Genomic DNA, 141,198 nt, shown 5'->3' on the forward strand with positions numbered 1-141,198 from the left:
TCAGCTTATTTAAACAAAAGCAGTGACAAGGTTTCATCCATGGTGCCTTTTTATGAGTTAACGTATGAATTAACTGTAACAAAGTCGGTTTTACGAAACGAAGCTGGCCATCTTAAATTTTTACTTTTATAAAGTTGTAAAGACATAATAGTATATATATATATATATATATATATATATATATATATATATATATATATAATAGTTTTATGGGTTTACTTTTATACTTGTTCCGCATACTGCCATGTCAGGTTTATCACTGTTCTAGAAAGTCATGTGGCTGTGCTTGCTGTTTTGTATCAGTGACTTGACAGCCAGAGCATTTTTTTCTTGTCAGAAAAGCACATCATTTGCAAGCTCCTGTGATAATTTATCATTGCCCAGGATCACCCTCTGTCCCTTACAACAGTATCTCCACCAGATTAAATCAGCACAAAATAATGGCTGTTCATTCATCACAACAGCTGATGAAATTTAAAGGACAGGGAAGACTTTTTGTTTTCTCTGCCATCTCATGCTATTGTGTGTACTTATCTTTAATTGTGCATTTTAAGCAATTATATGTAGTGTGTTTTGGTAAGTACATTATTTTTAAATATGTATGTGTATGATAAGTACTTCTGGGGACTTTGAATTATACAGAACACATGTCCAAACATGTTGAGGCCAAAAGAGCTGTAAGGATCCTGGTGTTCTAAAATAATCCCTGACTCATCCTTACTCATTCTCATTCAGGGATGGAGGAGGACAGAGACCCAAAACATGACTACTCTCATTCAGGAATGAAGCTGACAGTTTTCAATGAGCGAAATAAAACAGCAATTTTTTTTTTTGGATTGTGTGGACATAACGCAGTTGCTGATACCTGGTTTCATTTATGTAAAAAAATAGAAAAATGTCAGTCTCAGTTAACATGAGAACAGCAGAGTACAGGCTGGCACCAAATGAAGGTTTCAGTAGGGTCAATTAAGGAATTTACAACCACCATCCTGTGTAAGGGTGTGCAAATTCACTCTCTCTTGTTTCCTGGGCTTTTGGAAGGCGTGTGAAGGCAACATTTTCAAAGAAGCTCACCAGAACAAAATGACAAAATGCTGTGCTTCAGATCTTGAGCACATGGAGGTGGGGGGGGGGGGGGGGGCACTGACTCGCAGTTTTTAAAACTCAGGGGGGCTGGTTTTGCTGATCATGCTCCAGCTTCTGCTGAGTTGGATGATATTAGGTGGATCGTATTGCCCTGCAGGAAGCGAGGGGATTTCTGATGCTAAACACACAGCACATCAGTCTGGGTAGCCAGCGCGGAACACTGCAAACCCTGCAACACAAACAGGCTGTTATCTCGGACAGACTGGGGCATTGATTTCACAGAAACCATGTGGAACTCACAATGCTCTAATGATAGAGGATCAGACATCAAGTGACCTTTAGAAAGTTTGACTCGTATGACTCTTGAGGGGATTAAATATAAAGAATCGTAAAAATAAACATAAATCATAAAAATAAACATTCCCATCTGTACATCCATGATTACTAACAATCTTTGTAGTGATGAGGCACTGAAAAAAAATGACACCTTTGGACAATCCCCAAAATCCTGTCCATGTTAAATATTTTGTCTGTATATTTTGTGTTAAAAACCCTTTGATTACAGTGGTCCAAAGTCAGCACGTTTCCCTTTGTTAACCACCTGTCACCGTGTGTCAAATTAAAAGTTTGGATAGAAGAATCATGGATCCCTGGGTTCACTTGATTGCTTTTAACTCTCATTTATGTAAACCTTAAATCCCACTGCCTGGTAGCTAGACAGCAAAACTCAAATTGTATGCTTAGATGAGCTGTGTCCAGCCATGTGGCATAGTGGTCAGAAGCTAAGGCTTGTAATGGAAAGGTTGCTGGTTCAATTTGCCACTGGGTTACTGCTGTTGCGCCCTTAGGCAAGGTGCTTAACCCACCTGCCTCAATACCCAAAACCCTATTGCCTCAATAAATATCCAGCTGTATAAATGGATAAAAAGTTTTAACCTACAGTTTTATGAATTTTATTTTTACATTTTATAATTACTCTGCAGAGGTTTCATTATACGCAGCATGCATATTCTTTGTTCCAATAAATCGACCTGAAATCGCTAGCTGTTTTGCAGGTAACTGCAGTACAGTATGCATGCACGTGCGGTAATGCTCAGTCAGCCGTTGGAATTTCAAAATCTTCCGTCTGACAAACCGCCGCAAGGGGCGACAGTGACTCCCCGCGCTGTCTGGATTATGAAAGTGAATTAAGATGTGCTCTCAGGCTGCGCTGTCGAGATAAAATTATCTTTTGGCTACAGATATAGATGGCACTTTAATACTTTCACAATTTTAATATTGGTACAGCTAACAAAAAACGTTGCAGCACAATTGGTTTCGTCCGTGTAGCCTGCTTCGTATTGATAAACCAGTTGGTTCGCATACTCTGAAAGGCCTCTGAATAAGCCTCGGATTTTCCTACACTCGACGCCGGAAAGGATTGCGAGGACGCACGCAGGTAACTTTAGCATGCCAGCTCACTACAGGTGGACAAGTGTACATGTTTACTGTTGGGAACTGACCTGTGAAGGATACGAGTTACATATGTAGCGAGCCGTTGTGATTTTAAAGCAACATTTTGAGGTTAGCTATCTGTCTCATTAGCTACACATAATGCAAGTCTACCTAGCAAACGTGATGTGGGTTTCGCTCCCGTAAACACACAAGGGGTCAGCTAGCTAGCCAGGAGGTGATGGACTAGTATGTTTTAGAGTAGCCAGCGAGTTAGTCCAGTAAACTTAGCTATAGCTCAGGGGATATTTGTCGGGCTGCTGCATTAATATTCGTGTCAGTTAACAAACTAGCAAAATTAACTGAACAGTATTGGTCTTTTATCCCAAAACAAACGCTCTTGAACACATCAAAAATACAGCGAACGTTAAATAACTTAAGATGGCCTTGAGTCCAGTAGTTGTATGAGTTGGTTAAAACACAGTAACTTGCCAGTCCGTTGCTTGGTAGCGACTTTATTTCTTCGAGCATTTTACCATCACATCAAAAATGATACAAATGAGTGACTGTAACGTTAAGATCCAGAGTGTGGGGTCGTCCGTTGGGAATCCCTGACATGTCCAAACGGTCATATAGTTCACCTGTCAAACTTGCAAAGCCCTTTGTTTTCGAAAGCCATGACGCCCTGTCGGTGTCAGTCATACTGCACGGTTACACAATGTGAAAGTGCGGTTTTGCGCTGTCCTGATCGTAAAGCGTGTGGGGCATGCCCGGGCATATTCCGTCTGTCAGGGGCCAGCCTTGCGCAGGGAGCGCGCAGGGAGCGCGCCTCCGCGTCCCCGCGTCGGGGTGAGTCAGCGCCCCCCAGACGTGCGATCATGCTTCGACATGTCAATCCCCAGCAGTCCCCACGCTGCGCACCCAATCGCAGAATCAGACCGGAGCGGTTCTAGCCCTGACATGTCTGTACGAGCCTATTTAAATCCGGGGCCGACAGGGAAGTGGTTCCCTCTTGCGCGCAGCTGAGCTCTACTGGCACTTTATGTACAGCTGAAGAGTTTGTAGATTTGTATATAATATATCGCTATTTATTAAGGTACGGATTGCTTCGGCACCGTTTGCTCTGCGTGCTGTATATTTTGGACGCTTTGTTTAAATGGCTAAATGACATTTCTTTTTCTTGGTTTCAGGTAACAGACAGAAATGGCAACGAATGATTGTTTAAGCAGTGCCCAAATGAACGCAGTGGACAACGAGAAATTTGTAAGTGTTAGTTTTTGTATGTCACTGAGAATTAGCTGTTGTATTGGAAGATTTAAATGTTGTCTGTGTGTCTGTTCACAGGTACGGCCGAAAGTACAGCTACAGACCTTGCTGCAGCACGCAGGTGCAGACAAGGACATTTTCACCATGAAGGAGGTAAGAGATCACCTGCTGACAGCAGGAGGCTACAGGCTCTGCTGTTACTATGGCAACAGATTAACATTAAGTCATGAAATCATTAATAATTGGTTTTAAATGAGTTCCAGGACTGACAAGGGAGGACTGTAGTTTCACTTTAGTTTATCAAAAAGGAAGGAAGGAAAAAGGAACTCTGCCTGTATTTTGACCCTCTCTTTACTGGAATGAACTGGTAAAACCAGGAGCTAGGAAAAACATTGATGGTGCTTATTTATTTTATATAATTATAAGACTTATGCCCTGGTTTTTTGCTGTTGGCTCTGACTCAGTAGTTATGAATTTGGTATGAATAAGGATGCCTCTCATATTTCAGCTGAACTTCTTTGGACTGCTTATTAGTCTCCAGAGATCAGGAATGTGACTCTGTTACAAGCAGATTTTTTTCTATGGCTTTTAACAGCTTCTTTTAAATCAGATACAGATACGGGAGCGAATTTGCTTTCATTTAATGGATGCCCACATTGCTCAGAGAATGAGAACTATGGAGATCCTGCAGGGTAGAGAAGAACATCGTGCAATAAGTAATGATGGGGTGAGGGAAAACCCAGTTGCCTTGTATATGTCCCTCTGGAAGAGGAAGTGTGAATCATCAAGACCACAGTACAAATATGAAAAGGGCTGCAGTCTCAATGACTTGTATGTTGAGTCACTGTGGTTCCAGGAATGGAATGAAATGGTTTTTTTTTTTGGAATGGGACCATTTTGGAGAAAGAATGTAGAGGCATCCATTTGGAGGACTGAATGCTTCAAAGGGGAGATTAGGCTTTGTGATTAACAGGTTCACTGTATTATTTTCCAAACAGCCTAAAGTGGGAGTTATAAACATTATAGGAACCACATTTCTCAAAGGTTTATGTGATGGATGCCAGTGTTGTAGAAATGATGCTGAAGCACGTCATAGTGAAAGTCAGCCACATCCTTCACTAACCACAGTACTGCTCTTCCTGTGTAGGGATCACTGCCATCAATGTCTGTAGGTTTTCGGTATGTCCAACAAAACTTCATTGGAGTTTTTCAGAGAACCACCGAAGCCTGTGCTCCTCTGAAAAGGTCCCACACATGCTTGTTGGGCGGTTGTTTCACCGCGAGAATTGCAATGCCCAAAGGACAGCCACAGCTGCCGTTGTTGTGCTGACTGCCTCTTTTTGCTTTGCATATCAGGTCATGTTTTACCTGGGGCAGTACATCATGGGCAAGCAGCTGTACGACAAGAAGCAGCAGCACATTGTCCACTGCGCCAACGATGCCCTGGGAGCGGTGCTGGGGGTGGACAGCTTCTCCGTCAAAGAGCCTCGGTGCGTTCTGGCAGAAGTAGCCCTTTCCACCGCCATGTGGACTAAGGGGCCGGACGCAGCTGTTCCCAGAAGCCCCTGGGGATTTAGGGTTGGGCTGTAGACACAAGGGACGCAGGTGGCTGGGCTGTACCACAGCTGTCTGGTTCTCTGTAGGCCTCTCTTGTCTGAAAAACATGATGCCACTTGTTGCGTGTATTGACACAGATGTATTCAGAAGTGGAATAGTTCTTTCATCAACGGGCCAAAGGGTTGAGTTAACTCAGGGGCATGTTCAGAAGCACAGTGCACTCTGGTCCTTGAAGAGAGAGAATGGAAAAATGTATATCTTATGTTCCTTGAAAGTGGCAGAAACTGAAACCATCTCAATATCTAACATTAAACACGAATGTTTCTTTCAGAGTCCTTTATGCAATGATCTCCAAAAACCTGATTGCTGTCAGAAACCAAGGTAGCTTAAAATGTTTCATTCTTTAAATTTGTTTTATGTTGCTTCCAGTTGTAGAAGATTTGTTGCTAGCCATTTGCTTGTAGCCATTCAGATATGGTTGTATTCATGACCACATTAAAAAGTTGTTTAACATTTTGTCTAAAATGGAACTTCACCTGAAACAGTTTTCTGCATAGATGAGCTAGATTCCTGCACAAGAAGCCATTGCATAACATAATAATGTGTAGCAAGGCAGCAGTTGTAGTTTGGAGCTGTGAGTTGTAAGGTTTGAGTATTGTCTGTTAATTGTCTTCCTAATAGATTCCCAGTGTGGATTTACAGAACCCAGGAGTCAGAGTGAACCTGATAGGGGGCCTGAGGTGAGATGGCACACTGTCAGTTGTCGCATCGTCACTTATGTGAAAGTAACTGTCATCTCAATTCTGTTTGACCTGCCGTTCAGTCTAAGAGCAGTTATGTGTGATTTGTGTGTGACCTATTTTAATGTTGAGTAGAGGTACTTGCCCCCATTGTTTGTATTTCTGGCTTTAAAACTTGTATTTCTTGTATTGCTCCTCTTTGTTGCAGGAAACGGACTCGGACTCATTCTCATGTACCTCAGGACGGCGAAGGAGGAGGAGTAGTGACCCTGGTAAGAAGGGTTGTGTCTGCATAGTTTGCCCTGCGTGGCTATGTTTAAACCAGTACAACAGCTGTGTTTACACAATACTACACTGGGTACTCCTGCCAAGTGGAGTAGTATTTTCACTTATGGTTTGGCAGTTAGTGATGTAATTCTAGGCGAGTCGTGTAAGAAGGGTTCTGTGTGCTGCCAGTTGCCAAAGACTTTTGGAAGAATTGGTGCAAGTGCAGGATGAAGCATCTGCTCTCAGCTGAATCTGAATGCAGCTGTTTGCAAATAAAACTTCTGAGTACAGTGTTCAGTGTTTTCCAGCCTATTGCCAAATATGGTGCCCTCTAAAAACCCAAAGTAGCAAAGGAGGACATTTGGAGGAAAACAAGTTGGGACACAAATGACTAGTGTCTTTGAGAATTGTGTCCGATAGCCCGAGGAACACTTTGGTCCGGAGGCTGGGCAGAATGTGTTCAGATGACTGCTTTGTATAATGACGACCTTCACTGGGTAAACATCCACACAAAGAGGGCTTGTTTATTGGACAGGCACAGAATGCATCAGAGCAACATCATGAAATATTGTTATCAACCATATAATCACTGTAAATAGAATTTCTGCCCTTAGCTCTGATAGGTCTGGTCTTGTGGTAGGGTTCCTGTCAAAGGATGTATTTCACAACATCATGTTCTTGTGACAGCTGTACAGCAAGCTCAGTATAAACACCAATTGTGAGTTTGTGTCATCTGGCAAATGGTAGGCCAACTGAGTAGACTTTGGAATAGATGCATTATTATGTTCTAAACTAAAACTGGAAAGCATATTCATTTTAAGTGACAAATATATTTTCGTAACACGTGATATTTTCGGTCAGCCAGAAGTCAGATAGATTCTGTGTTCTTAATCACAGGACCTAAAAATGCTATGAAAGCACACAAGCATTGTGATGGTGATGTTCCGGTGTTAGAGCTCTGAGTTTTGGTGATGTTCCCGTTGTTAGAGCTCTGAGTTTTGTGCATTGTGATGGTAATGTTCCGGTGTCAGAGCTCTGAGTTTTGAGGGGTGAATGTGGCTGTGTGAGTGACAGTCATCACATCCTGTCCCCTGCAGCTGGGACCTCCGCGGAGGAGGAGCAGAGCGAGCGCAGGAAGAGGCACAAGTCAGACAGCTTCTCCTTGACCTTTGACGACAGCCTGTCCTGGTGTGTCATCGAGGGACTGAGGCGGGACCGGGGGAGCAGCGAGTCTTCGGACTCTCGCAGCAATGCTGTGAGTGTCTATCACATCTGTCAACGCTTAGTCATTTAGCTCTATGCAGACTGCAAAACAGCACTAAGAAATGTTTGTAATGTCTGTAAGACCTGCACATTGATCAGTATTCCTCGTTAAACATAGCTAGCTGATTTTCATCAGCAGTATTGTAACCACTGCTTTCCTCTTTCCTCCACAGGAAGTAGGTGTTTCTGGTAGCGAGGACTCTGACGAGAGTTTCAGCCAAGACTCAGACTCGGACAACTTCAGTGTGGAGTTTGAAGTGGAGTCGATCGACTCAGACGCTTACAGCGAGAACGACGAGGCGTCGGTGGTGTCGGGCGAGGACGAGGTCTGAGCTCGGTGTCCGTGCGGGGAAATGTTGCTCTCTGTGTGGGATTCTCCAGGCCCTGGCCTCACTCTCGCCCTGTCCCTGTCCCATTGCAGGTGTACCAGGTCACCATCTTTGAGGCTGAGGACGAGGACTCGTTCGACGAGGACACGGAGATCACAGAAGCAGTATGTTGTTTCTTTGTATTTGTAGCTGTCCCGTCATCATCACCTCTGAGCTTTACCTCAGTACAACATAGGCAGAGCACATCTTGCCCTTTTCGCATTTGGCATTTACAGAATGAATATTGTTGAGAATGAACTTGATTATAGTTGATAACCAGAATAGGCTTACAGTTTCTGGTTGCCTTCTGTTGAAGGCCAAAGCAACTCAGTAATGATGAACTTGAAGAGAGAGACTAAATAATATCCTGCAGGTTGATCACAAGTAGTTGTCATGCTGTTGGTGTGTTCCTTGAACAAATGTGTTACTAGCAAAGTATTAGGAGAATGGGGTCTATGTGTAGCAGCTGCTGAGGTATGTGTGCTGCACTGTCAGTGGGGTTTCTGTGGCAGTGAGACCGTGATGTATGTTGGAGCACATGTTGCATTTGGTTATGTGTTTGCTGTAACGGTGGTGTGTGTTGTGTATCAGGACTACTGGAAGTGCCCTAAGTGTGAGGAGCTGAACCCCCCTCTCCCACGCCACTGCAACCGCTGCTGGACTTTGCGGCAGGATTGGCTCCCTGAGCCCACCCCAAAAACCCTGTCCCCGAAGCCCTCTGCCGCTGAGGGAGACGCTGAGGAGGGGCTGGACGTCCCCGACGGCAAGCGAGCTCGGTCCCCGCCCCTGACGCGGGACACCAAGGAGGACTGTCTCTCGGAACCCCAGGAGGTGTGCTCCCAGCCCTCCACCTCCGGCTCCTGCAGCGTCCCGTCCAGCCAGGACGAGGTGCCCGAGCTGGAGCGTTTCAGCAGCCTGGAGGCCTGCCTGCCCCCCAGCTGCCTGGAGCCCTGCGTCATCTGCCAGAGCCGGCCCAAGAACGGCTGCATCGTGCACGGCCGCACCGGCCACCTCATGGCCTGCTACACCTGCGCCAAGAAACTCAAAAACCGCAACAAACTGTGCCCCGTCTGCAGAGAACCCATCCAGTCAGTGGTGCTCACCTACCTGAGCTAAGGCTGGCTTTCCCCTGTTCTCACACACACACACGCACACACATACGCACACACACGTACACAACAACAATGTCTACTTCATCAACATCAGTATACAAAAATAAATCTATTATGCTTTTCTTTGAAGGATTTATGTTCATTACCTTATTTTGTACATACAGAAGATTATAGCTTTGATGAATAAACGAGGTATCCTTTGTCATAGATATTGGAGAAGTAAGTATGTACTTTAAATTCATGTGAACACTGTCATAAGGAATGTTAGCTGATGAGAACTTACATCCTTTCAGCGCTTTTGTGAATATTTAGAAGCTATTGAAGATTGATAAAACTTTCCAGACAGTTACATAGTAGGATTTGTGTATAGATGAGAGTGAAAAAAAATAGCAGTTTGCACAAAATTTTGCAGTTTTTAAAACTGAACATGCACCACCAGAGCCCTCACAGGCACTGTGTCCGAGGTTGCTGATGTAGTTAAAAAAAAACATCACTCGGACTCACTATACAGCTAGAATAATCAAAAGGCGTCCACTCTGACAGGGTTAATATTGACCCGGCCTCAGTGTACACAGCTGAAGCCAGGGTGTCGTTTTCCTTTTGTTGTGGAGCGTTGGGTTCCTGGAGCACAGCCTGTTACCGGGGACCTGTCTTTATTAATTCTCAGGAAACATGCCTCAACCTGTCCTACACGCCGGCCGCCCAAGCGCGGGCCGGCGCCATCATGCTCGAATGTAGCCCTGAAAACCCGCTTCCCTGCCAGCTGCTCGAGGCTCTGCATACCTCCGCAGCTGGGCTCTCCTCGGGATGAGAGAAGAAGGAGGATTCACCTGGGTTTACTGTGTGTGGAAATGTGGAGTCTGCGTTTTCCCTGAAGCTGGAAATGCAGTGTTCATGGTGCTCTGGCTTTATCCATGTTAAGGGTAGCATCTGAAGTTATAGTATATTTGGAGTTGTATTTGCAGTTGTGTGATTGTAAGGACGCTGCTTTGTGTACCTGCTTTTGCGTTAATTGTTCAAGCACACAGGCTTAAGTATCCAAGGTAACCAGTCTGCAATGGTCATATCTCAAGACTCCACTGAAACACTGTACTACTAAATATAAAGGCATATTCTGGCAACAGACACCTCACAGACCCTTCTTGCAGCTGCTAAACATTCTGTCTGTAGAGATGTCAGCTCTGGTGTGGGGTGGAGTATTGGCTATAGCGAATTGCCATTGAAAAATAAATTAGTTTATCACCTAGGGGAAACCTCAGCCTTTGCACACAAAGTACGTGGAGAGGTGCAGATGCAGGACTGCTGTAACATTAATTTTGGTTATGAATGGGTGACAAACTCTGTTGGCCATAATTTTGTGAATTTGTAGGAGGCCTTGATGATGAAGTTTCACCATGTAGGTGGGTTTAGTTCCAGAGAAGTGCTTAACCAAATCTCGAATCTGAGCTGGTTTGTAAGTTATTTACATCTCTCCAGATAGGAATGTGTGTACTATGATTATACATATGCCTTCTTTTTTTTTTCCTGTGGCCTGTAGCTATTGAAGATCCTTCAAAGGGAAAGCCTATTTAACACCATTTGCTATTTATAGGCTATTGTTTATTGATTTGTTCTTTAAAGTTTATGTAATAATAAAGTTTAAAATATTCTGTATATTACACTGTAAAGTTGGTATATAAATATATACTTTGTTTTTGTGAATGTATGTTCAGCTATGTTATCTTTAATGTCATTAAAAGTAAATTGTTCCTCCGTCATACGTTAACACGCACACACAGTGTTTGTAGTTCCTATGTGCACTGCAGTTTCTTACCATTTACATTTGAATAAAAAATTGGCAGGCACATCAGTAAAATGACTAAAGTAACTCAATGAATTACCAACTAATGTAAAGATTTAATCTTGCAGTCCATTTGTACCGTACAATGTCCCTTGGATGTGCATGGATATTATACAGTAAGCATATATTAAAAGACAACAGTAAACAGTTCCATACCAGCTGAGACATGAGATCAACATGATTCTGTTTGCACACATTTCCATGTTTTCACAGCAATATGATGCATTTGCTTAATGTGATATTCTACTAATGGGCTACTAGCAGAAATGATACATGCTACAGTGTGCTTAGGGAACCTTTGATGAAAACAGTATTATTTGTTGATAAGTGAGTATGCTTTGAGAAGAAGGGCTTGGAAGGAAATTGGGCACATGGACAAGCTGTCACTAACGTGTGTTTCCTTTCAAGGTGGTCTCCAGGACTTGTGCAGGTGTGCTGCAGGTATAGAAGATCAAGGGAGATGGCACACAGCAGGTCTGTATGCCCTCACCAGTCATCCAGTCTGAAACAGACCCCAAATTGACTTGGCAGATAGTCTCTTTGTCACCAGTTAGAGTCCCCTGATTAGATCTGTCTGTTCTTATCTCGCTTTCCTGTTCAGATAAGCTGATATTGCATAACGTGATATTTTGGTTGTGGCATTTATTAACCATAAGAGGGCGTGCTCTCTCTGTGATTACTTGATGATGGCACAGCTGTGCTCACCAGCTTGTTCTTCCTCTTGTAAATTTTTGGCATGAATCACCACAAGAGAGCGCTATTTCCCCTTGATTGCGAAATTACCTATAATATTACAGAACTTTGCAGGGAATCGATATGATTAGTTCTTGTATAATACAAACTTTAAGGATTTGTTTGTCGTTTGTTTGCCACATCAGTATTGTACACAATACTGTACACAACACATTGTAGACACTCATCTTATGTTTTCCATACATCTTCCGGTCTTTCTTGACTTGGAGGTTTTTGTGCTGTTTTTCTTAATATGCTAACTATGGATGATCTGTGTTTGACCATGATCCTTCATTAATTTTTCTGTGTAGCAACGTCATTGACAGACGTCATAACATTTATAGCTTCAGACTTTACAGAGCCGCGTACCTGGTTATAAAGTATCGGTATAAAATATTAGTTTTATAACCCTGACTGTGAGGCCCTAATCTCAAGTGGATTTTTTTCACATTTGATATTATCTAAATATCATCACTGGCTGTCTGTATGATGTAATATTTGCTTCCAGGCCACTGTAAATTCTTTATTACTTGTAATTAGTTTTGGTCTAACATGCTGATGCTTGTGTTTCCAGTGTACGTGCACCTGCGCTTCCCTCTGCTGGTTAAAAGCTGGCATTGAAGGATTTATTGGCTGTTTGACAAGACAGCTGAGACGCTGCAGGATCGAGAAAGAGTGAGTCCCTGCATACCCACTGGTGCTGGAGGGACAAGCCTGTCAATAACTACTCGCCCAGGAATGGAATATACGCTGGGATTGTGGGATTGCACAATACAGGCAGCAGTGTTTCAGCGGACGAGGCACAGGGCTTCACAGCATGTACCGATCTAGCCAGAGTCACTGCAGTCGCACTTTCAGAAAGCTGCCTCCCTGGCATTTGTCCAGTGAGAAACCCATAACTGGAAATTTATGAATGGGCTACAGGTGTAATGTCAGCGACCCCTGAAAACAGCCTGTATTTGGCCTATAAATAATACAGTTTAATGGTTAATTAGCTCTGCCCCTTGCTTACGTTTGCAGGTACTGAGGTGAGGGAAAGGCAAGACATTGGCAGTGGGTATATCTCGTCTGTGCCAGACAGGTCAGGAGTATGGTATGTATCCAGGCATGCCGCTCAGTCTCTCATGATTGTGATGGGTGTAAATATGACTCAGACCCGTGGATATACCAGATGAGAATGGTTTATTCTTGCAGGCACAGCAGATTCTTGTGAGCGGTACATTGTTGGCAGTGTGGAGAGGTAGAATGAAGGGGTGTCCTTTAAAACACCTGATAGCCAGCTCAGAGTTCGTCTTTTATTTAAAAAAAAAAATTAAGGCTTCGTCCCGTGAATAATGTGGGATAACCAGTGTTTGCTTATTTCTTTTACAAATCAGCGTTATGATTTGTGGGCTGTCAATATGTTGTAAAACGGGTTTTCAAAAATGTGGTTATTGAGAGCTTTTTGTTCAGAACCCCATTCATGCTCCATACTATGCCCAGGTTAATATGAAGAAGAAAAGCAAGTGCATTTGGTATTGTCTTGGTTGTGTACAAGTATCATGTCATAAATGTATGACACATCCATGAGTAGTACAATCTACCGTCATCAGAACAACATGGTGTTGTACAGTGTCTCTTGAACAATATAAAATAACATGATACTTAAAGAAACAGTGATTCACACAGTTGCTGACACTTCTTTCCTCTCTGTTCTGTATTGACAGTGGGGACCTGAACACGCTAAAACTGCCAGTGGCAAGGTGACAAGGTAACGTGGTGAGCTCGGGGTCGACCCTGACGAGTCTCTTATATCCAGGTGAGACAGGAATGTGGCTAGCTTATGGTCAGAGCAGTCTGCTAGGAGTTCTCCTTGCGATCTCAGCTTGCCACAGTGTCTCAAACTAAACTTGGTCAAAAAAACTCTTAGCTATAAGAATCCTGAATAAAGAGTGGCATTTTCAACTTTGTTTTTGTATGTTTAGCAGTGAAATGAGTGACTTAACCTGTTTTCACTGTACTTTTGAGTGTTGAATTACAATAAAAAAGAATTTTATGGAGTGCACAACACAAACTGAAGAGGTTGCTAGACCTGCCAGGCTGGAGCCCTGCGATGTGGTCAGTTCCTTAAATTCTGGGATCAGTTTACAGGACGTCCAACCAGAAGTGTTGTCTGCATTTCGGTCATCTCCCTCAAAATCACTCAGTGATCAGAGATCGGTAGCGCGTGTGAAGAGGAGGAAGCCGGCGGCAGTGTCGCAAGATTAAGGAACTGGACTCGTAACTGAAAGGTTACTGGTTCAGTTCCCCACTGGGGCACTGCTGTTGTACCCTTGGGCAAGGTACTTAACCCACAATTGCCTCAGTAAATATCTAGCTGTATAAATGGATAGCATTGTAAAAACACTGTAACACTGTAAGTTGCTCTGGATAAGAGCGTCTGCTAAATGCCAATAATGTATAATGTATAGTGTAAGTCAGGGTGATGATTCAGCCCTTCCCTGCTGTGGGCATCTCCTGTTGTCCTCCTGTCACTCTAACACAACGATGATGGCTGCTGCATACAGGGCACTGGCACCAGGCATCAGTCTAACGTCTGCAACGCACAAGAGCTCCTCACAGACAGCGGAGACACAACGTTAAAGCCATCGACACATTTTAATCTTTGAACCGTTCACAGTTCTGTACCTCCCCTGAGGGTTGTGTAGCTCTAACGTCACCTGGAAGGAATTACAATCCAATAAACTAAATGGCCTGGTAAAGCACTCAGAACAGCAGGGTGGAGATCTGTCTGACTGATAAGCCCCTTTCATAGTGAAGAGACATTGCTAAACGGCCTTGTGGAATAAGGGTTTTTTTTAAGGATCTGTAATGACACAAGACAGAGGCCTGCATTTAGACATCTCAAACATGCATAGTAATGTCTGGAACTGAACTAGAACTGACTCACATGCAAGTTACCCATATCACACCAGTTCGGATTAACTACATTTTAACATTTAAGGTGGCAAATAAGTATTCTTTTTTAAAAAGATTTTAACTGTAGTTGGCTTAGGACAGTTTATCAGAGGGTAAAAGGAATAGATGTAGATTTGTCTTGGTCTTTACACTGTTTTAGAGGCAGACTTTAGGGGATGAATTGCATCTGTTGATGGCCAAAGCTCAGGTGAAGTCACAAAACACCTTGGATGTCAGGGTTTCAGACCAAGTGTTCCAGCCACAAACAGAGCTCAACTGATTAGAAACATCAGTAGTACCCACACTTTTAAGCACATAATCATTAAGTATTATCCATATTACAACAATATTAATATTCTAAAATGTGGAGACAGGCTTTCTTTACTTTGTCGGCATATCAAAAATATTAGAAAAGTGTAAGAAAATTAAGTTTGTAATAAACATAAATACACTTCATATTTTTTGTTGCCTGCTGGCAACTTTTGTATTTAAAAGGCAATCTGCTACAAACATATATAGCTATATCACTTTTTATGGAAAATAAAACTTGTTCGACCTTCAACCTTGATGCTGCAAACCGCAAAACAGTTACTGATAAATCACGAAGCTTGATTCTGGTAATAGAAGTTGTTTATAGCATAACCATGGCGTATCCGCTGCTCATTCATACACTGCCTCATACACTGCTCATACTCCTAGGCATGTTTTCACGCGCACCTCTCTGCATGGCTGCCTTTTTCTGAGTCCTCTCTGACGCGCGTCCTGGGGTGATTGACACAGCAGCCTGGAGTTCAGAGCTCCTCCCATAACAGCCTGCAGGGAGCCTGAGGGGCAGGAAGCAGCGGTAGTGCTGGTCACATGACCCTGGGGGGGACCAGAGGAGCTCCACCTTGACTCTGGATTTGAGTACTCACTGATGAAATCCCACAGCTGTAGATGTGAGTACTCAGAATTGAAACTCGGATTGGACTCGTAGGACCCTCGCTGTGAATCGTCTCGACTGAGCGGTGCCGGAATGGTCCCTTGAGTACATGGTCCCATGCGTGTTCGGCCCTCTTTGCCGACAGTTTGAGAGAGCCACTTCAGCAACCTGGTGAACGTGTCAGACAGCTGCATCAGATTGTGCGTGCCAGTATGGTTAAAAAGCTCATCTTGTGGGGCTCCCGAGTAGCTCAGTGATTCAGACGCTCACTTTGAGTGCGAGCTGAGCTCTGCGGCCCAGGTTCAATCCCGGCCGCGTGTCGTCAGCCAGCGATGACCGGGAGCCCGCAGCGCTGGAACAGATCAGCTTTGGGGTGGATATGTCAGCAGGGGCTGTGCTCGCCTCATTGCTCTCAGGCGCTCTGTGACTCATCGGGCGCCTTCTGGTTGTCTGAATGACATCAGTGGAGCCACGCCCATCCTCCAGTAAGCACGTTGCTTACTGTGACGCGCTGTGTATCGGAGGATTTCACGTGTCTCACTTCAGCAGCGACAGTGATTGTCACGATGAGGGACATTGGTATCCAATTGAAAGTTACAGATTGGGGTTTGCAGTTGCAAAAATAAGAGGAAAAAAGCATTTAAAAAAAAAGAAGAAAGGCCTCATCTGTTCTTGTGGTCCAAAGGCACCCGATGGCCTCTCACTGCAGCAGACTGTACAGCATCAGGGCCAACAGGGGCAGGAACTGCGAGGCCAGCAGGGCGGCGCTGTGGTTGTAGGTATTGTTCCGCACCATGGAGGTACAGGACTCTGTGGGCTGCGTAGTGTCTGACTCCCTGTTGGTGTTCCCCCGGAGGACGAAATTGTGCGTCAACGCTGAGAACTTTTCCGGGCCGTAGGGGATAGACAGGGTCTCCGTGATTGGCTCCTGGCCCGGAGCTGTCACCTGTGGAGAAAATTCGATCGATTTATCACTTGATGATTGGTGATTATGAAGGCCAGGTCACTCGTTTCATCAGAATTAACCGAGCTTAGCTACAGCTAATACAGTTATTTTTTTTAGGCAGTTATAGATGGGTCACTGGGTCATTTATGTACCAGCTGGATTGCAAGATCATGTCTCTCTGTAGTTGACAAGCTTGTTTGTGCGCTCAAGTGTTTGTTATCCTGTGCTGTTGTTTTGCCAGCTGGCCAGTTAGTGCTTATTCAGGGCGCTCAGATGTTTACTCCTTATCTCTGCAGACGCATGGGAAAAGGCAGGCGGAGGTTCTGTGATGTATTACTCCGCTGTGTGCTGCGCACTGCGCTCCATGCTGCCCGTCCCTGTGTGCCAAGTCAAAACGGAAAACGCTTCCAAAACACCCCTCAAGATTACAGGGGAAACGGGGAAGTGGCCGTTTTAATATGGCTGTTAAAACGCTGCGCTGAGCGCAGCTATTCTGGTGTTGAGAGCGTCAGGGCTGTCAGGGAACGCTGGCTGACGCTGTAAATTCTCCCGCCCGCTCCCTGTCATTTGCCCCTCCGAAGCACGCCCCAGGCTGTGCTAATTACGAGTGTGCTCCTGAGCACTGTTCCCGGATCAGCGTGGTGCCTGCAGTCACTGAAACAGCTGCAGTTGCCCGAGCCTGAGACCGCTTGTTGTTCCTCTATGTGTGGGCGCACTGGAAACAGAGGAATTTGGGCCAGTTATCATCCACTGAAACATGGGAGTAGAACATGGGACCTCTCCTCCTTTCTCTGTTGCCATTCTAGGACCACAACTGTAGGGAGCAGTGGAGCCTTGATGGTCCAAACGTGTACTCCCAATAGGGGCTTTAATACTTGGAACAGTCATGAGTGGCACAGTGCACTTAAATACCACAACAGCATAATGTTCCCTACATAGAAGTAGACACTGTGTTAAGGAACAAGGCTGTGTAAGATGTACTTATGTCTCAAGAGCACGCAGGATGTGATTGCCTGTCAGTGTGTGGGGTCAGTGGTGCAGTAATATTCCATAAGGCCGGAACTGGCTCACAGCATTGAGTCTGTCAGACAGCACAGAGCACAGTGGATTTGCCTTGTCTTTCTGTGGTAGCTTGACAGGAGCGCTAATCTAGGGGGATGTAGTGTAACATTAACAGCTCTTTATTCTACTTGTTTGGATAGTTAAACGGCTCGTCTGTGAGGTTTAGGCATAATTTAATGGCAAATAAAGCTACGTTAATCCCAAATGCGGTGTGTCACCAATCAGTCAAGCAGAAGATAACTTAGTTTAGTAGCTGTCCGGAATTTGTGTGTTGAAAGGTTTTGTGAATGAAGAGGCTTGCATATATTTTGTAGGATTTTTTTTTTTGACAAAATACCATGACTTTTAAAAACCAACACACAGCAGTATGTGTTCAACAAGGTCAGCTCTCAGCCTCCCAAAGCCTCCAACCTCCATGCTGAATCACACGGGTAAAATTCCAAGTGGGTGCGCTGTCTGGGAAGTGATGGGGGAGAGAAACACCACAGCAAATCCCGGGATTGATGGATGACGGTTTCCCAGCATCTTCCCTCCAGACATTCGTGTGACCGCAGCTCAGCTCCCATGACCCTCTGGGCTCCTGCTAAGCCCTCGGTGAGCTCCCCAGCAAAGCCGGTCTCAGAGGTGCAAGAGAGTTTTGCTGCACCCACACCCCCGGACTGTCATATTTACATTGCGGGTCGTTCGCCCGGGCTGCTCGGGGGCCGGGACGCCTTCCAAACACGTCTCCGGAGAGGCTCACCACCCATGACTACTGTTTATCGCAACAGCAAAAAATAATTCCTTTCTGGCATCCCAGAATCCTTTATTTAGTCTGTGTGGGGGCTATTGGCTGCAAGTGTGACTGTTTCCTATTAGAGTTCAGTATGCCATCCAGTCCACCACTGGTGCCTGCCACAGAAGGCCCTTCCAGAGAGACTGTCGAGACAGACGGCGTGATTGGATCTACCAGATGCAATTATGTTTTTTAATTGTGGCATGGCTTGAACTTTCCTGTGAGTTTTGTTTCTGTTTTTGGAAGGCGCCTCTGATGTGCTGCAGTGTTTAAATAGGGATGTGGGAGCACTGGGTTTTTACTAGCTTTTTACGTTTGATGACTGCACATCATTGTGGGGCACCTGGTCCTGTTGGCCCACTGAGAGGCAGAGGGTACCTGTAGCAAATGGTCTGTACCCCCTCGACTGCTCTTTTCTTCAGTTTGATTGCACCTTTCCTATCCCTCTGGCATTTTATCCCTGTATCCTGTTACAGTCTTGACCTTTAATTAGAGTTAACAAAGTCTGGATTGATTCTTCATTATGTTAATGTTACCGGATCATGCCTGTGTAGTGTGTTTGTGTGAGAATTTCTCCAGCTCATAAGCGTTAAGAGCAGTTCCATTCACAACGTTAAATTTTTTCTCCCTGCATTTTATTCCGTCCAATGAAAATATTTAGTTGAATGGCATCCGGTCGTTGAAAACAATTGATCTTTTTTCCCAACTCCTTCAAAGAGGTTTGGGACCAGCGTTTAGGGCTGGTTGTTGGCGCAGTTAACATTAAATGATTCATTGAGAGATCAAATACAAGATGGCCCTTTCAAAGAAGGCAAGCCTCGAAGAATAAGGCGTAACTGATAGGGGAAATTTCATGCCTGCAGCAGATGTGTTTAATAACACTCTAACAAGGCTTCGTCTGTGAGCAGTGAGCTGTAATTGTCTTTACCACTGAACGTGTGTCAGATCGGAGCTTGACAGATCTGGATAGAGTCAGATAGATCAGATCAGACGGAAGGTTAACCCAGGGAAAGTGCTGCGCCAAGCAGATGACTTTCATCAGGCTGAAATCTTCGAGGATCAGACTCTGTTCCTGGAGTTCACATCTAATAGCAGCCCTTCGGTTCTTTAACCGGCACTTTTTGCGGGTCTTTCAGCACCCTTTGGTGATGCAGTTATTTGTTGTTTTTACGGCAGACTGTGCAGACAGGAGAGCAGCTCGTGTTTGGCTTGTCTCTCAGGCTCCGGTCAGGTGGTGTTTACATTCAGCCTGTCAGCCCTTTCCCCCTCTGGCTTTCTCAGAATCTGTCTTGTTTTGAGTGCTCTCTGATTTCCTCTGTTTCAGTGAAGGAAACCCACAGCTCACCCTGTGGTTAGGTGCAGCAAGCCTCTGTCAGTCAGCATAAATACGGGTCTTCTCCTTGGCAACTCCAACTCAACACTGTCCCTAATGCTGTCTACCTCCCTGCGTTGCATTTTCATCATCTCATATTAAATATATACTTTTAAATTAAATTAAAAATTTAAATTAAATTAAATATATCTTTTCCAGAAATCTTAAAATACTCTTGAAGCACCAGTTATATATCTTACATGAAAAAAATAGCTAGGTGAAGTCTGAGTGAGTTTCAGAAAAGACACTAGGTAGCCTGAAAGATATGTGAAGGTTTGTAAATGTAAAATTGGTTTGGTGTGAAGTGCACCTCATATGTCACTCATAATAAACAAATAATGTAGGTATCCATAGGTGTAGATGCCATTCGGCGAAATGCACACTGTGAGTGTGATGTGCCAGCGTGCGTGTGGGGCCTGGGAGGAGAGGCCTCCCTCTCACCTTGAAGGTGTAGTTCCCTGGCAGCAGCAGCCTGTAGTACTCCCCGTTGCGGTCCGTCCGAAAGGGGCAGAGGTTCCTGCGGCCCTCCACCTCCACCAGGGCATTCTGCACGGGGGTTCCGTCCGAATCCAGCACCTGCCCTTTCATACCTGTGCAAACAGGAAGGGGGGGGGGGGGGGGGGTTGGAGTGTCACCTCGGTGATGCACCCTGCCCTACTTGGCACCTGACAGGCAGAGGTGTCAGGTGACACGCCTTTATGTATTCATAAGGGGGGGTGGGGTTCCCCATCTGGTCTCTGACAGTGCAGCAGGGTCCCGGAGATGCACGCAGAAGCACTGTTCAGTACTGTGCTCCCCGGCTCCAGGAAAACCGTAACTGAGCGATCCACCGGGAACGGTCGCACAGGTATTGAATGTAAGCTGACAACCCAATACAAACAGGGTACGGTTTCACAAAGGTCCTCGGATCACAATAGCTTGACAGTGATCCCTGTTGGTGTGGTGTCAGACACAACGCCAAGCCACGGATACCCTGATGCAGCCAGGAGAGGGATTGTCTGTGATTTTACAGCGTGGCCGGTGACCTGCTGCGGCTCCACAGCAGAGACAGGCACTTTGTGTTCCAGTGTCACGTGTTTACTGCGCATTCTCTGAGATGTGGGTTTACTCGGTAACAGTCAAAGGTTTGGACACACCTGATTAACATGCATTCAAAGACATTTTAATCATTTAAGTGTTATGCTTAAATGCTTGACATTTGTTTCTTAGACAAATAAAAATAGTGAAGTCGATGCCTATGTATGAATTTCTTTCCAAAAAATTTTTTTTTTTTTTTACATTTTCAAAAATATTTTTTGGCTGCTTTGAAGAATCTAAAATATAAGAGTTTTGATTTGTTCAACACTTTTTTGGTCACTGCATAATTCCATTTGTGTTCATAGTTTTGATGTCTTTACTGTTATTCTAAAATGTAGAATTAGTTAAAATAAGGAAAAACCCTTCTATGAGCAGGTGTGTCCAAACTTTTGACTGGTACTGTATGCCTGATTACTGTATGCAGCCTGAAGTGTATTAACACAGTCTGATCTTCGACAGAAAGGAAGCATCAGCCACAGTATTAAACTCAATTAAGCTGAAGGAGTAATGCGTCACTGATAACCAGGTGTACCTTGATTATGCAAAAATTTGACAAAAGGTAAGGATTATCAATATCAGTAATCAAAATATGGGTCCGAATCCCTGGGGCTGATGTTGAGTGCCCAGCGTCTGAGCCTGCAGGGTGTGGTTGGATGCGCACACTGACCCAGATGGACCTGCTGCATGTAGGCCAGCAGCGCGGCCTTGTTATCCTCCCAAAACCTGGGCAGCTCGCTCTCAGGCGGGAACTTGCAGCAGGACAGCTCCAGGGTGATCTCCATGCACTGGCCCCACACGTAGTTGTAGTCCTGCATCCCTCCTGCGGGCAGATTAGAAAATCATTGTGCAACAGAGAGGAGTTCGGACACGGTAGAACCCACCTCTGTGGGTCCCAAGCTGGCAGTGTGGACTACAATATTGCCACTTAGCAGGCGTTCTTACCCAGAGCGACTTACATAGGTTACAATTTTCACATTGTCTGTTTGTACAGCTGGATATTTACTGAGGCAATTGTGGGTTAAGTACCTTGCTCAGGGGTGAAGCAGCAGTGCTCCACGCACACACAAGTGGTGACAGAGCAAAATCAAGTGACTACAGAAAGGGTGATTTCACATGCCCATTTTTAATTCACGCTGACAGTTTGCGCAGACAGTTTAACTTGTTCACTGGTATCTGAAACCAACACTTTACTGCAAAACAACAAATCCTGGAGCGTTTGGCCGAGGTAGGCATGTGCCCCTGAAGTTTCTTATTGGGCATGAGGTGCTCCCATCCTATAAGCTGGATCCGTAAAGGACCTGTTACTGTCAGTAACGAGTGAAGCGCTGCTTTGTGCGTGTAAAGCGGGAGGAGTTTTTCTGCATGGAGAAAAATGGGTCCAACTGGTAAAGTGCTCTGGGGTCCAATATGAAAGTGGAAAGAAAGGCGCATTGGCTTTTAGCGGTTTTTCGGGAGATGAAAGTAGGAACTGACAGACATCTGGCAGACCGCTGCCTGAATAAACGGCCGTGTTTCTTCAACACAGTGCAGCCGCCTCGAGCCGCGCGCCGGACAGAACCGGTGCTGTAAGGCGAGCCGTGCGGCAGGAGGTGTGAATGAGCAATGAGACAAACGACACTGCTTTGTCTGGAATTAATCACATGACACCTCTCCCCGGCTCCTCCTCAGGGTCGGGTTAGCACAGCTACCTGAGATGGAGGCTGCGGGCTTTAAAAGGAAGCGGAGGAGGGAATGTACTGGTTTGGGAGTGTTGTTAGCCTGGTCTGACAGTGGTGCTCGTTCACCTCGAATGGATACACTTCTGTTCTTTTGTGCTGGAAGTTGCTCTGGATAAGCGCGTCTGCTAAATGAATGTAATGTAATGTAATGTAATGTCATGTGATGGGAACGGGGGAAGGCAGTTTCTTGAGTGAATAAATTGGTGATGGAATTCAGAGAGCCCTCCTATTCCAGGTCTGTAACAGCCATGGATTCAGAGGTGCCATGCTCTCCAGACAGATGTTTTTCTACAGCCCACAATGTGGTTCACCTTCACTTTGTATTCATTTAAAACACTAATATTTTTTATCAGGACGTGACACCTGGAGTCTTCATAAGGTGCTGCTAACCCTAGGTAGATGCAGTGTAGTTTGCATTAATAAAATTCCCTCAGTGTCACGGCTACTCCTGGTTTTGCACCAGAATTGCTAGCACTAAGTACCTTAATGAGCCTGGGATTTTAAACAGCAACCATCATTTACATTGGAAGTCTGTTTGTTTCTGCCATGTTATCTTAGACGATACACCCACGTCCCAGCTGTGGACTCAGTCAGCTCTTCACAGAGGGACATGCAGTCTCTCTGGAGTAGTATACTGACCTTGCAGCTGGTACCAGTGGTACCCGTTGGTGATGCCATCCTTGAAGGGCTCGAAGCCGTGGCAGGACTGCCCCTTGTACATCAGGGCGTGGTTGAACGAGTAGGTTTTGGCCAGGTGGACGAAGACGTCGTCGTCAGGGGAGATGCTGAAGCCCTTCTGCAGCTCGCTCCCTGGGTGGAAAGGCCGCCAGCAGTGATGTCATCACCCTGCCCTCTGTAACGAGCTCTGAAGCTCTGATTCTTTTGCTGGATAAGAGCGTGTGGTAAGTGAATGTAATGTAGTGTAATATGATGCTGATTGCTGTACACTGATACAGATGCCGTAGCACAGTGACAAACCCATAACCCCCTCTAAGGCTCCCTTCACATTCTGAGAACGAAATCATGTCACGTGCACAACCAGTTCCAGCCGCCTTAAAGTCATGCCTGTTTCCACATCATAATGCTGGTACGATGACACGAGTCCTCGAGGTCGTTCGAGTCATTCTCACAGGGCTGGTGGCCGGGCCATACGGGTGGCACTCAGTAGCCAGTCCTTCTCAGAAATTAGGTCATCTTTCCAATTAGGACAGGGAGATCACTTCTCTGCCTTTTAGCTAAGGTCAAGTGAAGGACAGGCAGTATAAGTCTATAAATATAAATCTGCAAATACCTGCAACTACAACACTTGTTAAAATCCAAAGGTAGGCGGACTGTGATGTTGAGGCTTGAATAACTGCAAGAGCATTTTCTCAAATCCAGGTTGAGGATGTGCGTAAAAGCAGTATAAAGTACTTGGACTGCTCTTGGTGTAGGGGAACATGTCTTGGCGTCTTACGTCTCGAGACGTAAACATTTTGTGACCTGCGTCTCATCCCCCCCCAGTTCCCTTTGTGGTGAATGACAGCCCCCAGCCCCCCTCCATACCCCCGTTGCTGTTGTCGTAAGGGTAGCTGGCCGCCACGGCGCCCCCGTGCAGGTTGGCGGACAGGACGAAGGGCTCGGAGCTGAGCCAGTCCATCACCGCTCGCACCTCCAGCTCCCGCTTCTCCTCCTGCGCCCCCGCGAAGGCGTCCGGGAAGTTGCGGTTCAGGTCCACGCCGTGTTTGTTGTACCTGCCGAAGAAGGAAGGGTGAGGATGCTTGTTGGCTCCGCACCCCCCCCACTCCCCGTTCCTGCCCCTTCCCCGTACTGTAGAAACAGAGGCTGGTATCACTGTCCCCGTTTCCCGATCGCCTGTTTAAACACTGCGCTGATGCAAAGTGTGGGAAGACCTGGTTCTTCTGAAACGGAGATGAGGCAGAAGGGTGAAGGGAGGTGGGGGTTGGGGGCTGGGGAGGGGGGGTAGTAGGGCAGTCGCCTTTTGGGAACTGCAAACAACCAGCCTGGCAGGCCATTTGGACATTTGCAGCTGTCTGTCAGTACAGCCCAAATCGGGAGGCCCTGCTTTCACTCAATGAGTGGGGTGATAAAAAAACAGTGTTTCAGAGGAACAAGCAGGATGTTTGCTGAACCCCGCTGATTGTATTAGCGGAATACTACCGGAATCCGGCTAACTTAATCAAACACCCATCCGCACACAGAAGCGTCCTTGTCCACACGTAGCTGTCAGTACCACAAGTCAGGCAATCAGGTGGCAGGAAATTGCCTACCACGGTGCCTGTCATTTGATGTCTCGTTTTATAGTCTTATTCAGATCTGGAACGTCTGTGTGGGGTGCCACATTTTATGAGGTGAGAGAGGGAATTCTCCATGTGTCCAAAAGTCTGAAAAAGAAAAGGATGGCGAGCATGCACATGAGGGCAGGCATTTGCTGGTCCGGTTCTGCAATTTCTTTTTTTTTATATATTTTTTTATTTTAGTGTGTGTGGTTAAAGGAACACAATACTAAGGGGTTGTAAAGCCATCACAGGTAAATACAGGCTGCTGCTTCAGAGATGGATTAGTGCCACTGCAGTCCCCACACAGTGTCCTAGTATTCCTGCACAATAGAGAGATCCCTGTTAATCCCTGTCAGAGAGCAACTCTTTCAGCGGCCCCCAAGAACTGCTTCCCTCTAAAATTCCTGTGTGGCCAGTCGTGTGAGATAGCAGGCTGTGTTTTATATGACGAGCTGTCTGGTTCCTTTTTTTTTTTTTTTTAGAGCTTGTTTTTTCCCGATTCGCTGTGTTTCCTGAATCAAATCCAGGAATCAGACAGGATGCTCGGCATTTGTTTTGCAGGATTTTAATGACACCGTTGAAATCGGTCCTTCCTTATTGATGCAAAGTGTTCATCCCTGCTTTCATCATACTGCAGAGACTCAACAGGCAGGGAACGCTTTTTCTCAGTGTGAAGGAACTGAGGGCACCGCCTCTGAGTGATGATGCTTTAACTTCCTGTCGCCATATGGCATACGTTGAACTGCAATTGAGTATATGTTTTCTAGTAGGAGTCAATATATATATATCAAAGTCAAGCTCAGAAATAGATCTGGTGTTTGGTCTTTACAAGACTGACTGATTAGTATTTGGCACATCCATCCTTACACTTACAGAGTTTTTTTGTTTTTTTGTTTCAGGAAAAAACCCAAGGTTATCTTTAAGTGGGGTTTAAAGTTGACCTTTCCTGAAAGATGGCACTCTGGCCCAAACAGAAGACAACTCATTAAGCAGTGTCTGTCTTCTCTGCTCCTTGCCTAGCTTTCCATTATGATTTCTGAGGCAGTGATAGATGCAGCACAGGACCTCAGCGCTGCTCACCCTTAGCAATCAGCTGTTTATAGCAAGTGACAAAAGCCCCGATGATAAAGTCAAGCACCACTCTGTCAGCGTGAATACTAACGATGCCATTATCCAAACGCCAAGCCGCTGGCTTTCAGACCGGGGGGCGAGGACCAGCACCGGGGCTGTCAACAGTCTGGGTGCGGAGGATGTATATGTGCTTACATATGTATACAGTGTGCTGAGTGCCACTCAAGGCTGTATTTTGTGGTCTGAGAGTAACGATCTGTGTATGAAAATAGTCCGTTTTTTTTTTGTTAAACATCTGAACTTGCGCATTCCCTTCACTCCCTCTGTTCGTCAGGAATGTTGCCCTGGTAAAGCCGGAAAAAAGAGCAGAATCGGGCCGTGGCAGCACACGTTTGAAATCACTGTGAGCAGCCCCGAGGCAGGGTGGCCTGGCCCACCGCACCGGAGCCAGCGTGTTGTGGCTGCGTTGATTTCGCCGCCCGTTTGGTGACAAATCAAAGCATTTTCAGCTATTCTAAATGGTTTCAGCAGAGGCAGAATCGGTCCTGGCTCTTTTTTTTTTTTTTTGCTGTTTGGCAGTCTTTTGAAAACGTCCCATACATGCCTGCGGTGCTCTGTGCTATCTTTGTGAGAATGTCATTTTGGTTTACACTAGCCTCGAGGACCAGCATCATAAAAGCAACAGATGATGGGGGTGGAAACCAATAGTTGGCAGCTTCGTTTAAACACTGATATTGTAGCCAGATTCTCACAAAATCACGAGCTGTGTATCTCCACTGTTGCACTTAGATTTGATTGATGGAGCAGGGGAAAGTATGAGCAATGAGAGGGTGCGGCTTGGGTTTGGATGTGCAATGGGATGTTTTATAATCAGAAAGGGGATGCAGCCATTGTGGTGAGGGCGTGGAGCCTGTGCAGTCAGGTATCTGGCTTGGCCAATGAGCCATGGCTACTTCACTGGTAGATACACCTTACTATAAGCATGTGTGTTCCATATTAATGAACACCAATTCACACAACCCCTACAGCCAGTGTGTTTTTTCGCTTGTCTGAATCGTATTCATTTTTTTGGGGTCCTTTATGATACAAATTGAGAAGTAAAATCAATCTAGATCGAGAAGCTGAAGTTTGTGCTGCGAGTTTAAAGACTAATGTAAAGGGATCGTTAATGGGAGCCACAGTGTGAGGCAGGGAGTGTGAAACGAGGGGTCCGGCCCGCTCGAGAGTCCCGTCGGGCCCGCACACCACCTGCTCCCCGAGCAGCTGCTTCCTGCCCCCCTCACAGGGGCAGGAAAAGAGGGAGACACGGTGCTGAATGAGCGCGGGAGGGGGGGGTCCTTTTCACCGGGCCCCCGGGGCTTCAAAGCGGACCCGATGAATCTGCGCTCAGGAAGCGGCCCGCTACATTATTCAAAGGTGATGAATGGCGGCGGTTTGTTAAGGGGCCGTCTGAGTCATTGTTCCGTTCGGGAAGTCGTGCGTAATTAAGACCTCCCCCCTGCCCTCCTGCACCCCCCCCCCCACGCCCTCCCGCCCATGCTGGCGTTTTTGATGCGTCGCCTGATTGATGAGAGCTGAGTTTGTTTGGAGAGGAACGTGTTAAAGACGGCGATCTGCGGCTCAGTTGCACTTGTGCCGTTGCCAGAGTTCACTTAACAAGTTCGTTTGTCTGTAAATGCAGTGCTAAAGAGCTTTCAGCTTGGTCCCGGCCAGAAATCCTGGCATCGTCTTTGCTTACAACTCACCCACATCCTCACTTAATGCTGTTGTTGCTTTTAGCAGGAGTCACCGCCCAGAGTTTCGTCTGATTAAAAAGCACGAAACTGACCCTGCTTTGCACCATGTCGTCGTTTTCCAAAAGACACCTCTTGCACCTAGTTTCATGTAGCATTGTCATGGCGACGGACGGTTAACGGGGGTCTGAATTTTGGGGGTTTTAGAGGTGTGCGCGAACCTCCTTGTCCATACAGGACAGGGTGAGGTGTGAGGGTGAGCGTCACGCTGGGAGGATGAACCAGGGCACAGTGAAGAAGCTACAGTAATGACTGCAGTTCTCCAGCGGGGATCTGAATTTCCCAAACCCATAACTCATCTATCTCCACATGTTTGTGTCCTCTTTGTCTGTGTGTGTGCGTGTGTGTATGTGTTTGTGTCTGTGCATGTGTGTGTGTGTGTGTGTGTGTGTGTGTGTGTGTGTGTGTGTGTGTGTGTGTGTGTGTGTCTGTGCGTGCGTGCGTGCGTGCGTGCGTGTGTGTGTTTGTGTGTGTGTGTGTCTGTGCGTGTGTGTGTCTGTGCGTGTGTGTGTGTGTGTCTGTGCATGTGTGTGTGTGTGTGTGTGTGTGCTCCATGGTGTGAGTGAAGAAAGGGAGGAAGGTGTCTTTGTACACCACTGTACCAGGGACACATGCCCCAGAACACTGGGGGCATACTAGTGCGTGTTCAGAGCCATCACAGACCTAAATTACATTACATTATAGTCATTTAGCAGGTGCTCTTATCCAGAGCGAATTACATAGGTTACAGTGTCATATGTTATCCATTTATACTGCTGGATATTTACTGAGGCAATTGTGGGTTAATTGTGTCCCAGCAATTGAACCAGCAACCACCTTTACCCTTATACAACACTCCGCCATTTAAATGTATTCAAATGGACATTGATTTGGCCAGCTATACAGCAGGAAAGGCATACTCTCTAATGCAGAGTAACGTCAGATATTCCAGCCCTGCCTGTTCGAAATACTGAACACACATCTGAGACGATTAAGGGCCAGGCTTCCTCTCCTCATTGGCCGATTGCCGTTTGCAGGCGGGTGACAGCTCGTGCTTGAACCCAAACACTCCCTGGGCTGGGTGTTCAGGAACAGTTCGTTCTTTTATGTGCCAAATAGAGTCCCTATTACAAGCAAGCTCACAGTACCACAGAAACGCATGGAAATTTACACTCACCACCAAAGTACATTCACTTGAATCTGCTTTAAACCTAAATGGCATGCATAGCTGTTGGTGAATACCATACAACTGTCCTTACCCATATCCTTCATCCCTATCCATACCCCAGGATCTCTCTCTGGCAGAGAAACTTTGTTATGATGTTAGAGTGAGGCATCATGGGTGGAGCTGTTATTGGTACGATTAAGTCACTGATTTGAACCATCCAGAGTGTTTTCCTGTGGGAGAGCAGAGTCCTGTTATTCATTCATATGAGTCTCACTGAGAGCACCTTGTAGCTCCATCCCAGTATCGGGCTCACGTGGACACCCCCACCCCCCACCCATCCCCTGGTGGCCGCGCTCTCACCTCCCGTCCGTGTTCAGGCAGTCAGGGACAGACTCCTCGAAGCCGTCCGGGTTCATGGAGGGCAGGATGTGGACCCGGGAGCTGTTGAGGAGGCGCGTGATGATGGGGTCGCTCAGGTAACCCTGGGTCAGGAGCTCGATCAGGTGAAGGAGCAGGACCCGCCCCACCACCTGGGCAAACACACACACACACACAAAAAGCTTACACACGCTGTTTGGCAGGAGATAATCACTGCGCTGTGCTAGAGACGGACTAATTTATGCTTCTACATCGCCCCTGAAACAGAGTTCTGTTTGCCATGGCTTTCAAAAATAGTAACTCCTATTAAAGATGTAGATTTTCCATGTTTTACTTCATGCAGTTCCAAAGTAGGTAGACTGTAACAGAATCTGACTCTCCTGGTTGAACAAAGTTGACATTTATTCCTGTTCAGGACACAAGTAATTAATAAAATATAAAACATATATATTTCTGAAAATACACAGTAGGCAGTTGCTGATACATTTGAAATTTTTACATTTAGTGTTTGTTAATCTTAAAATGTTTGTTCCATCCAAATGCACAGAGATTGAAGTACAGATTAAAGTATCCTATGTAAAACAAATATGTTGAAACTCACAGTTAGCTTTGTAAAAATATCTGTTTATCTATTGTATGACTGGTGTCAGTCTGTATTAACCGCATATGACCTGAAAATACCGTCAGGAATGACATTTTTGGATGACACCCAGCGAAGGCTCCTGTTGGGTCCCTGAGGCCTATTCTGACATGTTTATAGCCCTGGAAGCCGAGAAGTTTCCTGGAGATGTACAGTATGTGGGCTGAGAACCGTAGGGGACCGTGTTAGGCCGTGTTTACTGATAGCATGTGAGACTAATGAACCACACATGCTACGTTTGAGTGGAGGGAGCTGCTGCTTGCTCACAAAGAGCTGATTATCATGCACAAGTTCAAACCAGAGGAGCCCAAGGCTGCTGCTGCCGCCGTCTCCACAGCTGTTATTAACATCTCAGGATTCTGGACAATTACAGTTATCTTCTGCTGTTAAAGAGCTCAGCAACACCCAGCCACACTCTCTGTCTCTGGTTCCTTCACACACACACACACACACACACACACACACACATACATACACTCACAGTTACCCCTCAAACTCAGGCAGATGTACACATTTAGGTACAGGAACTCACATTTACACACATTCAAATACAAATTATACACACATGCTGTATAGAGTATATTGAGTGTCCAAAAATCAAATTACACACACACACGGGCAGTTACCCCTCAAACTCAGACAGATCTACATGCTTACGTACAGCAGCTGACATGTACACATTATTCAAATAGATACATATAGATATATTTTATACATACATACTGTATAAAATATCTTGATAATGTACACAGATCACATTCTCCACACACACACACTGAATTTGATTGAATTAAATGTACTTTCTTAACCCCCAGGCAGACGTGCAAAGACACACGTACATTAAAAAACACGTTGCAAACCACAACACGCCGCCCTGCTTTTCACACTGCTAGCGCCACCACAAAGCAGCCGTGCACACGCTCCCGACACGTACGGGAGAAAATGTCCGCAGTACGACAGGAGATAAAAAGGGAACATGATGCTTATGATCTGAGACTGAGACGCGGAACGTGTGAACTTGAAAGGGGAAGGTGATAAACCCCTAATGTATAGACACTTATCTCCCGCGCACGGCGAGGCTGTCAACAACACGTTCCAGCCGCGGTAAGGGATGTGCTCATCTCCCTGATCTGCTATGACAGAGCAACGGGAATCTATCCCCCTAGCAACATGGTACAGTGATAGAAAAAATCGCCACCCCAGACTGTGTCTGTCACTGTCTCGGGCCGTAGACACATGAATGAAGAGCGCTTTTTATCTACAGAGTGAGGGAACATGCAGGCCTCTTTGTAGATAAGCAAAACTAACTCTTATGTCTGACAGAAAGGTATCGCGAACCAGTGATTTTTTTGTTCTGCAATTGGGTGCTAATATTCAGAAGTGACGGTGAGTTGAAAGGTCATGCAGCATTCTTTCTGCTCTCGGTTGCGGTTCTCGGGGCATAGCGCACCCACTTACCTGCATTTTGGACACAATTTTGCTCTATTCATTGAATTATTTGGGGTCTGTACCCAGGCTTAACATCTCAACTTGTACAGTGTGTTTGTTCCCATGAGTGACAATAACTGCTCTCCCAAGCAACAGGTTGTGAGTAGATATCAGGCAGTGTGGAAATTTTCACAAGTTCCTAATCAGTGTCAGGTTTAATGCAGCGCTTCTAATGTTGCTGACTCCTTATATGGCTATTTGCTTGTGTTATACTCTGCCTCACTCGTAAGCTGCTTTAGATAAAAGCGTCTGCCAAATGAATACATGTAAATGTAAACTGTAACCATTCAGTAATGTAACAGGCCAACCAAAAGCAGCGGTCTTCGTTCAGACGCGAGTGTTTCTTTTTATAGAGCGACGGAAAACGGCACCAGGAGAGCAGCAGAAACCAGGATGCACACGCAGCGCATGATGCAAACGGAAATGCAGACTGAGAAGTAGATGCTGGTCAGAATGATAAGGAGTTGATTGCACAAACAGCTACCAGTGTAAAAAAGGGAAACGTGCAAAGTAGAAGGAAACAGCCGGGCAGCTATGTAGAAGCAGCCGGTGACTCTGCATGTCCTGGAGCTGTGGTACTTGTCTTATAACAATCAGCGAGCAGCGGTATCCTTATATGGCTCTGGAACTGTTCAGCTGTTTAGGTGGTCGTGCATTCGAGCTTCCCTGTTTCAAAACTGCTGTGGTGAGTTTGGTCTAACGACCCTGTTTCTGCGGTAGCTCAGTCACGATGAGTCTACTCTGCCTTCCTCCATTCTACCGTTTGTCCGGTTGTTATCTGTCAGTTGTAATCCATCAGGTTCTTCAGCAGCTCGGTTGCAATGTGCATCAAGCTGACCGCTACGCTACACAGTATGTGCACTAACCTTTACTTGTGTAACCAAATTAAGCTGTCACTGCAAATAAATGTTAAGCATGCAGGTAAATGCAAATCTGAGTGAGGTGCTTGACCTCAGAAGATTTATTGTAAGTGTTAATAAGTTAAAATGTGCTGTACCTTGAACATAAGCCAGGAGATATAAATAATATTGAAGAAAAATCTGAGTAAACTGGTTTGTACTCTACGCTAACTCCAGGGTTCAAAAGTAACCATAAGTTGTCCGTTTTTAAATGACTGCAGACAAATCAAAACAGAAGATAAAGTCAACAACTCCAAAGTGAGTGGAGTCACCTTTCCAAAGCAGTGCTCTCTATGTAAAGAGGAAAAGTTTCCATCCACTGGGCCAGTTATTCATTAGCGGGATACAGAGATTGAATTATTGGAGTGGTTCTACTCACTCTGAGCAAGTCAAAAGCCTGGTAGCCATATTGGACAGAATCTAATCAAAACCTTGACCTAAGACAGAATCAGTGCGAATCTAGAATTTCGTGTATCTATGCCATGTGTGTGTGCGTGCACATACATGTGTGTGTGTGTGTGTGTGTGCATGTGCATGTAAGCATTTCCATTCTGTGTTGCAAAGAAGAAAGAATAGTTCGATGCAAATCAAATGCAGCTAAAGTAGTGATAACGTGCAGGTAATTGCTTCTGCAGAATCCACTATGTTTTCCTCTGTAGAACCTGACTGACTGGTTGGAGTCCCCCAGGGCCCTGCTCAGAGGGGCTGTGTGATGGGGGGTATTCTCTGACGGGTAGCCCTGCATGCTCCACCCCTCTGGAGGAGTAATAAGCAGTTCCAAATCAATTCTGCTCCCAGTCAGCGGTATAAAAACAGAAAATCAGGCGAGTCAGGTGAGGCTGTCATCACGCAGTTCAGGGGTTTCATTCACAAGTAAGCTTCGCATTACAGACACATGCTGCTGCCATCCGCGGCGCTCAGATCAAATAGTCTGACAAGCTCTGGCTGATTGGTGCTGTGCATAACTGTGTGATGACGTTTGAAATCACCACTGTCACTGTCGCTGTGCCACAGGGTCAGGTTTTTCAACCCTCAAATTGGGAATCCGTCAACTGAACGTTGCAGGGGTGTTGGTCTCCCACGTCTTGAGATCCGTAAGCGTGCTGTGACATCATATACCCCGATGTAGCAGCTGATCATTATCACATTAGCCATGAGCTAAAGTCACATCCCATGTAGTGCACTGGAGTTGCCTTGGTGTGGGTGTGGACCATATGTACACATATAACCTCCCTATGTGACGAATAATAAAATAAAAATTCAAACAGAGGAACGGGCAGGGGGCTGTTATATCGAGATAAAAATATTAATAAATTCGGGGACCACCCCAAATCCTGCCCCAGCTTCACTTCCGTCATAAAACCACCAATAAATAACAGGCTGGCAGATGCTGGGCAGATGCTGGGCCGTACAGTCGCATTGAAAAAAAGGATCCTCTGTCCAGGCGGTTCAGAGCGGGAATATTTACAGCTGTTTCTTTATTCACGGGGGCTTACTTAACCTCCACTTTCCCGTAAGGTCACAGGCCGGCATATTTTCGGATGGAAATACCAGAACTTCGGCCCTTTACCCCCCCCCCCCCCCCCCCCCCCCCCCCCCCCCCCCCCCCCCGCCATTCCTCAGTGTGGCTCCGGGGAGCATTTAATCTTGGGCCTGGGGGAAAGAGAGTTTTTTTTTCTGGTTACTAACACAGTGCTACTGTTGCCTGTCTCTGACTTTGCTCCTTTTAATCCCAGTCATGTCACTCCTTTCAGAGCCATTTATAGGCAGGCAGTTCGTACCTCCCAGCTTTTCAGAAGTTTCTTTTTCCCCTTTGAGCTCCTGGCTATTTGCAGATGAACAAAAGGGTGGTGACACTGCAGACCCAACTGCCAATTTACCTACAGCAGGTGCCTCTCGGCTGAAGGCTACACTGACAAAGCTGTTACATTTGTAACCTGAGACCATTGACGTTAAATGCTAGCAGATCAGCCGGTATAAACAGCAGCGCCCATATAACACCAGGTTTCGCCAGCCTGGACAGGCACGGGGTAGCAAGGGGGCAAAACCAAATCTGTTTCTGCTGCAGTTCCTTTTGATGTCACGCCTCGCTGCTGCTTAGGAAGACACCCAGCGACTGTTTGACCCCCATACTGAAGGCATTCTCACTGTCTGTCCACTAAGCTGTAGTTGGTGAGGACACTTTGGAGAGAGTTTCCAGCAGCCCTGCAGTGTTACAGTAGATTTGGTTGCACAAGTTAACTTGTGGTAGGGCTTGAATAGTGTTATGCTCACACTCACTGGGAGTGTTGTTAGCCTGGTCTGACACCGTTGCTCACTCAACTTGAATGGATACACTTCTGTTCTGTTGTGCTGGAAGTGGCTCAGGCTAAGAGCATTTGCTAAATGAATATAATGTAATGTAAATTAATGTAATAGCTGGTACCTCAGACAACCTGGCCCTCTGTACACACCACCTCGGGGTACAGGGCAGCTCTGTATCTCATTTACCCAACAGCAGTGGGCATGGTCCAGACAGAACTGGGCAGAACTAACCTAAAGGTTGCCAGTTCTATTCCCAGGTGGGGCACTGCTGTTGTACCTTTGAGCAAAGTAATCAACCCCAGGTGCTTGAGTAAATCTCTAGCTGTATAAATGGATGACATGTAAGCATTTATGTCGTTAGCCCTGGATGTCTGCTAATCGAAAGGACCAGTAGTGTAAAGTACCGGGGGGGTCACTGGCCAGGGCTAACATCTCTCTTGGACAGCTGAGGTCCTTGGATATCTCTAATCATGTGATCATCCACGGCTCCTCCTTATGCTCCTTTAGCTACACTGGCTCATAATGGTGGCACTGAGGACAGGCCTCTTGTGCTAAGATGCTTTTGCTCTGACCCCTTGGGTGCGAAAAGAAGAGACAACAAAGATGTCGGGGGGGGGGGGGGGGTCAGCGGCAAAAGGGGGTCTCCTGCGTGGGTCACGCTCGGCTGGTTCTGTGCCGAGGCCGGGCGCGCCCACAGACTGTAAACGCCTTTGTGCACAGAGCCCTTTTCAGCCAGACGTCCCCGTTTCTCCCCCAGACCCAACAGAAGGATATCTATTTAAGGACATCACACCAGCTGGCCCGGCCCTCCAAATATAGCCATGTCGGGGGCAGCTTAAACTCCGGAGATGCTTGGTTGAACATCTTTTGTCCGACCCCGCTGCCCTTTGTCGGAGAGATTCGATGTTTTTTTCCCCCGTGCCATTGTGCCGCCGTGCGTGCGCGAACAAGAGGTGGCTGAAATTTTTCCGGAAAACTCTGAATGCGATCTCTGCCTCCGCCGGAACACGCTCTTGAATGCACTAATGACCTTGTTAACTAGAGCCTGATCCCAAAGAACGAGCAAAAGCTGGGATTTCAGTTACAAATGTCCCGTACGGTCGCGGTCCAGTCTCCGCTCTGGCATGTGTGAAACGTGTGCTGTGTCTGCTTACCTCGTTACCATGCATGTTCGCCACATATTTGAACTCCGGAATCCCAATCTTGTGTTGGGTGGGAGTTTTACCCAGAACAAGAACCCAGAGGTCTCTTCCTATAAATAAAGACAGAAAAGGAGATGCATTTTACCAAATGAATATTCACTGATTTTTATAAAAAGCCAAGCAGATCTGCAAGCCTGCCTGTGTCGGAATTCCCCCGGTTTCAGTGGCCTGTTTGCTGTGAATGGTTACTCAGCACAGTAGTGTGGTGTTGAGGCGCTGTTGAGGCGCTGTTGGGGAGTGTTGAGACTGGCACGTGGTGAGTCCGCCCCCGTCCCGCTCTGAGCCTCCCGCCGCCCCGGTGCGTTTAATCAGATTTACTTCGACGGGGATGTCAGCGCACTTGCCCACAGCCTGGCGTGTCTGAGCGGGCTCCGTGCGGAGTGCGTCAGCGTGAAGTAATCCCGAAAACGCGCCGGAGTTTGGCCGCAGGAAAATGCGCCTGAACGCACTCGCTCATTGTTTCTGCACCGCTGTCATTAACACCCGCAGCTGGTGGGGCTGCTACTACTTTGAAGCAGGAGACTGATGCAGATTGACACATGACATAACTGCGTGCTGAACATATATTACTTCATTGAGGGAAAAGTGTCTTGTTTTAACACACTGTCCTGTTATCCATGTTGAGGCACGACGTTGATCTGTAATTATGCAAGGAGGAATTAAAAAAAAAAACACTGATTGATGAAATGCAGGTTTGGCAAGACAATCTGTGACACTGTAGTGTGTTTGTCTCTGATACAGAGAGGGGGGGTTTCAGAGCCAGTGGGGTGGATGGAGGTGGAGCCAAGTCAGGTGAAGCCGGGGATTAACACTTCTTAACGCCGCCCTGGAGGTCGTTCACCTCGGGAGAAGAGGGCACCCGATGGGATTACAGGGGGGGTTAGCCGTGTGTCTGACACTCCTCAGCAACCACGCAATCTGCCGTAGCTTTGCACACAATCTGAGAATCCGGAAGGTTCTGTGGACCTGGTCACCTTGGCGTGGGAGAGGTGGAGGAGAATCTCACGCTGTCTCTCCCTCTCTCTCTGCGTTGGTAAAGACGCGGAGATGGGATTCTTATACAGGGGTGATGAATTCAGCAAAGTCCTATTCCCTTCCGACCATAAAAAAAAAAAAGAATGGTGTCTTTGAGATTTGCTGAGACGCCTCACACGGCAGTGTTGCCGCTGCAGGGCTGACCTCTCTTGTACCTGTTCTCTTTTTTTTTTTTTTGCAGGGGCTAGAAATTTGCATCCGCTTTCAATGAGAGGTTCATTTTGGGGAGGTTTTAATCAGATGCTGTAATTAAGCCCGGCTTCTGTGGAGTGATTGCTGGGGCAGCCTCGCTCCTGCCGTGTCAGTCACAGGAGGAATAGAGAGTGCGTTTACACTGCTGCCCGTGGAGACTCCGCCGTTTGTTCCAGGGGTTGAAACATTGTGTCGGCTGTCGCATTAGCATCTGAACCTTTTCAGCTTGGAAATCCGAGGGGGGGGGGGGAGCCTGGAAGCGGAGGGGCCCTGGCGTCTCAATGCCAGCTTTGTGCCCGCCGTGGCGAGCGGTACGTTTACACAAACCAGAGCCGGGCCGCGGTGGAATGCACAGACCCAGCCAGGGGCGCAGGATGACACCCGGACGCGACGGTCACTCAACGTGAGTGACACGCCCGCTTTTCAGAACTCTCCGTAAGGAACACAGCCGTTGGTCAATGATCTCCATCAAATAACGCTGCCTTTCTCCTAGGGGTAGTTTGGATGGCTAACCCCAGCACTGTGGCACAGTGCAGTGATGCTGGTCTGCTCTTATGTGTAATGCTGATGGAGTTCTGCAGGTGCTGTAAATTGTGGCAGTGCTGCTGTTCCTTTATGTGTAGTATTGACCATTCACTGCAGCAGTACTGGTCACGGTCTTTGAGAGCTGAGAGTTTGAAACCAGCAGGTTACCGTGAAGGGGGGGGGGCTCTGATTTCACTTTCAAATGGCAGAGGAACTGAGGGCACAGCCCTTTCATCCCGCTCTTGAGTGGCAGCTCCGGGAGGGACAATGACCGCTGAATAAACATGGGTCTCGCTGTCTACGTGTGCGCGGCCAGGGACCCGCTCGAGAACCGGAGCGGTCGCCACGGGAACCCCGCTTCTCGACGTCGCGGTCTGGCACGGCGAGCCGACGTCACGTGTGAGGCATCTGTGCTGGGGTGGGGGGTGGGTGTGTGTCCCGTATCAGCCAAGGCCCGTGCCAAGATCTCTATCAGCTGTTGTGTCTGAGCTACCACTACATGTAACTAAAGATGGGGGCTTTCCCCCATAAAACAGAGAGGCAGTTTTGTGATCTGTCTAGAGATGCCCGCTCACACACTCACACACCGCAGAGGAGGGCGTGGCATAGTTGCCACCTTGTTGCCTGTGGCAGAAGGCCACCGAGAGGGAAATCTGATCCAGGGGGAGACTCCTTTAAATCCTGGGATATTTCAGGTGGCCTGGAAATGCCTGCTTCTAACTCACAGGGTTCTGAGTTGGGGAGTTGGGGGATGCAGCCCCATCAGTGAGCAAGTGGCACGCGATTGGGTCGGCTCGCCCACCCGGGCCCACAGAGGAAGTTATTTGGGTGTCTCCGGAATGTTCTTCCATTACATTTCAAGAGTATCGTACCACGGCGTAACCAGTACATGTGTTTGTGCACTGCATAAGGTGCTGGTGACTCTTCTCTGATTTGTTCCAGGACACATTCTGTAGCGTGCCTGATGTATGTTCAGGCAGTGCATATGCACCTTACAGGTGTAGCTCCTTCATGCTGTGTAGCAAAAGCCTTTGTCCTGCTGTCAAAGACTCAGTGTGGTAATGTAAAGAAAACTGACGGAAAGACTTTCAGGAAAGATGATAAAACATGTCTGATCCCCGCTGGAACATGCAAGCCTGTCTTTGTGTTTGACACACCATATAATGCAATGAGGTAAGTAATAATACCAAGTAGATAACTAATGTAATGTAATGTAACTAAGCAATGTCTTCATCACTAATCTGAGTAAAGAGGAAAAGCAGTTCAGGCTTCCCTGAGGGCTGGGCGGTGAGATGTCCCACCTGAGCCACGCACATTCACTACATTTCATCGACAGTTCGGAGAAAAGCTTGGAGTCCACCAAAGGGTGGGATGCTGGTGTGGTCTGTTGAGTCCGTAAACCTCACTAATGACATGATGCCATTCAGGCCGTGCACGCTTTCCACTGTAAGCTTTCATAAACCAAAACCCGAGCTTCTTCAGAACTGAGAACGCTCCAAATGCACGGGCACTCGCGCATAATTTGTCATTTTTCATCGGTTCGCAAAAACAGGTAGGGTGTGGCGGTGGCCCATGGTTACTGTGACGCATTAAGGCTGTATTTCGCTTCGCCTCCCATCACAGATAGTTTCACAAAAGTTCCCGTTTACGAGACGGGCAGTAGCCGCCTCCCCGGACGACCTGCGACGTACATCTGTCAGTCTTCACCCCGCCGCTTTTTCCCCCTTGGCACTTTCCATACGCAGCCTGGGCATTTGACGCAAACGGCGAGTGCGAGAGCTGCTGACAGGACAGGCTGCGATGCGTTAGTCTCGAGGGGTGACGCCGCTTATCATCCTTATCATCATTTTTCGCTGGCGCGTGAAAATTACGGGGATTAAGGGACCTCGCAAACTACACAAATTATGTGGGGGAAAAGTCCTTCACTGTCAGTCTACACTTTTCACTGGGCACTTTTGCAATTTGAAAAGGAGCAAGTGAATAAAAGACGGTATATTCTCCAGCCTTTGTGAAGGAGGCTCGTTATAAATTATGCAGCGTTCCCTTAATTCGTGGTTCTCTCCTTGGTATCTGTGCACCTGCGACTGCTCGTAGTCGTAGCAAGATACTTTGCCAGTTCTAACTCTAAACATCTGTGCTGTCAGCCAAACCCTCGTTTCGATGTTCTGTTTCAATGACATTGACGAATGAGAGAGGGAGAGGTCGATTCTTACCTTCCACGGATTTCCCAATGCTATGTAGGTGTGTAAACGAAGAATGATTTTTGTTGACAGCTTTCAGGTATTGTTCCACTTCTGCCGAGTTGTGGTACCGGAATTCCAACCCGCGACACGGTGAGACCCAGGCTTGAAGCCACAGACAGAGGCACAGCGGGAGAAGGCGCATCCTCAGCGTCAGTTGTCTACCTAAACCCAGAAGAGAACGGGTGAGCTGTAACACCGTGCATCTTCAGCAAATGCGCTCGTCCACCGCATAACGGAAAAAAGCCGCAAAAGTACGCCACATATCTGAGAACTTTGCAGCCGCACAAACTTTGGAGCTCCCCGCAGTACGTTTAAAATGAAACTGAGCAGTGGTTTAAATTGATTTGGTGACATGCAGGGATTTGAGAAACAAAACTTTGACTTGATTTTGACTGAACAAAACTGTAACTTATGCTTTAGAATATTCCCTGTCTGACAACACATAACATTGAAACATGACGTTGCACGTTGTGCTTTCGAATGACAGTTGGCAACTACATTCCAAGCGCCGATAAACTGTTGGCGAACTGATCAGCACTGTCAAGAAGATCTGCCTTGAAGTTACTTTTTAAAAAATCATTCTCAAAAACCCGTACATCTAGTTACGAGATAAAGAGCTTGCTGAATTCGTTTGTATGTGACTTGGATGCGCCTGTGCGAAATCCTAAAGCTGTAAGTCAGATCATCTCGTCTCAGGACAGTTTACAGAATGTGCTTCGTGTAGCCTAGTCCCATACACGCTTGGTTAAACATGAACAGATAATACACAATATCATTACATTTTTTTTACCAAATAAACACACCGGAAAGTTGAAAAATCGGTCTGGTTAACCCATATGTTTGTAGTTATTTTCATGTTTATAGATCCTATCAGAGGAAAAAAACATTCCTATTTATGTCATAATTTGGTGATGTGCCTCGAAATGAATGCAAAACTCCCAGAATAACACATTTAATTCAGATGGGTTCTGTCTGTTTGGTTTAAAACCGAAAATTATCCTTACGGTGTAGCAGTAATGCACACGCTTACCTGTTGTCGATTCCAGAGTTTTCAACTCCCGGTGTCTTGCACTTGAATAAGAACCTTACTTTGAACAACTCTTTGCGCTGTCATACAACGTAGTCTTTGCATGTGCTCTTCTGTCGCTCAGATAGCACAAAACGACGACCTCAGCAGGTCTCAGTACTACATACAGATCGTAGGTCGGACCAAACAAGTTGTATTACTGTCCAAGTGCAACCTACTTGAATGCACTATACTGGCCCTATCCCTGTCTCGGATCCTTCTAATTGGCATACATTGTGGCCGCTTGCAAGGTAGAAACACGTCCGCTGCTTTTTAACATGCCGAGGCGGAGCCTGAACACTCCGATTTCGCGAAAGAGATCATTGCTACAGGTTTTCGCGGAAAGCGAGGATCAGTGCCCCGGCGGCGAGTGCTCCACAGCAATACCATTAAGCTAATCTTCAACTTTAAAAAAAGTGCTATCTGCAGAAGGCGATACATTTGTCAAAATACCCGAGTGTTTATCATGTTATATTTTTTAACACTTTTTAGAACTTATAACAGAATGAGTTATTATTTGTCATTTGTATAAAGGTAAAACTACGCTCTACATATCATAAATAATATGTTTAAATATGTTAAAATAAATATATGATTAATCCATTAATCCATTAATTGTTTCCCAAACCCGGTCCCTATCACTGGGAGTTATTTTTGGCTTGCATCCACCCCCAGACTTTTCCTGGACTGATTTTCTGACCTAAAGAAATGTTTGTGCTACTTTTGGGCAGAATATTGTAATAGATTTGGACTAGGCAGCTTAACCGCTGCCACCACCTTTGATAACCCGGTCTGGTCCAGAGTTAGAGGCTTTGAGCAATCACAAACCCAAATATTGTACCATAAAAATAATCTTTATTTTGTATATAATTGTTCTCGCATGGGTTAGGGCAAAGCAGTTGGCCAGTAGCTGTAACAGATAGCAGTAATTAGTTCTTTGTGCGAGTAAACTGGATGTACCCCCTGCCCCCTCAATACCCCTACATGCAAAAGGGCTAGATTTCAAAGACTAGCATTATAAGCCATTATAAGGCACACCAACATGTCCCCACTATACACTGTCGTCTCAAGGCACATCCGCACGTCCACACTACAGACCCAATAGACTATAAAGTGTCAAAGAGCTACTGACTCAACAGGGATCCCACATTTCCACCCCTGGCTACACTTCCAGAGGGAGGGGGCTCAGCAGAAGCGGTCTCCGCCCCCATCAAAGGCTGACAAAATATCCATGGGCGGGCGGTTATTTACCTCCCGTCACAGAGAGGTGCGGCTCTGACGGCTTTTTCAGACCAAGACTGACAAAGTGACCACAGTGATGCTGGGAGGGGCGGGTGCCCCTGGGGGACTGGGAGACTGAGGCGGTGGGGTGGGGGCGATCACACTTTGGGAGGAGATCCTGAGGTCACTGCTGTTTGGTAATGAGAACATGTCAGGGGCCTGCCGCATCGTTTGATCAAGCAGTTGGGCAGACGCACTAAGGTGAGACTGGTGCAACGCCTCAGGTGCGAGCCGTGCGGAAAAGGTGTCTGCTCTTTGGCTGGAGGCAGGTTTGCTTACACACGCCGCAAGTGCCTGCCCTGTGTCTGTGGTCCCTCGCCTCACCTGCACTAATAACAGGTGTCACCGGCTTGGTCCAACACGCTCGCTCCCTGACTGAGTGCTGCTACAATGTTGTGGTTTTTTTCTTGTGATAGCAGGGGGTGGGGGGGTAACATCACGGCTGGAATTACATCACAATGCCTGATTCCACATGCTGGGAAACACTAACCTCTGTTCTGCGGCCACAGGGAAAGCCCAGCACGTGCTGGGTCACGTGCCTCACTGAATGATCTTGATGGCAGTGTGGAGTGGTGCGGTCAATGCCTCTGGGTCCAGGTGTGGTAGGGGTGGACTTTGAGCACTTGGGTTTGCTGTAAACCAGGAAGTTAATCATCGATTGATTTCAGCAGATATGTTCATGTTCTGTCTTGCATTTGTGTTTTGGAGTGGGGTGTTATTTAGCCTGACTGAATGTGTATGTGTGTGTGTGTGGGGGGGGGGGGGGGGGTTGGCGGTGCTGTGTTGATCTGTTTGGGATTGTAAATGTTCCACAAGTGAGTCCTAACATTGGATAACAGCTCTTACATCATGATCCCATGGTTATATTAAGTCAGACATCCTCCATCAAAATATCTGTGTAATACGTAGAGATACTGTATGTTTAGTTCATTTCTTAAACAATGAACACTGTCTCTCAATAGTGATTAATGGTGAGCCAGCACCATGACCGCAGTTGACAGACGTCACATCCCACAGTAGGATAATCTTGTCCAAATTTTTTTTATTATCCCAGTGATGTTGACTTGATTTTTTCCCAGCCTTTATTAGTTGTTTTCTTAATGAGTTTTTTCCATTTGGCTTCAGTCTCCTGAAGCAGTGTTTGGACAGGTGTTGTGCCTTTGAGCTGCGATTATCTGACTGAATTTCCCTCAGCTTTAATTTAAGCACCTTCCCAGGTTGCATTTTCCCCCGCAGCGTTTTGATTTTCTGGGATCGGGAAGCGGGCGGAGGGTGATCTTCCTCCTGGTCCTGCTTTGACCTCCTCCTCAACTCGGAGTGAAGTTACAGCAGGAAGCGAGCTCCTGACGCCAGCAGCTACGGTGCCGCCCTGCTCCTCATGGAGGATCCTTTGTGCATTCGAGGATCTCATGAAATCTAATGAACCTCCAGTTCCTCCTCTGCCCTCGGGGTTCAGCACTGAAGCTCCGATTAAGGTTTTTTTAATGGTCCTATGGTTGTGTCTGCATTGTTCTGCATCCTCTGTAGTAAGTGTGTAATAAAAACATTTGAAAATTCAGAATTTTTCTTGTGCTTTGTGTTTCATGACAGCACCCACACCAGAAACAATAACTGCATTGACTCGGAAGCTAATCTGCAACTGAAACAGTAGTTTAGTGGAGTTTTACTGGGAGGATAACAATACTCCGCCTTTCTCCATTTTCTGTCTGAGCTTTTTCACATGTTTCGCTTTCCCCTGCCCTCCCCGAGAACTCTCCACCACTGTCCTCACAGGGTGTCACTTTCACCAACAGGTCAAGCCCTTCTGCAGAGCTGCTCTGTGATGATTATAAACAGAGATAAATCTCCTGGCACATCAACTTTCTGCTTGTAAACTAATCAGGTGAAAGGAAGTGTGCTTCCCAGGGAAGGGTCACTGTGGGTACGAGGACGTTTAAGGGGGACACCTCCTGCTTTTACGTAATGACTCAATGAGCTGGAAAATAAAATCAAATATATCGCCACTCTCCTTCTCCTGCATCTGTTTTGCTGTTTTCTTATGTGATTTTATTCCTATTTTTTTAGTGCCTGGCCAAATTGGCCGAATGTGAAAATTAAAAAGGAAACAACATACACAAACTCTGGACTGAAACGAATCCCCTTTTTTAAATCATACTGTCTCTGCGTGAGCTGCGGTACTGGTGAGGTACAAGAGAAAGTAAGCAGGTCTCCATCGGGGTCATCAATGTATACAATAAGACAATATCAGGAGACAGCATACCAAAGTTGTTTTACCTTATCAGACTATACATGGGCAGCATGTAGCGTAGTGTTAAAGGAGCAGGTCTTGTAACTGAAATGATGCTGGACTGATTCCCTGTTAGGGTACTGCTGTTGTTCTCTTGACTAAGATATATCACCCAGCCTCAGTAAATGGATAACAGCTGTACAAATGGATAACATGTAACGCTGTTACCTATGTAATCTGCTCTGTTTGTGATTGTTAAATGACAATACTGTAACGTATAAGGTAACGTGGTGATTTGTCTCCGAGGCAAGTTTAATAGGTGTACTTCAATTTATTGAAGAAGCGTGACCTCTAGTGGTTGATACGGGTAAAAAAAATATTTCACAGTACATAATTTTAAAACGGTGTGTTCCAGTCCAGGTCTTGGGGGTGCATACTGGCGTGTCCATTCAACTTGACAGTCATCTGTGGGTCTGTTGTGGAAGAACTGTGCAACTGCAAGTGTATTTGTGAAAACAAATACATTAAAATATGACAGGCATTTTAGTAATTTCAAAGTTTATTTTCAACAAAGGTACTTTCAGACCTGGTTTGTTTGAATGATTGTTTGATGATCAACATAAGTGCAGTTCTGCTCGTCTGGATGTGTATGTGTGTCTCTGTTTCTCTCACTAAATTTCTCTCACATATACACACATACACACACACAATTTTCTGTTTCAGGTTTTGAGAATGTTTTCAACATGCATTATTCTATTCAGCTGAGATGGAAAAAGATACAGATATACTTCGCATAACACGGTTGGTTTCGAGCGTCTCTGGGTTTAAACCACCCTTTAAATTCACCGAATAAGACATTCGATAGTTGTTTTTCGAGATCGGTGCTGCGCAGACTTCATGCTCATTAAATCATCTGGATTGCCAATTCGTACTGTTGACTACACTGTATGTGATGCACATACTATAAAGATCGTCGATGTTGCACAAAATTAATATTTAAAAACGCGATTTAGGGCGTCGTCCTGCGCAGAACTCCGAGCTGAGTTACTGATCTGAAAGACATAGTCATTGCGTTCCTTTGTGGTCTCCGTAGCCGATTCACGTACGATAATAGTCGGTGGATGTGCGCAGAAACGCTCCCACCCCTCTCCGCACTGTCTGCGTCGGCCTGTCGGACGTGACGCGCTGTATTTTCCTGTGCGCTGTTTTTTCCAGTTCAGTCGAAGGAGGAGGCCGAGTCGAAAAATGGCTGACGGTGTGGATCACATCGACATTTACGCGGATGTGGAAGAAGAGTTCACCCAGGTAGCTGCTTCTGTTGAACCTTCACTCCTCCCCTGCGAGTTTATTTCCGTACAAGTGCGAGTGTGCTTTTGCACGTTTGGAAAAAAAGAATGCACGGCTATTTTCAAAGCAGCTTTTGCGAGCAGTGAAAACTACTGCAGAGGCTTTCTGGTTTTGTGTAGATCAGAACAGGGACCTCGAGGGAGCTTATCGTCAGATTGCATGGAAATTCTCATTGTCCGTTGAAGTGAATTTCGAAATTGGCATTCGTGAGGGTTACTATATCCACTATAGCTGATACCTTTCAGATCGCGAAGCTTGGTTTGTGTTTTAGCAGCTTGCTATCCGCGATAGGGGAAAATACGCACAAAGCGAGCCCATCAGTGCGTGCGTGCATTGTTTGCGTTGCAGGCTCTAACGCAAAGAGGCGGGCAAGGCCTCGCATGTTCAACCAAGGTGCGATCATGCGGTGGGCGATTTAACGTAGTTTGTCGGTCTAGCCAGCCAGCAATCAACACACTTGTGCGAACAATAGAACTGCAACGGAAATGAACAATTATTTATTTTTGTTTTGAGCCGCCAGTCTTCAGCAGTTTATGCCATTTAACTGGTTAACGTGGTCCATCCGTGGATGGCTGGACTGGATGGCGAATGTGATGTTGCTGCTTCGTGTCATTTAATCTTCTTGGCCAGCTTCCAGCTACTATTTTGACTTAACAGCCTAACGTTAGCTGGCGACTTGTCAGGCAGTTTGGCTCGTTGCTTGCTTAGCGTGCATCCTGTAACTAGCTAACGATATCTGCCTGCTTACCTTGTTAGCATGTTATTGTCACTCCCGCTAAATTGAAAGTTGCGCCGATTCAGTCTTGATGGACAGTATTTGGATAATGACTCGGTTAATCGTCTAAGCCAGAGAGTTAACATTTATATATGGGAAAATACCCTTCTGCCTTCCTACGCACATGAAAATATGTACTTTCAATTCGAGGCTTGTATGTTGAAATGTAGCATATCTTCTTGCAAACTGATATATGTAAACAAGTGTGGGCATCACGGAACATTCATCTAGCTTACTCTCTACCTCATCGATAACCTAAATCCTATGATTTTGCTAGCTGGATAATGAGCAGAAGTGATAGAGCATCAAGCGATCTGTACCAATTTACGTAACAGCAAGTTGTTACCAGACCGAGGAGTACGTTGATCTGACCGTCCCAACATGATTGGACATGTGCAGAATATCAAGAGTTCAACTCCGCTATGGCTGCAGGAAGCTGAATGCGAATTGGGAACAGCTGCGAATTTTGCATTTGCTAATGGTATGATAATATGATTGTTTTATTTATTTTCATACCACAAGGCACATCAGCGCTGGAAAAAAATCAAAATCAACCACCAGTTTCCACTTAAGATAGGAAAGCCTACCTCTCAGGGCATGGTGAACGTTATTCTGTCTGATCACTTTTAAAAGATCGACGTAGCAGACATCTTTAAACAGCTCAAACCATTGTTTTCCTGCCATCTGCTCTACAAAGCAGGGTACTGTTCAAAAGGGATTTTGCCTTGGGTGTTTACTTGTTGTGTTTTTTTTTCCAGAGGTACATTAACAATGTGTCCATAGAAAATCTGTTCACATCATCATTAATGATCATGTCCAGCCGTCTTGTGAAAGTATTTTCTTTTCTTTTCTTTTTTTGGACTTGAATTTTTTAAATTCACATGATTAGGTACCGGAGATCTTGGAGTAATCCAGCACGGTCAGTCGAGGGCAAAGCTGCTATATTTCTCAAGAAGATCAACTCAGCAGCCGGTACAGCAGTAATCGCACAGAGCAGCTGAGTCACCGACACCGGTCTTCAGCCCTACCGATGGGGACCGATAGGTTGAACCCTAGCAGCCTCTGACCACTCCCAGTGCCCCTTTGTGCTGGTTAGGTACCCAGGAACAGCATCAGGTGGAATAAGCGCTCAAAGCGCTGATTGATCTTTAGCAGCATGCATTTAAGCTTGTGTCCACAGTAAGCAGTAGATATTTTGATTGGCATGTGTAATTGTTTTGTGTTCAGTGTACAACTCCAGCACGTTGCTGCTGTTGGTACTTGCTTGACGAGGTGATGCAGTTGCACAGAGGTCTGTTTTTGACAGAACGCCTGAGTGTTAGTGATGTTCTCCGATTTGTCTGAGTTTTGCCTTGGGTAGATGAGAGCTGAAAGAAGCGGGAAGGCTGTGTCTGCAATTTGATGCGGGTGGTGATCTCATTAAAAGAGCGGTATGTGGGGTTAGAGGAGTTGTATAACGCAGCCCTACACGCCTGGAGGTAGGAGGACTGGTCCAGAGCAGACACACACCCTGCCCTTGGCAGATGGCGCCTTTCTGCCTCAGCCAGCATGCTTGCCCAGCGCCTCCTGTACCCGGAGCTTTAGTTTGCCCCCATGGGCTGCATTTGGGCACTCGAATGATCGGAAACAAGGGCGGTTTTTGTGAACGTTTGCACGGAGGCCTTGGAGAGAAAGGGAGAGATCTGCTGTGTGCCACGGCCTGGCCTGTCACATTATACTTTGTTGACGTTCGCTTGTAAAAATTTAATCTGGAGCCGGGCGCAACTCCCTCTGCAGGAGATGGAACCCAATCCGCACGCCCCCCCTCCCTCGGTGGGTCCCACCTATCACACTGGGGAGCAAAGTTCAGGGCCGCCCGGGCCAGGTTAAGCTCAGCCTTCGCGGCATTAAGCAACATGTCGGCATTAACCAGGTCATGAATTAAGCGAAAGCCAGTGTTTGCCCTGCCGACTGCCGCAGTCACGCACCGAGACCATGAGACCTTCCAGGGATTGGCGGAAATCAGCAGAGCTTCGGGCGTCCTTTGCCAGGACACCCTTGCTCACAAGCACAAAATGTCCCCCCCCCCCCCCCCCCCCCCGTTCACTCCATGGACTTCCCCCCGGGGTGTAAAATGGACTTGCGCATGGATACATGAGACCTGGAGACTGGCCATAGGTCAGCCAGTGTGGGGGCGATGTCTCTAGAGGCTGTTGCAATCCTCTGTTTGGACTGTCCTGGGGTCAGTGCTCAGCAGAGCAAGGGTGCCAGAAATGGAGACGCTCAGCTGCGCAGGAGAGGTTGCTTATTAAAGCGAGAGTGTTTGCTTTGGCGTCACGGGTTAGCTGTTACCTTGGGCTGTCTTTATCAATTCAATGGAGGCAACAAATAAAAATGCCATTTACGTGCTGTGTATATCAACATCCCATTCACCAAATAAACAAAGCAGCATGAGATGGTTTTTATTGAACTGTTTTCGGGGTAGTAGTTAGTCGACAGAAATTACAGAGAAACAGAGAAGGAGGTGATATAAAGCTATAAGCTATTTTGTATTTTTGCTAGGTTTATAATTATTCTGTGGATTTTTGGATTTTTTAGTATTCAGATGAATCCTAAATATACGCTTGCGTTTATGCTCAGTTTTAACCCAACACCACATTGTCACAGAACCGCAGTTATTTATACATAGACGGTTTGCTTAAATCTGAATGTATGGCTGCTGCAGCCAAAAAGTACAGATATTGGGCTGCGTCTGACAGGTCTCTAACCTGTTCAGGCTGCATAGGGTAAAGTCCGAAGCCCTCTTTGCTGTTTTTAATCAGATAGTGGGAGTGTGACCCTTTCTGTTTGCCGTGGCGGTCAAACGCGTGCCTGTCATTGGTGCTGGTGGTTTGGCCTGTAGCCACAACGCTGCTGTCCCGGGAAGGAGGGGCTGAATTCAGTGGTTATGAGTGACAGTTTCCATGGCATTCATTAGGTATGCACAGTCACTGATGTTGAATGTTCCATCAACATTTAATGTGCTGTTTGTCTCCTGGTGTTCATGTTGTGTAGAGTTTAAGACTTGTGTGGTTGTTACAGCATTGATGCTTTTGTAAGATGTGAGTCCCCCCCCCAGCCCACCTGCAGGGCAGTACTGTTCTTTCGCCGAGAGTTTTTCAGTCCTGTTCAAAGCGGACGAGTCTGGCGGGACACTCGTTTTATTTCCATCCGTTTCTGTTTCACAGGAAGCAGAGTACAACGTCCACGAGCAGATAGACCTGTACGATGATGTCATCTCACCCTCCGCCAACAACGGGGACGCCCCAGAGGACCGGGACTACCTAGACAACCTCCCCCCACCTGTGGGCAGTGAGGGGGGCAAGGGCGCCCCTCCCAATGTGGTCTACACCTACACTGGCAAGAGGATCGCCCTGTACATCGGCAACCTCACATGGGTGGGTGCAGGGTACATCTTCGCTGAAGCACTGTCCCTGTTCAGCTCTCTTTGCCGGCACTTTTGTCAGGCTCTTTATTTGGTAGCTTGCGCCTGTTAATCTCAAATCGTTTTTCTGTTGTTTGGTTCCAGTGGACGACCGACGAGGATCTGACCGATGCCATTCGATCCGTCGGCATTAACGATGTGCTGGAGATCAAGTTCTTCGAGAACCGGGCCAACGGGCAGTCCAAAGGGTGAGATGGCCCTGCTCTGCTCTCTCTCATGGCGGGGAGAGTTGCCTGCTCTCAGCCTCTGGCTCTCTCTGTGGAGCCAGAAGTCACTGGCCATCCCTTAGACCTCAAACACGGGACCACTTGGCCTGTTTTTGGCTCTCTTCCATACTGGACAGTTATAATGAGCGTTTGTTTTACTGACCTTGGATCAGTGCTCGCAGGCTCGGTCTGTCCCAAGCATCTCTGTTTACTGTTTATTTCACAGCCAGTTGTATCCAGAGCGACGACTGTAGCGTGATATATTAAATACGGGTCAGAGGAGCAACACGACCCACAATAACAGAGGCACAGAAATACCACAAGAAGAAAAACATACCAGCAAAAAAACACAAATCACAAATATCCTTCAGGGAAACATGCTTAGCTAGTTATGTGGTACTTAAATAGAACGTAAATATGATATGCGAAAGTAAGAGGCGGCAGTGTAGCCTTAGTGCTTAAGGAGCAGGATTCGTTACCTAGTTACCAGTTTGATTCCCCGCTGGAACACTGCTGCTATACCCTTGGGTAAGGTACTTAACCCATAATTGCCTCAGTAAATATCCAGCTGTATAAATGGATAACGTTGTAAGTCGGCTCTGGATAAGAGCGTGCTAAGTGCCTGTAATGTGATGTGATGTGAGATAAGGAGCGGCGTGCTGACGACGAACGTGTTCCCCCGCAGGTTCGCCTTGGTTTGCGTGGGATCAGAGGCCTCTTCCCGGAAGCTGCTGGACCTGCTGTCCAAAAGGGAGCTTCACGGCCAGAACCCCATCGTGACCCCCTGTAACAAACAGTCACTCAGTCAGTTTGAAATGCAGTCCCGGAAAAGTATGTGGAGAGGGATCAGGCCTCGCACCTTTAACAAATAACCGCAGCCGAATGCTAGACTCTTGTCATTAACGCCGTCCTATTGCTCTCCGGTTTAGCAGCCAGCTCAAGGAGTTTTAAAATTGGCGCCTGAACTGTTAGCAGTTTCTGTATTCAGTGGAACAAAAGAGTTTTATTTTTTTTCCACAGATCTGTGTGTGGGAATGGTTGTCATTGACTGTTTAAAGGGGCACTCTGTCCAATTTAATTTGATAAAATCATTTGCTCCCCCCCCCTTATTGGGAGCAGTTCTGTGCTCTTACATGTGTGGGTCTGATTCGGGCCGTTCCAACCCAGTGCACGTAGCCGATCTCTCCACGGCACTCTGATACGTGTGTATCAGATGTAGACCGCCTCTGGAGTGCCCCTTTAAAAACCATGCATGCATTCTTCATAAACAGTTGTTGCAGAAGGACGTCACCAGCATGCCTTCTCTTGGGCGATAAAGAGCTGCTTGAATATTAGAAAGCACTGGCCAGTCTTGGCCTGAGCTGAGCACAGCAGTGTTGTATAAGACGAGTAACGGCCAGGGCTGTGTGCTGTGTGTATACTGTGTAGTACTGTGTTAATGTTAAGCAGTGTGCTGTGTTTTGGGATGGAGAGGGGAACGCGTCCGCACCTGCTCAGGCTGTGCCCTCTTGTCCGCAGGCACACAGTCGGGGCAGATGTCCGGGGAGGGCAAGGCCGGCCCCCCAGGAGTGGGCCCTCGCGGCGGGTTCCCCCTGGGTCGAGGTAGGGGGCGTTTCCCCGGCCCCCCCGGCCCCGGCAGCGACCGCTTCCCAGGGCCCGTGGGACCCGGAGGGCCACCCCCTCATTTCCCAGGTAAGCCACACCCCCTGCCCCCCACCCCTCCCGGCCTCTGAGGGCGGGGAGTAAAGAGCTGCGCGACGAGGTCCACGTCTGCCACCAGGGAGAGCAGGCCGAAACCAAAGTGACTCCACCCGTTTCCCCTCTGAGCCCTGCCAGCGTCCCCGCCTCGCCCTCGCTTCTGCAGCAGAGACCCCCCCCCCCCAGGCCTCGTTTCGGGGGAGCGACCCCTCCTCTCTGTGCCTCCGCCGGCCGGATGGTGCCAGTTGTGACTGTGGTCTCTTCTTCCGCTAGGTTCTGGGATGGGGCCCTCTGAGCTCATTCCTCATAGGCACCAGGACAGCCATCTGATGGAAATGAGTTTCAGTGGCTTCCAGCCGGGGCATGGTGGGAGCTGGCGACCCAGAGGTGAAACAGCCTCATCTCCTATCCCATAATGCTCTGTTAAGACTGACTAAGACTGCCCCCCCCACAACACTCACGCATCTTTTTTTTTTGTCCTCTCTGTGGAGTCCAGTACAGACTCCTTCCCTCATACCAACACCCCCCAGCTATGGCTCGGCTGTCTCTGGTGCTGTCCTGGGTGGGGGGTTAGTATTTGCAAGTCCTGTGGTAGACCACAGTCAGAAGTGGTGGGGCGAGGGTGTGGGGGGGTGTACCACGATGCATTGCATTACTGCTATTTTAAGCTGCTTCACTTTTGGGCCCATGCTGTGGTTAGCCGAACAGCCCTCTCTAGTGTAAGGAGAGCAGTCCTGCCCAAAGCTGCCTGCTTTTCGCTGCTGTACTGCTGGGACCCCGGAATCTGCTTCAGAGCACCTCTGTTTGCTCGAATGCCTCTCTTCCCAACTTTTTCAAAGCCCAGACTTTAGTTTGGGTCTTCTGCCCTGTTTGGTCACTCCCAGAGCTCAGATACAGGCAGAGGAGGCGTACAGCCACGTACTCTCAGGAAGGCTAAAGGCCACACATGCACAAAGCCTGCCTCGCTTTCTACCCTGGTAAACCTAAAGAGTTTGGAGAAGTGGGGCTCAGGTCAGTCATTGACACGTGTGCATTTTATACACACACACTCACAGATATATAGCTACTAGCAGGATATCTGATGGAATCGCATGACTTTTCTTTGTTTTGGAGAGCTATAATCCGACCATTACCGTGCTGCTGTTAGATGTAACTTTCAGTTTACAACCTATTTTTATAATGCCTCCTGTTCATTTCACAAAAGCGAAACCAAACAACCTGCCCGTACCAAAGCGCTCCAGTTATCCCTCATACCGTAAACGTCACTGCACAGGGGACTCGGCTGCTGGTAGTATATGAACAATACAGATGGAGGTGCTGCTCCTGTCTGCAAAGAAGAAAACTTCTGTTTTGGACGGGATTTCCCAGGATAAACACGAGCTGTGACAGTTGTAGTGAAGCGATGTGGTTGCATTTTTAGTGAAACGTGAGGCCTAACATGGTTTTGTTTTGTCCAGCCTGAGCTTGAATGATTGATGCATTCCTAAGATCTCTGCCTGTGGGAGTGCCCCATACGCACTAGCTCTGAGATACTCAGGCTCGGCCATGCCCTGTGCTTCTTCAGGGTGCGGCTGTGTGTGTGTGTGCGCAGGTGTATTTGTGTGTGGGAAGATCGGCTTGTGTTTTAGGGTACCCAGATTGCGCACTTGCAGTAATGGTGAAGCAGGCTACCGAGTTGCCCAGGTCTGAGTTCCACTGCACCGTGTTTCTGAATAGCTGCGACTGGAGTTTCCTCTCATTTTCCACAGCATGAACTCCCACTTTGAATGTAGTCACTCACTCCCGTACGGTCTCGGTCACTCTGTTTCCATGGTGTTAGTCCCAGTTAGCTGAGTTGCAGGGAGTCTGAGTCTACTGCGTCTGAGTCTTAAACTGCATGAGCGGTCCTGTGTGTGGTGTTTGACCGTTGAGGCTGATAACCACACCTGAAAAACAGGAAATTGCTTGCCTGCATGCACAGGTAGGCCCAAAGGCGGTGCAGGGCAGAGCTGGGAAATTTGTTGTTCTCTGCTCTGAACAGCTCAGTATTAAGTATGCGGAAGACAGACGTGAGCTAGGTATGCTGGGAAACCCCTACTTTCCAAAGAAGAGAAAGGCGGTTGTGGGTTTATAACTGAAATGTATTTGTGAAGAACTGCTTTATAAATAAGCTTCTTGTGTAATGTTATAGCAATGATGGCATGCCCCTTTCTGCTGCATAATGCACATGTTAGTACTGTTTCTGCTGTTTGCAGCTGGCAGTGTTATGAATCCAGTCATGAGTGGAGCTATGATGCTGTCAGTCAGGCACTGGTATGAACCAATCAGAAGGCTTTTCTTGGTCAAAGCATTGATTCTAGTCAGTGAGTCATTGGTTGCGTAGCACCATAGTTCCACCTATTTTGGTATTCATGAAGCCCCAATGTCATATCACTGCTCAGTAAGCAGTCCTAACATGACCCCCACAGATTTGGAAGGTCTCTGGTCTTTGATTTTTGGTGTGGATGTGTAATCACAGGTGAAATGGTCTGTGTGTTTTTTCACTTTTTCAGGAGGTCTTCAAGGGCCCCCACGCCCCCCACCTGGCCCTCCCGGCCCCCCAGGTCCCCCGGGGCCGCCTCCTCCCGGACAGGGCCTGCCCCCGCCTCTTTCTGGGCCGCCCAATCGGGGCGACCGCCCCCCTCCCCCAGTGATGTTCCCGGGCCAATTCGGCCAGCCGCCGATGGGACCCATCCCTCCCGGCCCCCCGCCCCCTGTCCCGGGCTACGGCCCGCCTCCCGGCCCCCCTCCCCCCCAGCAGGGCCCCCCTCCCCCAGGACCCTTCCCTCCTCGCCCCCCAGGTCCCATCGGGCCCCCGCTCGCCCTGGCCCCCCCGCCTCACATGCCCGGCCCCCCTCCTGGCGGCCCGCCCCCAGCCCCCCATGTCAACCCGGCCTTCTTCCCTCCCCCCGGAAACAGCAACATGCCGTCGTCCGACAGCCGCGGACCCCCTCCCAGCGACCCCTACGGCCGCCCGCCTCCCTATGACCGCGGAGACTACGGCCCCGCCGGCAGGTAACTTTGCGCCGCGCTCTTTTGATTGGGCAGCAGGTGCTGCCATTCAGTTTATGCTCCACCCCTTTCCTTCTCCAGCCTTTTCTACCAAGCTTTTCTGTTTTGTTTGTGTAGTAGTAGCTCGTGTAGGTGGAGTTGGTGTCTGCACCAGGAGCACAGTTTTGAATTTTGAAATCCTCCAATAGCAATGCACGTTTGCATTAAGTTGATAAGTTGTTTCCTTTTAGTTCCTTCATAGCAGTGAAGTGTTGTGGTTTGGTTTATTGGTGTTTTTGCAATACTGTTCTTAATTTTAAATCTCATTAGCAAGATGTGCAAGTATCTTTGTCGAGTGAAGTTACCATTCTCAGAATAGCGGCAGTGGGTTAAATACTAGCTGTTTATGTGCTATGTTTATTAGCATTGTATTTTGAAGTTTGCTCAACAGGTTATGAAACTAAATTGCGGGGTTGAGGTCTGTCATTTTAGTTCTGGTCTGACCTTTTGGGATCTGTTTCGGTAATGGCCCAGTGGTATCTAAATGGGTTATCTGTTGTTGAGTGTTTGCCATAAACCACAGTAAGGTCCTCATGGTGACATGGCTTTATTGCATTGGATACAGTATCATTGTGAGGCTCTTTTCTGTTTGAGGTCATTTATAAAGCAGGGTGGTCTAGTATTGGCTGTACCACTTGAAGTGTGTGTGTGTGTAAGTTGACAAGAATGAGTATAGTCGCGCAATTATCCCAGATAAGATAAGATAAAGATAAGAGTCTTTAGCCACCTTGGGACTGGCCAGCACAGAGTGACTCTGAATAAAATAGAAATTAGAATCTTCCCAGGGGTGTAGTGAGGGAGGTGCTTGTTGCCGTTCTCAGATAAGTTTATGAATGGTATTGAGTATCAAAAATGTCTAAATAGAAGCTAAATTGGGGGTCAAGGATTTTTAGAAGGCGGATTCTGTAAATGCCCTTCTTCATGATTATATTTTATGATAAAAAAGAAAGCCATAACTTTCCAGCTTGCCTCATGCCACAATATATGGCAGTCAGAGCCATGGGCTGGCTCAGGGGTCATGTGTGTGTGTGTGTTTTCTCTCCGTAATGCTTGAAGATGTTGTGCTGTTTTAATTTCCTCTGCTCCACACTCAGAGTAGCCTCTGTTAGTAACCCTGAATGTAACCTTCTGGCTGATTGCAGTAACCCGCGACCCTCGCTAATCTGCGGGTATGACCTAGGACCCCGCGACCCGTGGATAAATGAGGGAACGGTCACTCTGAAAAATGGCGACCAGCACTTACGCGATTCGAGCGATTCAGGGTTAGTAAAAAAAAAAAAAAAAAAAAAAATGGCGGTAAAAGAAACAGGAAACAGATGAAAGAAGCAGGCCTGGCTTCTGAGTGAGTGCTGCTTTGGATTTTGTTTGTTTTGTTTTGTTTTGTATTTTTTGTTGCTTTTGAGTTTTGCGGTTTTGCTTTGCTTTTGTTTGAATTAAAACTGAACGGCCCGGTTTGACAGGCGGAGGGAACCACGGACTGGGAAGCGAAGGTAACGAGTGTGCAGCCTGGCGTGTGGCATTGCTAAAGCAGAATACTCCATCCGTCGTCGAGGCAGATATTGCCTCCAACCACTGATCCTGGATCAGTTTGAAGCATTTGGCACAAAATGGTTGGGGCAAGGACAAGGCTTGGATTTACTGATCTGGGGCTGCAGCAGTCATATATGTTAGAACAATCTATTGAATATCAACACAGGTATTTGAATTACGGAAGTCCTGCTTGAAGTATTAACATTGATAGTTTCAATATTAGTAGAAAAAGCATTTGACGTGTATGCTCTGTATGATAAAGTGTATGGACATGCTGTATAGCAGTGTGGGCTGGAAAGATCCTTTCAGTTTTACAGTTCCTGTCTGAATGTTAAGCCATTGCTAGTTGCACATTTTGAGACTGGTTTGAGGTCAGTGCTGGAGGGAAGCCTTTTTGCCCAACAGTCAGACTGTGTAGTCTGACTGGGACACCAGCAGTTGGCAAAGTGATCATCCGTATCATATTAACACATGCTGGCCTTCAGGGTAATGCAGTATCGTCACACCAGATAACTCTTTCACAGAACCGAGGCTGCAGTTTGCTACGGTTCTTCCCCCTTCAGTATGGCTGCTTGCGCACTTAGTGGTCAGACTGAAGCGTGTTTCTGATCTTTCAGGAAGTGTGTAACAGCAGAGCACTCCAACAGTGTAATGTGAACCATGCTGATGGAATGCTCCTGTTTGTTGGTGAACTGTGCGACCATTTCTGGTCCAGCAAGCAGGCCAACACAATACGATATCTTGGAATCTGCAAAATGGCTTGCCAGAAAAATGTTATTGGAAGTACACGCATTTGTTTGTATTTATGTATATCAGTAGAGAGACTGGTACATGATGAATTTTGCCTTGTTTTTAGTTTTGTTTGAGGTATTATGTGTAATGTAATGAGTGTTGATTTGCCATACCCAACAGAACTGTTCATATTGAAGGTGGTAAACGTACAAATGCCTTTTCAGTTTGACGGTTAGTGTTGTATGCAGATATTCCCATAGCTGTGGTGGGTTTGCTTGGGTAGTTCTGAGTAATGTTCAGCTTCGGACTGAAGTGAGTATGTCTTCTGAGTTGAGTGTGTCTGTTCATTTATTTCTTGAGATGGTCTGTACAGTAGAATCTGAATTGGTGAAAAGCTGGAACCCGTTACATTGAACAGAGTTCCCATTGCAGCCCTAAACTGATCCTGGATCAGTGCTTGGGGGCACCACCGACCCACAGCTTGTTTCTTTTTTTCGAATGAGTTGTGTTGATTTCTCCCTCTGCGCCCTTTCTCCTTTTCACTCTCTCGCTCGCTCTCTCTGGTTGTTGTGCTTTGTGCAGTTGAGCTCCCCAGAGAAAATTCCGGCCTTGACGAGCCTTCATCTGTCTCCTCCTCCTCCTCCTTCCTCCTTCTCCCGTAGGGAAATGGACGCCGCTCGAACCCCTCTGAGCGAGGCCGAGTTTGAGGAGATCATGAACCGCAACCGGGCCATCTCCAGCAGCGCCATCTCCAGGGCGGTGTCAGACGCCAGTGCAGGTGTGTGTGCATGTTTACACACACACAAACACACACACGGGTCTGGCCAGGTTCCATTTGCCTCCGTCACTTGTGCCACAGTGGTGCTGATCCCAGTGCTGTTAATCATTAGCCCACTTGGCTCGCCCAGAGTGTTTCAGGTAAGATTATTCGGTTTATTGGGTGCCGTGTTTAACGGTTTTCCATTCTGATCTGTAGCTGACTATGGAAGTGCGATCGAGACCCTGGTGACGGCGATCTCCCTGATAAAGCAGTCCAAAGTGTCGGCCGACGACCGCTGCAAAGTGCTGATCAGCTCCCTACAAGACTGCCTGCACGGCATTGAGTCCAAGTCTTACGGCTCCGCCTCCAGGTAAAGCCAATCTGCTCTCCGAGCTCGGTTCCTGCTGTCCTGCTCTGACATCCTGTGTGGTCTATGGTCATGGAACATCCCTCCATTCAGAGATGAAGGGACATGAGAAAGACATGTATTCAAATCAGAAAATTAGTCTTAACTGGAAGAAGGGGGGGAAATGGGTAGTTCATTTCTGAGTATGTAGATTATGTAAGTCAAACTGTATTCTCTTAGTCGATTCGAAATCTTGAGAAAAAATTATGCATTTTTATTCGAGGAGTAATGAGGAAACAGGATGTACCTCTTTGAAATGACTGTGCTAGCACTGAGGTGGCGAGGTGAAAGAGGGGCTCGCGGGTGGGTGTGGATATGCACACTCTGTGGTGCGCGTGCAGCTGAGGAGTTTGAGACACTGAAGGGAAAGAGGGGTGGTGTGTGGCGAGTGTGTCCACGGGGGTGTGTGGGTGGGCAGCCTGGGCGCGTTTGCAGTGGATGAGGATGTGCCCTCCCCCCAGAAGACGGGAGAGGTCCAGGGAGAGGGACCACAGCCGCTCCCGGGAGAAGAGCCGGCGCCACAAGTCCCGCAGCCGCGACCGCCACGAGGACTACTACCGCGAGCGCAGCCGAGAGCGCGAGCGACACCGCGAGAGAGACCGGGACCGTGAGAGAGACCGGGACCGCGAGAGGGAGTACCGCCACCGCTAGGGAAGGTGTGTATACCCGGCCGCCCGCCGACTCACCCGCTTTCCCCCCGCAGGGAGCTGTGACAGTACATTGTAGGATAGCCTCAAGGGTGGGCCCCCAGGTAGGTGGAACCTACACGGTGAGTAAGTTTCTATTCAGCTGTGTCTTTGCTGTTGACGTGTGTGTGCTGGTGTGTATGTGTGTGTGTGTGTCAGGGCATTAAATATTTGACTATTAATGATGTGTTAACTCTGTATCTTGTTTCTGATGCACAATTACGTCATGTGTTTGTGTGCATACCCCAGAGGCACTTCCTGTAGCTCATTTCCTGTGGGGGACATGTGTAAATTTGCCACTTTGGCTTGACCTTTTGTTTTCCTTGAAAGAACACAGCTGGCTTATTTTGTGACTTTGAAAGACGGGCTAAAATAATGTTAGATGGAGTACTGTACAACCATTTATTTATGCAGTAATTTAATCTGTAATGGAATATTATTTAACGTTCTGTACTGTATCCCCAGATTTGTTTCAAACCTTGTCTTCTGTTGTACAGTCTTCTAACCATTGGTAACTAATCAACAGCTCTAACTTAGTCTCCATTACTGTTGTGTGGTGCTGCTCTTGTGTTGTGGGCAGATTTAATGAATCAAAAAGAGGCAGTTGCCAGATAATCTTGATGGGCACCCAGCTGGATTTAATGATTTGTCTGACCACTGATGCCTTGATTTGAACTGCAGTGTTAAATGTATTCAGAAGCTGATCATTCTTAACCTAAGGGTAAAAAGAATAATGTTACACACCCTTGAAATACAGTAGTTCAGCCTGGAAATTTCTTTAATACAACCTTTTAAGTACATTGTTGTGCTCAAATTCTTCAAATGCACTCTTGAAGTTGGTTTATTGTGGGAGAAAGAAATTTCCAGGATTGTTTAATTATCAGATGATTAAATGAAATCAGATTGCTAATTGCTTGGCCATCAATTTCTCAGAATACTTTGTACTTTGGTAAAACACCATATTGTTCCTGCCTGTAGGTTTTTCAGGTCTTGCAACCTAATCTCAAAAGTCTTTTTTTTCTTTCTTTTGTTTTCATTTGTACAGAATATCAATAATTCTGATGTATGTGTGAGAGTGAGTCCATGTATACAGCCATTTTTAGTTGAAATGGCTTAGTCTTAGGAAGCTTGCCATCCATGCTAAAAAACCACACTTGGCCGACAGCAGGAATTTTTCTGTCTTGCTCTTTGGTTTGTTCAGTTATGCATTTTGAAGGATTTTTTTCAACAGCTCTGTCTTAGCCATTATGGATGCTGGTATAAGCCCATCCGGGCCTGTCTCTGTAGTTCTCTATGCTATGTGCATCTTTCCGTTTTGCTATGTGTAGCTCACAGACCGAGGCAGTTTACTCTACCAGTTATCTTGTAAGTCATTGTAAATGACCTCCTTTAAGAATGGATTATAGCTAGAGAAATCACATTCACACACTTCAAGTGTACAGAATGTTCGCGTGAGGGATACATCACATTACATTCTGTGGCTCAGACATTTAAATGAATTAAGAATGCTTTTGGTGGTTCAGAAGAGCTGAAAATGAAATTATGTCTGTACGTGTCTTCAAAATCGTGATCTGAGCCATGCCTATAATGCTTATTTAATAATATGCCTGCACATTATTGTTCAATATCTATACTCTTGAGACATTCTGATAATGCTTAAGTCGTATTTACATTACATTCCCTCTGTCACAGGGTTTTAAGAAATATTGTAGTTTAGCTTTTTTTCATGAAGTCAAGTTTGTGGTGACTCTTCTACCCTGATTACTGAGGCCCGATGACAATGCTGGTGCTTGTGTAGTGTGCTCGGAGTGAACAGTGAGGAGTAAATAAGTGCTCTTTCACTAAATGGGCCTCTTGTTCTGCCAGCTGCTGGTCAGGATTCAAGAGTCACCACAAAATGGCCCTTGACTTCACAGTGGCCATGTTGTGTTGCCCACTGAGTAATGTTCTTTTTCTGTTGTGGTGGCTCCGTGCAAGATTACAACGCTCTTGTTTGTACAGCTGAATAAGCCTGTTATTCCTTGTTGGTCTTTCAAAACCCCTTTGCGTGTGAAAGATATGTGTTCGTTCCATTGTAAGATGTCTCAGCCATTTCGAAAATGTAATTTGAAAAAATAACCCACGGGCAGTTGAATTGGGCATTGAGGTATATCCAACTGGTTTAACATGTACGGGAGAAAAAAAGTAATATAGTCCACATTGACATGGAAATGTCTTTAAAAAAACTCACATTTTAACTTGCGAAAGATGGCGTGTGCTACATTTGTGCATCAAGTCAAATTACTTTATTCAGTCACTTAGGACCAGAACAGGTACATTTGTATAGAGAGAAGGTAATGGAAAATTTAATATTCCACTTTGAAAGGGTACAAATACTCATTGCAATAAATGGCTTAGTACATGTGTCAGAATCATTTTTCTGTATTGCAAAATTTGGTGATCTGGTTTAAAAAAAATTGATCAGAGAATTTAACCCCATACACTTATTATGTGTGAATGTAATCTTCATGCAAATAAACTCTTACTATCAGCTCTTACAATATTTAATTCACTACAACCTATTATAACCAAATGAAGATTAGTCTGCATTATGGATGATTGTTTTGTTTGTATCTGGAAGTTGATGTGGGAAATTTCAATGGTATGACTTGAGTTTGAACTTGAGGTGGAATATTTTTATTTGTTTATTTTTCAGTCTTATTTAGGAGGGGGGGTTACTGATTCTGTTAGCCATTTGAATAGTTGCCTCTTTAGTTGTACAGATATTCAAAGAAACTACTCGGGTTTTGAATTGAAGACAAGTTTATTCCAGCGGTGGGGTCAATTGGTAAAGGTTGAGTAAAGTTTCACACTGGTGCCAGAGAGAGGAAGTTCTAAGTTAGGGACTGTGAAGTATTGTTATACCTCCCATCAGCACCTCTGTGAAACTGCCATTTTTCATATTGAACTCACCCTGGGGTTCTGCCACCCATAAAAAACCACTTTACAACATGTCTGCCCACAATAACAGGATTGCAAATTATGTTAGGGCCCCAGTGGCTGAAGGAATATAAAGCATGGAAGGGCTAAATTATTAGGCGTTTTGTGTGGTAAACAAACAAATTGAAATAAATAAGTCTCAAAAATATTTCCAGCCCCTTTACACAATATTTGTGTATTAGTATGACATATGCATATATTTGGGTCACTAAAGGGGAGGGGAATGAATTTTGTTCGAGCATGATCCTGGAAAGAAGAGCTGTGTTATTTGTCATGAGTTCTGTATGCTTTTTGTGAGTGGAAGACCAGCCTCCTAGTGGCTTCTTTCTGACTGTTGTACCTCCTCTACCCTGTTTCCCTTGCACGGCTACAGAAAAGCCATTTGATTCGGTGTGTATTCCCTGTCGTCTGAATGTTCACACAGCTTTTAACGTCTGCGTTTTGTTTAGCGTTCCAGGTGTGTATGTGCTCTGAAGAAATGACTAGCCCCTTTTCCAGTTTGTCTGTAGGTACCGTTGATGTTTTGCAGGTATCAGGAAAGCAGTGCTGGCACCATGCTTAATTCCCACAATTTTTTAACTTTCTCTCTCTTGAATGATTCATGAATATTTGCATATCATGGTATCTCTGACCTCGCTCTGGCCTTGATGTCCACTGTGCCTTTAAATGAATCTCTGAGGATGAAGGGTTTCCACCCAAAAATGGAAGAAAATCCTTTTTCTTCCCCGTCTTTTAAGGAAAGCCGCTCAATCCAGTGTATATTTTGATATCCTGTGATGAATGAACATGTCTTTTGTCGCAGAATTACTTCTGCATAGAAATCTATAAATTTGGAGCTCTTTTTTGGCTTCAAGCCTGAAACTGCAGGTTCAGTGCATCGTTTGAAAATGGTGCCGTGGTTGGGGCATGGGTATCGTAATGACCCAACTCAAACCCCTTGGGCGAAGTGAGCTAGGCTCGCTATAGAAATTTCCAGCATTAGGAGGATACAGCATCGATTTGGCACTAGCCAGCTCATCAATACTGTAAATGCTGCGGGCTTCATTCTCCATTTACTTTCAATCTAATATCAGTACGTACAGCCTCCAGCACTTAAAATTCAAGCACTAGTAATGTGATTCGTGTAGAAAAAGCTGTGTCATGCTGGATTTGAGAAATTAAAGAAATAGCCCTGTGAAGAAATGATATATTCATTTTTTTTCTTCATTTTTTGGGTTGAACTCTAATTCATCCTAGCATTTGCCCAGTAATATTTTCAGCATTGTTCAGTACTGTTTGGGCAATGGATAAGCATGAATCCTTTAATTACATTTGGTTGTTATTCAGTGGATCTTATGACCAGCGTTGGCTGAGAAATGAAGGGGTCTGATTACCGCTATATGTTTGAGAGGGGAGGGTTATAATGCTGTTTCCTGTGATGCACAGAAAGTCTTGAATCTGAACTGTTTTGAATTGCCTAACTTTTGTACCATGTAAAAGCCTCTTGCAGCTCTATGCGTTCCAACACCTGACTCAATAATCATTTGTAAATTCCATGTCTGAGAATCTTAACTGTTTCACATTGTAGAGGTGCTGTACTAGCCACCTGGCTACTCTACCGAATGTAACTGCTGACAGTTCCAGATTTTGAATCCAATTCTGGCATTCCACATGTTTATCAGCCGTTGGGGCGTTTACCTGGTGGAAGAGTTGGGTAACATGATGAGTTGTCACATGATGCAATGTCCCTGTGTCCGTTATCATGGTGACGAAATGGCATTCACATCCCTGAAAGCCATCGAAGCTTTCAAAACATGGTTTATTCCTCACATTGGTACTCTTCTCATAAATGCTTGACTCAAAGTCCCTGAAACACGTGGGGCTACATGAGTGTATTGTCCACAGTGTGCATGCTTCTCTCTTGAACCTTCACTGACTCTTTTATTGCAAGTGTCTCAAAAGTGCGTAGATTCAGGATGTAGGCGTTGTGCTCTCACCTGTTATGTATCTCATCCCTCCTACCCACACTGCCGCTGCCTCCCTATCTTCATAACCCTGCTCTCATTCCCTCTCTCTGCTCCTCCAAGTCCTGGCCACGATTTAGCTGTGCACCCCGTCTGTGCCGCCAGTAGACTAAATTGTAGATGGTGGAAATCAGATAAGCGCAGAAATGTCAGGCTAAGTTGGCTGCGTCTTACATTTTGATATTAATGTGTACAGATGATACCTCTTGAGTGTGCTTGTGTAACACACACTGTTGGTGGCCCAGTACCTGTAAACACTTTACACGAGTACATAACCTTGAAGGAATACAGAATTAGATTAATTATAATAAAATTATAATATCAGTAAATAGTGTGTGTAAAGTGTCCTGTTAGCTTCCCCATTTTGGCCTTCAATGCAGTTGTTAGCAAGTAAGACCATTCTGTTCTCTGCATTTGCCGTATGCTGTTCAGTGTCCCCATTCTGTTGAAACTTCTTAGATACAACTGTTACTGCCAAACAGACTTTTTGTTATTGAGGCATTGACACCTGGCAGTAGTCCCTTAAATAATTTTATTCAGTCATATGTGTGTGCGTGAATGTGATGGCAGTCTTGCATTCAGACACAGGCAGTGTGTGTTACATTTCTGATCAGGTTACTTTTAATTTGCTGTACATTTGAGCATGTTTCCACATGGATAATTATCATTAGCCCAAGTATAATGGACCCTTCCTATGTTTCCCCAAAGAAGAAAATTTCTCAACATGACAACCAAAAAAAAAAAAAAAACGGTATCGGGACATTTCCAAGTTCAGCACAGCAGTGAAGCCAACCAGCGCACAGCACACGGCAAATTCTATCAACATTGTAGTGAGATCATGAATATTTGTAGAATGGATTGACTGGTAAAGTGTTTTGAAATCTGAAAGTGTCTGCCTCAGCATGTCCCGCTTTAAGCTAGGTAAAGAGGTCCAGCAGACATAGAATCCAAACACGTCACTTTTTTACTCGCAAAGCCATATATGTCTTGCACTGTCAATGACTTCTCAGCATAGAATCGACTACTTGCCAAAGCCCATGAGTTGTGCTGGTGGCATTCCTTGCATTTCAGCTTCTATTAATTACTGACCATTATCCAAAATACTATATTTGTCGCAGCCTTACGGCCCAATGCCTCGACTAAAGGAACATTTTTTTGTTGTTTTTATATTCTGTTTTCTTTCTTTTTTTAAACTCCAAAGTGCTTGCATGTCCCGTGTCTCCTCTTTCCTCCTTTTGTGTGTAGTTAGAGAAAAAAAAAACAAAAAACGAACATGTACGTTACTGGGCTGCACCAACCAAACTCCACCCTTCGTTTTGACACATTACAGCTGAAGGAAGAGGATCGGGAATCGCAAGGCTCCGCCGGGCCCCATCAGGGATGGACCAGCCTCTCACCCATCTGTCTGCGTACGGAAGGACTGGCTTTCAGCCTACACCACTGTGTAAGGCAGAGCAGCAGTAGAATAAAGCAAAACCAACACTCATGGTAAAAGAAAAAAAAACCTCCACAGCTCTTTTTTTTATTTTTTTATGTTGCTTACAAAGTTTTATTTGATATTAAAAAAATGAAATAAAACCTGTGTGATTAAAAGTTACTGCTTTGCAAAAGATAAAATTGCCTGTTCTCCCATAAAAAAAGACATACAGAACTTTTTTGACAGCTCATAATGTGTAAATTGTCATTAGAAATTGTCATTAGAAATGTTTTTATAGGTTTTTTGTTTCGTTTTTTTTTTTTTTTCCCTGGATTGTTGCAGTGTTATCTCTTGTTTGGATAATGTCTGTAAACGTGAAGGCTTTGATTATTAAATATAGATTTAGTGTTGTAATAAACCGTTTACTGGGGCTGATGCTTGTTCATATGCTACAGTTTCCTCTTGCATTCCTCAACTCGCCAGTCCTCTTCATTTATATTAAATGTGTATGTGTCGCGCCAATTCTTTCATATTGAATTATACCAAATTCAGTAGCGGCTTTGCCTGTTTTCGTGGAGGGAGGTATGGTCTGTGTACAGGGATTGCATCTCCTTTGTTTTTTCCATATTAAGTCATTGACAGCAATATCCATGAGATGCAAATTACAAATATGCCTTGTGGTAGAATGATTCATTTGTTGCTGGTCAAACACATTTCGAAATATAAAACTCCTGTTTTGTTGTAAAGCTTTGCGTTTGTCATGCAGTAGCTGTGACAGTTGGCTGTCTATACACACCAGGCCTGTGATTTTTTTTTTTCCTTTTTTATGAGATATCACCATTACCTTGGTGCATTCAACAGGGATAGTGCTCCTGGTGAATTTGACATTTGACATGAATACTGACAACTGTTTTGGTGATTGCTGATTTCTGTTCTGTGAGTGTGCATGATACTTGGACAGAGACCATATCATTAACTAGGAGAAAGTTGTATTTTCAATGCTTTTTGTAGACACTTTTTTAAGGCCAGGCGGTAAAAATGGCAATGGGCAGTGACTATTTTTGGATTTCATTTGAAATGGCATCAAGCATTTAATGAGCTGAAGTTTCACCAAATTCACTGGATTAGTCTTAATTGTCGAATTTTTTTCTATTTGTACAACTTCAAAATGATCATATGAAGGTTCTCAGAACAGAGGGCAAGTCATTTGAAATGGTCTTAACCACTTGGTTGAAATTGTTCAGCAAACTTTGTGGCATTGTGTTGAACACGTTGTGTCATTTTTTGGTGTTGTAAGGCGATGGTAAGTCCAGTAGTCTTACTGTGAACGCAAAATCACAGCTGCACTGATTTTTAAATATTAGCTCTATGGCAACTGCATTAGGACAAATGCTCTGAGAGGTATCAAAATTTGATTTTTGTATTGATATTTAAACCTTCCATTTGTGAATGTTCTGTGTCCATGATATGTTTTTACCATGTTTTCATGAATTCAAACTCAGTGACACATGGTGGTGATCTTTGATTGCCATATGAAATGCTGGTTTAAAAAAAAAAAGACCAGTGTTTTTAATGACATTTAGGGGTGTGGTGGTGGTGGAGACTGGCTGTAAATTGTAATGCCATTGGAGAACAGATTCTTGGGTAGCTTTAGTGGGTTTTTAAATGCAGCATATGTAGATGTTGGTGTGAGAAGCCACCAGGGGTCAAAGCAAGAGGCCACAGCTCCAGACCTCACGCGGCCAGCTCGGCTGTCTATAGCCTTGTCTCTTCAGTGCCAGGAGAGGTTCATTACCCAGCCTGCATTTAGGATCTCTCGTTCTTACACATTTTCCAAGCAGTAGCCAGTGAAACCCTCTCGAGCTGTTGCCACGGGAGACAGGAGGTGTGTCCTCTTGCTGCCAGTGAGTATGCTACACTTACAGGAAGTCCCTTCCCACCAGCTCGTTACCATAATTGTGGATCAAGAATCTGAATTTGTGGGGGGGGGGTTTTCCATGAATGTCCCATAATTGATTTTTTTACAAAAAAAAAAAAAAAAAAACACAAAAAAACATTGCATTGAATGAAAGAACAAATGTTTTCCTATATTAGTTTGCACCATGTCATGCTTACTGCTATCAACTAAATTAACCAACATTTGAAGTATATTAATACTTCATCCAAATACCCTCGCTGACCTCAGTTTTGTACATACAGAATGGCTAAATTTCTCTACTTACTTGTTCCATTTAGCTTGTAAATATGAAGAAAAAAAAAAAAAACATTTTGCTCGTTTCTAGATATTTCTTACAGGAATTCTTGTCATGGCTGATTTTTTTTTTTTAAAGAATGTCCAGTGGTGCTTTTAGAGCAAGTTTAGTACCTGACAAGGTCTGCTGTCTAACAACTCTTGTAACATGTTCCGGAACACGGGGGTGGGCAAGTTTTTAAAGATGCACTGTCCTGTTTTGTGTCTTCAATAAAATAGATTTTGCTAACTTTGAGAGCATAGTGTTTATGACGCCGACGCCATCTTCTCTCTCCGACAGTGCCCGCTCAACCCGAAATATACACGCAGTAAGTTTGCCAAATTCATTGTGAGATATGGTATTTTAAGTTCTGTTTTTTTGTTTTGGGAAGAAGGCATCTGTACAGAATTTACCTGTGTATATTCTACATCTTGTCTGTTGAAGCTCTCGTGTGTAATTGGATTCTGTGAATGTGTTGGTCGAGGCACTTTTGAATGTTCCTGTTAAATGTTTGATTCATTTCAAGGTAAGTTTTTTTGTTTTTTTTTTTTTTTTTGGGGGGGGGGGGGATTGTCAAGAAAAACGTCTTTCACTTTGTGCTGATATCAGTGACCCTTGATCTGACCCAAGGTTTCGTGTGAAAATTACTTCATTCACTTTTATTTAAAATAGAATTGAGGTTTCTTCTCTTAACTTTGTGCTAACATTGTGGTGATGTCAGTAACTCTACAGACCCCAGTGTGTCAGCGTGGTATATACTCATAACTGTTGCTCATCCATTTTCAGGCTGCATTTAAGAGGTACCCAGTGTGTGCCAATCAGAAAATGAAGCCAATTCAAAGTATTTGTTTGGAAGTGTTGAGCATTTTGAAGTAACTGTAGTTGTGTCCACTGACCGACTCTACCAGCGTTCAGGGTTTCATTTTCAAATACTTTGATACAGAAAATTTAAAAGATAACGCTTCAGTCTAATAGTGTACATGTTTAGAAGAGGTCGTTGTGGTGAAATAGTCTGGGGTGTCCTCTAGGTATAGCAATGTGTGCGTGAAACGTGAGTCTAACTCCTCTTGCCTCTCAAATTTATCAGCACTTAAAAACAGTCCAGCTCCATTGCAAGGTAAGTTGTCTGTTCCTCCCCTCTCAGAAGATGGTTTTTGATGCCGGGCTTTTTTTGAACCCCTCTCAGACTCCATACAGGTAATGCGCGCTTTAAGAGTACTGTCAACCCACAATATCCAGCAATATCCATTCAGTTAGCTCTTTGAGAAAATGTGTAAAGTTTAGATTTCTGAGCGAATGTCTCCTGGAAGCACAGGTATCTTGTGCCTTTTTTTTGTAGTGACAGCTCTTAATTTATTTTCACATTTTTGGCACTTAGAAGGATTCAGCCCTGTAGTGTTACCTAAATTAATTGTGGCATATATTGTGCCTGCAGTAGGTGCACATTGTCACATTCCAGATGATCCATTGAACTTGTGTATAGCTGTTTTGTCATATAAAATCTAGATAGATATTCAAGATAAATATTTGTAGATTCTCTGCAAATTTCAAACTAGACTGCCCATTCTGACCATCTCTGATGTGAGCCCTGAATCCGTTAATTGTACAATCAGCTGTTTCCTGTATTTTGTGACTACCTCAGATGGGAACTCTCATTCCTGTCCGTTTTTAATTTTTTTTTTTTTTTAATCCTGTTTTTGTTTGTCATTCAGTTCTCTGTTCTTGCACTTCTTTCTCCCAAATAAAATAATTTTACATCGCCTGGTGTGTTTTGTTTCATTTTCATTTTTAAAAAACCACTCCATTGATAAGAATTTTTAACTTTTGATAAGTTTAAAGCCCTGGCTAGCGGGTAACAGTCGCCGAATTGGAAATGTCGGCCCAATACCTTGTGTGTATGGTGACGTCACAATTACTGTTCTGTGTCGTCAGTTACTGCAGCAACGCGTTAGTGCGTAACTACGTGTTTCAGTATTATTCTTAGTTGTGGTAATTTAGAATTCTCAATATTATATAAATAATATACATAACAGTTTATAATATTTAACATTTTATGTTGCAGATTGTGTAGTCGTGATTTACAGGGGTTCCTTTTAATGGCCCAAAAATAAAGCTGGCTGAGAAACTTGTCTTATTAGGGACTGCTGGACGCAGGATTCAGTCGAGAGTGCAACCACAAACTCAATAAAAGCCCTTGAAATTATTGATTGTACCTACAGAAGACTGATCATTTATTTCTTATATATCGCGAAATAAATGCTGAGAAAGGGGAAACCACAAACCACTTGTTTGATGTAATACAACCACGCTGATTGATTGGCATTACCAGTCTGGTTTTTCAACAATATTCCATCTTTTGTGTGTTCATCCTGCTTAATTCTGCTAATCCCACTAGTTTTATTTAAAAAAAAAACTGATTTATTTATAGTAGTTTTTCATGTTGTGTTGGGTTTTCAGAAGGATGAAATGGATGTTTGGGGGGGGGGGGGGGCCGGCGGAAACGCTTCCCAGGCAGAGCCCGTTGCCTGCGGCAGCGTCATAACGGTGCGCATCAGAGACTACAGTGATGTAAACAATGTAGTCTCATGGATAAAAATGTGGGATGTTGCTAAGCATTTCGCCACACGTTACCACAGTCAACTTCGAGTTAAGCCTACTTTGGTGCGCGAAATGGAGCTGCGATTCCCTTCCATCAACACGGTAGTTTTGCAGGACCGGACGTCGTTGCCGGTTCAGATGATGCGGAGGGGAGTCGCCACAGTTAAGCTTCCAGTGCCATCTGGCGTCGAGCTGACTCTAAGCAGGGGCAAACTCGGCGATGTGGTACGTAGCCGGGAGTCTGTCCCACGCTGGAGGAAGTTTGCATACTATCATTAAAGGAGGCCTCAACTCCCAAGTGTGTCGTGCTCATCAATTTCTTATTGAACTGAAACACACACGATCATTATCAGTGCAGTTTGCTTAATGTCAAATGGTGCTGCCCACGATTTGAGATTCACGAGAAATGGTAATGGTCAGACTTGTCTGAATGCTGGAAATTCTGATAGGATAAATCTTGCTGATCTGTTATGAAGTAAAATGGGTTATTAAAATTATACTGTTATAATACATTTATGATATAAAATGATGTGACAATTTAGATACTGTTTAACAACCAGGTTCACAGGCTGTTACCATAGTTCTAGAAATCTATTTTTTAATTATATAGGGAAAAGTAATCAAATAAAAAACCCATCCCTTTAATCAAGCTCCATAATCGCTATCCAGACAACATCTGCCAATGGAGATCAACTTTATTTTTGTCAAAAGAGTTATTTCCAACAGGATATATGTGTGGGGTTTTTTTTGACAATACAGTGTTTGTGATCAGTAACAGGGATCTGATATCTCCTCAGATTTGGGGAGTCTGTGAGATGTGTGAGCGCTGCATCGATGTTGAATATCATCACTCTCGTTCCCTCAGCTGTACAAGCCGACCACAGATTTCCTGCGCTGGGGGCCGTGCGTGCGCGTCATGATGCCCAGTTACAACGACCTGCACGACCCGCACCTGCGGCACTACTTCCAGAGGAAGGAGCTGAATGACCGGCTCAGAAGATTAAATTTAGTTACGGAAGACAATGAGGTGAGGCTTCACAATTAGGACTTGACAATTAGCCAGCTGCTTTGCTAAGGGCTTTCACACATGCCTAATCTGGGGTGAAAGCACAAAGTCCCAGACCCCTTCATTGTTTCTGACCTGTGTTTACATTCGCAACAGGGGTGGACTCTGTCTGGGCGAGAGTTTCGCAGTGTTCGCAGGTTTAAAACGCTGATGCCTTGCGCCTTGCGACTTGCACTCTTGCGAGTTGCAAGGGCAGTTTGTTTATTCATGTGCTCTTCGCCCCAGGTGATATGCTCTTTGAAGGACTACAACACCTATGAGGAATATCTACGGGGGCTCAAGATGGTTGCTGACCACACCTACGACGAGGCCCAGGTGAGCACCATCGTGGTCCCCACTCACAGCTCAATCAAATCATTCCATTTGCACAGGGGCACTGCACCCCCACCACAGCAAGCTGTGACTCCCTACTTTAAGTGGCATTAAAACATGTACGTGGTTGTAGAGCAACAAGATGAAGAAAGTTATGAAGCTGCAAGAGAAGGGTCGGATCCCGGGGGATTTCACCCTCACTGAAGTGATGGACGTGCTGCTGGATGAAGACTCACGGGAACTGAGACAGCTGTTGCAGGCCGAGGCAGCCAAGTACGGACAAACACTCCTATACCATTACAATGTGCCATTGCACCAACTTTATATTCTAAAAAATCTAAAGTCTATTATGAAGTAAAAGAATTATGAACCATGGTTCACAGGCTGTTACCATATTTTTAGAAACCTGTTCTTTTTTTATTATTTAGTGAAAATTAATCAAATAGGTTAAAAAAGCATCCCTAAAAGTTTCATCCCTAGATTTTGAAACACAGTAAATGCTGTTGACAAGAATCAGTGGTAAGAATCAGCGGAATATAACATACAGAACTACTGGGGAAAACCATTCCTATATTAATGCTCTTCAAGCATATTTGTGACTAAGAGATTGTAATACCTGTCCATTTTATCCATTTATTTGTAATTCTAATGTTAAAAATCAACGGCTCATAAAAAGCCAGTGACTCTAGAAGGATGACTTTCTGAAAAGCAGAACACACAGTGTCATCCCATCAAAAACAGTTTATCGTTCAGCACGTCAGATGCTTATGAAGTTCATATAAAAAAAAAAAGCAAATGCCACATTTCTTTTTTCTTATGAAGCAAAAAAATTAGATTGAGGAGACAAGAAGAGGAAGAAAAGTACAAAAGGCAGGATGAGGAGGACTTCTACACAGAACTGGTAAGAATGGAGACTACAGATAAAAAAGCATGCCATTAATCGAACTTTGAGGGGAAAGAAATAGCAGAATAATGTCCCGAATGTATGCAGGAGAAAATGATATTCATTCTCTTAGCTCCCTGCATTTTGTGTTATGTGCAGCTTCCTTTCTGTGTGACAGTGTTATTACATTACATTACTGGCATTTAGCAGGTGCTCCTATCCAGAGCAACTTACATAGGGTACAGTTTTTACATGTTATCTATTTGTACAGCTGGATATTTACTGTGGCAACTGTGGGTTAAGTACCTTTCCCAAGGATACAGCAGCAGTGTCCCAGAGGGGATTTGCACCAGCAACCTTTCGGTTATGAGCCCTGCTCCTGACCGCTGTGCTACGCCGTTATCTTCCGGTGTTGTTCCAGGACCTGTACAGCTGGAAGGCGGAGGACCGCGCGCGGCTCATGATGATCGAGAAGCAGCTGAGGCACGAGCAGAACCGCCTGCGCTACCAGAAGGAGATCCGGCAGGAGAGGGACAGAAAGGTACCCCGACACTGCCCAAAAATGCAGGGGCATTTCAGCTTGCGCACAGCCGCAGGCCCAGCGCTCGGGGGGTGCTTAAGGGTGCATTGCACCCCCAAACAGACCTCAGTGCAACCCCAGTTGTCTCTTCATATCCCAATGTCTGCATAGTATTTATGACATTTTGTGCACCCCCGCCTTTTTGTGGATTGCCGTTGCACCCCTCTGTATTTCCCCCTGGTGCCGAGCCTGGCTGGTTGTGCATTAAAAAATTGGCTTTGTACTGCGGTGCTGCTCGCAGATCAGATCTCACGCTCGCCACCCTTTCAGAAACAAGCCGCGCTGCAGCGGAAATGTCTGAACGAGCAGAGGAGGATGGAGGTGGAGATAGAGGCAGCTAAGGACCCCGTTTTGGACAAGTACAACTCCAGACTCCTGAAGAACATGTTCCGGGAGCCACCAAAGGGGGAGCCGCAGTACCTGCTGCCAAGGAGGTCACACATGGAGAGGCCCATCCTACGGTCCACGCTGGCAAAGGTTTACGGCCAAAGACCAGCAAGACCAGATTTAGTAAGTTATTATAACTTCAGTACACCACGTGCAGTGATGTTTGGTGCAGTTCTCTCTTTAGAAAATAATGTAATCTGGTTTAACGCACTTGTTAGCTTTACCAGCTAGTTTGCACCTTGCCTGGCCAACCATTGAAACCTGGGCATGCTGTGCTTCTAATACTGTTGAATCCTGATATGGCTTTTTTTTTTTTTTTTTTTTGCGCTTGTGTTGTACTCCGGCCTCACTTGTAAGTCATTTTGGATAACAGCGTCTGCCAAACGAATAAATGTAATGTAATGCTTCCCAACATTGCACACACACACGTCCATCTTAGAAACAAGCTGCACTGGACCAGCAGTATGCCCTGCAGCAGAAGATGCTCTCGAAGGAGTCTGAGAGGATGAGGCTGCGGGCCGAAGAGACGAGGCCGCAGGCGGAGCCCCGGGACCCGCGGCCAATGAGGTCGTGCGTAAAGCTGCCAGCTCTGCAGTCACACCTCACAAAACTGTACGGGAGCAAGGAGAACGGCGCCAACCCCGTAAGACGAGCCGAGCTCTGTTGAGTCTTGATGTTTTGTAACTGTAGTACGCTGTGTGTGGAGGAGCTGATGATCTCAACACAACTGTCCTGTGCAGAAACGGGCGAGACGGGACCAGAAACGCACAAACCAACAGAGATGGCTGCCGAAGATATACAGCTAAGCATTCTGGGAAAGCGGGAAGGGCGCCTGCAATACCGAGGTCCACGTTTAATAAACAGTTTGAAATTTTGCAAAAATGCTTATATGTGTGGATATAAAATTAAAGTACCAGAAACAGAAACAGAACTGGAAAACCAGTGCCAAAGCAATTTTGTCATTGACAATGCAGCTCAATGGCAAAATTGTTGTAATTTAGTTTATTTACTTACTATTGTGCAATAGCCATCATGGCCCATATTCCAGATATCATTACTTAACCTTTAAAATCAAAGTTCATGGCACATAACTGAGATGCTTAAATACTTCTGAAATTTCAGATATTTTTTCTTGCTTGCTTTGGCCTCTGCCAAAATGTAAATGTCTCTCCAAATATTTCAGAACAATTCAACAGATTTTTCAACTGTACACCAGCTAGATACTGTCCTAACTGATGCATTATAATCATTTTTTACAAAATTGTTAGAGCAAAATAACTAATAAAATTCTATCTCTTAGCTTTGGGTCAAAACAAAAAAAAAAAAAACAAAACCTTCACAGTTATCAACAGTCTACAGCATGTTAAATAGTTAAATAAAGTGCACATTTTGTCTTTCTACCATATTAAAAATACTTACTTAAATACAGTCATGAAATTTCCTAAATGTATATGTACTACAGATTAATCAAATTTGTTCAGTCAAATATGTGATTATAAACACGTGAATTTTAGAATTATAGAATAATGTAGAACATCCAGTTACCTTCAATAGTACATTCAACAATGTTTATCATTGGTAAATCATATGCGGTATACAGATATTCCATATTGAAATTAGACAATAAAAACCAGCTGTTATGGCACAAAGAATGCAATGCTTCAGCAATGCTTGAAGAAGACTTTTAGCGGCTGTGACAGGATTTTTTAAAAATCTCAGATGCCACTGAAGTAGGTCATATAAGATTAAATCTTGCAGTCACAGAAAATTCATATCTCTTAAAAGAATTAGTGCAGTCTCTTGAAATATGCATATGTATAAAATGTAAACTAAACATGAAATGTAACGTGTATAGATTAAATATGTAATTTTTACACCCCAACCATAAAACTTGAAAAATAATAAAAATAATTCAAAACTTGCAATGAATTTCAGTTTCTTTTAAATGAATTCTTAACTTTACAACTCTTTATTTTATAGTGTTTTTTTTCTCTAATTTTTTGACATATATGTCAATAGAGCAAGAAAAAATCAGATGATTTTTCTAAATAAAAACCATTAAGAGAATGAATGTAGACTCAAGATACATCTGATACAGGTTAGTGATGAAAAGAGTATTAAATTAATAGCATAAGATTTGATTTAAAAATCCAAGGCCAAGTTTAAGTGTAACAATTGCACAGACAGGACATCAACAGAATGTGAGGGTCTAATCATGAATTGTTTGGACAGGAAGGGTTTCAGCAATAAGGCTCCACCACTGTAGTCTTCCCTCTGCTGTAGTTTCTTATGCAGTATGACTTTCTTGGTTTCACTGACTCGTTCGTCTGTGTCCTGAGTCTTGTTTCATTTTGAGTTTTTGCATTTTAACTGCGATCCAAAGGGTGTCGTGTCAGAGTACCAACAAGGTGGACAGCTCTGGACTGCAGTGGAGATTTGGTACTTTGCTACCATTTTTAACCAGCCCAAGAAAGATAAACTTGCATCAGCACTGTTGATAGGAACTGATGGAATTTGTGCAAATAAGGCTTCCCATACTTGGACTCATTACTGAGCTCAGGATTGCACAGCACATCAAATACAACCATACTGCATGTTCGAAGTAAAGGGTTAAAATATTAATTTGAGGTGATGTTCTTTTAGGCAGTTCTCCATGTGTAGCTAACCACCTAGTTAGTGAACCACAGATTGTTGAGTAATTTTTTGTGTTATGCAACTTGCTAAGTAGTGTGCTAGTTGATTAGGTCATTGTGCTGCGAAGTTGCAAACTAATTCATGCAGCTTGCTGGCAACAATTTTCTTGACCAATTTCATCAGTGGTCTTTCACTGCCCTAAGAGGCTACCTTTTCAGGAAAATATTTAAATAATTTACATTTTAAAAACTTTCACTGTTTATTGTTTTTGAAAATACAGGTACATCTAAAATGTTGTTATAAATACCTGTGGCTTGTGCCCATGTATAAATGTTCTCCTTCACTTACAGTTGGCCAAAATGGAAGAGCTGTTGCAATTGGCTGATTATGATCCTCACTGATGACAGTCAGGGTGGCTCCTAGGGGGACCATTGCTGGCTACTGCGATTTACCTTTCCTCGAGCTTGTGGAATAAACTTGTTGAAATACCTCCTCCTTGATGGGATCGAAGCCACAGCTAATGTGATTTTTTAAAAGAGCGACGAAAAGACAGATTGTATTCTTTTTATCAAAGGTTTATTCTGTTTCTCTCTGTGCCACTTGGCTGCTTCATCAGGATAAGCACTCCGAGGACGGATCTGTAAAAGGAGAAAGATCATTGAGTGACAAGCTGACAAGGCCATACGTTTTTACCATACGTGTACGTTGGCTTTGGAGAGCTGATGGTGTCTCACTTCAGGATACTACCATACTTCTACAGTTTTGTTTTGCATGCACCCATTAACTTTCTCAGGTTATTCCAGAGATTATTTATAATCTTCTCCTGCACCTTCATCTAAATGATGGCATTTGTTGCTCTTACCTGTTTGGTTCCAGTCACCAGGCTGTCAAACCGGTAACTCCAAACAAGATCTCATCAGCAGGCTCAGTGGCTCCCCTAGTGGTGCTTCTCAGAATTTCTGACCCCGGCGCTTGGCCTTCACCCTCCCAGTTTCCTCAGTCTTCACTTCCATATCATCGTCGTCTGCCATACAGCACAATCTCCTTGCACTGCAGTCGCTGGAACGCAAAATGTGTTCTGGTCATACATGGTCAAGCGTGTTCATAACTATATATCAGGATATATGTATTTTAATTAGACTTAATGTAAAGGCATTTATAGAGGAGTCTGTAACTGGACGAATTTGGTTACTCTTGATTGGCGCAGCATTGGCGCGGGTTTGTGCTTACCAGTTGACCTTAGTTCGCACCAGCTGTCGAAGGCTCTGCTCCTCCCAGAACTTCTGATCCTGCCGCTTGGCCTTCACCTTCCCTGGATCCTCAGAGAGCACCATCTTCCTCTGTGTCTTCTTCTGCGGGGTACATTTTTGCTCAGTTGCAGCCGCTGCGGCGTACAGTTTCTTGAACTTACAAAACGGCATGCGAGTGAAACGTCGGTTGCTTCTCTTACCAGGTCTGGGCGAGCTGGCTTGTGCCCGTACACCCTCGCCAGGCCAGATCGTACAACCGGCCTCTCCGCGAGTGGTTTCCGTGGCAGCATGCACTGGGGCTCCCCTACTGGCGGCTCCTGGAAGCGCCCGTTCTGGAGCTTGGATCTGCTGGTGCACTCTTCCATGGCCTTCCCACATTCGGAAGGGGGCATTCCGTTCCCCTGCATCTTATTCTGCTGGGAGGCACACTCCCACTCTTCTGCAGCTTGCTTCTAAAAGAGAAGTAAGTGTGTGTTAAGTGTGTAAGACGGATGTGCAGAAACACCACTTTAGTGTATTAACCTCAAAAAACACCAGACTGGTGATAAATGCTGCCCCCCTTACCTTACTGGTTCTTGTTGCCATGTGTCCATGTACCCTTTCCGGGCCCGACCGAAGCACCGGCTCCTCCATATCCTGTCTCTTTGTGAATAACTGCTGGTACTGGTGATATATATCGCATAATATTTCATCTCGTTAGATCTGCAGCAAGCACCACTGTATAGGGCATTAAGACATGAGCCTAAGCTGGTCTGTTCACAGGAATGACAAATTTTTGTTCCTTTGCTCGCATTAATAGACTTTACCCCCTTGTTAGCCACATTGAGGGCAATGGGTGAAAATGAATGTTTCCCCATGTATGTTGGTAGCAGTGGGGCTCGTAACCAAAAAGTTGGTGGTTTGATTCCCCACTGGGGCACTGCTTCTGTACCCGTGGGCCAGCTGTAACCTATGTAAGTCACTATGAATGAGAGCATCTGCTAAATGCTAATAATGTAATGTAATATGATGTAATGTTGGCAGTTTTCGGCTACCTTGCTGGCCCTCTTCTCTTGGGCCTCCCTCAGGTGGCGCAGGCGGTTCTGCTCGTGCCTGAACTCCTTCTCGATCATCGTGAGCCGAGAGCGATCCTCGGCCTTCCTGGCCTGCAGGTCCTGGGACACCGCGGCAGTAGGACGTTAAGTTTTAAGTGTATGGGAAATAATGTACGTACAGGGCAAGGAAGGCATGGGTACTCCCAGTCTTCCATAGTTTTAGGACATTTCATCAATGTGCAGTTAATGTCATGGATTTGTGCAGTTAACGTGCAGTTAACCATCTGTGCATTTACTGTGGTTAACTAACAAATGTCTGCCTTGAGTTCTTACCAGTGCATTGTAGAAATCATCCTCAGTTTGTCTGTAGTCCTTATTCCCCTTCATTCTTCTCCTCTGTCTGTTTGCATTTAAATAAAAAGAGGTACGTTTGTTATAATATTTATTTCTGCATTTGGGTTAGAAGCATTCCTCCTCAGTGATGTATGGAGATGAATAGTTTTTTTAATCCGGCGAATGTAATGACATTTAGAAAGGGGGAGTTTGCGCTGGTACAGATCTGGTCTCTCCTGATTGGCTCGGAGTGCCGCACGCCAGTCTCTTACCGGGCCATTTCAGTCTGCAGAAGCTGCTGCAGGTTCTGCTCGTCCTCCTCCAGCAGGAGCTCCGTCACCTCGGCGAGGGTCACGTCCAGGGGGATCTCGCCCTTCTCCTGGAGGTCCAGGAAGGCCCTCATCTTGCCCCTCTGGAGCACAAGCAGGTACATTGCATTACACTACATGCATTTAGCAGACGCTCTTAGCCAAAGCAACTTCCAGCACAATAGAGCAAAACTGTATCCATTCGAGTTGAATGAGCAACATTGTCAGACCAGGCTAACAACACTCACAGACCAGTGAGTGTGAGCACAACACCATTCAAGCCCTACCACAAGTTAACGTGTGCAGCCTGACCAGGTACAGTACATCATGTAGTTTGCATGATATGCCTTTGGCATTGCTGCGGAGAGCAGCATCTAGTCTGTGAGTGCAGAAAATGGAACGATCTGTAAACATGATAACTAAAGGCCCTCCTAACCTGTATCTCATCGTAGGTTTTGTCTGCAACCATCTTGAGTTTCCCCAGATACTCCGCGTATGTGTTGTACTCCTTCAGAGAGCATAACACCTGGGAATCAAAGGTAAGAATATTATTAATTAAGAAAACACTGTCCTACAACACAATGTATGCTTAGAAGCAAAGATAGCCCAGTCGATATGGAAAGACTTAGACACCAACAACATTCTGTCCTTAACTTTGACTCAGTTAAAGGCAAGTGTCACTGAGCCAGTTAACATGCAGCTGTGATTGCTGAACTTGCTCACCCATTTTTGGGGAGATAATGATGCATTTAAGCAAAGGTCATAATTAAGGACAAACGATGACTGAAGCCAGGTCTTATCGAATGCAGCCGGCTTAGATGTTGTTCTCGTTTTAAAGTCTTACCTCGTCGTCATCTGTAATCAGGTTCCCTTTCCTGAGCTTGTCGTGCAGATCCCTCCTGTGGAAGTAGTCGTGGAGGTGCGGGTCGTGCAGGTTGTTGTAACTGGGCTTCATAATGTGCATGCAGGGCCCCCAGTGCAGGAAGTCTGTGGTCGGCTTGTACAGCTGAGGGAATGAGAATGGCATTATTTAACGCTGATTCATACCTCACACAGCACATAATTACAGTTAAACGAATATGAGGAAATGACCTGCCCCTGTCCTTATTCACAAGTCACAAACGCACACACCATATTGATAAAAAATATATATATAATTTTGGGGACATATCAAGTCTTACAGTACAATCAGTGTTGTTATTGCAATGAGTAGTATCATTCCGGTGATTCCAGTCCTTTGCTTTTTTCCGGTATAAATAACATTGTTGAAACTAATGAAGTTCCTGTGCGCATGAAACCGCAGGCTCCTGAATAGCGAGATGCACCGGTACGTCTCCAAATTTCCGAAACCCTTCTGAGAACCTACCCTCTCGCCAAGTTTACCCCTGGAGAGGGTAAGCACAGCTCCGGACGGCACTGGGAGCTTAGCTGTCGGACACCGCCTGGTCAGCTGGACAGGCGCGCAAGTGCCGTCCTGCAGCACAACAGTGTTGATCGAAGGGAGCCGTAGTTCCATCTCGCACCCGCCGTGCGTTACAGTGCGTTTTAGCGCATTGTAATGACAGCCCTCCGATAAAGAGCGCCACGAACTTGCGGACTTATAATGTGCTTTTGGTTACATCACTATAGTGTTCGAATATGACACGGACCATTATGACGCACTCGATCTGACAGACACGCGTGTGCCTTGGAATTCCGTCAGAGACGGAATAACCCTACAGTGTTCTATGCTGTTAGCATTGAGTTCCATTTGGAAAAAAGAACATCAAGACAAGCACCTATATTTTGGCATAAAAATAAATATTAACTTCTTCTCTATAAAAATACACTGGTAAAAGAATACACTGGTACAAAGAAAATAAATTATGAAAACTTTGACATGTTGCGTTGACATTCGTGGTGAAAAACGATAAAAATGTTATCGTACAGCATATGGAATACGTACATGTACTGTAATAGGCTGAATTTGGACCTTGGAAATAAAAACATGGATAAGTTGAGCTTCGGAGATCTGTGACATCCGAACAATTCCAACAGTAACCACTGGATGTCACCATAAACCCAAAGTCCAGTCGACGTAAACAAGAAAAGGATTCTAGCCTACTTGTCAATCACTATCTTAAATGCATGATCGTCAGTGTGTGCATCGAATGCACATTTTCACCCTAAGATAATTCATGTGGTCATATGTTATCGACATTTTGTGCCCTTGTTTTGAAATTTGACACATCGGTTTCATGTTAGTGATAATAGTTACACAGGGTCATTGGAAGTAGAGTGGATGTTTTATTAGAATAGCATTTTCTTCATACTGACAACCTTAGTTTCCTCGATGCTTAGAAGCCTGTGCACTGCCTTTAGAAAGACCAAGGACTGTCTGCTTCCAGATTCCACTGCATTGACTGAACGGACCCATGCCAAGACAACAATGAATGTAAAACCTTTTCGACTGTTAAATTTAAGAGTTGAGCTATTGGTATCATCTGAAGTCTGTTTTATACTCCGACTTGTCCCCGTTCCTCGTTTCCATCATGCATCGTATTCGTTGATGAGATCTCGTGCTTAGGTAAGGGCATATTCGAGAATATAGATCACTGTGAGTTTATAATTTAGGCCTGTGAAGTACTTGACATCATGTATGTGACGAATACAGCTGTAGATTTTGGTGTACCGAGTAAGGCGACATAATGTCGTCCTTGGGGGAAAGCAGTTATGAAGGCGGGCCTCGTAAACACCGAGCGGGGATCTGACACATTGTAACCTCGCAGCGTATTCAGACTCGTCTGTCACGCAACCACCTTCTTCCGGGGTAGTTCCCTGTCAGAGATCCTCCGTCAGGCGGCGCAGTCTTCGTCAAACGTCGCCGTTCTTTTTCCATCGCCTCGAGGTCGGATTTTCGCTGTTTTTCGTTTCGTGGTGCTACAGTAGTTTGCATTTTCGCGATGGACGTGATGTGGGGAAAGAGGTACGAATAAGCTAAGAGGCGCGCTCGCCTTGTATTGGAAGAAAATGTCCAGTATATTACATGCAGCGTCAGAAGTGAAATGGAACCGGTCCGCAGCGGCGAAGCGAGCGGTCTTCCTGGTGGCCGCTGCGTATGGGGTAAAGACACTATATCCCATTATCTGCAGACAGATCAACAAACGAAAACAGCCAAAGACGACCTCAGTCCCAAAGGCAGAGGATGGAAACGGATTGGTTTTGTCAACAATAGCGAACGGGGTCGCCCCTAGCAAAAAGTCACCCGCAGTGAATGCAGAATTTTTAAATCAGATATTGGAGCTAGCAAAAATACTGTTCCCAAAGCTTATAACGAAAGAGCTCGGGTTGTTAAGCCTGCACTCGGTCGCTTTGATTTCCAGGACGTTCCTGTCTATTTACGTGGCCGGTCTGGATGGCCAGATAGTCAAAACCATCGTGGAAAAGGAACCGCGGAGCTTCGTAATCAAGTTGATGAAATGGCTTCTGATAGCCATCCCGGCCACGTTCGTGAACAGCGCGATCCGTTATCTGGAGTGCAAACTCGCCCTGGCCTTTCGTACGCGCCTGGTGGACCATGCATACAGAACCTATTTCACGGACCAGACCTACTATAAGGTCAGTAATATGGACGGCCGACTGGCAAACCCGGACCAGTCTCTCACCGAGGATATCATGATGTTTTCGCAGTCCGTGGCCCATCTGTATTCGAACCTCACCAAACCCATTCTGGACGTGATGCTGACCTCCTACACGCTCATCCAGACGGCGAGGTCCCGGGGCGCTAACGCCAGTGGACCGACCCTTCTAGCGGGTCTGGCCGTGTTCGCTACGGCGAAGGTCCTGCGGGCTTGTTCCCCGAAATTTGGAAAGCTCGTAGCGGAGGAGGCGCACAGGAAGGGCTATCTGCGCTACGTTCATTCCCGAATCATCGCCAATGCTGAGGAGATAGCCTTTTACAGGGGACACAAGGTAAACCGAAAGGAATCCATTTGTGTGTTGTTATATGTGCATGAAAAGTTACCAATGAGTCCGTTTAACTCCCACTGAAATTAATGGCCTAACCACAAAAACAGCAAATTAGAATTGGGATTGCGTGCAGTGCGGGCAAAGATGCCAAGAGCGTCTTTGCAGGAGTGGTTTTGGGGGAAGTGTTCTGCATGCACTTAGTTTTTAAGGCACAGTCGTGTCGGCTCATGCCAGTCGTGTCCCTCCCGTGCATTAGGTGGAGATGCGGCAACTGCAGAAGTGCTACAAGGCGCTCGAGCAGCAGATGAACCTCATACTGTCCAAGCGGCTGTGGTACATCATGCTCGAGCAGTTCCTCATGAAATACGTGTGGAGTGGGTGTGGCCTCGTCATGGTCGCCGTGCCAATCATCACTGCGACCGGATTCGCTGACAACGGTACTGTAACATCTCAGTAATTCTGTAGGGTGACAAGATGCGGAAACTATACTGGGCGCCAGTATTCATCGCCGCGTGTTTGCAAAAATGCAAACTTGTTTTGGTAGCAGTATGAATGAGTGATCGTTCATGACTTATTCTGATACATTTGCGGACTTCATAGCATCGCCTCCTTAGTCAGATAGGTGATTTTACATGTAGAAGGGCCAAGCTTGTTAGATATCTACAAGGACAAAGACATCAAAAGTCACATTATTCCTGCAGCTCAATACATCTACTGCAGTCTGCAAATGGTTCCTTTTTTGGTTGACAGGATGAAACCAGCCAGTATCTTACAGGAAGTCTAGACCTAATGTTGTGGCTGTGATAATTGTCATTTCCAGTCAAGAGGCAAAACCACAGCATTGGGCTTTTTTGAGAAGTTCTAGTGGGCTGAAAAATATATCACAACTGAAGTTAACCTGATATTACTTTCTGGATTTGACCTTTGCTGTGAAGAGCCATGTGCCAAAATAATCAAATTTACATGTTTCACATTCTGGTAGATCACGTTAATTCAGTTATGGCATCTTTTTTTTCTCCTTAATACACTTGTTTGAATACTGTTTTGGGCTTATATGGAGATGGAATGTTCAACTTGAACCTAATAGTGAAAGTTTGGGATGTTAAATTAGATAACATATCTAATGAACAAAGGATGCATGTTTATTGTATTTAAACATTGCATTTCAAAAGAAACCCCCCCTCCCCCGTTTCATTTGGCCTGTAACCCTAAGCCCTGTCACACTCCACATTATCTCAGAGGTCAGAGGTTACGCCTCACTCACAGGGACAGCTAAAGGATGGTGCTTTCTACCAGAGCTAACTTCATAACCTTGAATTAACTGATCTTTTTACCAGGAGAATAACAGCTCACTAATTTCATATTCCTATATTAAAGATAATGCTAGCTTTTGCTGTGCAGTACCCAACTGTGGCTGATTACTTGCGCCGTTAGTGGCCTGATACGCATCTCACAGAGGGAGAAGCCTCAGATATAAGCACGGAAATACCCTGAATGGCATTTTTCACGTGTAAAAACAGCAGCGGCCACATCGCACTGCTAGAGCACTAAATGTGGCAGCCCCACAGGCCGCAGCTGAGGTTTGTCTCCTCTCGCAGAGCTCGCAGACGGCCAGACGCAAGTGCTGGTGAGCGAGAGAACCGAAGCGTTCACGACCGCGCGCAACCTGCTGGCCTCCGGAGCCGACGCCATCGAGAGGATCATGTCCTCCTACAAAGAGGTGAGGTCACACGCGTCAGCGCGGCGTGCTCACCCGCTCAGACGGGGTGTCACGCGTATCGGCCCAATCACATGCCGTGGCTTTAAAAAATACGCCTACGTGTATGCTGTGGAAACTGCCTTGAAGTAGATTCAAATGCTTATTCTTGCACAAACAGAATATAAACTCGTGCGTTGTGGTACGCCTGCTATTACGATACGTGTTTTATTGTTATATGTATCGTGTTTTGGCGATTGTGCTGCATTGTTGGAAACGTACATACACCCAGTCCTGAAAGCGCCTATAAAATTTATTGTGAAAGAGGTTGTGCTCTGGAGGAAAGCCCGCGTGTAGGATGTACTGACTCCAGCTGCATTATTGAAACACCAGCCTCAGCAGAGCACATGCTTCCTGCCAGATCAGGCACTGCAGCTTGTCTGCTTTACTGCAGCTGCTTTCTGCCTCTTTTATGCAATTAAAGCTCCACTCACAGAGCGCGCTGCACAAACAAGCCCTTGTCGAGCTGTTTGGCCCGACATCGTTATTGGGCCTGCAGTGAATTCTGGGAATCCCTTTTGCACTCTCTCAGCTGTTCAGAGCGCAGGCTGAGTGCTTTAAATCAATGCCTCTGGTAAAACATTGGTTCAATTGTGTGAGACCTTGGGGAAGGCAGTCGATGTCTGGGGATCACCATTCTTAAAGCTGTTCAAGTGAATCTAATTTAACTTTGTGCTCTTTGTTCAAAATCTTACTTTTGAGCCACGAACCTAGTATTTCTTAAGGCTCACTTAAAGTACTTAACGTATCAAAACAAGTCACATTATTTTTCTTGCGACAGCTATTTAGGAATAACTAAGAATTTATTTAACTGATACATACATTTATGTAAGTTCCTAAAACTGTAGCCAGTGTATGTCCAGTGTGCTTTTTTAATTATACTGTTGTATTGTATTAGTTTACAGTGTAGTGCTTTTGCTTGTCTTGCCAGAGAAGCCTGCTGAATTTAAATGTGATATTTGAGTTCTGTGGGGTCACTGCGAGGTCACCATGTCCCTGAGTGGGTGTGACTGACCCTGGATCTGTGTGGCAGGTCACCGAGCTGGCAGGCTACACGGCCCGCGTCCACAACATGCTCCTGGTGTTCGACGAGGTGCAGAGGGGGTCGTACAAGCGATCCACGGTGTCCCAGAATCCCGTGGGGCAGGGCAAGGGGGAGCCCAGGCCACAGATGCACGTTGAGGGCCCCCTAGAGATCAAAGGTATTGTCTGCCTCTGACGGTGTCATCAATGCCGCCCCGCCTACCAGTTGCCCTCGGTGGGCCCATCAATCAGTGGCCGGTTCCACAGGGGTTGCTGTCCATTCTGTGTCATGTGATGTTAAAGGAGAAGGCATAAACACTAACATGCTTTCACATCTTTCTCTGTCTCTTTCTTGGTGGTACCACCTCAGGCCCTGTTAGTTTTCATTGATTCAGCCTTTCATTTTAGCACAAAGCACTCAGTGTAAAGGCATATACAGTCTGTTTCAGAGGTGGCAGTGTAGCATAGTAGTAAGGAGCAGGTTTGAAAGTTTGATGGTTCAATTCCCTGCTGGGGCACTGCCGCTGTACCCTTGGGCAAAGTACTTAACCCACAATTGCCTCAGTAATTATATCCAGCCGTATAATGGAAGTTGCTTTGGATAAGACTGTCTGCTAAATGACAGTAATGTTGTGTACTGAAGTAACAGTAGATTTTCTTATCACTAAAACCAAGGCAACACTCCAGCATTCTGGCTGCTATGGTACTTCTAGGGGAGACTCAATAAGAAAGGGGAAGCGCCCTACACTGGTCCCAGGGGGGCAGAGTGCTGGCTCAGCTCAGTAACCGATAAATACTAGATGAAAACAAACAGCCGGTGTTCCCCCTGAGTGCTGACACAGCTGCAGCATGGTAATATGGATGTCGTGCAACAGCAGTGCTGAGAGAGGAGGAGGAAGGAGGAAGACATTGCAGGTGCTTGTGTAATATGATTTATTTCCACAGGGAGAGTTATCGATGTGGATAAGGGGATAGTGTGTGAGAATGTCCCTATAATCACCCCCAATGGAGATGTGGTGGTGTCCAGTTTGAACTTCAAGGTGAGGGATGTGACATGTTCTCCTGGAAAATGCTGTGACCCCCGTTTTTCTGTTTTTGCGGCCAGAATAGCTGTGTCATACTATTCTCTCTCTGTGTCTACATTCCTATCTCTCTGAGCTGACAGAAAAATCTCAAAGTCCACATTGGAGTCGTTCATATCAGACTGGTGCTTAAAGAAGCCCGGTTTTTCATGTCTAATGTGGACTTGATGAAACAGTGAAAAATGATTAATGAGTTTGTGGGAGCTGGTATTTTTTTGTTGCTCTAGCAGTGTATGTTCTCTGCCCTGGTGAAATGGTGTGACTCTGTGTGTGTGTGCGCGCGTGTGTGTGTGTGTGTGTGTGTATGTGTGTGTATGCAGGTGGAGGAGGGAGTGCATCTGCTGATCACGGGGCCCAATGGCTGTGGGAAGAGCTCTCTGTTCCGGATTCTCAGTGGGCTGTGGCCTGTGTACGGCGGCTGCCTGTACAAACCCTCCCCACAGCACATGTTCTACATCCCGCAGAGGTGCGAGCCCGCTACACACTCACACATACACACACACATACACACACTCACAGATACACACAAATAGAAACACACACATACTCACAGATGCATCCACAGTCTCACAGACACACACACGTCCATGCGCACATACTCACACACACTCAAACACACACACTCACATGCAGACACATACTGACTTCCATAGATGCACTCACACAGGCACACACACACTTACAGGCACATGCACACTCTCTCACACACAGACACACACACATACACGTTCTCAGAGTCACAAACACACATACATACGCACACACACACACACACACGCATACACAGTTTAGCGGACATCAGTGCATCTTGCGGTACTGTGGTAACCCGAGGCAGAAACAGGATGCTGAAATGCATAGCTCAGGGAAACTGGAGCTGACTGCATTGGAGGCAGCACTGCCAGGGCCCAGAGCCCAGGGCAATATCTCACATGACAGGAGATCAGGTCAATGGGCAGCCTACCTGCCTCTGATCAATAGGAGCGCAGCAGAGCTGTCTCTGCCTACCTTTGGCCAATAGGGTTGGAGCAGAGGCTCTCTCTACCTGCCTTTATCCAATAGGATTGGAGCAGAGGCTGTCTCTGCCTGTCTTTAGCCAATAGGATTGGAGCAGAGGCTGTCTCTGCCTGTCTTTAGCCAATAGGATTGGAGCAGAGGCTGTCTCTGCCTGCCTTTGTCCAATAGCAGCGCAGCAGAGGCTGCGTGTCGCTGACTCAGGCCTCTGACTCTGGACTGAAAGCCTTTCCCTCCAGATGCGCTGACTCAGAACGCTGGAGGATGCAGAGAGACATACGCAGGACACTCTTCTACATTTACTTCCTCTTATCTCATTCTCCTAACTGTAGCAATGCAGTGCCTTTGCGGAGGGTACGCCAGTGGTAGGCCCCATTGAGCCCGCTAAGACTAATCCTGTAACCACTGCCAGAAATCTGAATGCCAAGATATTCACCGGTGTTCTGTGTGTGACAGGAGAGAGGGACGTGCCTTGGTTTGGTTGTAAGTGTAATGTGCAGCAGTGTTAGCTGTGGGGGACGTGTGTGTGAGGTATTGTTGGGGAATTGCTGACCGGTTTGTCTGTGTGGTCCGCGCAGGCCCTACATGTCCATCGGTACTCTGCGGGACCAGGTCATCTACCCGGACTCTGTGGAGGACATGCACCAGAGGGGCTACAGCGATCGCGACCTCGACCTCATCCTGGAGGTCGTCAACCTCAACCACATCGTCACCCGCGAAGGGGGTACGCCCTCACTCCCCAATCCCGCTTTAACCTCATATCTGTGCCTCCACAGCTTGGTTTTAACAATGTCTCCATGTTTCTAGTATCATGCTGGTGAATGCTCGTGAGATGGCGGTGTCCATGCTGCCTCATTCTCAGTGAAATGCTTATTCTCAGTGAGATGCTTATTCTCAGTGAGATGCTTACTCTCAGTGAGATGCTTACTCTCAGTGAGATGCTTATTCTCAGTGAGATGCTTATTCTCAGTGAGATGCTTACTCTCAGTGAGATGATTACTCTCAGTGAGATGCTTATTCTCAGTGAGATGCTTACTCTCAGTGAGATGCTTATTCTCAGTGAGATGGCGGTGTCAGTGCTGCCTTATTCTCAGTGAGATGCTTACTCTCAGTGAGATGGTGGTGTCAGTGCTGCCTTATTCTCAGTGAGATGCTTATTCTCAGTGAGATGCTTACTCTCAGTGAGATGATTACTCTCAGTGAGATGATTACTCTCAGTGAGATGCTTATTCTCAGTGAGATTCTTACTCTCAGTGAGATGCTTACTCTCAGTGAGATGGCGGTGTCAGCAGGCTGGCTCTGAGTGTAATGGCAGTGCTTTGCTTGCAGGCTGGGATGCAGAGACAGACTGGAAGGACGTTCTGTCTGGGGGAGAGAAGCAGAGGATGGGAATGGCCCGCATGTTCTACCACAAGTAAGAGAGCAGCCCACCTGTCTGTGTGTTACTCCTGCATTATAGGCCAGAAAATCTCACCAGTCTGCGCGTCACAGCTATGTTATAGCTCAGAAAACCTCACCTGTCCGTGTGTTACATCTGCATTATAGCTCAGAAAACCTCACCTGTCCGTGTGTTACATCTGCATTATATCAGAGCAGACCTCACCTGTTCGTTACATCTGCATTATAGCTCAGAAAATTTCACCTGTGTGTCACAATTGTATTATACCACAGCAGACCCCACCTGTCTGTGTGTTACACCTGCGTTATACCAGAGCAGATCCCACCTGTCCATGTTTCACCTGACTTGTGCCAGAAGAAAACTCCACCTGCATCTGAATTATGGCTGCCAGGACGAGCAAATGTAGTAAATGTCTGTGAATTTTCTCTGCAATGTGTCCTCAGGCCAAAATATGCGCTGTTGGATGAGTGCACGAGTGCCGTCAGCATTGATGTTGAGGGCAAGATCTTCCAGGCTGCAAAGGATGCTGGGATCTCCCTGCTGTCCATAACCCATAGGCCCTCTCTCTGGTGAGTGAAGGGATGCCAATAACAGAGAGATTTTGTACTCTTGAATACAGATTCTCACAGTAACGTCATTTCCATCTCATTTTGAGGTTCTGACTGGTGGCCATAGTCAGGATCTGCATGCACTAGCAGGGGAAGGGCAAAAAACCTGCAGTGGCTAATCTCCCACAATCCCTCATCTCCCATGTGACCTGAGCTGTCCAAAACACAATTGGGTTAATTGGTGCTAAAGATCCTGGTCCTTGATGAAAAGAAGCTTAGAACGGTTTTGAGTGCTTCTAATGAGTAATGGAAGCTCCGGAGAGAGCTGCAATCACTCTGATGTTTTCATTTACGAAGAATCAATGTCTCCCCGCTGCTATGTTTGGAGGTGACGCTGGCTGTCCTGGAGTAGTGAAGTGTCTGGATCTTGTAGGATCTGTGACCGTGACAGTCTCTGCCGTGCCCACAGGAAGTACCACACACACCTCCTGCAGTTCGACGGGGAGGGCGGCTGGCGGTTCGAGCAGCTGGACACGGCGACCCGCCTCTCCCTGACGGAGGAGAAGCAGCGTCTGGAGACCCAGCTGGCGGGAATCCCCAAGATGCAACACAGACTGAATGAGCTCTGCAAGATCCTGGGGGAGGACTCCGTCCTCAAGACGGGCGACCTCGACGAATGAGAGCAAGGGGGAGTGGCTGAGAAGAAGCGTTGCTCGCCCACCCTAACACACACAAACTCAGTCTCCCAATTTTAATATCAAATAGGAAAATTTCATTCTCACATCTACATATACAAGCGTTTAGAGCTAAGGCGGCAATCAGTGACCACTAACAGAACCGATGACAAACCTTTTAGGTACTTGACCAAAAAAAACAGCACTTTATTTCACCTCGTAAGGCCTGCATCCTGAACATAACCTTCTTTAAGTCCACTGAAATAAGCATTTATTCATGAAAAAAATAACAGTATTACCTTCTGTTACAATTTATGTTGCAAAGTATTATGGCCTTTTAAACTTACTTCCTTTTAAGGTTTATACAGATAGTTACTTTAAATGAAAGCGCAGTATTTGGTTTTATTTTAGTTTTTGTTTGTCAGGAGTGAAATTTAATGCCTGGGTTTTTGGTCTCTGTGTCCATGTCTCTTTGGCAGAAATATGGAGACCCTCAGCAGTTGGTCTCACTTTCCTTAGAGCAGAACAGCTGTCTGTAGTTAAAGTGACAGTGCTGCACAGAGACTCACACACACGCGCCCACCTTTACGTCGACACTTCAGTTACAAACCTGCTGTTTGGTCTTACTCGTAGTCATACCTTTGCATTATTTTAGACAGAAGTTATTTTCAGAGTCCGTTGTACACATGATTTGAAAAGCGTTGTGAGTTGCACTGTGGTGTTTGTTTGCTTGTGATGTGTTGTTCGTACGTTCCATTTTGCATCGGCTGAATCAGGTCCGGTTAAGTACCTCCCTCAAAGGCACAAGAGCAGTGACCCGCTTTGGAGTTGACCCTGCAACCCCCCCCCCCTTGGGCGCACTCTCAGTTCCCTTTACACTGCACTACACTGCAGTACCTGAATCCCCTTGGGCCTGATATTGGCAGCCTGCAACTCGCAGTCCTGCCGGAATCTCTGAGCCTCCTTTGGTTAACTGTTTTCCCCTGAGTTTTTGCCACTTTGTTCTCTTTCCAAGGAAGAGGAGCCTGTCCTTCTCTCCTCGCTGCTGTGGGAGCACTGTGCTCCTCTGCGTCTGTGCGGCCTTTTGATTTCGCTGCTAATTTAATCAGCGCCTCCGGTCGCATTCCTCGCTCTAAATAGAAACTTCTGAGCAGCGAACTCAAACCCACCGGAGGCGGGACACACGTCACTGTTAATCACGACACCTGAGACCCAACTGTGGCACAGAGGACCAGTCCTGAGGAGAGCAGTGCTGAAAGCCGTCGGACTCTGCATCTCAGCTACAGCGCTGTATGCTGCAGTGAGCGGAGGAGATCGGACTGTTGGGCCCGTTAGTTGTTTAGCTAATCAAATTTAAAATGTAACGAGGACGTCAGTGTAGCATAGTGGTAGGTAGCAGGACACGTAACCGAAAGATTGCAGGTTTGATTCCCCGGTGGGGCACTGCTGCTGTACCCTTGGGTAAGATACTTAACCCACAATTAAATATCCAGCTGTATAAATGGGTAACATGTAAAAAATTGTGACCTAAGTAAGTCGCTCTGGATCAGAGCGTCTGCTAAATGCCAATAATGTAATGATGCATTTCAGTTTCCTGCTATAATTGCAGACACTGCTGTACCACAATTAGTAAACTAATGCAGTGTGTAATGCAGAGGTTATGACAGATTTAAGTAACGTCTGTGTATACAGCTGGATATTTATTGAAGAACGTCAGGTCATGAACCCTGAGTAAGGATAGCATAGTGGTGCCTGGCTCAAGATTCAAGCTGGCAACCCTATAATCCTCATAGAATCATGCTGCTAAGCGAGTGTGGGAGCATGACGCATCTTTTGGGACCCTGTGAATTGTCTTTATTGATTTGTAATGTAGTAACATGATTTGGTTTGGTTGCTTTGTGCGGAGAACGGTGTTGGTACTGTGTGTATTGATTCCACTGTCTGAGCCCTGTAGCACAGCCCACACTATCTCAGTTCTGTTCCCGCAGCTGTTGCTGTGTAGAGACCAGGGAAGTGCCCTGTGAGAAAATAAGATGAGAAAAAACTGTGAAGGGTTCGAGGCGGCCACTGGAACAGTGAGCCCAGGGCTGCAGGTTCCTGTTTTGTTTCTGACACGGCTCCAGATTACGCTTTAGTTACGCGGGGCGCTACCTGCTGCCATGCAGACACCTTGGCAACTTTGCGTTTGACTTTGAAAGCCACTGCAGCTCCCTGTTGCATTTCAGACACCACTGCTGTGGCAGTTTCTCGCTCCTTTTTGGACATCACTGCATCTTTTCTGCACCTCTTCGGACATGACTGCTACTTATGCACCATTTCACACTGTGCTGTTGTCCCTTTTTCCTCGTAGATGCCACTGCAATACTGTGTTCCATTTTAGATGTGTTTGCAATATTTTGTTACGTTTTGTTTTTAATTTGTTTACATGATTATGCCTGTTGTTTTCCATTATTGGTGAGGCAATTTTTTTATTAACTATACTGAAACTTTGTTTTGCGATTTAAATGGTACTTCATAACAACTTCAGTTGGGTTGTATCCGTAACATTTCAAATGGTACTTTATAGCAGCTGAAGCTAGAGTAGAACTTTACGTTAGATTTTGAATGGCCGAGTGTGTTGTATTTGTTTCCCACTTCCTGTGACAGAACTTTGCATTTTACATTTTAAATCAGATCAAAAAAAATTTGTTCCCATTTTTTTTTTTACAAGTTGCCTGTCTCAGACTATTATATAGGTGAAATGTTTCATTTGGATGTCATCATCTGTTCTTGTTTTTAGGAGAAATAATGATAGAAAAGTTTTTAGAATTGAGCAATGGCTGTGTCCAGTCTCCATTATTCAGAAGATGGTAACATTTGAAGATTCCCATTTGTTAAAATTCACGCCACTATGGCCTGTTTGGAGTAGGTGAAAGAATTAGCATTAGCTCGTCCTGTTTCAGTTGACTTCACGCTTCCTCTCCCTCCCTCCCTCCCTGCTTTCATTGGCTGAGACCAGCTTCGCCCACAGTCATTGGCCCGTTTCCCATCTGCCCACACTACGCCTCAGGGCTGCTGAGTGAGCCTGGGGTTGGCACTGTGTCCGCAGTCAGTGACAGGCAGCTCATCTGTTACACCGTGGCCTGAGTTTCCCAGGCACACCTCAGCCATCGCTAGCGGTACCATGGTGCTCCTCTCGTCACACCACGCCCTCCTCAGCCCTGAGTGGCACAGGTGCTACCTGGACAGGTGTGCTGGACAGGTGGCCGCAGCAGCACAGACAGGTGCTCCCTATACCAGTGCTCTGGTTGCCTGGACCCCTCTCTTCAACATAATAATTTCCCCAGCTGACATTCTTATCTTGGGGGATGTATTTAGCTTTTTATCTTTACCTCTGGTTGCCTGGACCCCTCTCTTCAACATAATAATTTCCCCAGCTGACATTCTTATCCTGGGTGGTGTATTTAGCTCTTTATCTTTACCTCTGGTTGCCTGGACCCCTCTCTTCAACATAATAATTTCCCCAGCTGACATTCTTATCCTGGGTGATGTATTTAGCTTTTTATCTTTATATGTTTCCCACTGATGCCACTGGACATTTTGCGGAACTGTTCGTTTTAAGTGCCCTGTGCAAGGGTACAACAGTGAAGTCTCACTACTGGGTCAGTTTCTTAATTACCATGCCACACTTCCCCCCTGTCAGTGCGTGACACTCGACGGTGCATTCAGCGACTGTGAGAAAGACTCAATAACGCGAACGACTAATCATGACAGGCCATGTTTGTGAGGGTGCGAGAGTGTTTGATTTTTAAAAATACTGCCTGATCCTACTTCTCTGTCTGCATTGTATTAGAACTACGGGGGCTATTTATCACGTTTAGGTATGTATAATATGTATTTTTGTGAATACATGACACTCAATGCATAATGTAAATAATGAATTTGCATGGCCTGGGTAAATGACAGGGCATGCGATTAAAAAAAAAAAAAAACTGCATTGGTCTCCATGTCAACTTCCTGCTGTGCAGTGCATTATGGGAATGGACTGTAGATGGGACATGCAAGCCGACAGTTTATAAAGTGACCGTATCAATAGACTCAGATGCAGTTAACATGCTGGTGGATGTTACATAAATCCTAAATTTTATACTGTTTTACTGTCCCCATTATCTCTCTTAATATCTAAACAAAATTCTGTTTTGTTCTAAAGCAATAATATTACATTATTACATTCACAAAACCCAATATTACAGATCAGATTACTATTTCAGAAAGTATGATTTATATACTCCATTCATCACTTTAAGAGGGTTTAAACTATTTTTAATGGTAACAAAATACTTTGCTGTTATGAGCATGAAAACTAAGAAAGTACAAATGATTACAAAGCATTCTAGTCACTGATAACTGACTTGCCTATAGTTTCTTGTAGAATACTCTTACTGTTAGTGTAATGAACCTTCATCATAGAATACTACCCACATGTTTGAGTATTCAATTAATAAACATTACAGAATTACCTTCATTTTTGCCTTTGTTGTTGTTATTCATTTATTCTTGCACATTACATGTGTGCCTGTTTAACTTGCAGAACTAACAGGAGGTCCAAAAGAACACAATTACACTGTCATGACTATAGTATTGTGTAATAAAGGTCCCACGTCTCCTAACTGCTCAGACATGAATAATTATGAAGATCTTGGATACGTAGCTGATTACTCAATAACCAAATGGTACTGAAATCCTGTTCTCATGTATGTATTTAAAAATTTAATTTATCAGTAGGTGTCTCCATTATCTGTCACATGTTTGTTATACATTTTGTTATTCATAAAACAATAAGACCATTTTCTAGAGAGGCTTGAATTAATCTGTCGTTTTAAAAAGTGATGAAACTTCAGCATGAATGCAATGTATAATTTGTAAATATATACAGTTACCTTCATAATGTTATCATTGATAGGACTGTTACAATTTTTTTTGCTCCGATTTTATATAGCTACATAGTATCACCGTTGTGGCTTCGAACGAATTTGGGTTTAGTATTTACCTGTCGTCTACTGCCCTCTGCCGGTTGAAATTGGTATTGGGTTATTAAGAGTGCTAGACTTTTCTTGATGTAAATCATAATGGAAGTCGCAGTATTTTTCAGTGTTGTCTTTAAATAAATTTACAGCTATTTGAATGGCATGTTGCCCTTTAAACGTGCTCTACGTGCTCTTTCCACACACACATCCACACACGGACACATCTTCAACATTAAACATAAAATCAAGAATTCAAGAAAGATATTTTTAGGTACACTTGTGCCCAACTTTAAAATATTTTTAAACCTCCCCTGTGTCTGCAGGACCATTACACGTCTATTCCCGTGAATCTGTACGGAGACAACACGGAGCCCGTCCCCTCTGTAAACTGAACAGGCTCTATGGTGTATTACCAAGATCTTACCACAGGGTGGCGCCAACTTCCATACTTTTACTCGGGTTTAATGCTTCATGTTTGAATGTAGCGCCCTGATGCTGTTCTTGCAAGTTTTTTAGAATGTCCCTGTATTTACTGATAGACATTTCACGCACAGTGATCGTGTGGGGTTTTTTTTATTCACAGTAGCTACATTTTTTCATGGCAAACACGGGGAGAAAACACTTCACTGTGGACAATATTCAAGCCACTTAAGATTAAAGATCAAATTAAATTTTTACTGTTGGCTGGTATTAATATTTACGCAATCTTTTAACGAGGAACTTCCAAGATCAGCACCCATCCTATCATTGTGTCACCTGAGAGCATCCTCAGCTAATTTCTCTCCATGTTCGGAAGCAAACGTGCGTGGAAGAGCAGACTACCTGTGTGTTGTGTATACACAGAAATGGTTTTGAAAGCACGCATCTCGCTTCCTTTGTGGTGTGTGCTGTATCTGTGGACGGTAAACAGTGTTTCATGAAACAGCAGGTGCACTTCCCAGAGGCCCACCCAGAGGTGTTCCCAGAGATAAAAGGCACGTGGTTCTGCCCTTAAAATTCACACAATAAATTAATTCATAAAAGAACATTTCACTATGAGATTTGCTTGAGGCACAAATTGTTTGCAGACATTGACTCTTATATTCGCTTTATGTTTGATAATATGAATGTGCAGCTACCTGACTCAAACAACTCTTTGGTTTATGTAAAAAAAGAACAGGCTACTCAAAGCAGAAAATTATTTACTTTGTTTCATAATCCAATGTCCTCCAAAGGGGCGTTAGCACATTATTTTTCTGAAATGCTTGTTTTTAATAAAACGTTGCAGGTTGCAAGAGCCACCTGACGACAGCGGGGCAGTGCAGCTCGGAAGGCGTGGCTTTGGTGAGGCATAGCGGCTCCGGAGCCGAGGCGCGCTGTCACACTCGCAGTCCGGGGCGAGCGAGCCTGTCCGAGACAGCGGCGGAGCGGGGTTCACGCACACGACCAGCCATGTCACTGCAATAAGGACGCGGTGCAATGCGATCCAGGCCAACATGCAAATCGCCAAACAGGCCCGGAAATTAGCAGACGACGTTCGGTGTTGCAGATTTGAAGTCGCCTTGTTGTTTTAAGCATGTTCTGAGAGGCGGAGGTGAGCTAGTCCCGCAAGCAGTCGTCCAGAGAGCATTGGACGCGCTCTCGGAAGCTCGCTAATAAATAACAAAAACAACCGACCAAAACACTTGGTCTCGCATGTTTTTTTTCCCCACAAATATTTGTAAACCTTGGAGGATACAATTATGTCGACCGGACAGGACGAAAGCTCGGTCCGAGTGGCTTTGAGGTAAGTCACTTTATTGCTTTTGCATACGATGCTCAGTATGATCCTGCATTTTAAAGTACCTGTTACCGCGCGCATGTCTGTTCACTGGAGACTTGGACTTTAATAGCGTGGCCCCATTGTTGTTAAATAATTGAGGACGAGATACAGTTACGGTCAGCGTCGTCAGATTACATTGCAAGCCGTGTATTTTCCGAAGCGGTTGCGCCAATGTTGTCGTGGAGCAGCGCCCCATTCTTGAGGCTAGAGTCGTATTTTTTATTGTTAGAAGATTAAGCGTGGACTGCCAAGCAGTCGTTTTGCCAGTAGGCCCATGGTCCCCGTGGCAGCTATGTTCTGGCTGCAGTTCATATAATTAAACAACATGTCTCAGGTGTTTAAGGAGCAGTTCGTCAAGAGTGACACATGACAGTTAAATTGCACATGATGTCATAAATTCATCGTCACATCCGAGCGGTAGCTCGAAGCTGAACATATGGCCTTGCATTTTCATTGTTAATTTCTGCACGCAGAGACGCACGTAAGACATCATCGCGGTTTTATAAACGGCCAAATTGTCGGAAAATCTCAATATCCTGCTTAGTTTATTTATGACCGAGCGACAGAATTCATGTTTCCACCCATGAGGGACAGTTTAACGAGCGCTAATCTGTGTGATGAAAGAGCAGTATTGACATTCTGTCCGGGAGCAGACAGGCGTATGCAGCGCGAAATGTTTAAATCGCAACTGGAAACAGACTCATTTGTTTACTCTTCACGGAACGTCCAACAGTTACACATTTTACAGTGATATTTTCAATGCTTATGTCCAGTCTGTTTCACCTTATAAAAGTGGGGTACTGTTTGTTACATTTTATTTGTCCAAGTTTATTTTTTCCCAGTGAAGTCACCTCAGCTTTGCCAGAAGAACCACAAAATGCAGGCGGATGCAACCCCCAAAATAATAATAATAAAAACCCCAGTCAACAGCAAAACTCGTTCTATAAAGAATTATGTTTTGAAACTTTGGTACTCCGAGGAAAACGCCTGGTGACTGTGGCTTTTCCTGAAATCCCAAAAGACATGATTTAGTATTGACTTGCTTGGCAGACAGTTTATTTTTACTTTTATTGTTCAAGTCTTACACTCATTATTATATTTGTAATGGTATACATTATATAAATATTATGTAAGCATACATTATATCAGCAGTGTATTTTTAGTGTATGCCGGAAATATCAGCACTTAAGACCATAGAAGGCAGATCCAGAAAGTGACCTTCCTGCCTTGACATGGGGGATTTCATTAGCAAAAGGTCAGCTGATTAATCCCTGTCTCAGCATTGTGATGTCAGTGTTTTTCAGTTGAGAAACATAACTGTGGCAGTAGCCGTCCTGCATTCGCAAAGGTCTTTAGTCTGACAGTTTGCTCTGTGTTATTGACTGTTCAGTGGCCATAGGATAAAGTGCGATAATTCCTTTCCTGTGTGCCTGTTATCATCGTTTCCTCATTGGCTGAAAGCTGGCAGTGATTGAGATATGCCTGTTTTTGTTGTGGTTCATGTTTTACCAGTTACCAGAGTGCGACTTTGTTTCTCATGCTACTAATGACAGGGTGTCGACAATTACAGTCTTTATTAATACAGGGAGTAGTTTTGTGTTGTGAGCTCTTCAGCTCTAGTTTGATAAATGTAATTTATTATTTATCGGTAAGACTGAGTCTGTAAGAGGATAGGCTGCTGCTCCAAAAATCCACCTTATTTAAGATGCATGGACCCGAAGAATAAAGAAAGAAAAGGTTTGAACTGCTTAACAGAGGTGTCAGCCAAAACATTTCTTTCCCTGTTCCTTCCTCAAAAATGGGAAATTGAAAACAATAAAAGACTAAGGAGCAGGCCCCATTGAGGAGATTTAAGACAAATATATTTTTGTGCTTGTCCTCATTAAAAGAAAAACATACCTATCCTGTCTTTAGCAAAGACAAAGACTGAGTGTGTGTTTCGAGCACGAAATTTATCGTGTCAGCAGTTTTTCCTCTTATATGTGTCGGACCAAAGGAAGATAGGATTTCTCCCAGCCAGGCTTTCTTGCGTGGGGCTTGTTAAACTCCAGCACAGGGCTGTGCAGACAGTAATGACCACATGACTAATCCCGCTGACCTCAGCCGGGGGTTGATCTCATCAGGGGCCGTGCTCATTGGTCTCCTCGTGAGCGGCTGTCACTTCCCCGCACTGGGCATCAGAGAGGCAGTAATGCGCTCATTAGCGAACGGCTCTCCGCGGGGTACGCCCCTGCTCCGTCGCTACGCAGCGTCTGACGTGCCTGACTGCGTCACTCCCGCGGCGCATCCTCTAACGAGCCGCTAACAGTATGTCCCCTCAGCCAGGATCTGCTCAGGTCTCGGCTGAGGCCTTCCACATCATATGGCTTCTCTGCTTGTGGTCACCCTGTAGTTGTTTGCTACGTACAACCTCCATCTTGGTTCACTTTGCCTGTGTTCACAATGTTGTCGTCCACTGCATTGAGCCTCTCTACCAGCTGTCGTGGCTATATAGCTACTCTACAGGTTTACATGTGTAGGTGCACTCTTTCAAGCCAGTACATAGAGTCTCTCATTCACTTAGCCTGTGGTCAGCCAGAGCTTGTAGACTGTCTACTGATTCCTGGGTTGTGGACACAAACTGAATGAAGTATTTTGATTGGTTCAGATGTGACAGTGATTGACAGTATAAGGCAGCCCCACCCATTAGGGGAATCACGAGTCCTCACTCTCCCACCAGTAGCGAAATCCAGAGATTATCACCTAATTGTTTGTGAATACGAATGTGTCTGTTTGTATAATATATATCATTTATAACTGACATTCTGAGCACACCACCTGCCCTGACACGCCCACCGAGCTACCTTTGGCACAGAGACGGTGTTTGGTTTTGAAATAAGCCACACCGTATTAACGGCTGTGAACAGCTGTCAGCAAGAATGCCTGCCATTCAATACGGAAATGTTTGCCATGTTTTGCAACACTGCCCTTACTGAGCACGGTCCATGTGCTGCATCCTGAGTTGGGGTTTCATTGATTACCGCCACACCATGACACAGCGTCAGATAGACGTCTCCCCTGGGGGTTAAACGGAGACTGGGCGGATTGGTTTGGAGAGACGGAGAAAGACAAATACACGTGGGAGTATACCATTATATGCTTTTTTTTATTTTTAAACCATTATGCAGTTATAGAAAGAGATACCACTTATAACATCAGGAGTTGTGGATTTAAATGATTTTTGTAATATTATTAGATATGCTAATCATAACAAGAGTTGCTCACTGCGGAACAGACAGACATTTGTTGACTCTAGAAGGAGGTTAACCGCCTGCTCTAAAGGTACTGACGGTTGTTTCATGAGAAGATAAAAGTACTTCAAGCATTAATAAATCAAGGTAACTTAATTACTTTGTTCTTGCTGTGGAGAACAGAAAGAACAAATTGACCTGGGATCCTATGTCAGATATTTAGTGAAGACAAAGAAAAAAAAAATACAACATAAATATAACAGAAATGGAAGCCATGCTTCTGTGCTCCAGCCATCAGCTACACTGCAGTGGCAAAAGACACCTGTCTTCCTTTTTCGTCCCGAAGAGGAGTAAAGTGATAAATATAATTAAGTCTGTTTTTTCCATTCAGTGAGCAGGCTATTTTTGATGTTTCTTGGGCCGGTGCGCCAGCTGAACGCTCGAAAGCGTTGTGCGTTGGGGTTCTTCTTCTTTGTGTGGTTATGAAGAGAGAGGCCCGCACACAAGCTGTGCTCCCTCACGCGCGGCTCCGTTCCTCTCCGCCGAGCCGACCTTTGTTTCGGGGGTCAGACTTTGACCGGGATTTGCTGTTTGCTGATGGTCTTGAGCCGGCGTACATTCTCCTTGTCACTGTGGCTCATACCCTGGGATGGACTCTCTCACACGGAGAGCACGGATTAACTCAGAGAAGCAAAGGGCCATGGGAAAGGACTGCAGTCCCCAGTCGAAATTTTGTGCAAAAATTTATTAAATTTAGAAGGATATTTTATTTTGTTTCCTTGATGCACTACCAGTTGGCCAGATGACAGAGCATTTCTAAGACACTGGAACCAGCTTGGCAGTAATAGAAATGGCTTTTGTGGTGTGTGGGTGCTGGGGGAGGCAGGTAGGGTTGGGGGAGGCTGTAGGTGTGTGTGTGTGATCAGTTACAAGCTGCTTGCAGCTCTCTCCCTCTTACAGATATGTCTTAACTTACAAGCATCTGAATTGTGTAACAACCCACTTTTTTCAATTGGAAGATCAATTTTGCTTCAACACAGTTTGTTAGAACCTAACCGTTTGTGTGAAAACAGAGTGCATATTTGTCTTGCACAGTACAGAGCTCATTATAACTCACACTGAAACTTTGCTGAAGCAGATTTTCACTGGCAGTATGACCCTGCCTGTATGTGTGATGTAGAGCAGAGTTCAGCATTTTCTCTCCCCCCGAGAAAAAAAAAAAACAAAAAAAAAAAAACGCACCGTGTCCTTGGGAAAGGCTTCCGCAGAAATGTCAGGTGCTTTTTGGCGGGCTCTTTCCAGGAAAAAGGCCTTTTTTTTAATTTTGGTTCTCCTTTTTTTTTGGAGTTTTAATTAATCAAACTCTTTGATGCATTTTTGGTCTTTGCATTAGGCTTGCTATTAGGACTGCAGTGCTTAGATAGTTACCACGGAATATTAACTAAACCACAGAGAGCTCATATCTTTCCAAGGGAGAGACTCTGTTGCCGTGTCTGTTTTAAAGTGTTGCATCAGCAGAATTGGCTCTTCAGTGTACGGCATGAGGTTCACCTAAAAGCTGTCTCCTGGTGAGCCGGCAGTGTAATCTCAACACCCTCCTGCCTCCTCACTGTTTCATAGTTTCGATATGAGGCAAACATTGATAATTCCAACATAAGTAATTACTTCTCAGATTATAGGCCAAGTTAACTCGGTCATGCATTCCTCTGGTTAAGAACTTAATAGTTTGAAAGCGTAGGGTTGTTAAGGCTCCCTAATTTTGTTGTGGGTACAGTGCTTCCACATTTGTTGCATTAATACTGTGTGACTTTTATCTCTTGAAAGTTCCATTTATAATGGTTTATTGTCGACACTTGTTAAATACCAACAACCATGGCAACCTCGTAATCATTGCTTTGTACTGCGGAGACAAGCAGCCCTGGCATTCGCTGCGCAAGTATCTCTCAAAGGGGATGACGTAAACGTTTGTTCTGAGTTAAAACTGAAACCTTTGAGACTCTCTTTTTTTTGCCCACAAGTCAGTAGTTGGTATTGGATTTTGTTGTGCGAGACAGCGCTTGTCTGTGCTTGTCGGCCTAATCCTGTCTGTTAACAAAATTTAATGCCTCATTTCTAGTTCAAAGGGAGGTATAAAAATGATTTGTTATTTTTGTAGTGTTATTTCAAGAATGTTTCTGACATAGATATCAGTTATAATCTGATATAAAAAATGCACAATAAATCAAAATGTCATGATTAAAAAAATTGCCAGGCCTTATGTGTATTTAAGCACTGAATAAGCAACATAATTACCTGACCAGGAGCAACAGTTAATGCAGATAGGTCTAGGTACATGGACAGACATTATAGAATAGGTGTCTGTAGTCTATATAAGTACATGGAGATATGGGAGCTGATCAAGGTAAGTATGAATTCTGGATACTCATGGGAACAAATAAAGGTAAATGCCGGTGTCTAGATTGACGTAGGAACAGATACAGGTAAATACAGACGTCTGGGTAGACAGGACTGAATAGAGCACAGGTAAATGCAGGTAAGGTAGTCTATATGTAAGTAAATACCAGTGTCTGACTATAGACAGTGTACAGGAAGACCTACAGGTGGGTACTCAAATCTGTTCAACTAGATATACATTGATACGGGTTGCAGAATTGAGGAATTCCTGAAAGTGCTTTTGTTCGTCTCACTGTTTAATTTGCAGCATGAAAAAAATCTGAAGATGAAGGCCATGTCTTTGCTGGAGTTAATTGTCAGGCTTGACTAGTCCTTGCCTGTCAGCACTACACTATACTTGAAACAAATCCATTTTATATAACAGATGAAACAACCGATAGGCCTCAGGTAACAAGGCTAAAGGTGATGGTTGTCTGATCTCTTTGCATCATCTTGACAGTAGAAGTGGAATGTTGAGAAACGTTTTCACAAGATATTGCGATATCTATCAATATGTTCATCGCCATCATTTCTCATTTTAGGCACGCAGGACCGGCATTGACAGTGCTGTGAGCTCCAGAACAGACGCAATGTTCGCTCAGCCTGGGCCACTGTTAGCGTGGGCAGAACAGACAGACAGCTGCCTTTAAAGAGCACCCAGGACTGTAAAATTATCAGGCCTTTACCATACTATTATATATAGCTGGAGCTTGGTATTAATATTTAAACGCTTCTTTTGTGAAGCAGCCTGTTATTCTGCCCACAAGATGGCTGGGTTAGGTGGGCGTGGTTTCGCTTTATTGTGTGCTGAAGGCATCCATTGATGTTAAACTTTGCAGCCATACAGTGACAGTGTGTGTCTAATGTAGATCGGTAGAAAGCCACGTTTGGAAGATAAGAACTCCACTAAACTGTTTTTGCTACAGACTCAGAAGAGGGAGCATTTTCAGGGAGCATCTTGGTCGTGTGTCTCCCTTTGCTCTGAAGATTTCCGCATGTGGGGTAGAAGTCATTGGAGCAGTTGTGAGGCAATCGTAGGTCCCCACAGAGACGTGGTCTTTGTTACTATTAACTTCACCCCCCAGTTAAAGTGCTTAAGCCTTCAGTGTAAGACCAGGGAGGGACTGTGGTAACGGTCAAGCAGAACCACAGTAATGGAACCAGGGTTTTTTGGATCTGCTGATGCACTGTTCTCCAGTGGTATAGCCCAGCACCCCCCCCCCCCCCCCCCACCAAACTGTTCCATGGTTTCTTCCAGCTGCCTCTTGGGTAAACTGCCCACAGTGAGCTACCCTTAGCTCACTCTGCAGTCCTGCCCAAACCCATGCTGCATCAGCCACTGGCTGGATTCCTCCCCGACGCTTCACCCACTTATCCGTCAGCCACACAACCCCCCAGCCTGTCACCAATGCCCTCTACCCCATTTAGGGGTGAGGAGGGGATTGACCCAGATGACCCAGCTAACCTCATGCCTCAGCACCCTCTCTCTGAACCACCCACCCTGTCCCCTAAGCCCCGCCCCCATACACACCACCAGCTGCAGCTCACTTCACTGAGGGTGGATTATGCTAATGAGGTATGTCCACCTGCTGTTTGAGTAGAGGCACATATGTAAATAAGGTCATACATATTCACAAGTCTTTTGGAAGAACCAGGAAGGAAATGGAGGCATGAAACCCTAAGTTACAGTAGTATGTGGTCTTATGAGTGTGGTAATCACAGACTAGTGAAAGAAATGCTTCCCCTCAAACAAAACCCCATGATCTTCAGTTCGCTTACATTTATTCATTTGGCAGATGCTTTTATCCAAGGCAATTTACAAGGTAGGCAAAGTACAACACAAGCGAAACCCATACGTGGAGTCACATACTACATGACCAAGTTTCCGTAGTTGGCCAGACAAGGTACAAGCTACAGGCGTTTCTACTGAACGTTCTAGAATTTGTTAGAACATTCTAGAGTTTGGAATAGGGTGGGTGCTCTTCGTTCTGTGTCATGGCGCTGGGAAGGCTGCTGATGGCGAGCCCCTTCCCCAAGGCTGTACGAGCTGCCATTGTCTGCAGTGGCCTTTGTGTCAGCGCCGCCCGTTGATCCTTTGTTTGCACAGAGATGGGACCCGCTCTGTCTGTCTGCAGCCTGTTTCTTGTGCAGCAGTGAGTCCAAAGCGAGGGAGTCGTTGGGTCTCGAGGCAAACACCGTGGCAGCGGAACCTTCGGCAAAAGTGTTCCTCGCTGCATGGTCTAGATCTTCCTGGGCCCTCTGTCCTATTGGGAGTTGAACACATGAATCTGTTGTTTTAATGATAAATTTGTGCTGCTGGACAGTAGCGCCCGTGTGTGCGTTTCTGTGCAGCCGGGTTATCTTATATGCTATTTTCAGAGCTCCTTGCGTGCTGTAGCTGGGTGTAAAGCTCTTGCAGCAACAGAAACATGTCAATTTAAGCTGTGTAAGTGGCCTATTTGAGGCTGTGGGAGAGGGGATGGGTGGGTATTGCTGTTAGCAATGTTTTCGTTGTGTTTTTCTGGCATTTTCCGCTTGTTTTCCCCTCTATGACAGTGAGCGGCGAGGCGGACAGACCCGCTGTGGTTTCCGCAACCCCTTTCCTGAATCACTCAGCGGTCTGCTCTGTGACCTCTGACCTGGGAAGCACTAGTTTGCGAACCGCAGAAACTTGACCCCATGTCATAATGCCACTCAAATGCTCCATACAGGAAAAACAGCGGGGAGGGGGAGGCACTCCAGGGATGCTGACTGGGTACAACTTCCATCTTCTCACCGCCTCACTATTAGCGACTATGCATCATTCTGTTCAGAAGCCTGAATGCAATGATTTAACGGGCACATTTAGAAATGGAAAAATTTAGGTTCAAGATTGTCTGCATGCACTCTATTCTTAATGGTTTAAAATAGGTTTACCTATGTGAAGGAAGCAAGCAGTGATCATAAACATGACTCAAAGTCCAAAGGTCATTAGCAACACATTGACCGTTACGACTAATTTCTTGCTGTCAGGCCCAATCTGCCTTCTAGTTTTGTTTTCCTGCTCATCTGTGAGGAGGACCTGTTTTTACCTGTTATTGACTGATGCTCTGCTGCCAAAACACCAGTGTTGATGTTGGCCCAAACAAGCAGGACCCGAAGGGAAAGCCGGAGAGTGTTTTCACCTGTCGGAGCACACTGCTGGTGTTCTAGATCATTCCGTGCCCCTGTGTATGAGTGGGGTATGCAAATGAGATGCCCTGCCATGTTCTTTGGCTCTTTATTTAATTTTTTTTTTTTTTTTTTTTTTTTCGTTTTAATAAATATGACCAGATGATTGCATGTGATACGAGAGATGAGACATTATTTTTTGGACGTTCAGATCTATCCAAATGAGTTGCACAAGTAGTGGAATCTTGGTTACAACACTCCTAGCTAAAAAACCTGATAGCAGCCCCTAAATGTAACACCGAAATTCAGCTGGCACCATCCTCAATGCCTCCTTATCAGAGCTGCAGCCTATTTACCTGCAGCCCATTTAAAATCTGGAACGGGGCTGGTTATTTGGTTAACAGTCTGATGTCTGGTTATTGAATTGAAGTCCTTAATCCGCAAACTAAAATCCAGCATCTCCATATTGCCAGAGCTGCCTGCATTTGCACTTGAGTGGTTTTTGGCATGAAAGATTAATTTGATCTGAGGCTCTGTCCCCAGTGAGTGAAAATTGCAGACTCACTGGCAGTTTGGCAGAGATTCAGGGCTTCTCTTCCGATTATGACCAAAGCTGTGCCCTTACTCCACAATTATAGGCATATTATTATTATGTATGTGTTTGTTTCCATGGTTAACATTTTAAATATTATTCGTTTAAATAGCTTGATGCTCCCTAAAACAATTGAGATTAAGTACCTTGGTCAAGGTTACAACAGTAGTAACTTGCCCAGGATTTGAACCCGCAACCTTTTGGTTCCGTGCTTTGTTCTCGGATCATTTAACTTTGCCGCCATCCCACGCTCTGCTCTGGAGAGAGACGTCAGTGGAAACGTTTGAGTCGGACGCCTTTTCCCTCCCGTGTGACGGTCCTTCTTGCCCTCTGCTCCGGGTGGTCATTAAACCCGGCAGTGTGTGCTTTTCTTCCTGGATAGTGGAAGGTGTTACACAACCTCTCCCAGGTCACTGCTCCCCATGTCTCCTGACTTATGTTACATAAAAGAGCGTCACACCAATGTTTTCTGGTGCAAGTGCTGTATGCGTGTTTCTTTCACTGATTGGTCTCTGTATTCTATAACTGACTGAGACGGCAGTGTTGCAAAGTGCTAAGGAGCAGGACTTGTAACTGAAAGGTTGCCGGTTTGATTCCCCGCTGAGGCACTGCTGTTGTACCCTTGGGCAAGGCACTTAACCCACAATTGCCTCAGTAAATATCCAGCTGTATAAATGGATAACATATAAAAAAAAAAAAAAACTGTAACCAATGTAAGTCTCTCTCGATAAGAGTGTCTGCTAAATGCTAATAATGTAATGTTTTATGAGGCGCTGGTTCAGTCATATTGGGGTCACTCTCCGTGTCACTGCTGCCATTTTCTTTGGAGGTCCTGAATCAGGTGGTGCTGTTGCATGACGTCAGACGGAGATGGTCTCTGTTGTACCGGTCAGTGAGTCAGCTGAACAGGAGAGGCAGAAATTAGATCAGCATCCCAGCATCCTCCCCCCCTCAGACGCAAAGTCATTGGAGACAGGATCAATGCTGTCAGTGGAAATGGCCGGGTCATAAATGATTATGATGGCCTTAGAATGCTTATAGACCAGCCCGGTCTCTGGAGCCAGAGGCACCATTTCCAGCTCAGCGCAGAGCACTGTGCCAAATGAGTCTCCCACAGGCAAAGACATGCAGCTTTCTCTTTCATGTGTGTGAACCAGAGCTCAAATATGAATGCTGTGTTTAAGCACGGATGTTTGTTTTCTTTTTTTATACAAAGAGACCGAAATGGCTGCCGTTTGAACTAATGCTTTCCCTTCAAAGGGCCAAACCAGGAAGAAGCAGAGGCCATATCTGACCCAGGGGTGATAATTTTGGCCCCCTTGTCAGATGTCTAAAACCCCTAGAACACAAGCAGGCTCTAGTTGTCAAAATAGATCCCCACAGTGCTCTGTAACCAACGCTGTAAAAGAATATTGCTGTTTGGTATCCTTTTTAAAGGCTGCTTGTTCTTGCAAAGAGAGGTCCATTGGGCTGAAACGGGTCACTCGCTAATGGCGAGATTGCGCTGCTCTCCAGCTCCGCAGGGTAACAGGCTCAGCTGCATGCCGCCCCAACCCCCCCACTCATCTGGGGCGCAGAACAGGGCGGAGCTCGGAGTGACCCGGCGGAGTCGGGTTTCCCAGCGCTCCCTGGGTCACTGTAATCGGAATAATGAGGCCTGGCGGCTTGAGGTTAACTGGAAGTGTCACATAGCGAAGCTCTGTGCAGGTTTGAAAACGCGCTCATTCCACTCACCGTAACACACATTCTCACACACACACACACACACACACACACGCATGTTGTGTGTGTGTGACCCGATGTAAGCTTACCTGTGCTCACACAGGGGCTCGGCTGTACCCTAGCTGTGCGTGCACAAAGGCCTCTATTCAGCCTAAACACAAAGAACATACAGTAAGGAAATCAAGCAAGCGCTATGCCTCTTCATGGCTTACGCAACATTTTTAATTAAAGCGAAATGAAAGCTGGGCTCCAAAAAGTTGTTCAATTAGTGAAGAAAAGAACTGAATTTTGCCTGGAAAAGTAAACAAGCACACTGAGCTCAATTTGGGCTAAAAATGGACCCAGGTGCTCCTCTGGCCTGTATTACAGAAGCATGAACTCTGAGACTCCCTGCTCTTTACCTTACTGCTCTGGATGAAGAGTGGCAGTCGTATTGCTATGCTTTTCTGGTCCTGTCGGACAGAGGTACCTGCCGCCTCTGTAGAGGACACAGCGTGAAGCCGTGGAGGTGAGCAGCTTAATGATTTACTGAAAACTGTCTGGGACCTGCCCCGCAGGTTTGGGCCAGTTCAGAAGACCACTTTAATGCCATTTTACACCTTGAGGAGAAGCATTACCCTCTGTCTGCGCAACTAAGACAGGAACTAACAGTACAAGTGGCGGAGGGGGAGGGCAATTATAAAGCCCCTGAAGAAAAGCTTTTCTGACAGCCGAAGAATGGGAGTCGTATCGAATTTCAGCTCAGGCAGCTGCTTATTTCCCCCTGCTTATACACGTCCTGGATTCTGGAAGGTCACTGCAGGTCACGGCGTGGATGGTCACCTGTGAGATTAACGGCCTCTCATTTGCTAGTGTTTCTTCTGCTCCGTGGTTACATGTGTGGAAATAAAAAAAGGGGAAAAAGAATCTATAGGATTGAAAGTCTTCTGATTGGTTGGTGACAGTCTCCTGTGGTGTGCGTTTGATTGACCGTGGTGTTCCATCAGCAGACCTGTTCCGGACCTTTCCCAGGTTACTGAGCTTGCAAATGTTTTGCTTTTTTTTGCTTAAACTGAGGAATCCAGGTGTGCTGTGGCAAGGTGGGGCTGTTGCTTGTCCAAGCAGCAGGTTTCAGAATGGGTGGTAGCGGAAGTGTAACCCCATATTTCCCTTGAAGCTGTTGTCTTTTAGGAGGAGATGATATTGCAGATGATAGCATGGGTTTGTGTAATAATACGCCCATGCACTCCATCCATTGCATAAAGGTGGAGGTAACAAAAGAAATGATTTATGAAAACATTGTGGGAGGACAACTCTATAATATTACTGTAACTCATCTGAAAATGAACATGAATAGGATAGAGGTCATTTGAAACTGATGGATTGTTCAGGTGACTTAACAGGTCAGTTGTGTTGCATATAAGGTCATTGACAATTTTCTTTGGCAAAACTCAACATATAAAACTTACATACTGAACGTTCACACACCCACTTACACATTGTAGTATGTTTATATCACATTACATTATTGTCATTTAGCAGACGCTCTTACCCAGAGTGACTTACATACAGTAGGTTACTATTTTCTATCCATTTATACAGCTGGATATTTACTGAGGCCCAAGGGTACAGCAGCAGGACTTTAGCAGGGAATCAAACTGGAAACTCTTTGGTAATGAGCCGTTTTCCTGAACACTGCTCCACAGTGCTGTCCTCCAGTGTGCTGTTCCACAGTTATGAAGTTTAGATTCACTTCCAGGCAGGATGTAATGTACAGCAAGGTGAATGGAGCAACCGCAGTGTCTCACCAGTGATTCCATTATATGATCTTCACATCCAAAGTCCATCCCCACAGCTTTAAACTGCTGGTGTAGTGTCTAACTTACTGGTAAACAGTGATTCTGTGATTCTTGTCATTATCTAGACGAGACCGCCGTTGTTAAGTGATGGATTGGCTTAATGTGTCTTATAAGCAGGTACGGGCTTGTCGTGGTGGACACAGGTCGCGTTAGTGGGGGTTCGCTGGTTTATTCACTCTCGCGTTTTGCGTTGCCTTGCGGTGGCCGCGGCTCCTTGTCGCTGTCTCGCCCCGCTGTGTCCACTCCTTCTGGCACCTGGCTCCCCTCCAGCGACTCTGACCACGGGGAATTTCCCAATGACCTCCATGCCCTCTGCAGGCACAAATAGACCGGTCACGTGAACCACCGAGCCCCCGACAGGACCACCCCACCCCCACCACCTCCTCCCCAAAAACAGGACGGGGAGGGGAGAGGGGAGAGGGGAGAGGGGCCACGGCTGTGCCTAAACCTGGCTGTTCCGTGGGCCTGAATTAACTCTGCAGCTGATTGCAGAGATACGGCTGGGAACTGGGGTCCGTTTGCTCAGAACTCCCGCAAGGCCTTGTAGACAGCAGTGTGGTGTAGTCATTAGGGAGCTGGACTTCTGTAACCAGAGGCTGTAAATATCCAGAGAAATACATGAGTTGTAAGCAAGTTGTGAACTCTTCTTCTCCTCGAAGGGATATTTTAATAAGGGATAGTGTAATTATACTGATATTGTACTACTATATTGTACTACAAAGCCTGTGGTTTTACCATTTCAGGTGTCTGGATTTGCCCCAGTTACATTACATTACATTACATGCATTTAGCAGACACTCTTATCCAGACCATTCAAGTTGAGTGAGCAACAGCGGCAGACCAGGCTAACAACACTAACGCTAACAGTGAGTGTGAGCATAACATCATTCAAGCCTTTCCGCTGGTAACTTGTGCAATCTGACTTGGTAATGGAAGCCAAGTGTACTATGATACATCAGTCACTAGAACACAGAATCCAACATACATCACAATGCTACATGTAAAATAAACATGAAATACTCAATACTCACGTAACAGAGAGAAGAAAACTCACCAGCTAGGGAAAGAGGATAAGTTTCTCTGGCATGGACCAAGCCATTGTGTTTCCATGGTAATAAGGATGTTAGGGGGGTGTGGCTTCAGAGGCTAGCTCCAGTGTGTGTTGCAGGGTTATACATAATATAGGTGTTTGGGCCTGTCCTTGAGGAATGGTAATGACTTACCAGGACCTCCTCTTCATGAATTCTTCCTACACAGGTGGAATAACATGCATTTTGCTTGTAATGTTTGGAACAGCTTTATTTTCCTTTTGGGGAGTGGCCTGAAGAAAGACCTGTGGCAGTGGGAGGGGGTTAGCTCTCTCAGTTTAAAGTCTACAGGACGTATTCTCTCTGCAAACAAAGGCGGTTCTCCGTTCACCTATGTACGAGTGTTTGCATTTGATTCAAAGGCTGAAACCTTTCACTCAGAGCCGTATACACTTTGAGGGATGGCGATCCTCCACGTAACTCTCTTACATAACTTTTTAACCCTTTAAAGTGCAAGGTTAGAGTGTCACAGTGACTTGCTGCTACGTTCACTGTTGGCAGGAAAATTGTTTCCCAGAATCCTCTGTGAGACAGGCCAAATGTTTGGGCAGCACTGTGAAGGACTGGTTTCATTAAGCTTGCCTGTTTCTTGTGCATCTTGGAAAACATGGTCAGCTACATTCTGCAGTCTGCATTTGTTTGCTGTTTATCTCTCATCATAGGTTATTGCTGCATGTGCTGCATGCTGATCCGTCTTTAACGAGGGATTTCTCGCTCGCCCCGCCAAGCTGTCCCGGTGCCAGCCGTTAAACCACACCAGTGGCCGGGCCCACCCTTGCGTGGGTGCGAGACTTGGGGCAGGAGAGGACAGAGGAAGGGGAGTTTGTTTCCTTTGCGCCCATGCCCAGCTGGGGGATGTGCCGCGGAGCGCATCGCGAACCCGATTTACAGAGACCCGTCTCCACCCCCCGCCCCCTACTTTAGCCCCCCTGTGGCCCTACTGCCTGTAAAGTCAGGATATTTTAAAAACATCTGAGACACGACAGTGCAATTCCTCGCCCTCCCAATTCCAGCTGACACCCCCATCCGCTTCTCCTCTCATCCATTGTGTCTGTGGTATTCACACCATTACTTTAAATTACATGCATTTAGCAGATGCCCTTATCCAGAGCGGCTTCCAGCACAACAGAACAGAAGTGTATCCATTCAAGTTGAGTGAGTGACAGTGTTAGACCAGGCTAACAACACTCCCAGACCAGGGAGTGTGGGCATAACACTATTCAATCCCTACCGCAAGTTAATTTGTGCAACCTTGACTAGGCAACAATAGCCAAGTTCACTACGATACCTCAAAAAAAACCCAGCAGCCACTGTGACATATTGCCTCCCAATCGCAGTAATAAGCAGTGATGCTGTCTCTGTTATGACAGGTTACAATGAGAGCGGAAATTCTGCTGCGTTTTGGGAACCCATCCAGCGGGATTAATGTGGATTCTCTCTTAAAACCCCCCTGCCATTTATCAAACTGGGGGTGTGAGAGGGGAATGCACAGAGCTTGCAAATACCTCGACGTCGGGAAAGGAGGGAAAACAACAGATGTCATGCATGCTGTATATTGTCAGAGACGTTTCCACGACGCGAGTCAAACACATGCTTAAAATAACTTTTTCCAGTAAATTGCCTTTTAAAAGAAGTAGTGTGTGTGTGTTGCAAGTTGCAGGGCATCACGCACGAAGCCGAACGCTGAGTGGGGAAAGATGAATGGGTAAAACACGGGCTGTGACTGTTTATCTAGCAGGTAATCAGAGCTCTCTCCCCTCCTGGGCTGGAACAGGGAGCGCTCTGTTTCTGTGGGGTGGTGGAGTCTGCAGGAAGCACACAGAGACAGACGGACACACACACACACACACACACACACACACACACACACACACACACACACACACACACACACACACACACACACACACACACACACACACACAGAGCAGTTATTCAGTTCTATCTTACAGTAGCACATTACTGGCATTCAGCATCTCAGCTTACTGGCACACACAAGCACACATACATTTATTTACATAGACATCCACACACATACACGCACGCACACACACACACACACACACACACATGCTCTCTCAAACATGCACACACACACATACACATACAAATAACTTGGCTTGACATAGTGAACAGTGCAAGGATTTAAGCACAGCGGACACCACATACCGTGCCGTAGAAGTGAAATAAGCAGACCCTTTCACACGCTAAATGTGTGTAGTCGTATTTCATACAGACCTCCAGCATTCCAGTGGGATTCTGGAAAAAATTCTGTCCATGCGCAGTTAGGACGGGGTCTCATTATTCAGCATTAAAGGGTATCACAGTCATTAGCCAGTGGTCCAAGTGCCAGGGTGGCGATCACAGAATGCCACATACCACAAATCTACATACCGCAGCCGAGATGTCAACACGTGTGACTTATTAAAACCGCTTTGAGTGACAGATCACAGTGCAGGAAAGTGTCTCTGGCTCCTCCAGTAACCTGCGTCTCCCCCTCCACCCCGACAGGATCCGCCCCCAGCTGGCGAAGGAGAAGATCGAGGGATGCCACATCTGTACCTTCGTGACGCCGGGCGAGCCCCAGGTGATCCTGGGGAAGGACAAGGCCTTCACCTATGACTACGTGTTCGACATGGACACGCAGCAGGACACCATCTACAGCAACTGCACGGAGAAGCTGATCGAGGGCTGCTTCGAGGGCTACAACGCCACCGTCTTCGCCTACGGCCAGGTCCCAGGCCTCCGCCTTCTCTCACCGTCTCACTGTGTGTGTGTGTGTGTGTGTGTGTGTGTGTGTGTGTGTGTGTGTGTGTGTGAGATACTTTCACTCTCCCAGATGATGCAGTGTGCATGATGTATGTGTGTGTGTGCGCGCGTGTGTAAAACTCTCCCCCTCTCCCTGTGTCCGTGATGGATGGGTGAGACTCACTGATGCAGGGATGAAGGGCTCTGCAAGATTCTTGTGCCATTTAGGAGTAACAGAAACAAAGCAGGGGGAAAAGCAGCGTCAGTTGTGTTGCTAGCCGTTACAGAGCTCATTCACTCTCGCGTTTGTGAAAAAGCAAACAAAAGTCAGGAAGGTAACAGTCGGTGTGTTCAAACACGAAAGTCTCCCCTTCTTACACTGAAAACCAATCTGCCGAGGTTTCCCAAACATCCATATATCTCGCCGTTCTGGTTTTCTGCTCTGTCACGGGGGGCAGAACCTCTCTGTAATTCAGCCACAGCTTTAGATTCGATCCCCTCACGGTTAGGACTCCCCCCCCCCCCCCCCCCCCCCTCTTAATCCCCCTGTTCCTCCTCTCCTCTCCTGAAAGCTCTGCACCCCTTGTTCTGCTGTCAGACTCTCTCTTTCATGGGCTTTCAGTTGGGGACTGAGAAACTGACACTCCATTGTGGGCCCAGTGTTGCATTTTTCGCTCGGTTGTCATGACAACGGAGCGCCAGCTACCACTAGCAAGCTGGGTTTAGTAGTGAGTAACTTGCCAGAATCAAAGTCCAAGATTAATGACCTGATGCCATATTAATATGCATTTTTCTTGTGTGAATAGTGTTTGCTACTCCTGCCCCCGACCTCCTTTCCCATGCCAGCTCACTGGGTCTGTAAGCTCAAAGCTGCCTTGTTTTACCTTGGGCTCCACCTTGTTTGGCTTCCATCCTGTTTTTCCTGTGGCTTTTTTCAAAAATACAACTGAAATCCCAGCTTTATTTAAGTCTTAAAGTTTGCCTGTTGCTGCATTTCAGTCAGTGAGCGCATGGCAGAAGCTAAATGTGTACTGACCTGTGGTCAGTGGAGCGGCGGAGTAGAGTAAGTCCAGTGTTACAGGTACAAGGCTGACACCCCCCTGTCCTCCCCCCCCCTGCAGACGGGCTCGGGGAAGACCTACACCATGGGCACGGGTTTCGATGTGAACATTGCAGACGACGAGCTGGGCATCATACCGCGCGCGGTCAGCCACCTGTTCAAGGGGATCGAGGAGCGGCGGCGGGCGGCCAGCGAGCAGGGCCGACCCCTGCCCGAGTTCAAAATCAACGCCCAGTTCCTGGAGGTAGGGGGAGGGGCCTTCCGGGGGGGGAGGGGCCTCGGGTGGCTGGGCTGGGGGTTCAGCTATTTCTGTCCGGGGTTAAACAGGGGTCATGATTTATCGGACCCTCACCCCCCCAAAATGCCTCAACACTCACTTTAAATTTAAACGTCTGTTAAGTGTGACCCACAGCTGTCTGCCAGGGTAGTGAGGGATTGGGGAGGGGTGGGGGGTAGTTTGGGGGGGTGACTGGACAGTTGTGTCCACTCGTCCAAATAGCTGCAGTTCAGTTGGCTAACCCCTGACAGTGAGATTGGCTGAGCTGGGTCACCCTTTAAGAATAACAACCAGAAGGGAATGAATTAAAGGCTGCTTTCTTGTGCCAGCTGCATCACTGTAGGCTTCTGTGTCTCAGTCTGTCATAATGTACTTTTTATTCACCAGTGCTTGTGCTGTTACGTTACATAGCATTACAGTCATTTAACAGACACTCTTATCCAGAGCAACTTCCAGCACAAAAGAACAGCAGTGTATCCAAGCTGAACGAGCAACATTGTCAGACCAGGCTGCTGTATTTTTTTACTTATGTATTTGAGCTCATCAAGATGGCTGAGGTTCAGGTAGCTCCATGCAGAAAAGGGGGGGAAGTTAGGCCGTAATGTAGAAAAACAGCCATGTGGGTCTCACTACTTAAGTGGTGCAGTGGTATAGCGTCAGAGCCTGAGTCATGCTTCTGCAGCAGTCTGCTGTCATGCAGTTTTTACCGCCAGCTGCACCGCTCTCTCAGTGATCTCATCATTCCATACATTACGATGATGCCACAGTTGCTCGGCTTCGCTTGAAATGATTTTTTTGTGCTGTGCTCCTTTACAAAAATTCACCTGTTAATTTTGATAAAAAACCCGTAACCAATGTAAGTCGCTCTGGGTAAGAGCTTCTGCTAAATAACAATAATGTAAATGTGGTGTAATATAACCTCCCGAGCTTAAGGAGTAGCCCTGCATTTCAGTCATATTAGTTACATTTGTTGTAAAATATGTTCTACATCATAAAAAAGCTTCATAAAAGTGACAAAAGTTATGCATGAGGTTTATTTTTCTAAATATGTATTTAGAAAATATTTATTATTTATTATGTGCATGATATAGAATATTATTTATTGTGAATGTATATTTATATATTTATACTTACATTCTGGACTTCATATTTGACCCCACACGTGCTGCTAGCTGTGCTGATGTCATTGATATTGCACAGTAACGCTGTGCTCTCTGTATCTGTGTCCAGCTGTACAATGAGGAGGTCCTGGACCTGTTCGACTCCGCCCGTGACATCGAAGCCAGGAAGCAGAAATCCAACATCAAGATCCACGAGGACGCCAACGGAGGCATCTACACTGTGGGAGTGACCACGCGCACTGTCACCTCAGAGGCAGAGGTGTGTGTGCGTGCGTGTGTGTATGTGTGATCTTTGTGTGTGTAACACTCCCCCCTATCCCAGATGATGCGGTGTGTATAATGTGTGTGTATAATGCGTGTATAATGTGTGCATATCTCTCCCCCTCTCTCAGATGATGTAGTGTGTGTATGTGTGTAGTGTGTGTGTGTGTGTGTGTGTGTGTGTGTGTGTGTGTGTAATATGTGTGTAATGTGTGTGTTCCGCAGATGATGCAGTGTCTGAAGCTGGGGGCTCTCTCTCGCACCACCGCCAGCACGCAGATGAACGTACAGAGCTCGCGCTCCCACGCCATCTTCACCATCCACCTGTGCCAAGTGCGCGTCTGCACCCCCGACAGCGTACGTGATGCGGCTCGAACCCGGGACCTTCCAGCCCCCACCCTCCCACACAGCCACAGGGGTCATCCCCCTTTCCCCCTTCTTCACTTGCAAACCGTGCTCTTCAGAGCCATATGAATTTTAAGAGCAAGTCGAGAATGATATAAAGATCGTGTGACTTGCGACTGAATTTTAATATACTCTTTTATATAGAGTCAGCGGTGATTTGATAGCTTGCGTATTATACTTATACTTCTGGTGCATAACTAAGTAACTATTTATATTTGTCTAAGAAAAAAAATTAAAGCATTTAAGCATAAGTCTTTAGATCAAAATGTCTTCAAATGATTACTTCCCATTGTCTTAATCAGGTGTGTCCAAACTGTTGACTGGTACTGTACTCTTTCATCCAGAGTCAGCAGTGATTTGATAGCTTGCTTATTATACTTGTTACACTTATACTTGTGTTGCTTATTATACCACCTTTGATGTTGAGTCAGGGGCTGTAATGTGAATCCCTGCTGTGGGGCTGATTGACTCCAACATTTTTACAGCAGGACAACGAGACGGACAACAGGATGTCCAACGGCTCCTCGGAGATGAACGAGTTCGAGACGCTGACCGCCAAGTTTCACTTTGTGGACCTGGCCGGTTCCGAGCGGCTGAAGAGGACGGGGGCCACAGGGGACCGGGCCAAAGAAGGAATCTCCATCAACTGTGGGCTGGTGAGAGTTTGGACCGGGTCAGAACCTCACAAGGCGGTTCAGTGCGCTCCCATGTGATGTGCTGGTTGGAGAAGTGGTCCTATAACCACAATGTTACAGGTTCCAAACCTGGTGGAGTATTTCTGTGGCATCTGTTAGCAAGGTGCCTGAAAAACACAAACTAAATGCAAGTTCACATGATGTACTGGTTGGGAAGGGGGGCTTAAAACCACAATGTTTCAGGTTCCAAACTTGGCAAGGTATTGCTGTGACACTTGAGGAACGGCACTTGGAGATAACTAGATTCTACCCAAAGTGAGGGCTCTCATTCTCTACCTACTGCAACAAGTCCACCAGTTTTCTCAAGATGCTAAGTAGAGCACCATCTAGTGGTTATACCTGATATTTTTGAATATTGAAACATAACCTGCACCAGCAAAAAAAAAAACTGACATCTTAACTGCGTTGATTATTGATATCACTGAAACTAAACTTTGTGTTTGGCGTGTGTGTGTGTGTCTGTGTCTGTCCCTCGGTCTGAAGCTGGCCCTGGGAAACGTGATCAGCGCTCTGGGAGACAGGAGCAAGAAGGCGACGCATGTGCCCTACCGCGACTCCAAACTCACTCGGCTGCTGCAGGACTCCCTCGGAGGAAACAGGTCTGTCTCCCCGCAAAGGCTGTCTTGATTAGAAAATAAAACTGGCCTGGGAGTGAGTGTTGTTAGCCTGGTCTGACACTGCCGCTCATTCAACTTGAATGGTTACCATAAATAATTGTTTTATTGTGCTGGAAGTAACTCTGGTAAGAGCATCTGCTAAATGCATGTAATATAATGTAATGTAGTTTAAAACCATGGGTACGTGTCTGGTTGCATTTGTAATTTGGTCCTGTGAAGGCCGTTGATTTAGTGTTAGCTTGTTATGGCCAATAAACACTTTCTGTGCTGTTATTTTTCCAAATACTTGGACACATTTCCAGGATATTCTAAAAAAAATTATTTTGAGGTCCTATGTAAACATGTTTCTATATATAAGTTGAATTATTGAGTTTAAGGACAGCGTAAGGTGACCTTGAAAAGCCCCGAATGTGGCTCTGAGATTTGTTCCTAAAGGATGGCTCACTGAATCCACTGTGTGGATTTTTTTCTCTCTTGCATTTTTCCCCTCAGCCAAACAGTGATGATCGCATGCATCAGCCCGTCGGACCGGGACTTCATGGAGACCCTGAACACCCTGAAGTATGCCAACCGAGCCAGAAACATCAAGAACCGGGTCATGGTGAACCAGGACAAGGCCAGCCAGCAGATCAGCGCCCTGCGGACCGAGATCGCCCGGCTGCAGATGGAGCTGATGGAGTATAAAACGGTGAGAGAGGACAGGACGGGGTGGAGAGGAGAGAGAGAGGGAAAGACAGGAAATGAAGCAGATGGGAAGCAAAACAGAAGGCACCTCTAAACAAAAACCCTTTTATGAACCTGTCAAGGGCTGCTGTTGTTTCATTAACAAGTCATTGCCTTTAAACATCGGGTCTGGAAACAATCATGCTTGGCTAACCTGTTTATATAGAACATGGGAAAAAATAAAAACTGAACAAGACAAATAGTTACTGAGAGAGAGAGAGGGAGTGCATTCTGGTATTAAATACTATACTGTAAAGGCACCTGGGAAGGCTTTTTGATCTAAAGACTTATGCTTAAATGCTTGAAATTTGTTTCTTAGGCATCAACTTCACTATTTATATTCGTTTACGTATGAATTTCTTTCCAAAAAAAATTATTTTAAAAAAATATTCATGGTTACTAGAATCTAAAATATAAGAGTTTTTATTTGCTTAACACTTTTGTTCATTGCATAACACAAATGGAATTATTTCATAGTTTTGATGTCTTTACTGTTATTCTAAAATGTGGAAAATAGTAAAAATTAAGAAAAGAAAAACCTTTCTATGAGTAGGTGTGTCCAGACTTTTGACTGGTGCTGTACATCCTTACATGCATGGTGAGCGCTGTCAAAGCTCCTGTGCGCCTCTGTGTCAGAGCGCCTCCAGTGTGAGATGAATCTGTGTGAAACCTCTGTCTGCGTGTCTGTTCAGGGTAAGCGGATGGTGGGGGAGGACGGCATGGAGAGCATTAACGACATGTTCCAGGAGAACTCCATGCTGCAGACGGAGAACAACAACCTGCGCGTGCGCGTCAAGGCCATGCAGGAGACCATCGACGCCCAGCGGGCCCGGCTCACGCAGCTGCTGAGCGACCAGGCCAACCAGGCGCTCGCCAGGGCAGGTGTGTTCGTGTGTCTGTCTGTCTGTCTGTGTGTGTGTGTGTCTGTCTGTCTGTCTGTCTGTCTGTCTGTCTGTCTGTCTGTCTGTGTGTGTGTGTGTGTGTGTGTGTGTGTGTGTGTGTGTGTGTGTGTGTGTCTGTGTCTGTGTCTGTGTCTGTGTCTGTGTGTGTCTGTGTGTGTCTGTCTGTCTGTCTGTCTGTCTGTGTGTGTGTGTGTGTGTGTGTGTGTGAGTGTGTGTGAGTGTGTGTGTGTGTGTGTGTGAGTGTGAGAGAGAGTTCATGTGAAAATGTAGATGTGTGTTGCTTGTAGGAAGGTAAGGCACACTACTACAGCCTCACAGGTGACAGCCCCTGATCCCTAAAGATGGTACAGGAGCAGGGTGTGTGGGGTGTCCTGCGGGGGAAAAGTGAGCTGATTTTATCGTGCACCTTTCCACAGGTGAGGGGAACGAGGAGATTGGCAACATGATCCAGAACTACATCAAGGAAATTGAAGACCTCAGGTATCAGCATCACTCCCTGTTCCAGCGCCCCCCGTGACTCTGAGTCATTACAAAGGGTGGCAGCTCTGACAGGATGTTGCGTTCCTGTTCCCAGGGCCAAGCTGCTGGAGAGTGAGGCGGTGAACGAGAACCTGCGGAAGAACCTGTCCCGCGCCTCCACCCGCTCCTCATACTACGGTGGGCCCACGGCCTCCTCCACCTTCCTCGCCCCCGAGAAGGAGGCCTCTGACATCATCGAGCTGGCCAAGAAGGACCTGGAGAAGCTGAGAAAGAGGGAGAGGAAGAAGAAGAAGAGGTAAGCTCGGAGGCCTGGAGGTCGGGCGTCGGTGCGCGCGTGAAGCTGGGAGGCTTATCTGGGAGATTATCAGGGCTGAGTGAGCTTGTCACTGTCTCTCAGTGTTTGGGATTGTTGTGGGGGAGTGCGCTCTGGGTAATTGCCCTCTGGGTATAACCGTTTTCGGCTCTTCACCTTTGTGGGTGTGCTCTGACTCTGTTTTAACCATTTCAACCTCCAGAGGTCTGTGACTTACTTGTGGTGTTGTCAGGGCTTTCTGGTGTATGTGTGGGTGTGTGCATGGGAGTGTGGTAGATTGCGTGCTGATATACCAGTGAATTTGTGTTTGCGTGTGTATGTGTGTGTATGTGTATGTGTATGTGTGTGTGTGTGTGTGTGCGTATGTGTACATGTATGTGTATGTGTGTGTGTGCGCATATGTGTACATGTATGTGTGTGTATGTGGATGTGTGTGTGTGTGTGTGTGTGTAGGTGTGTGTGTCTCTGTCTCCAGGGCCATCTCTAAGACTGAGGTGTGTCTGTGTACAGGAGTAAACCATTCTGAACCAAGTCTAAGCATGTCAGACACATTGAAGCCTCATGCACACAAGCACTTAGAGTTACGCTGTAATGCATTTGACACTCATTTGTTACGAGGTATATGTGCAATATATGTCAACACTGTATTATATATCTTAATGTTGTGCTAATAACAGTCATGATGCACTGCACGGCTTTAACATATTGTGATACCAATTTCAATTGAAGATTATGTTTTTTCAACATACTGCATGTACAGCATTGTGAGATATATTGCACATATTGTAGGGTGTCATTGATATATTGCTGTATGTGTAGCAGTGATATATTGACAGTAGGCCTTGAGGCAGGGGGAGCTTCTCATGGTTTGCCCCGGTCTCTGGCTGACCTGTTCTTCCTTACTGCCCCTGTGTCCGCTGGTTTACCCCCCCCCCCCCTTCTCCGAAGGCTCCAGCTGCTGGAGGCGGGTCGGCAGGAGGAGATTGAGGATGACAGGTTTGATCAGTCGCTCGGTCTCGCTTTCCCTAATCTGGCTTTGATCTGGGCAGGTAGTTTCCACACCTGGAGGACAGCGCTCTAGCACCCCCCCCCCCCCCCCCCCCCCCTCGACTGTCCCCTCTCTCTCTCACTCCCTAAACTTCACCCCTCTGCGTCGCCCTGTCCCTCACGCAAACCGGACCCAGACTGGAACCCAACACCTACCGTGGCGCCCTTGGCGTGCCCCTGCGCACTGTCCCCTGTGCTGTCTGGGTGGAGAGCTTCTTCAGTGGTGGCCGTCTTTGTCTTGTGTCTGTTCTGGGTAAAGAGGGTCAGGCAATGACAGGCAATTTAGACAATTTAAAAATATTTGTCCACATCTGACCTGCACAGTTTTAGGACACAGTCAAGATTACAATAGTATCTTTTACATTAGTCTATAGTATTGTTTATGATCTGTCTGAAGTAGCAGTCGCTGCTTAGTTTAACTAGATTAAAATCCTATAGGTGTCAAGTGGATAAATCAATGATGAAATTAACATTTACTGTTCATAGTCTCTGTTCTGCTGTGTGCTACTTTAAACCTTCCCAGTGTCTCTTTGCTGGAAGCTTGCTACTCTGAGAGCGTGGCCACAACACTGATTTTCTAGTGTTGTTATATACTGATTATTCTCTCACTTATCAAATATGCTGTATCCCCTTTAGATTAGATGTATACATTAAACATTCAGGAAGTTGGCAATATTTTTGTGGCCACAGCTGTACATATGGGATGTTACTAACTTGGGGGTCAGGTTTTTCCAGCTACATTTCTGTACGTTAACAAAGACGGTCCAGCTGGAGTCTTCACACCCTTTGTGTTTGCAAATTCATCAGCCGTGTTGGTCCCGGCTGTGTTACTGATGTCTCATGATTCACTAATGCATTAAATGTACTGTTGCTAGCTTTGGAATCTGGAGGCTTGCACACTGGAGTGCGTGGGTTTTAAAAGTGTGGTCTGGTAACCACCCTTCCACCTTTTCTCATGCTAACTTTCTTCCTTCCATTTGAAGAGCTCAAATTTTGGTTCATTTCAGTTTTCTTTTCTCACACAAGCAGAGAGGATGCAATTGACCTTAATCATTCACTAACCCCTCCAACATCGTAATATTTATTTTGTATATTATTATAATATTTAGATTTGTGATTGGTTTTTTTGATGATTGCTCTACTGAAAGTATGCATCACTATATGCAGAGTTATTAATATGTGTTTATATGTTAAAATTAAGGTTACTTGTGGTCTTGTTCAATATGTAGAGCTAGAGTGTGAGAATCCACAGGAAATATGTCAGAGCTCTAGTTGTTTCATTGCTGCATCAGTGATAAATCATAGTGTGCCTTTGATCATTAGTTTAATGGAAGTATGAAACAATATACTTTTGTACTGCATATGTATGCTTAATGCATTACGAACTGTTATGCTCATATAAAGAACATTGAGCCATGTAGTTTTAGATGACACCTTTCATCACCAGTTTAAGTCAGCATAAGGTTGACAGTGACTTTGCTGCTCACCTCTCCCAGCGTCATCAAGGAGGAAGGCCCTGACAACGAGCAGAAGAGGGCGGAGAAATCAGAACGGACCAATGATGAGCCAGAGATGGTACAGTATGCTAATTAGTTTTACTTATTTGACCTGTCTGTTCTATTGATTTGTACAGTTAGAGCTAGACTGGAAATTACTGGATGAGCCCTGGCGCCAGACTGTTGCCATGGCAATGTGGTGCCTTGGGCCCAATCAGGTCCTGGATCCTTAAGTCACCAGTGCATTGGGGTGTGTGTGTGTGTGTGTGTGTGTCTGTGCGTGTGTGGTGTCACCAGGAGGCACAGGAAGGAAGTGATCATGAAGAGGGAGGGGAGGAAGATGAAGAGGAAGATGAGGAAGAGATGGAGGTGGATGAGAGCTCGGACGAGGATTCCGAACTCGATGAGAAAGGTAATGAAGAAGCACATTCCCATCGATAGGGAAGTAACTTTTGCAGAGGAGGGTATCCAGGCATCTGCACCTGTGTGGTACTGTATACACTGCTGCTGCAGCTGACAGAATCTCCACCTGGCAGTGTAGCTGTTATCAGCTGAGCTCCAAACGTCCCCTGGTGCAGTGCGGCTCACTCTCCCCCTGTCTTTGCGTGGCAGAGAACTTCCAGGCGGACCTGGCCAACATCACCTGCGAGATCGCCATCAAGCAGAAGCTGATCGACGAGCTGGAGAACAGTCAGCGGCGGCTCCACACGCTCAAGCAGCAGTACGAGCAGAAGCTGATGATGCTGCAGAGCAAGATCCGGGACACGCAGCTGGAGAGAGACCGCGTGCTGCACAACATGGGTACGACCCCGCCCCACTATGCCCTGCCACACCCTGCCACTCCCCGCCCTGCTACGCCCTGCCACTCCCTGCCACTCCCCGCCTCGCCCTGCCCTGCCACACCCCACCCCGCCTCTCCCCGCCCTGCCACACCCCGCCACTCCCCGCCTCGCCCCGCCCTGCCATACCCCACCCCGCCCTGCCACACCCCTCGCCCTCCCCGCCTCGCCCTGCCCTGCCACACCCCACCCTGCCTTGCCACACCCCGCCACTCCGCGCCCTGCCACACCCCGCCCCACCCCGCCCCACCCCGTGGGTCTCTGACGTCATACACACATGGTCACATCTGAGTCTGTCTGACCTGTCTCAGGGTTAGGGTTAAGGTTAGGGTTATGTGTCTCTGATATCATGCACACACATAATCACACTGGAGTCTGTCTGACTGTTTTAGTGTTTTACTTGTCTCTGTGACTTATACCCAGTCCACAGATACCAAGTGTGGCTCTGTGGGAATATATATATATATATATATATATATATATATATATATATATATATGTGTGTAGGATATAGGTTTATTGTTGGTTTAGATGACATCATAAATGTGTGATGGATGATGATGTTAAAACATGATAAACCCACCCCCCACTCCCCCCATACGCACATGCCCTCCCCCCAGGCTCAGTGGAGACGTTCACAGAGGAGAAAGCCAAGAAGATCAAGATGGAGTACGAGAAGAAGCTGAACGTGATGAACAAGGAGATGCAGAAGCTGCAGTCGGCCCAGAAGGAGCACGCCAGGCTGTTGAAGAGCCAGTCGCAGTACGAGAAGCAGCTCAAGAAGCTGCAGCAGGACGTGGTCGAGATGAAGAAGACAAAGGTACTGTGCCCACCGAGGAGGGGGTTAAATGTGCTGAATGGTACTGTACGTTCTTGGTGTGTTCAGTGGTGAATAGTACTGATAGTTCTCTGTGTGTTCAGTGGTGAATGGAATTGTCAGTTCTTTATGTGGTGAATGGTGAATAGTAATGACAGTGCTGTGTGTGTTGAATGGTGAATGGGACTGTATGTTCTGTGTGATGAATGGTGAATGCCTCCTCAGGTTCGTCTGATGAAGGAGATGAAAGAGGAGCAGGAGAGGAACCGGATGAAGGAGCTGAAACGGAGCCGCGAGATCGCCACGCTAAAGAAGGACCAGCGCAAGCAGGAGGTGAGCAGGGGGCGCCATGGCAAAGGGGCATAGTCTGGCAGGAAGTCAGCCTCGTACAGTGTGTGAGACAGCAGGAGTTAAGTCCAGCTGGTGAAATAAGAAAGCCCTGTGTTCTCTCCCCCGCAGATCCAACTGAAACAGCTGGAGGCCCAGAAGAGACAGCAGGAGCTGGTGCTGCGTAGGAAGACTGAGGAGGTGGGACTGGCTAGCCTCAAACGGGCCTCTCAGAACAGCCCAGAACTTAAGCCCAGTGCCTCAGAACTGCTCTAACTGAAACTTTTCAAAAATCTTCCCAACTGAAAACTCTACAGCTTGGCCATTTAGAATTTTACCTGCAAGCTAAGAACCGTTTTTGGCTGAAGTTGTTGCACACACCTGCTAGGGTTCTGAAGAGTAAAAAAAAGTTTTTCTGTTGCACTTTTTCCCGCTCACACCTTCACACTCTCTCCTCCGGTCTCTCCCTTTACCTCTCACACTGCTCACCGTTACTCACGCTCACTCTCTCTCTCTTTCAGGTAACAGCCCTGCGCCGGCAGGTGAGGCCGGTCTCAGGCAAGGCGACCCGTAAGGTGAGCTTACCTGAGCCTCTCCAGGACCCCTCCCAGCGGCCCCCCTCAGGAAGGCCACAGTCCGCCGGAGCCATGGCATCCAACGGAACCAGGTACCAGAACACCTGCCACACACAATCACACAGGTAGGCTGTGTTTGTGTTCCAGGCTCAGCCATTGAGCTGAAGTGAACCATTGTATGTTTGTGTGTGTGTGTGTCACAGGAAGTACCAGCGGAGCACAGTGGGCGTGTACTCCACCAGGGGGGCGCGGACCAAGTGGCAGTCACTGGAGCGTCGCATCAGTGACATCATCATGCAGAGGATGACCATTTCCAACATGGAGGCCGACATGAACCGCCTGCTGAAGGTGGGCCAGAGCATGAAGCCGGAGTTAGGGAACTGGACTTAGAACCAGGAAGTTGTATGTTTGAATACTGGGTGGGGCACTGCCGAAAAAAGAGGTCAACTTGAATTTTTTCAGTAAATGGAAAATATGCAAGCTGTTTACTATTATCATTGTCATTTGGCAGACGCTCTTACCCAGAGCGACTTACATCGGTTACAGTTTTTACAGCTGGATATTTTACTGAGGCACTTGTTGGTTAAGTACCTTGCCCAAGCGTACAGCAGCAGTGCCCCAGCGGGGAATTGAACCGGCAGCCTTTCGGTTACGTATGGGGGGGGTCCTTTTGTGCTGATTTTGTTGCTCTTTTTCTGCCTCACCCCACAGCAACGCGAGGAGCTGACCAAACGGAGGGAGAAGATCTCCAAGCGGAGGGACAGGGTGGCCGCGGAGGGGACCGACGCAGACAAGGCGGTACTGTCCTTCACCGAGGAGATAGAGTCCCTGACAGCCAACATCGACTACATCAACGACAGCATCGCCGACTGCCAGGCCAACATCATGCAGATGGAGGAGGCCAAGGTGCGGGGCTCCACCCACCTCAACTCCCCACAGCCCTCACAGTCTGATTGGCAGGATACCCAAGGCTTGATTTGCATAACTCAGAGATCCAGTATCTCTTTCCACTCTTTCCGAGTTCCGCTGCATGATAGCGATGGACATCTCTTCAGTGCAGTTGAAGGGCAGGTCCATTACATTACATTACATTACATTCGTATATATCCATTCAAGTGAAATGAGCAGCAGTGTCAGACCAGGCTAACAGCACTCCCAGACCAGTGAGTGTGAGCACACTATTCAAGCCCTGCCACAAGTTAACTTGTGCCGCTAGACAAAGGAAGCCAAGTATACCTATGCTTCGTGTGGCTCGGAGGTAATGTACTGGGGAGAAAGGAGATTTCACTGATTTATTCTGTAAATACTGGATTATTCTGGTCCCTGCAGGATGATGGTGACATGGTGGATGTTACCGCGGTGATCAGCTCCTGCACCCTGTCAGAAGCACGCTTCCTGCTCGACCACTTCCTGTCCATGGCCATCAACAAGGTGGTAGTCTGTCTCACTCTAGTGGCCAACCCTATGTACTACATCTTTAGAATTCAGAAATGCAATGCCTAATACTGTAGATTTTTGCTGCAGTTTCAAAACAGCAACATTGAGGGTCTTCATTTGATGTATTTTTTTCCAAAGAAGCAAGTCTCAGCTCCAGATGCATGACTCAAGTCCACTTAAAGATCTGTGGATGAAAAATATGTAGTATTTTGGAAAGATATGAATAATTATGGTCAATAATAACAGTATTACTACTACAACTACTACTTATATTACTACTACTGCTGCTGCTACTACTGCTACTACTAATAATAATAAGGTCTATGATCAGCTATATCCTGAGCCACAGAAGTAACTGAACACTAGTTCGGACTCTCCTGCCTCAGGGCCTGCAGGCAGCCCAGAAGGAGTCTCAGATCAAGGTGATGGAGGGCCGTCTGAAGCAGACGGAGATCAACAGTGCCACCCAGAACCAGCTGCTGTTCCACATGCTGAAGGAGAAGGCGGAGTTCAACCCGGAGCTGGACGCTCTGCTGGGGAACGCCCTGCAAGGTACCGACCCGCCGCCCACCCGTCGGCGCCGCTCGCAGGGACCCGGTGTCGGTGCATGGCCAGGGCTTGCTGGGGTCGCACCCTGAACACGCTCTGGATTAAGACTCGTTTTTACACTGAAACATTAAAGCAGCGGCAGTTACTCATATTAAAGGGACGGCAGTGTAGCATAGTGGTAAGGAGCAGGACTCATGACTGAATGTTTGCTGGTTCAATTCCCCTCTGGGGCACTGCTGCTGTACCCTTGGACAAGGTACCACAATCGACTCAGTACATATCCAGCTGTATAAATGGGTAACATGTAAAAAATTGCAACCTATGTAAGTCACACTGGACAAAAGCATCTGCTGAATGCCAATAATAATGACTAAGCTGATATTGAGTATAGGGATAGATTCTCCTCTGGAAGGCTCCCTCTAACAAAATCCACATCCAGCAGGATTCATTCATTAATTCTTAAGATCAGAAATTCACCAACTCCCTGATATAGTCCTCTCCTGCCTACATAGACCAGTCTTCTTTTTCGTGTATCCCTCAGCATGAATCAGATTCAAACCCTCAGGCAGGATTTCACCCCCAGTCACAGGTTACTGGCCTGACCTTTTGGTGTTCACTTCTTTTACATCCATTTTTCATTTAGAATGAATGTGTTTTGATTTTTGTGTCACTTTTTTTTGTTTCCTTTTTCACCTGAATTCAAACAGAACTAGGTAACATACCTACTGGTAAGTAGAAGGCCAACACACTCTCTCTCTGTTGTACTGAGTGCATGAGTCCCCCTCAGTGACAGCCTATGAGTAAGACGTGGGGCAGGCGGAGCGTTCACCTTTGACCTCGCAGTGCTCCTGAACCTGTTCGTCTTCATCACCACACTTTCCGGTTTAGGTCAGCGTCCATCAGCTGCTGATTCCTTTTACCTTCATCGTGCCTCATGATTGCAGCACTACAGTGCCTATGTGGACTTCACATGATATATGCTTTGTATACAGGATATATATATATGTGTATATATATATATATATATATATATATATATATATATATATATATTTACACGTATATGATGTATATTTAATTTTCTGTGTGTGGCGGCAGTGTGGTGTAGGGATAATCAGTAGGGCTCGTAACTGAAGGGTTGTCGGTTCAGTTCCCTATTGGGGACCTACTGTTGGGACCTACTGCAAGGTACTTAGCCCAAATTGCCCCAGTAATTATCCAGCTGTAAGTTGCTCTGGATGAGAGAGTCTGCTAAGTAACAATAATGTAATTACAGCTGAGCAGCTGTATTTCTTTATGCTTTGATTGTAACAAAAAGCAGAGAATAGGTTTTACCAGTTTTCTTGTCATTTCATGTGAATTGCACAAAGGTAACAATGTTGTAGACTGCAGTCAAGAAAAACGGGAATCGATGGCTAGTGGGTGAGGCCTGTTTAAACTGGAATGCTTTTATCATGCTAATCAATCACAAACAGCTTCAGGGCATTCGTCAGATAAAGGTAAACTCTCTGACTGCAGTATCCGTAGCTCACCAGCTGACACTGGTCCCCTCAGACTAACTAGAGAACAGACACAGTGATCAGGTGCATGTGATGTCACGCCGCTAAACTCTCCGCCATCTTTCCACTGACCCCCCCCCCCCCCCCCCCCCCACCCGTGTGGGTGACCCACTCTATGCTACAGCCACACACAAGGACCCATTAACTGTCCTTAGCAGAGCCTCTCCCCCCCTCTCCGCTCGCCCTGAAGCGCAGGTAAATTCAGGACGCCCATCTCAATTAATACCTGCAGGACGGCCCCCCCTCCTGGCCTGTGGCACTAATGTTTCTCCCATTTGCTCATCCCCTCTGAGGTTTCCTCTGATGAACCTAACCTGACCTTTGACCTCTGATCTCATTGTCCTTCAGTTCTGTTGAATTCAGAAACACGCTGCAAGCGTTCCGCTGCTACTGCAAAATAGCATGATATCAAGATGTCTTCATTTGCAGACTGCAAACAGACTCCATAAACATTCTGGAGTCTGTTTACGTCAACTCAGACTAAAGGTTTCAAGTTTGCCTAATCTGTAAGGCCAGTGTATACTAAATGGAAAAAGGTATAAAATATTTTATTTAACATGGAGTAATAATAATACTTGAATATGCAGTCATTGGGAAGACGTTGAATGTAATTAAACTATGATACCTGCAATACTCAGGAGTTGGTGATGTTGATTTAGTAGTGCTGTCAGGTGGTGGTAACGTGCCATTGTTTTGTGGTGTGCACAGAGGAAGGGGAGGAGAGCAGCAGTGACGAGTCCGCTCAAAGCCCAGCCACAGAAGGAAGGTAAACATCACAACTTCCTGTTGACAACTTCCTGTGACACACGGGTGATCTTTACCATGCTTCAGTACCAGCATCAGTGTTCTGTCTTGCCAGTCATATCAGCACCAAGGATGGCACTGTTTGAAAATAGTGACAGTTAGGGTTATACTGCTGATTGACCTGGTGTTTGTTTTTCTATGTTCTGTTGAACCTGTTCCCTGGGCTTCAGGTTTAAACATCCAGACAACTAAAAATGAATTTCAGTTTCCACACAGACACACATGTTGAAGGATTAGGAGGTGAATTCAGCCGCTGATTATTTCTGGAGAACAGCCTTCCAACAAAAGCTGGAATTGTAATTTCGCCACCGCCTTCTCACTGGTCTGTTTCAGCTCTTTGGCCTCTGACCTCATGAAGCTCTGTGGAGAGACCAGACAGAGAAGCAAGGTAGAGTATTCCATTATATATCCATGACATTATACTGACTGCTCAACAGAACTGACCACAGGGCCCTCTTCAACAACAAGGCGGGATTTGCAGTTAATAGCACCGGACACACCTTCAGAAAATCCTTTCAATTGGAAAAACTCACCGCATAGTCAACAGAGATTGCGTCCATCATGAACACCGCCTCTCTCCCATGCAGGCCCGCAGAAGAACCACCACACAGATGGAGCTACTGTACGCCAACAGCACTGATCCCTGCCTCGACATGCCTACCGGGGAATTTTCCGCTCCTCTTCTTCCAGTGGCTGAGAACCAGGAAGTGGGTGGAGACCTGAAAGCTGCGGGGGCATCCCTTAAAGATAAGGACCCCATGACCTCTCCGTCAGTTATGCCCTCTAAACCAGGAAGCAAGTAAGCCTATGTGCCCTCCATGTGAATGCTTACCTTTTACACACACAGGCAATGTTTTGATGCAGCATTGCTGTTGATTCTGCACCTTTCAACTCAGTTTTTAACCCAATAAAACCCTGCTTCCAGACCTCCCACAGGAGCTGAGAAGAGGCCACCGGAGCCTTCACCACTCACCCGGAGGAGGATGTATGAGAAGGGGCAGACGGCAGCCGACAAGGCCAAGGGGAAAGAGATCAAACAGTAAGAGCTAGTGCCGCCCTTCAGTCTGGAGGCTGAAGTGAGAGCTTTTCCACAGCACTAGGAAATTAACCCCTGCCAATGTGATTTCATAGCACTCTGCTTATAAGAACCACATCTGGGAGGATTTCATTCTAATGAGCAGTTGATTCTCAAAACTAGAGTTCCAAGTGAAGGAGTAAATTTGATCTTTACTCTCAGTCAGCTGAGAAATATCCTTAGCTAACCTCTTCCAAGATAGAAGAAAACATATTTGTGCTGTGAAGTGTTTCATACAACCCTTCATTAAATAACACAGATAACGTCACTAACAGTAATTATTTGAATGTCACTGTGCTAATTGCTGGTGCCTTGCAAGTTACAATGCCCTTAACTAAATTCGAACGTAAACAGAGAATTTGATTCTTCTTAACTGTTTTTGAGTGTCTCCATGATAATTGGCCCTTGGGGCTGCATTTACTTTCATGATGTGACACCTCCTTAGTTCTTCATTAAATCTGATAGTGTTGGCTGTGGAATGCACAATTTCTCAGCTGTTTTGTGTTCCATGGCCTTCAGACTATGGTTAGACTGAAGAAGGCAGCATTTTTTGATTGCTTCTTATAAGCAGATTGCGTTTTTAGTCAGAAATAGTATATGAGTCCAAGTATTTTTTTTAATGTATGTGGTTGATTCTTACGTCAGTATTTCTTACAAATGCAGTGCAGTCTAGTACCACCAGAGGGCAAGCATGTTCTTTAGTCCGAACTGAATGTTATGTACTGTAAAATGATAATCATAGATTTTTTTTTCTTTTCCTTATAAATATTTATCTGATATAGACACGATATGTCCCTGAATTTGTGTATTTATGCCTGAGTATAATTCAACCATGTATGTACAGACACATCATTGTGGTGGAGATGCATATTGGTATCTCATAATTGAGTGTGTCCTCATCCATGCTAAAACACCTGGGCCTTCATTTGGATACAGTTATTAAGTGTCATTCAAATCATATTCATCCAACACATTGCTGACAATATAAACTAAAGTGATAGTCCTCTGTACTCCAATTGGAAGCTGTTTCATCGGAGACTTCCTAAGTAAAAAGGAAAGAAAAGATGAAAGCTATTTTATCTGTGCAGTTCTAGAATCACAGGCAGCTTGACATCTGACCTGCCGTCAGTCATGACATCATGGTCCATGCCGCGTCTGGGCCCGATGCATTTGGTAGCTGGTCCTGGAGCAGTGGGGTCTGAGATTGTGGTGAAGTCCTGTGTAAAGCGATGGTGAACTCTGTTCAGACAGCAGTGAAGCTCTGTGCCAACGTCCTGAAGAAGGCAAAGACCCTTTGCTTCATTACATCACTGCACCATTACGTTACATTACATTACATTACATTATTGTCATTTAGCAGAAACTCTTATCCAGAGCGACTTACGTAGGTTACAGTGTTATCCATTCATACAACTGGATATTTACTGAGGTAATTAGGGGTTAATTGTGGGTTAAGTACCTTGCCCAAGGGTGCAATGGCAGTGCCCCAGGGGGGAATCAAACCAGCAATGTTTTGGTTACGAGCCCTGCTCATAACCACTACACCACACTGCCATGGTGAGGAAGCACCAGTGGTGCTCTTTAGAGAATTGGTGTTGTTTATCTGAGGGTTGTTTTAGCTCTTTAATCTTATGGGTGGGCTTGGCACGTGGTAGTGTGTGAGTCAGGTGTGTACTCATACCTGTCCTTCTTGTGTCCCCGTTAGGGAGTCAAGGAGTCATAGTGATTTCACAGGCCTCCTGTGGTCCCTCTCATTAGGTGTTCTTCTGTGGTAGGGTCCAGCTCTTCTGTCAGTCAGTGTGTATATGAGTCTCGGTGGTTCTGCTGCAGTGTGATTGGGTCAGTGTGTCGTTCCCTGTCTCAGTGTCACTGCTTCTGTGTTCTAGGTCGGATGGGAGTGAGTCCTCTGTTCAGGAAGGGCACAGGTAGTCTCTCCCGCGGGAGCCTCTTTGCTTCCTGCTCTCTCTCTCTGCTGTTGTGTTCTGATCTCTCTGGCTGCTTTCTGACTCTCTGTTGAGATGCCCTGTCTGGTGATCCACTTGTGTGTTTGCACTTGCATGTGAACCCGCAGTGTGTTCTGTGGCCATTTATAGCACGTTGTATGTTCCTGGTTTTCTACTCTTCAAATGAGTGAGCTGAATGAAACTGTCCAGTTTAAAAGCCTAAAAGTTTAAAAGCCTACAAAGTAACTCTGTCCTGTTTTTGTCTGTTCTGTTCTGTAGAGTTGGGGTCAGTTCCGTTTCAATTCAGTCAGTTCTGGAAATGAACTTAAATTCATTTTTAATCAAAAAATCTTCATGGAAAGTGATTGTAAATATTCAGTTAATAGATTGAATTTCAGTTCACTTCCCTGAATTGACTGACCTGAAATGGAATTGACCCAGACTGTTCTGTTCTATTCTGTACTGTTCTTGACTCCGTCGTGGTGATACTTTTTGAATCGGAGATGCGCGCCTGTGATTGCACAGTAACTGTGCAGCCGGGGAAGCGCTCAGCCGAGAGCATTAGAGTGCTGAGTGTGTGTGACAGCTGACCCCGTCAGCGCTCTGACAGTTTGGGTGTGTTCCGGATGCAGGGGCGTGATCAGCCCCGTCCCGCCCCCGAAGGGCGGCCGGGGGGCGACGCTGCAGTGTGTCCACGTGGCCGAGGGGCACACCAAAGCGGTACTGTGCGTGGACTCCACCGACGACCTGCTCTTCACCGGCTCCAAGGGTGAGAGCTGCTCGCCGCTGCGCCATTCATCACGCCTTTCACCATCGTTCACTATCATTCACCACCGTCACTGTTAGTCACACTGTTCACAGTGCGAGGATATGAGTGAACGTGCGGATGTGTCACTGTGCGTAGCTTTAACAGGTCAGGTGACCGAATGTGTGACCTCTGACCTCTTCAGCCTGCTGTTGCTGCGAGTGGCGCGACAGCGGGTCATGTGAGTGTGTTTGTGACCTTTGACCCTCTGACCCCTCTGACCCCTCTGACTCTCAGACCGTACCTGCAAGGTGTGGAACCTGGTGACGGGGCAGGAGATCATGTCCCTGGGGGGCCACCCCAGCAGCGTGGTGTCCGTACGTTACTGCTCCAGCCTGGTCTTCACCGTCTCCACCGCCTACATCAAGGTGTGGGACATCCGCGACTCCGCCAAGTGCATCCGCACCCTCACGTGAGTCCCTGTGCGCAGGCTGTTTGAGTCATTCAGCCGGGGAATGAGGCGTGTCAGAGGCGTGTCGAAAAAACCCGTTCCCAAAAAGAAAGGGCTAGAGAAGAGCTGGAAAGGAAAAGGAAAGTCCAAAGATATCAGTCTCAGTAAATTTGAATGACTAATATATGTGTGTGTGTCTGTGTGTGTGTGTGTGTGTGTGTGTGTGTGTGTTTTTTATTTTTCTAGGTCCTCTGGCCAGGTGACCCCAGGTGACGCTTGTGCCGCCAGCGCTAATCGGGTGGTCACCATCCCGCCCGGAGAGACCCAGATCAACCAGATCGCCCTGAATCCCACGGGATCCTTCCTGTACGCGGCGGCCGGGAACTCCGTCCGCATGTGGGACCTGAAGAGGTGTGGCCTTCATTACAGCAGAGGCTGGAGGCAGCCAAACACAATGCCTATCCACTGTTCTTTCCACACAGTACAGAAATCCCATTTGGATAGGCATCAACTGTTTATGTCTACAGGGTGGTGTGTGTACAGAATGTCATTCTCTCTCTATGCTAGTTACTTCTCTGGGGAGGTATGATAGTCTGTGTAGGAAATGTCTTTTGTTTTGACAGGTTATTTTCTTCAGGATATTGTGGCAATGTATTTGATTTCGCTTTTTCCATTCTGGGACAGGTTTGTGTCCACGGGGAAGCTAACTGGACACCTGGGACCGGTCATGTGTCTGACTGTGGACCAGACAGGAAACGGTCAGGATCTCGTCATCACCGGCTCCAAGGATCACTATATCAAGGTGAGGACTCTGTGTGTGTGTGTGTGTGTGTGTGTGTGTGTGTGTGTGTGTGTGTGTGTGTGTGTGTGTGTGTGTGTGTGTGTCTAGAAGTATTGTGTTTTAAAGTGTTACCCTGTACAGTAGCACAGAAAATGAACACATTTTTGACGTCAGTGCACATCCGTCTTCACACGGTCTGGTTTGGTGGGCCTCTGATGTGCTACGGTTGCGGTCCAGATGTGTTAACATTCAATACAACTGAATTTCCAGACGTTTGAGGTGACGGAGGGGACACAGGGAAGTGTCAGCCCCACGCACAGCTTCGAGCCCCCCCACCAGGACGGGATTGAGTGCCTGACGGTGCAAGGGGATGGCCTTTTCAGCGGGTCTCGGGACAACGGCATCAGGAAGTGGGACCTGTCCCGAAAAGTCCTGCTACAGGTGAGAGAGAGAGGCAGGTGCGACCGTCACCTGAGGAGGGGTACGGAGGACCAGCTGTCTGCACTCAGGGGACGATCCAGGAAAAACCCCCAGGGCTGTTCATCTAGAAATTAAAACCCAAAGTGTTTCATTGGCCATATGGCTCATTTAACAGTCTGAATTGTAGGACTGGTTGAACAGGTTTGTGCTTGATTTCGCCACCTCAGAACTCAGCACTTTCCATGGCAAAAGTCACTTCAGTGAGTTTTTTCAGAGTGTGAGAGCTTTTGATAGATTTTAGGCTTCAAAAGACGATGCTAAGTAATAACATAATAAAAGTAATAATAGCTGAATTGCAGGTAATATTCAAGTAGTCATATAATAAAATATTCATACCCCCTGCTGTCCTTTGGAAAGGCATCCTTGGTGTCTGGTGAGGGTGATGTTCTAACGCAGTGTATTTCTGTGTTTCAGCATGTGGCGAACGCGCACCATGACTGGGTGTGTGCGCTGGGCGTGGTGCCCGAGTCGCCCGCCGTGCTGAGCGGGTGCAAGGGTGGGATGCTGAAGCTGTGGCACAGCGACACCCTCGCCCCGCTGGGCGAGCTGAGGGGACACGACTGTCCTGTCAACGGCGTGTCAGCCAACAGCAGCCACGTCTTCACTGCCTCCGAGTGAGTGCGTGCGGGCACGCGTGCGCAGACACACACACGCACAGACGCACACACAGACGCACACACGCATGCACTGATACACACAGATGCGTACACGCACACAGATACACAGGCACACACAGATTTGCACAGATACACATACACACACACACACACACACACTGTTAGTACTGTATCACACATTCATACATTTTTTACAAATCATAAGCACTTAGTTCAACATTTATTCATTTATTGAAATTTATATTAGATTCAATATGATATACAGAGATATTAAAATGAATGACTTCCTGCATAGCACTGATAATCATAACACCACCACACAATCAGGTGAAAATCTGGTCATGTGCCTGCTTTTGCAGACATAGGGCTCCCGGTGACTAACTCCCGGATCCTGTCATTAACAGTGACCAGTCAGTAAAGATATGGCAAGCGAGGGGGACGCTGGACGGCGTGCTGGACCTGAGTGACATCAGTTAACTGGCCGCAGGGCGCGCGCTGTGACCGGGGGCCAAGGGCGCGTCCAGCGGGGTGCTCCAGTGGCCGAGCACTCTGTGAAAGGGGGGGGGTGCCAAGAGTCTCGATCGGAGCCCCAAAGAGCGAAGGAGGGTCCCCCTCCGTCGTCCTCACTGTAACGGAGAGGAGCAACTGTGAACCGCGGCCTCCTGGGCAACAACCTCGCTTCTGAATGTGCAATCTGTGGCTCCTTATCTGGCAGCTCCTCTATGCAGTGAAAGTATTCCCTGTGTGTTAAGCAGTATGGCGTTGTCCACTACTATTGAATAAGGTCCTGCCAAACACAGTCCTGTCTTAGCACTGACCTGCATGCAGTACCCGTGTGGGCCAGTAGAGGGCACTTCCACGGACTAAGAGAGCATGGGCTCCTGGAGCTGGTCTCCAGGGTCACAGGTCACAGGTCACTGTGAGTGTGACTGGCAAGTAAGTCTTAACTAGCGTGAAAGTGGCTTGATGTGAGCTTAACTATTCCACCATGCTCTTAACATGTTCATAATTTGCTCTGATGGCAGTCAGTACGTAAAAATGATGGTGAATCCTACCTGCTTGTCTCAGCAGGTTACAGTAATTGTACACTCTTCAACTTAAAGATATATCTTAAAATTAACGCCTGTAGTGGTATATCTCCCAGTGCATCCAGAATAACAATGTGTCTCTGTACCACCCTCTAGGGGTTGTGTGTTTTCACTGTTACGGTCACAGTGTGTTTTATTTCTTTATTTCTCAGCACAACACTGTTATTTTATCTAGTGACTTAAACTGATGTATATGCTGCTAAATCTTCTGTGTACCTTCCTCTTTAACCTGGAAAGGGTTTTGTCTCTAAGGCCAGGTGGACAGCACCTAGCGTAGGTACGATATGTATATAGTAGTGTTCAGTGTAAAGAGAGAGGTGTTTCCTGTGCCTGTTACCCTGATATTGTAGGCAGTACAGTGAATGCACTAAATGAGTTTGGACAGACTTTCTTTCCTTGTCGATATTCATTCAGTTCATTCATTCACTCACTCTGTGGTCTTTTTCTGCATAATGTTGAAAGCTTTATGTATACATGAGTCTCGTTCTTCCTCTTGAATTTTAGTTGTGTAAGAAAACGCTACTTGTTTTAGCAGTTCTAATGTCAGATGTCGAGTCAAATAAATGTCATCTGTCAAAAACATCCAGGTCACCGGAAGAGTTCAATCACCAAAACATGACATTCGAACATATAGATTTCAGGCAACGTAGGCAGGTAGGAAAAGAATGTACTGGAACCAGAGGCGAAACCAATCTGGGGTGACACGTCATAAAACTCCGTCGAGGAATGTGCGCCACGGACCCGCGTCTGTCAGCCCTCTTGCAGCTGAAGTTCAAAAAATCAGACTCACAACCAACAACACTTGTTTGCCTCCCCACACAGCTTCACCCCCAAGTTTCATCGCACCAGCATTGCACGACCTTTTAACGTCTTCCAGAGTGAATTCCCCCAGGCTATGCTGGGGCATCACTGCAGCCAGAGCAACCACAACATCCAGGCATTTATCTTATCAGACGCATGTATCAAGGCTGTGTTGTGGGACACATAACCACTCCAGGGCAAAAACAGGAGGCAAAAATCACAATCCTGAGATTGTTGGTGAGCCAGTTCAAGTGATCAACACTTTGAAAAATGAGTCAAGTATTCACTGCTGAAAATTTGTGCTCGCAGTTACCTGAAATACTGCTGTAGCTGCGTTTTGCTTTCATTGGAATAGTGCACACGTGAAAGAGCCATGTTATCTTTTTCATTAATCAGAGTGTCCTTTAAACAGCGTTAGCTTTTCTTTTCTTGTTTCAGGGTTAAAATAACAGAAATTGTTAGTGATGTCATTTCAATTACTTTGTACCACTTTTTAAATGAAAGATGGGAATCTGACACCATACTAACACTTGGATCACATAATTGGTGTGCTCGGGTGTTTAATTATGGTCAATCAAATCTGGCATGTATTTGCCATATAGATGAAAATTTGCTGATATAAAGCAATCAAGCTATGCATGATTTAAGACTGTGGAACTCAATCAAAGTGTATGCACAATAAGAATTGAATCATGTAGTACAGGTATATGCAGGTGTCTGCATTCTCAAGAGCATTAATGTTTTATAATGGTGAATGTGTACAGGAGAATTCAAACAAATATGCAAGATTTTAGACAGTGAAACTCACATTAAATCGTTTATTCAAAATATTTTTTTTTTCATTTAATTTGTGCTCTCGGGTCCACATTAGTAGATGGTACTTTAGGGCTGAAGAACAATACATTTTTAGAAATATAATATGAATAGGTATAAATAAAGTAAATAGAAATATTTAAAAATGTGCTTCTAAAGTCGGCAAGTCTGGAAAACAGTGCCTCTTAGCAAATCGAGACATGCAAGCTTTGAGATCTTGTAACTAAAAATGTGAAAGCTATCCGATGTTAAAGAAAAACAATTGTTTCACGATGTGTCCAGTCAAAAATATATGCAAATAATGACTCATATATTGCCACGATGCGAAGCCGCACAAACACTGACATCTAACGTTTTATTTTATGTTTGCTGAAAACTTCTAACCAATGGGAGCTACCTGTTGCACTGAGGCAGACTTACTGTGCGCGTCTCAGGTACAGCTCAGCAAATCTGGTTCCCTGCAAACGCCGCGGTGAGTACTGAGAAGAGCGAAGAGAGGCGTGCAACAACACCTGTCTCCTTGCTACTGACCAGGTAATGTGTCTAATTTTGCGCCGTTGTTATAAAACAACACGAAAGTATCGCATACGGGTCAATTATCGGCAAGGGAATTGGTTCAGAGGAAATAGGTGAAAGTCTTCAGTATGTTTACCGACGAAAACAATTGCGGAAACAACACGAATTTAGCGTTCAGGTTTGGCAATTTGAACCCCTGCCAGTTAATTACTGTTCAGATGCCATAGTGCTTGTACAATTATTCATTCCGTGTTGCTTTGTCATAAAACAATTGAAGTTAGAATGTGAACGTGATGAACGCTATTACAGCAAATGCTGTGGTTACTGTGGTCCTTACCACAAGTCCGCAGTTTGCAGTTTGCAAGGTCGTGGTATGGACGTATCACCGAAAAAAACTCACTAGCGCTTGCATTTAAATATCGGTAATCAGCCTTGAATGTAATTTTATTGATGTAATAAATAAAGATGATAGCAACACTTTTTTTCGTGTCACCCCCTTTTTTTCCGCATCTCGTAAAGAAGCGAACTTATTAGCCTACACAATATACACAAACACATCGAATGGAAGCTGTGAAAAGGCCCCTCTGGCGGACGGCCGTGCCACCCGGTTTGCGCGAACAATTTAATGTGATGTTGCCGAAACAATGATGAATTGTAAATTTTGAAAAAAACGTATGACGTCCCGAAAAATACTGAATTACGCACAGTTCTTTCGATTTGAAGACGCGCAATTCCCACACGTGAAAAAAGCGTTGCAATATCGTTATGTATAATAGGCTACATTATTATTAATAATGTAAGCATTTTCAGTTTGGTGCTTTGTAAACCTGCTCATTCCTAATTAAATTATTTGTTTGTTATTGTATGTTGGGCATTTAATGCTAAATTTACATTGCCTATTGGATAACCACCCTTAACACTTCTTTGAGATTTAAAATCAAGGCTCAATCAAGGAGCATTAGGAACTGACAACTGCGCTGTGGTCAGGCCTCAAGCTGGCTAAAAGAGTGACGTGTACATCAAGTCGGAGAAAGTGGTTAATTCTTGCCAAACGGCAGTGTAAGTTTGGATTCACTTTACGCCATCGTTTGACACCTTTTGTCACAATGTACACATTCTCACTGATATCACAATAACCACTGATTGTCCATTGATTAGTTTGCTCTTGAGAGGTAACACATTCCATGTCAGAGCGCTGGATCCCGCTCCGACATTTGCTCATATTCGCCTATAGTTTGCTATCTTGACGGAAATCACGGATCCTCCCTGTTAGCAAATGTTTCCATCAGACACTGCGGGGATTTACCAAACGCATGTCCGTACATCAGCCGAATTATGCTTCTTAATTACAGGGGCCATTTACAGGGGCTTAAACGTGAGTCCTGTAAAACCAGTTGCGTGCATACCAGCCTGCGCTCGATCCAGCGATGCCGGGAGTCGGCGAGGCTGGTTCCTGTTGGCCGCTGATTAGAAATCAGAGCTTCCATTAGAAATTGTATGCGGTGTAATTCTAGCTGCTGCTCCAGAGAACCTGTGACTGTGAACTTCTCACGCTGCGGGATACGGAAGATTCCTACAAAGGCGTGTCAGGTCAAATTCATTAACAG

At 45.8% G+C, this 141,198-nt stretch overlaps 6 protein-coding genes and 2 long non-coding RNA genes across 12 annotated transcripts in view; 7 read left to right on the forward strand and 1 right to left on the reverse strand.

Annotated features, from left to right (window-relative positions):
* The first annotated feature begins 2,255 nt into the window (after positions 1–2,255).
* On the forward strand, positions 2,256–9,222 carry mdm2 (MDM2 proto-oncogene). 2 transcript variants are annotated; one of them, XM_036520088.1, is made up of 11 exons: positions 2,256–2,524; positions 3,708–3,780; positions 3,862–3,936; positions 5,140–5,273; positions 5,672–5,721; positions 6,022–6,080; positions 6,289–6,352; positions 7,445–7,602; positions 7,784–7,936; positions 8,032–8,103; positions 8,570–9,222. In XM_036520088.1, the coding sequence occupies exons 2-11, from the start codon at positions 3,721–3,723 to the stop codon at positions 9,092–9,094; spliced, it is 1,350 nt and encodes a 449-aa protein (XP_036375981.1). In that variant the 5' UTR covers positions 2,256–2,524; positions 3,708–3,720; the 3' UTR covers positions 9,095–9,222. The 2 variants fall into 2 exon arrangements, with proteins under 2 accessions (XP_036375981.1, XP_036375982.1); XM_036520089.1 differs by lacking the exon at positions 2,256–2,524 and adding an exon at positions 3,466–3,613.
* Positions 9,223–10,782: 1,560 nt separating this feature from the next.
* Positions 10,783–12,755, forward strand: LOC118772208. Its single transcript, XR_005004639.1, has 3 exons — positions 10,783–11,404; positions 12,237–12,337; positions 12,683–12,755. It is a non-coding gene; the product is annotated as an uncharacterized LOC118772208 (long non-coding RNA).
* A 2,323-nt stretch (positions 12,756–15,078) lies between these two features.
* Positions 15,079–41,075, reverse strand: cpm (carboxypeptidase M). The gene is made up of 9 exons (XM_036520373.1): positions 40,698–41,075; positions 39,638–39,829; positions 35,625–35,722; positions 29,122–29,291; positions 24,017–24,204; positions 23,111–23,281; positions 21,421–21,573; positions 20,118–20,266; positions 15,079–16,467 (listed from the first exon to the last, which is right to left on the reverse strand). The coding sequence occupies exons 2-9, from the start codon at positions 39,807–39,809 to the stop codon at positions 16,222–16,224; spliced, it is 1,347 nt and encodes a 448-aa protein (XP_036376266.1). The 5' UTR covers positions 39,810–39,829; positions 40,698–41,075; the 3' UTR covers positions 15,079–16,221.
* A 4,373-nt stretch (positions 41,076–45,448) lies between these two features.
* On the forward strand, positions 45,449–67,340 carry LOC118771804 (cleavage and polyadenylation specificity factor subunit 6). Of its 2 annotated transcripts, XM_036519860.1 has the most exons (11): positions 45,449–45,546; positions 49,570–49,779; positions 49,911–50,014; positions 50,718–50,863; positions 51,551–51,724; positions 54,262–54,763; positions 55,942–56,061; positions 57,724–57,839; positions 58,038–58,191; positions 58,692–58,883; positions 65,226–67,340. In XM_036519860.1, exons 1-10 carry the CDS (start codon positions 45,487–45,489, stop codon positions 58,876–58,878), a joined length of 1,773 nt encoding a protein of 590 aa, XP_036375753.1. In that variant the 5' UTR covers positions 45,449–45,486; the 3' UTR covers positions 58,879–58,883; positions 65,226–67,340. The 2 variants fall into 2 exon arrangements, with proteins under 2 accessions (XP_036375753.1, XP_036375755.1); XM_036519862.1 differs by lacking the exon at positions 55,942–56,061.
* A 2,873-nt stretch (positions 67,341–70,213) lies between these two features.
* Positions 70,214–74,184, forward strand: LOC118771661 (fibrous sheath-interacting protein 2-like). Its single transcript, XM_036519669.1, has 9 exons — positions 70,214–70,366; positions 71,007–71,168; positions 71,433–71,522; positions 71,653–71,792; positions 72,342–72,420; positions 72,824–72,943; positions 73,253–73,492; positions 73,809–74,012; positions 74,110–74,184. Exons 1-9 carry the CDS (start codon positions 70,214–70,216, stop codon positions 74,173–74,175), a joined length of 1,254 nt encoding a protein of 417 aa, XP_036375562.1. The 3' UTR covers positions 74,176–74,184.
* Positions 74,185–81,633: 7,449 nt separating this feature from the next.
* Positions 81,634–90,641, forward strand: LOC118772195 (ATP-binding cassette sub-family D member 2-like). 2 transcript variants are annotated; one of them, XM_036520494.1, is made up of 10 exons: positions 81,634–82,879; positions 83,133–83,313; positions 84,475–84,596; positions 85,666–85,834; positions 86,601–86,695; positions 87,058–87,203; positions 88,327–88,472; positions 89,078–89,162; positions 89,591–89,716; positions 90,165–90,641. In XM_036520494.1, exons 1-10 carry the CDS (start codon positions 81,938–81,940, stop codon positions 90,373–90,375), a joined length of 2,223 nt encoding a protein of 740 aa, XP_036376387.1. In that variant the 5' UTR covers positions 81,634–81,937; the 3' UTR covers positions 90,376–90,641. The 2 variants fall into 2 exon arrangements, with proteins under 2 accessions (XP_036376387.1, XP_036376388.1); XM_036520495.1 differs by having other exon boundaries at positions 88,327–88,435; positions 90,165–90,242.
* Positions 90,642–96,751: 6,110 nt separating this feature from the next.
* LOC118771813 (kinesin-like protein KIF21A) lies at positions 96,752–137,838 on the forward strand. Of its 2 annotated transcripts, XM_036519871.1 has the most exons (36): positions 96,752–97,140; positions 113,741–113,963; positions 115,099–115,281; positions 116,545–116,694; positions 116,922–117,053; positions 117,587–117,757; positions 118,280–118,395; positions 118,906–119,101; positions 119,829–120,018; positions 120,455–120,518; positions 120,613–120,813; positions 121,780–121,827; positions 123,375–123,453; positions 123,672–123,786; positions 123,987–124,175; positions 124,834–125,033; positions 125,256–125,363; positions 125,490–125,558; positions 125,879–126,024; positions 126,136–126,280; positions 126,644–126,838; positions 127,262–127,363; positions 127,756–127,921; positions 128,626–128,646; positions 130,186–130,243; positions 130,615–130,669; positions 130,869–131,080; positions 131,207–131,320; positions 133,243–133,281; positions 133,932–134,068; positions 134,342–134,516; positions 134,742–134,906; positions 135,180–135,297; positions 135,547–135,717; positions 136,171–136,370; positions 136,778–137,838. In XM_036519871.1, the coding sequence occupies exons 1-36, from the start codon at positions 97,097–97,099 to the stop codon at positions 136,848–136,850; spliced, it is 4,770 nt and encodes a 1,589-aa protein (XP_036375764.1). In that variant the 5' UTR covers positions 96,752–97,096; the 3' UTR covers positions 136,851–137,838. The 2 variants fall into 2 exon arrangements, with proteins under 2 accessions (XP_036375764.1, XP_036375765.1); XM_036519872.1 differs by lacking the exon at positions 121,780–121,827.
* Positions 137,839–139,523: 1,685 nt separating this feature from the next.
* The window catches only part of LOC118772212, a 1,974-nt gene continuing 299 nt past the window's right edge, over positions 139,524–141,198 (forward strand). Inside the window, exons 1-2 of the long non-coding RNA XR_005004641.1 lie at positions 139,524–139,609; positions 141,106–141,197. This is a non-coding gene — a long non-coding RNA (uncharacterized LOC118772212). The remainder of the gene's footprint in view (positions 139,610–141,105; position 141,198) is intronic.

Source organism: Megalops cyprinoides, chromosome 25 (assembly GCF_013368585.1).
Source record: "Megalops cyprinoides isolate fMegCyp1 chromosome 25, fMegCyp1.pri, whole genome shotgun sequence".
Taxonomy (NCBI): domain Eukaryota; kingdom Metazoa; phylum Chordata; class Actinopteri; order Elopiformes; family Megalopidae; genus Megalops; species Megalops cyprinoides.

Coding starts and splice junctions, on each gene's coding strand:
- mdm2 (XM_036520088.1), top strand. CDS start 3,721: ATGGCAACGAATGATTGTTTAAGCAGTGCCCAAATGAACGCAGTGGAC. Junction 5,722..6,021: donor GATTGCTGTCAGAAACCAAG/GTAGCTTAAAAT, acceptor TCTTCCTAATAG/ATTCCCAGTGTGGATTTACA. Junction 7,603..7,783: donor CGGACTCTCGCAGCAATGCT/GTGAGTGTCTAT, acceptor TTTCCTCCACAG/GAAGTAGGTGTTTCTGGTAG.
- cpm (XM_036520373.1), bottom strand. CDS start 39,809: ATGCGCCTTCTCCCGCTGTGCCTCTGTCTGTGGCTTCAAGCCTGGGTC. Junction 29,292..35,624: donor CGAACATGCATGGTAACGAG/GTAAGCAGACAC, acceptor GTGTTTGCCCAG/GTGGTGGGGCGGGTCCTGCT. Junction 16,468..20,117: donor CAGGGAACTACACCTTCAAG/GTGAGAGGGAGG, acceptor TTTTCTCCACAG/GTGACAGCTCCGGGCCAGGA.
- LOC118771804 (XM_036519860.1), top strand. CDS start 45,487: ATGGCTGACGGTGTGGATCACATCGACATTTACGCGGATGTGGAAGAA. Junction 51,725..54,261: donor GCCACCCCCTCATTTCCCAG/GTAAGCCACACC, acceptor TCACTTTTTCAG/GAGGTCTTCAAGGGCCCCCA. Junction 57,840..58,037: donor GGTGTCAGACGCCAGTGCAG/GTGTGTGTGCAT, acceptor TCTGATCTGTAG/CTGACTATGGAAGTGCGATC.
- LOC118771661 (XM_036519669.1), top strand. CDS start 70,214: ATGGAGCTGCGATTCCCTTCCATCAACACGGTAGTTTTGCAGGACCGG. Junction 71,169..71,432: donor TAGTTACGGAAGACAATGAG/GTGAGGCTTCAC, acceptor TCTTCGCCCCAG/GTGATATGCTCTTTGAAGGA. Junction 71,523..71,652: donor ACACCTACGACGAGGCCCAG/GTGAGCACCATC, acceptor ACGTGGTTGTAG/AGCAACAAGATGAAGAAAGT.
- LOC118772195 (XM_036520494.1), top strand. CDS start 81,938: ATGTCCAGTATATTACATGCAGCGTCAGAAGTGAAATGGAACCGGTCC. Junction 87,204..88,326: donor ATGTTCTACATCCCGCAGAG/GTGCGAGCCCGC, acceptor TGGTCCGCGCAG/GCCCTACATGTCCATCGGTA. Junction 89,163..89,590: donor GCCCGCATGTTCTACCACAA/GTAAGAGAGCAG, acceptor ATGTGTCCTCAG/GCCAAAATATGCGCTGTTGG.
- LOC118771813 (XM_036519871.1), top strand. CDS start 97,097: ATGTCGACCGGACAGGACGAAAGCTCGGTCCGAGTGGCTTTGAG. Junction 125,034..125,255: donor TCGAGATGAAGAAGACAAAG/GTACTGTGCCCA, acceptor ATGCCTCCTCAG/GTTCGTCTGATGAAGGAGAT. Junction 127,922..128,625: donor GCTGGGGAACGCCCTGCAAG/GTACCGACCCGC, acceptor GAATTCAAACAG/AACTAGGTAACATACCTACT.